This window comes from Argentina anserina, chromosome 5 (assembly GCF_933775445.1).
Source record: "Argentina anserina chromosome 5, drPotAnse1.1, whole genome shotgun sequence".
Taxonomy (NCBI): domain Eukaryota; kingdom Viridiplantae; phylum Streptophyta; class Magnoliopsida; order Rosales; family Rosaceae; genus Argentina; species Argentina anserina.
In genome coordinates this window covers 6407090-6544024 of record NC_065876.1, presented here as the reverse complement: position 1 = coordinate 6544024, position 136935 = coordinate 6407090, and the positions used below count along the sequence as shown (strand labels likewise).

Sequence of the window (136935 nt, the reverse complement as noted above, 5' to 3'; positions counted from 1 at the left end):
CGGTGTCGTAGATCGATACAATTTGATTCCTGTAGTTGATTCCGCGGACGAAGAAGTCTCCGGGGGTAGACGGGAGAGTGATAATGGTTTGCTTGCTTACACTATCACATGTGAGACCAAACTTTGGATACCCACAACGCGAGCCTTGGCGGTTCGTTAGCGTGAATGGGAATCGCACCTGTGGCCCTCCGTGGCTGCATTTCGATGCGGCACAAGAGGCGAATGCTATGTGAGGAAGGAAGAACAAGAAGATGAATAAGAAGCTGAAGAGTTCCAAGCTTGGCAGAGCCATTATTACATGTTGAAGTATTATGAAAATTGACAACAGGCATCCACATATGACAGCATTTTTTTTTTCTCGATCTAACTTATATAATAGCTATATCTATCTATATGGCATATCCGCATATATTTTGAGATTATTTAACTATTTAACGTGCCGGCCGGCCTACGTTAGATAACAACTTTTAGGTGACTTGTAGTAGTAAGCTGGAAATGAATTCGGAATCTGGCTTGCCAACTATTTTCCATGAAAGCATGGTTGAAGGCTGAGTTTTGTTGATAAGACTTCTTTCGCATATAGACAACCTTGAATTTTCCTTTGGTGGTAAACTGCATTGAGATTTACAGTCTCGTTCACACGGTCCGTAACTAATCATGTAAAACATGCTCAACCATTATTGGATGTAAATTTAAGGGTTGAAAATAAAATAATTTAATTTTAAAAAGATTCTCCTTATCATTGGATTTATATCTAATGGTAGTTGAGTATGAATTTCATAATCAGCTACTGACCGTATGAACGAGACTGTGAGATCTATAGCTAATCAAATAGACTGGTAGAAGGATATAGTTGAATAAAGAATATGATAGGGTGACAATATATAGTTGATCGAGCAAAACAAGGAGTCATGCATGTGGTTACTAATCAAAAACTCACTCTAAAAAAATTCATGTGTCGCACATATATACAGAACTTTAGGATTAATTACAATAAAAAGGCATAATTTGGCAAGTAATATTTAGTTTGCCTGCATGTACTAAACAAACATGTATGAATCTGCACAAAACGTGCTGCTACTTTTTTTTCAATCATATCCTTGACGTATTTTCGTATAAACAAAGGCTACTACAAAAATTAACAAGATATCTGAAACCACTAGATCGAGTTTCTTGTACTCCTGCTTGGGAAATGTAATGGAAATATATATTTGGAAAATTTAACAACAGATAATTAATTAGAATCCGATCTGGAAGAACACTTCAATCAAAAAGAATTTGGCATTCTAAATCCTTAGAGGATCTCCAAGAGTTCTTATATAAATTATCTATCATAAGGGAAGAAATCACAAAATCTCTATAAAAAAATCACCAACTCCAACAGTTTTTTTTTAAGATGAATTCATTCATTCAAAGTCAATACAGTTATTAATATTCACCCGCTATCACATTTTCAGGATAGACAATGATTCATGGTGCAACACCAAAGGGATATATAGGATAGACCACCTATTTAAAATGAAGCCCGATGCAAGAGAAACGAAAAGACCAACCCTAAACCAAACAAGGACAGAGGCTAACTAAACAGACAAACCAACAGAAACAAAAGACAGTCCAAAAGTAAAACAAAAAAACGCTTCCACATCCAAAGCAAGGGATTGGGAGGATTAGAACAAAAAAAATTAAACTTTCTCCATGCCCTTAGAATTAGGGCATGTATGTCTTTACTGGCACCTAATAACTCAAAACTGAAGACTCTAACTTCTTGTCGGTTTTAGGCATCTTATTTTGACTTCCAAGAGGGCGCCCTAACTTAGCAATCCCTAGACTATTTACCCACTCACCTGCAGGTGGCGAAGTTGACCTCGCTTTTTTAGACACGAGGGTGTCACCACCCCTCCAAATGACTTCAGGAGCCTAGTGAAAAACTCAATTGTAGAAGCTTCTGACCTAGACATGAAAACCAACCCAACAACACTTAATTTAATAAACGACCCAACAGCCTCAAAATCAACAACATTAATTGGCCCAGAAGCAGCTATTGGCCCAACATAAGTCATAGTCAAACTAAGCCTGCCTTGACCCAAATCCAACTTAGTCAACCCCCACTTTGAATTAGGATTTCCCGCCTGAAATTTCGAGAAGGATCCGAGCCCAAAACCGGCGTGGCCGACTGCACAGATGCTCTTACCTCCGCTTCCAGCCTTGCACCTTCTACAACTTACACTACCATGTTCTCCTTCAAAAACATAGCCCTCGTCGTCACTGAACTCTCAACCACCTACACCATACACAAGCCTCGATTACAAATCCCTCCACCATGTCCAAATAATCCGTAATCCCGGCATAATCCTCTGCACTTTCATACAAAAACTCCAAATCCATTGTGACTACCTATGCAAAATTGAAAGACCGACGAAACAGGGCCCAAGGACGAACATCATGCACCACTCGAATTGGTTGAACAAGAGTCTGGACTTCAGAGCAGTGTGATCCGGCTTCACAAAACGACAAAGCACATTCCCGATATGAGCCAAAGATCGTTCATTCCTCATACCTAGCCGTAGCCCAGAAACAACAACCCACACCTCAAGAAAGTTGAGAGAGATATCCTTTAGATCTTGAACTCCATCGTAATATTCCAACAATAGCATACCATTGTTGAAAAACCATGGTCCATCTTGAAGAACCCTCTTCTTCTCCTCCAGATCTTTGAACTGGAACACATACACACCTCTCTCCTCCTCATGAATCACCACTCTCTCCTTTAAACGCCACACATCCGATATAGTCACCGCCAAGGAAAGATCCATCACCGATTTGTTATTCAAGAAACGACTGCACAAATAGATCCCATAATCAATGAGATATGCGCTGTCATTGAAAGTCACCACCGCCTCCTCCGCTGAGATAAGTGGCGCCTTTGCCATTCCACAAAATTGTTGGAATAGGTTGACGACTAGGAAACCTTAGAGCCAAAGAGTCAACAACGAGTTGTGTACGTTTTAGTTCTTCCTCCAACATCTCTTTTATAATATTTGACAAAATTAAATGTATTTATGCATAATTTAATGAATTTATAAAATTATTATATAATTTAATTATTTTTTTCATTTTATAAGAAAGAGAGAGTGAATTCTAAGGGCAAGTAATAAAGTTTAGAGATTTTTCAATAAATTATATAAGTTTCGAATATCTATAAATCTAGATATTTTTATTCTCTCTTCTCACTTTCTCTAAAATAAAGGATGCTTTACATGTTTAAAAAAATGTTTTACATGAGCTGTTGGAACAAAAATATGGTGTTTTTCCTCTAAAATATAGATTATTATAGTTTTACAAGAGCTATTAGAGATACTCTTATAGAAGAAAAAGTAATATGATTCTATCCCTGTTGGATCTGATTAAAATCACTTGGCTATAGTCATATATAAATATATATAAAGTAATTAAGTATATGTACGCAGTACGCCAGTACGTGTGTTGTGTGTGTTTGCAATAATTGGTTTGTTTTGAGGGGATTAGATTCACCACTAAGATTATGAGTTTTCCCAACACGTACGACGAGAGATATTATTTTTATTGTGACGTGGTGTCGATCGATCTTAAGATGTTTCTTTCATATAGTTGCTTCATAATGCGATAGTTTTATTCTAAACCTAATAAAATATGTATGTATAATATTTTATTATTTAGCGGGCTTTTACGGGCCAGTCCTTGCGGGCTTTTAGTGGGTGTGTTTCACACCTCTAGCCTAAGCTCGGCCCTCTACCCCCGAAAGCGGGCTTTCTCGCGGGTCGGGCCGGGTAAAAGCCCATCGGGCTTGCTGGCTAAATGATGAGGCCTATTTCTATGGCCAAAATCATCATCATCATCACAAACTTCATTTTGATTATTTAAGTTTGTATCAGAAGAAGAAAAATGAATGAAATCGAGGTCGAGAGGACAAATGAACAGACCTCTATGCAGACGGATCTACATGCCTCCCTGCAAGCTCCTCTGCAGAACCCTCTGTAGGCCCTCCTGCAGGTACCCCTACATTGCTCTTTGCAGACTCCTCAGCAGGCATATCTGCCTGTTTTTCCATAGGCACAAATGTAGGTATATCTGCAACCATATCAAAAAACTCCCCATGCAGATCATTATCATGAATTTGAAAGAAAGAATTTGACTCATCAAACTTAACATCTCGAGATACAATGATTTTTCTGGAAATTGGATCATAGCATTTATAGCCCTTTTGAGATGAAGAGTAGCCCAAAAACACACTTTAAGGCCCTCAGATCAAGCTTGTCCATGTGATGAGACTGAATATGAACATAACAAACACATTCAAACATTTTGAGATGATCAATGCTAATATTTCTTCTTTTTAATACTGAGCATGGATATTTGAAATCAAGAACTCTCGAGGGGAGTCTGTTGATGATATAAGCAGCTGTTTGTATTGCATTTGACATAAACCTTTTTGGTACATTTGCCTGAATGATAATAGCTCTTGTTTTCTCCAAGAAATCCCTATTTTCCTTTCAGAAACACCATTATGTTGTGGAGTTCCAACACAGCTTGTTTGATGCAAAATGTCATTTGCATTGAGATACTCACTCATGATTTTGGATGTATATGTTCCATTATCTGATCTTAACATGCATATGCTTGAGGAAAAATGATTTTTAACCAGGTTATGGAAATTTTTAAAGCTCTTATTGACCTCATTTTTATGTTTCAACAAGTACACAAATATGGTTCTAGAGAAATCATCACTGAAAGTTACATAATATCTATAACCATCAAAAGAATTCACATTTGCAGGTCCCCATACATCAGAGTGAATAAGTTCAAATGCTTTAGAGGCTCTAGAGCTCGAGTTGGGAAATGCCAATCTAGTGAATTTAGATTTGTGACACGTCTCACAATCTGAACTAGGTTTACATAGATTTAAAAAGATAAGACATGACATGTAGAGAGGGATGAGCAAAACGCATGTGCCACAGCTGCTGACGATTAGATGGCTGCGATTCAGCAAGAAAACGCTTTGCAAAAGTTGGGGAAGATGAAATATAATACAGACCATTTAGAAAAAATCCCTCACCAATCTTCCTCTTAGTTACATGGTCCTGAAAACATTAGAGGTTGAGAACACAACCAAACAATCCAAGTGAGTTAATTTCCCAACTGATAAGAGTTTAAATGGAAAAGATGGCACATACATGATACTAGAGTGTTTATGATCAGAAAAAAAGTTTCATTTTTCCCTTTCCTACAATTGGCACTCTATTCCCCATTAGCAACTGACACAAATGAAGGTTTTTCAAATGAAATGAATTCACTCAAGCAAGATGCATTGTATGACATGTGATCAGAACCTCCTGAGTCGACAATCCAAAAATCATGTTTTTTATTGAGATCATGGGCAGTGGAAATAGCACAAATAATACCTGGAAATTCCTCATGAGAGGCCAAGTTTCCATCTGCAAGGTATCCTACAAACTTGCCTAGCATAGCAGTGGCATCTTCATCACAAGTTCCACTTTGCTTTTGTTGCAAGAAAGCAACAAATTCATTGATGAGAGTGATTGGATTAGCAATAAAATTCATCATTGCTTCTGAACCATTTTCTTCAGCCACATTAGCTCTAGCAGTGGCATTAATTTTTATATTTCTCTTCTGACTTTTGGAATCATTAGTAAACTTTGGCTTCAACTCAGGATGCAAAATCCAACATTTTCCTTCTCATGACCAATGCCAGATCTGCCAATTTAAGTTTCAGGACCACATCTTCATAAATTCTTCAACAAATGGCTGGTATTGGAGGACTCCGAATTGTTCAGATGAGTATGAACAACCAGAGCATCCATTTCCAACACACCTATATCCATATCAAATCTCTGCGCAAAGGCAAATTCAATTGCCTTAGAATATGCCAGGAGCTCAACATGCTCAGCCGAGAGTAAACCAATTTGGGGATAGGCTCCACAAACTAATACATGTCCCATACAATCTCTAATCACAAAACCCAAACCACCAGTCCTAGTACTATGATTAAAAGCACCATCCACATTAATTTTGATCCAACCAACAGGAGGTGCTCTCAATTTACAAGGACCCCCGACACTTCTATTCCTACTCTGAATAACTGTATGAACACGGAACTCATTCAATCTAGCCGCTAGAAGCACACTTAAATCCAAGGCTCTCATGGATTTATTATTCCACTATGTCATTCCGCTCTTTCCAAATTCCCCATATGATAAAGAGAAGCTCACCAAAACAATCAGAAGGTAACCACTCAACACAAGAAGAATGCAAATCGCCCCATCGAAAGCAAATATTCTTTAGAATAAGATTAACTTGGATTACCTGTTTAGAGAACTCACAATCTTTGCTCAGGTACATAGTAGACTCACCCCATTCGCCACAAAAAACACAATCTGTAGTCTCAATTGGAACCCTCTTTGAAGTAAGGCTGCCCAAGGAATGTAATATATCTAAGCACACTCTCCAAGCATGAACTTTAGCCTTATTCGAAATCTTCGTTTTCCACAATTTTTTCCATAAAGCCATCTCCACCGTCTGGGATAGAGGAGAGAAGGCATGAGAGCTAGTAAATGATGCCCGATAAGTAGACTTCACAGAAAACTTCTTGTCCTTCTCCAAACTCCAAATCATTCTATCCAACACGCTCTGTGAACTCAAAGGAATATTTAAAATCAAATCAGCCTCATCACAAGAAATTGAAGAAAACAAACTTCTGATTTTTGCCTCATTCCACTTGCCATCATTACCAATAAGTTCACTAACCTTAGAAACAAGTGGCGACCCAGCTAGTCGAAGAACCGGATGTTAGCATGAGTCAACATACAACAACACAATCTCACCAACCAAATCCCTAGCCGTATAAATTGACAAATCAATCTTTGTGTTCATACTTGATAATTGATAGTTTAGAATGTTATAAATACCTTGTAAGTACTCAATTCAAATATATAAGATTGTAGCATATTCTACTTGGTATCAGAGCATTGCTCTGTCTTTTTTCTGGGTTTTATTTTTGGTTGTTTACCTTTTTTTGGCAGAGCTCGGCAACGCAACGTGAAGTGCTCCTCCGCTGCTCCACTGCCGTGCTACTCAGCTGCCGTGCCCCTCCGCTGCCGTGCTGCTCCACTGCCGTGCTCCTCCGCTGCCGTGCTGCTCCACTGCCGTGCTCCTCCGCTCCTCCACTGCCGTGCTGCTCCGCTGTCGTGCTCCTCCCCTCCTCCACTGCCGTGCTCCTCCGCTGCTCCACTCCTCATCTAAACCCGACCGGACTCCCGCTGTCGTGCTCCTCATCCAAACCCGGCCCTCCGCGCGCCTCCGACGTCGCCATCGCCATCATCTAGCGCTCCTCACCAAGCACCGGCGTATCGAGATCCATACCTACCGGCGCTGCAAGCTGCTTGCTGCTCCGCCCCTTTCACCGCCACTGTGACCTCGTCGCCGTCGTACGCCTGGCGCCGCTCTCTGGACCCCGGCACCGCTCCCTCAGGCCAAGCCCGCCGCAACACGCTCGCCCTCTTCCTTCTGCTTCTTCCATCTCTCCGTCCTTATATCTGCCCCGCTCCCTCAGCCTCGACCCGCCCGGCCCGCAATCAATTTCAGCCCGGCCCGCATTAAGTTTCGAACTCGGCCCGCATTCGACTGCGACCCGACCCGGACTGTGACCCGACCCGGACTGTGACCCGACCCGGACTACGACCCGACCCGGACTACGACCCGACCCGGATTTCAACCCTACCCGGATTGTGACCCGACCCGGATTGTGACCCGACCCGGATTTCATATTCTTTTTCAATGGGTTCTGGAGACGAAGCTGATGTTCCGAAATTTGAGGTATCTGTCAAGAGTTCTGATAGTGGGTCATTTGGGGGAACTAAACTCAATGGGACCAATTACCGCAAATGGAAGCGACTTATGACGGCTCACCTTCGAGGCATGCACAAGATGAGGCATGTAACCGGAATAACTAAGGCTCCTAGTGCAGATGATATTATTGCCTACACTAAATGGGACGACAATGATGGCCTTGTGATGTCCGTCTTGTGGAAAGCTATGAATGAAGAAATAATTGATTTGGTGGAGGCATGTGACACTGCGCAGGCAATATGGCTCACACTTGAAGGCTTATATACTAATGACTCTGATTTCATACAGGTTCATGAGTTAATGTGCACCACTTTGGCGATGCAACAAGATGGGCAACCGGTGGCGCAATATTTCACCAAACTAAGAAATATTTGGGCTGAGATTGATGTGAAACGTCCTTGCATGATCAAACATCAGGAGGATATTATTTGGTACCAACGTGAGAAGGAGCTTGAGCGAGTTCACCATTTTTTGAAAGGTCTTGATACTAAACATAACAATGCGAAATGGGAATTGCTCCGCCAGACCGAGCCACCTAGCTTAACTGCAGCTTTCACATATATCCGTAAGGATGAATCTCAGCAGAACAGCCTTCATCACACACAAGTTGAAGTTTCCAGCCTTACTATCCGTGCTCGATCTTCAGCACCGCCCCTTCAGCAGGCCATTTCATCCTCACTTCATCACCGAGGACCACCACCAGGCTTCGGGAATCAGCCCCGCCCTCCTTGCTCTTATTGTCAAGATACCAACCATGCTCGTGCAACCTGTTGGAAGTTGTATCCACACCTTAGGCCCCAAAGGCCTAATTATCATCCTAAAGCAAAAGCAGCTATTCAACTGATCCAGGAACCAGATATTTATGGTGTAGTTGGACACGATCATCATACAGCAGGAGGAGTAACACCCACAGCATCAATAGCTGGTCGTGGTAAGATTGGTATAACTTTACATATTTCTCACTTTGGTAGTTTTGATACATGGATTATTGATTCTGGTGCATCCGATCATATGACTTATGACAAATCTTATTTTACTATATTATCTCCTCCACCAGTACCATATGTTACTAATGCTAATGGTGAGGCATTCCCCGTATTAGGTAAAGGGTCAGTTCGTATTACTCCCACAATAGAGCTTCACAATGTGTTATATGTACCTGCTTTATCTCATCATTTGATATCGGTCCCACAATTAAACACTGAAGCTAAGTGCTCTGTGACATTTTTTCCCATGTATGTGATATTTCAGGATCTTCTCACCGGGGAGTTAATTGGTCGGGGGTATCTACGGGGCAGGTTGTTTCATCTGGATCAGACATATGCGGGAGAAAAACCAGGGGCACAGTCCCGGATCGCTTTACTCTCCACTTCTGATAAGCTAAGTGAAGTTTGGTTATGGCATCGTCGCTTGGGGCATCCTTCATTTAGTATAATGAAAAAATCCATGCCTACTTTGTTTATTGGTGTGGATGAGTCAGTTTTTCGTTGTGAAACATGTGTTTTAGGCAAGAGTCATCGGTCTACCTATTCCCCTAGTACTTCTAATAAAAGTATCATTCCTTTTGAATTAATTCATTCTGATGTTTGGGGACCCTCCAAAGAGTCTACTATTTCGGGAATGCAGTATTATGTGTCATTTATTGATGATTGCACACGTCTTTCATGGATTGTCCTTCTGAAAACCAAAAATGAGGTTTTTTCGGCTTTTCAAGCCTTCTATACCACTGTCCAAACACAATATAATGCCACAATAAAAATTTTTCGTTCTGATAATGGGGGGGAATATGTGAATCGTGTCTTTCAGGAGTTCTTTAACGCACATGGCATTGTTCATCAAACAACGTGTCCTTACACACCTGAGCAGAATGGAGTTTCCGAAAGAAAAAATCGTCATTTACTTGAAATGGCTCGGTGTATTCTCTTTAGTGCCCATATGCCTAAATACCTTTGGGGTGATGCTGTCATAACTTCTGCTCACCTCATTAATCGTCTTCCATCTCGTGTCCTTGAAGGCAAAGTTCCATATGAGGTGCTTGCATCCCATGTTTCCTTACCCTCTTTTCATAATCTTCCCGCCCGTGTTTTTGGTTGTGTTGTTTTTGTCCATCTTCCAAAACATCAGAGGTCTAAGTTGGATGCCCGAGTGGTTAAATGTGTGTTTGTTGGATACGGAGGACATCAGAAAGGGTACAGGTGCTATTATCCACCTACCAGAAAGTATTATGTCACTATGGATGTTACTTTCTTTGAGGACATGAGCTATTTCACGTCTTCTGATACTGCCCTTCAGGGGGAGATTTCATATTTTGAAGAGCTGTATCATGGAAAGGGGGAGACAAGTCAGCCAGGAGATATGGTGACAAGTTCGGTTGAGATTACTGATGATTCTGGTATAGTCACTCCAGAGATTCAGGTACCAGAAGCTGAGAGTACAACTGCCCCTCCTGCCTCCCCTACTGTTGTTTATACCCCTGACCAACGTTCCCCTGGTACAGAAGATCACTCATCTGAGGTTAGTAATTCTATTGGGGCTAATACTAGTGAAGCTAATAGTAGACAATATGTCTTGCCAAATAGGTCTACTCGAGGTCAGCCAACAAAAACATATGAACCTACCCTTCAGGCTAAAGCTAAGTATCCTGTGGCAAATTTTATGTCTACCAAAAGATTGTCTAAGTCATATGAATCATTTGTGAATCAAATTTCTGCTGTATCAATACCTAACAAAGTGCAGGATGCATTGGGAGATCCAAAATGGAGAAAAGCGATGGAAGAAGAGATGGAAGCATTACAGAAGAACAACACTTGGGAGCTTGTAGCTCCACCACATGGCAAGAAGGCAGTGGGATGTCGTTGGGTGTTTACAGTAAAACATAATCCAGATGGGTCAGTAAGCCGGTATAAAGCACGCCTAGTAGCAAAAGGGTTCACCCAAACATATGGCATAGACTATGATGAGACATTTGCACCTGTTGCAAAGATGAACACTATTCGGGTATTGCTCTCTTTTGCTGCTACTTTAAACTGGTCACTTAGACAATTTGATGTTAAGAATGTATTCCTTCATGGAGAACTTACAGAAGAAGTGTATATGGATCTTCCTCCTGGATATGTGGCAGCTTCTCCAGATAACTTTGTATGCAGATTAAGAAAGTCTTTGTATGGTCTTAAACAGTCTCCTCGTGCTTGGTTTGGAAGATTTTCACAATTCATGAAGAAAATTGGCTACAAGCAGAGTAATTCAGACCACACATTATTTCTCAGACACCAACAAGGGAAGGTAACAGCCCTAATTATATATGTTGACGATATGGTAGTTACTGGTAATGATACTATTGAGATGGATAGTTTACAGAAGCAACTAGCTACAGAGTTTGAGATGAAAGACTTAGGAACACTCAAGTACTTCTTGGGCATTGAGGTAGCCCGAGGAAGTGATGGTATCTATCTATGTCAGAGAAAGTACATCCTTGATCTACTAACAGAGACAGGTATGTTGGATTGCACTCCAATTGATACTCCTATTGAGCAGAACCATCGGTTAGCAGAGTACCCAGATCAGGTGCCTACTGACAAGACTCGTTATCAGAGGATAGTTGGACGCCTGATTTATTTATCACATACCAGACCAGATCTTGCATATGCAGTAAGTGTAGTGAGTCAGTTCATGCATAATCCCAGTATGGATCACATGGATGTTGTTGTGAGGATTTTGAGGTACTTGAAGTCAGCTCCAGGGAGAGGAGTGATGTTTTCTAAACACAACAATATCATTGAGGTTTGTGGTTTCACAGATGCAGACTGGGCTGGAAATATTACAGATCGGAGATCCACATCAGGGTATTTTACCTTTGTTGGGGGTAATCTTGTTACTTGGAAGAGTAAGAAACAAAAGGTGGTAGCTCGATCAAGTGCTGAAGCAGAATACAGAGGTATGGCTCAGGGAGTGTGCGAGTTGTTATGGCTTAGAAATTTGCTACAAGATTTGGGTGTTAAGCCTAAGTGTGCTATGCAGCTGTACTGTGACAACAAGGCAGCTATTGATATTTCACAGAATCCTGTACAACATGATCGTACAAAGCATGTGGAGGTTGATCGTCACTTTATAAAGGAGAAGCTAGATGCTGAGACCATTAGCTTTCCTTTTGTTCCTTCAGAAGATCAACTTGCAGATATACTCACAAAAGGAGTGTCTAAATAGATTTTTTATGACTCACTTAGCAAGTTGGGCATGGTCGATGTGTATGCACCAACTTGAGGGGGAGTGTTAGCATGAGTCAACATACAACAACACAATCTCACCAACCAAATCCCTAGCCGTATAAATTGACAAATCAATCTTTGTGTTCATACTTGATAATTGATAGTTTAGAATGTTATAAATACCTTGTAAGTACTCAATTCAAATATATAAGATTGTAGCATATTCTACTCCGGATGCCCCAAAACCACCCATGGCAGCCAGTTGTCATTAAACACATCGATCTCTTTCCCAGCACCAACCTGCCAAAAAGCATGATTCTGAATCGTGTTTTTTGATCCAAATATGCTCCTCCAAGAGTAAGAGTGAGAAGAATGTGATGGTGCATCCCAAAACGAACAATCTAGAAAATACTTAACCTTATATAAACAAGCAATTAGAGAATCTGTGAAACAATCCTCCAGGCTTGTTTAGATAACATAGTTGTATTGAAACTAGAAAGACTTCGGAATCCCAAACCACCCTGCTCCTTAGGATTACAGAGAAAAATCCACCGGCGCCAACGAATTTTTGTGTGGTCTAAGCTACTCCCCCACCAAAACCGAGCACACATCTGTTCCAGATCATCATAAAAATTCTGAGTAAGTCTGAAAACACTCATAGCATAGTTTGGAAGAGTTTGTGCTACCATACGGACCAATAACTCTTTACCCGCACCACTTAGAAATTTACCTTGCCAAGAAGTAAGACGCTCCTCCAACCGGTCCTTGATATAAAGGAAAGTTTCAGTTTTGTCCTCCCCACATATGTAGTCAAACCTAAATACCCTTCATGTGATTCAACAATCTCCCACCCCAAAGAACTAGCAAGCAACTCCTGATTAGGTCAAGTAACATTCTTACTAAAAGCAATAGAACTTTTAGCAAAATTTACCATCTGACATGAGGCTCTACCATAAATATTAATCACACTCTGGATAGCACGACAAGATGCTGGAGAAGCAGTCCCATACAACATGTTGTCATCAGCAAACAAAAGATGATTAACCGCTGGAGCACGGTCGCATATCTCAATACCTGGCAACTCCCCTGAAAATAACCGAGCTATCAAGAGTGCCGAGAACCCCTCTACTCCCAATAGAAACAAATATGGCGAAAATGGATCACCTTACCTCAACCCTCGAGAAGGAGTAAGATAGCCCTAAGGCCGGCCATGAATAAGAAATGAATAGCGGGCTGTAGTAACACACTGCATAATGAGTTTAACCCACCAAGAATTAAAACCAAAACGATGCATCACCCTTTCCAAAAACTCCCACTCCATACGGTCATACGCTTTGCTTAAATCAAGTTTGAGAGCCATAAACCCTGAATTGCCATCCCGCTTAATGTGAACGAAACGAGCAATCTCATTGGCTACCAAAATATTGTCTGTAATCAATCTTCCAGGAACAAAAACACTCTGAAAAGGAGAGATCATATCCAGAAGAATCACCTTCAATTGATTAGCCAAAACTTGGAACAAACCTTATAAATAACATTACAGAGAGCAATAAGGCGCAAATCAGCCATACATTCAGGGTTAGCCACTTTTGAAATCAAGCAGATATGAGTAAAATTGATTTGTTTCAAAATCTTTGCAGTGATAAAAAAATTATGAACTGCCTCAACTACTTCACTCCCAATCAAATGCCAATAATGTTGGAAAAATAATGGAGGCATACCATCTGGACCCGGGGATTTGGTCGGATACATTTAAAACACCGCAACCTTAATTTCATCTGGAGAATATGAGGCACAAAGCTGAGCATTCATACTGTCAGTAACACAAGGAGTAATAGTAGCAAGAGTCTGATCAATAAAAGCAGTATCCAACGCTTGGGCCGTGAACATCTTACTGAAATAACCATTCACTACCTCTTCCATTCCCATATCATCTTCCTGCCAAACACCCTCCTCATCATAAAGACCTTTTAGTGTATTCTTACACTTACGAGCCTTAACCTTGTTATGGAAAAAAAGAAATATTCATTAATTTATGTTATTAATAACTCCCAAGTTATATCAACTCATATAATAATGATAAATTATAATATTTTTGAACATAATATGTTTTTTTTTGGTTAAAATTTCGTTATTGAATGTTACTTTGTTAATGAAAAAGTAAAAATATAGGTTTTTATTTAACTTTCATAGGAATGTGGTATTGATCCCCTCCTATCTCAACCGAGATTAATCCCGAGTGTGATGTATTTTAAAAAAAAATCTCGTCTCGTCCCGATTCAGAAGAGTGGGATGAGCCGTGGGATGAGCATCGTCCCGTCTCGTGCCCAGCCCTAATATGTTGCACTCTCAGAAGCCAGAAGGAAATTGATTTCTTTACAAGCTATTTAGTTAAAATATGCATGTTTATCAAGTATGAACTGCAGTTTTGCCAAAAAAAAGTATGAACTGCAATTCTAGTGGAGTCGAATAAAGAAGATGCTACAGCGAAAGGTTTTGACACCCTCATCTACTGCTTTATCGGTTTATCTTTTGTTTGTCACTTTGTTGGTTGTTCCTCTTTAGGCCCAATTAGTAATAAGACCTTCCTTGCCAATGTTGTTTATCCTTTGTTTGTTGGTTGTTCCTCAAACCCACTTAACATAGTCATATCTGTCACCAAATATGGGTTTATTTTTTTGGACTATATAAGAGCAACTCCAGTGGTCTTGTTATTTGCCAGATGGAGGCCCAACAGCTAAAAAAGACAGCCCAAGCATTCGTCCAACCCGTATGTTATATCTACGTGGATACATCATATATTTGACATTCGCTGAGGCACTGTCAAATTTGACAGCCTCCCTATCTCTGTCTTTTGCGTTTCACTTGCTCCTTCACTGAAAATTTCACCCATCTCGCATCCTCACTTTCTCGCCCAAAAATTTCCTGAAACAAGAACTCATCCACCTCCAATCTCTTTTGCCTATATCAGAAATCCAAGACCCATTTCACTCTCTACATCTTTTTTCTTCTTTTAGTGTTGAATATGGAACCTAAGTTTTCAGATTCATCATCATAAGCTGCTAATGAGCAATTTTGGAAGCTTGCCGAATCATCTTCAGATGAAGAAGTAAACCAGTTGATACAGATTATTGTAGACGAACAACAAGAGAATGGAAGGAACAAATGTCGGGGCTTGGTTCCTAGTCGCAAGTTTACTGAACGATATCGATTTCAATTTCTGATGTTTATTCTTGTGGTGTTGTACAATTGGAGTTGATTACTATCCCCAGTCAACTTTATTTTTTTGCATTTAAGTTGATTTTTCTCCGTTTTAAGGTGTGTTATGGCCTTTAGAAATACTGTTTTTCAAGTTTAATACCCCCAGTAGAAGTTTACTACCTCTAGTAAACTTTAGTAAAAATTTTACTAACCCCAGTAAACTTTATTTTTTTGCATCTAAGTTGATTTTTCTCCGATGTGTGTTATGACCTTTAGAAATACTGTTTTTCAAGTTTAATACCCCCAGTAGAAGTTTACTAGAGGTAGTAAACTTTAGTAAATTTTTACTAACCCCATTAAACTTTATTTTTTTGCATCTAAGTTGATTTTTCTCCGTTTTAAGGTGTGTTATGGCCTTTAGAAATACTGTTCTTCAAGTTTAATACCCCCAGTAGAAGTTTACTAGAGGTAGTAAATTTTTACTAACCCCAGTAAACTTTATTTTTTTGCATCTAAGTTGATTATTCCAAGTTGCGAATGAAAATTTTGCACGGCAACCTATGAAGTTTATCGATTCTGGTTCACGCGTTGTAGCAACTGTTTCCCTATGTTGGTTTTAGTCTTTGTTCACTTTTGTTGTTGATGATGAAAGTTAATTGTGTTGCTTTCTATTTCAAATTATTGTTGTAAGGCTAGTTGTGTTGGTTTTAGTTGTTGTTTCTTGGTTTATTTCATGTTACAGCTTTTGTTCAAGCTGTTGTTTTCTGGCAACTGCTATATTTATGAAGATGGAGGACAATATGTAACATAGTAGCAATATAAAACAGCAACTCATATCTATTCAATTGTTATTTTTACTTATTTACATGTCTTATTGAATGTTTAACTCCATGATAAATATTTCAAATTTAACATTTCCCTTGGAGATGAGATTTGTTAAATTAACTTCTTGTCATATTTGACATGTCACATGTCAAAATTCAAAATTAACAACAAAATTTGACCTCTTTATTGGAGTTGCTCTAAAGCTGTCTTATGCAATCATAACCCATGAACATACCGTTGTGAACAACTATTCCTCTGATAATTTCTATAATTTCTATAACTCTATAGGTAAGTCTGTATTATAGAGAAGCAAAAAATCATAACTTTTTCATAACTTCTCAAAAAATTTCTCTCTTATCTAATTTGGTATATTGATAGCATTTTTTCTATATAAAAAAAAAAGAATGGTATATTGATAGCAATGATGGATGAAGGAAAAATAGAAAATATCCACTCCAAGGAAACAAGAAAGTTGTACAAGCTAAAAAAAACCCAAACAAGAATGTTCACATTTGGAGGGAACGAGGATCCCATCATTCATTTGGCGGGAAAATGTCCTTATAGTCCTTCACCTCCATATAAAATCTCAACCCCTCTCTCTCTCTCTCTCTCTCTCTCTCTTCCAAACCCTCTCCTTCTTCTGCTTCAATCCCACACCTGCTATCCGCATTCTCTCCAATTCGAGTGCCCTAGACTCACTTCACTCTCAAAGTTCGGTACTTTTCCTCCTAAAACACCCACTTTCCCTTTCTCGAAGAATCTAGGGTTTTCTGTCCCGGGCCCAATTGCCCTTTTTCTCACTCTAATTCCTCGATTAATTCCGTGACTGACATTCAAATTTGATTGGGTTTTTGGTGAAACAGGTTTTGCGATTGTGGTGGTGAAGATGGACCCTGCGTTTGAGGACGAGGCCCAGGACGGTGAGACTGTTACAATCGAAGAGTATCTCAAGGATGTTGAGGACCAGGAACTGGTTAGCCCTCTTCCCAATTAGCTAAACTAGTTACTAATTCTTTGATTTTATTCGGGTTTTTCGATATGAGAAGATATTTGAGATTGAATTTGTTACAAATGCTGCATTTGTGTGCTTATGATGCTGGTGCTCTTTTTGGATGTGATAATGCTTCTGGAGTTTGAAAGGATTCGGCTTTAATTGTTTTAAGGCAATCGAATTACGGTAGTGTCGAACAGTGTGCTTATGATGGTGTACTTTTTATTGATTTGATGCGAAGCATCTCATGTCTGGGAATGAATAACAAAACCATTATAGGCTGATTTGCACCAAGGATGTGTTCTTCTTATTGATTTGAGTCACCTTATTAAGTTTAATGGCCATTAGGTATAAATATTTGACGTGTACTTTGTTTGTGTGATTGTTTCAACATGCACAAGGTTGTGTCTGTTGTGAAAGAAGATTTTTGCTTTTTTAGAATGCGATTATGAAAAGAAATGAAATTTTGTGGATAAGGGGAATTATACAAGCGTTACGATTGTCTTATAACCAGCAGAATTAAGCTCACTTTAGGCTGTTTGAAGCATGTATTGTAATTTGTAAATGAATAATACCAGTGCTATTCTAGATGTTAAGTTGATCGTACAACAGCTTGGGTTGACTCTCAAGTTCTGAGTGTCAGAGTAAATGAATGAAGTTAGTTTTGGAACTTTACGGAGGAGAAATATTGAGCCAAACTGAATCAAAAGTGTAGCATGCACAGCCGGAGAAGAGTTGGTTAAAGATATGCTGTTGTGAGCAATTTTCTCAGCTGAGGAAGTATTGGAACCAATGGGGAAGGATTTGGAAAATGCTTCTTTTGAACTTTGTTCTTAGTTCTGCATCCTGTGACAAGTTGTCAGATTATCTTGGTGGATGAAACCTCTCATTCAACTGATTATTGAGTTTCATACTTTTATAATGATGTGCGGTTTGGTACATTTGAATGGACTAAGTGTTTCAAGGAGCTAGAACAAAAATCTTGTGGGACTACCTTCAGTTCCCTTCATAATTGTCATCTGAAAAGTGCATTACAGACGACTAAGAATAGAGTTTATAATGTTAAATACACATGTGATAACTTTTTGTTGTTTCATGATGTGTAGGAAGCTGATATGGTTTTGGGGGGCGATGAAGGCAAGGAGTGCACCTATAATAATGGGTATATGAAGAGGCAAGCAATTTTCTCATGCTTGACTTGCACCCCTGATGGTAATGCTGGAGTATGCACAGCTTGCAGCTTATCTTGTCATGATGGCCATGAGGTACTTTGATAATCTTATCTCAACTGAAGAAAATAAAGGAGTATGGGGCACAAATAAGAAAATACACAGACAGTTATTAAAAGCCATTTTTTTAATGACTATCATGATAATCAATGTCTTAGATAAATTTAGTGAACTGTTGATTTTCAGTGCTAAACAGCCCAACTTTCTCCTCCCAAAAATATTGCTGAAATTTTGTAATGAACTTTTGGCCAATTGTGTGAATAATTTAGTCTTAGTTACTTGGTTAGAGACTTGGAGGGTCTTTTTTTTGTATGTAGAGATGGTCTCATATTCGCACTGATGACCTATAGAGTGACTTTCAGTTGTTTCTTTCATGTCCCGATCATAGCCTGAAAAGATTTCTCATTTTAGAGGTAAGAAATGATGTAAGAAGAGAATTCAATTTCTAGGATTTGGGTGGAAGTCAAGCTGAATCTGAACAGATGTTATGAAGTTTGAACCCCCTTTTTAAAAACCAAATACAGCATCTCTTGCTTTTGCTTCACCTATTGGAACCTGATTTCCCTTTTTAGCTAAGTTGCAAGGCTAACCATACCGATATTTCTTTCCTTTTGGGAAGTGCTATTTTTTTTTTGTATGTACAGATTTATTGTTTCCAAACTTTGATGGATCCTGTTATTAATGGTGGTTATTGTTGTTACTTGTAATAGATTGTGGAACTATGGACCAAGAGAAATTTCAAATGTGATTGTGGAAATTCAAAATTTGGAGAGTTTTACTGCAAACTTTTCTCAAGTAAAGATATCGAAAATGTTGAGAACTCATACAATCATAACTTCAAAGGTTCCTACTGTACATGTGGCCGTCCTTATCCTGATCCAGACTTGGAAGAACAAGTAGAGATGATACAGTGCTGCTTCTGTGAGGACTGGTTCCATGAGGAACATATCGGTCTTGATTCATCTGATGAGGTTAGGAGTTTGCTACCAATATGTTTTTCACTTATTTGGTATTATATTGTAGATATTCTGTTACTATTTTGTTTGAGCAGGCTACTAGGCCCATATTCATGTCCAAGTGATGAATTTAGTAAAGTAGTACTGGGCGACTGTCTTGCTGTCAAGCTCAGCAGCCAATTTTTAGACCTGACATAAGCCTAAACTCATGTTGGTTGAGTTGGCTGCATGTACTTAGAGTGCATCCATCCGTTTTACCTTGAAACTGCTCTTCGTCAGTTGTTAATTGGTCATGTTGGCCACATTGCTGAACTATACTTATCACCAGTCCTATTTTGGAGATCTTGTGCAACTTGAAACACTGAGGTTTCCTGATCTTGTACAATAGAATTCTGTACATTCATGCGTTAAAATTTCACAAGGCTTATATTTCAAATTTTGTGGATTGGAGTCTACTTGTATTCTCATTCTCAATCATGATGTTCATATCCAAAAGCTTAAATTTCCAACGGTGTTGACTGTCATGGTAACATTGCACTTGTCCTTTGTTACAGATTCCAAGAGACGGAGAAGGTGAACCTCTGTATGAGGATTTCATATGCGCAGCATGCTCAAAAGTTTGCTCTTTTTTAAGGTTATATACTCAAATTATCTTGGAAGCAAGGAGCCAAAAGAATGCTTCTCTCAAGGCTGGAAAAGATAAAGAAGTTATTGCAGAAGAAGCACCTTTAGCCTGTGGATCCGGAAAGCTAGAAAATATATCTCAGAGTTCTACTACCAATTCTGAATCTGTGACTGGATGTGAACTTTCAATTCTTAGAGAAAATTCTGGGAAGAAAATATGTCCAGAGCAATGCGCTGCACATGCTGATACACATGCTACTTGTATTATTGGAGTTGATCTGGCAACTGCTTCCCCTGTTTCAGAGAATAAGCCAATGTTCCTTTCAAAAAACTGGCGGAGTGCTCTGTGCAGTTGTGACAAATGCAGTGAATACTATAAACAGAAGCATATTAGTTTTCTAATTGACAAGGAGGATTCAATCATTGAATATGAGAAAATGGCTAAGCAGAAGAGAGAAGAGAAGTTGCAGCAACGTGACGGGGCAGAGTTAAGTATGCTGGATAACCTTGGCCATGTAGAGAAAATCGAGATTCTGAATGGTATTGCGGACATAAAAAATGAGCTTTGCTCTTTCCTGGTATGTCATTTATGATTCAAGATATAGTTTTGTTCCATGCAATGGTTATATATAATAAATCATGCAAAGAAGCTGGTTCTGAACATGAAACCTCTAATTTATCAACTTTATTATTTTTGCAGGGATCTTTTGATTCATCGAAGGCAATCACATCTGCTGATGTTCATCAAATTTTTGAGAATCTAAAGAAACGCAGGCGTGTTGAGTGAGTTATTTCTGGATCTTTGATGCAGTTGCACGCATGTAATAATATTAACGTTCTGTTTCTGCATTTGGAGTTGAGTCAGGTTTCAGTACCATTATAAAACGTCTCTGCTTATCATGGTCTGTTTTATGTTAGAATGCTCTACTAGTATCTGTGTTATTTATTGGCAGACTTACCTTAGTCGAATACATTATAATTTTAATTTTAATTTCCTCCAAATATCTTCATGACACGAAATCAAGTGAGTAATCTTAAATGGGTATGATTATGTATATTTCCCCCCTTTTTTTGGTTGACATCACAGTTTACGAAGAACTTGTTCTGCTGTAGAACATACGAAGCTAAATGCCAAAGAAATCATTTATAGTTGTGAGCTGACAAGGAGTTTAATACAACCTCGTAAAGAAATTTTTTTGCATCATCTACTGAGTCTAATTTAACATCCTGAGAGGTTTCATTCTGCTTTGTTTGTTAGTGAAAAAAACTGTTAATATAATCAACGACCTCGATTCAAGGTGAGATCAGAGGTTGATTTGTTGCATCATTCTTCTAGTCAAAAGCTTAATGGCAATAAATAATGTAGTTGGTACAGTAATTCTAGGAGCCATGATTTTGTGATTGACACCTAACTATAAACTATACTCCTTTAAGAGGGGACAAAAGTAGGTTTGTTGCATCATTCTTCTAGTCAAAAGCTTAATGGCAATAAATAATGTAGTTGGTACAGTAATTCTAGGAGCCATGATTTTGTGATTGACACCTAACTATAAACTATACTCCTTTAAGAGGGGACAAAAGTAGGTTTGTTTTTGCCTTCTTGGGAAAGGGAAATTGTTGTATTCACTTGTTTTATAGTTGATTGAGTCTTTCAAATTTTAAAAGTAGTCATTTCTCTACCTAAACTTGAAGACTGTCGAAGTGTCGAGTAGTAAATATTACTGTACCTGGTCGATGAAAGTGAACTGATCTTGATTTGCTTTAGACAAGGATGAAATTATGGAACATGTGTTTTGAAGTTTAAATACTCCTGTATTATTTCTCATATGAGTAAACTATTATTCACGTGGTCCGAGTTGAGTATCTATTACATTTTCTTCTTTGAGTATGATTTGTTTGTGTGAAACGTCATTGATCATCATCATTACATCAATAGATGAGCTTATTTAGCTACCTAAGCAGATACGTGGAAGCGAAGCGTTTTTCAAAAACGTGGAAATATTTTTTTTTCAAAAATTTTTGAAAACGGTTACATGTTGGAAGCGTCGAAATAATATATATATTTTTTATGTTATTATTTTTAAAAACAATACATATTCTTATCTATGTAATTTTTGTATACTTTTTATAACCACATTTAAAAAGCTATTATCTAACATTTGAAATAAATGGATAATCATTAATAACTTTCATAACTAAAAATATGCTAAACCCAACACAAGATTATTTTCAAATAAAGAAGACCACAACCATGTGGTACTATTGTAATATCTTCATTCTCTCGGCTCTCCTCATCTTCTGCATCATTTTCTCTCTCCTCTGCAAGACTGCAACAGATTCGATCAATTCATGCTCGTGCAATCTTATCTCCCTTCATTTATCTTTCATTCCGTTCTATCAACTCTAATTTAATTTACTAATATATTATAAAATAAGTTGAAAGAAGTGAGAGATTGGAAGAAGAGAGGCTTGAAGATTGCGGAATCGCGCTTTCAAATTGAAACTGAGCGCTTCTGCCACGCTCCCAACACCATTTTTTACGGAATCGTCTTTCCCGCGCTTCCGCTTTCTAAGCGAGAAGCGTTCTTTTGGTAAAGCTTTCGTGCTTCATAATTAGGTACTTGGGAATGTTGGAATGCCCAACGGTACGTGGAATCGCATGTTACTTTGCCACTCTAAGTATTACGATTGTTCATTTGTTCCTTCTCCGAAAAAAAAGAAGAAGAAAAGATTACAATTCTTCAGCTTTAATAAAGGTCAAACTATTCTTCCATTACTGTTAAAATTTTGAAGTTTCTGTCATGACTCATGAGCCTATTATTATTATTATTTTGGTACAAACGAGGCCAAAAGCCTAAGAAAGAAAAGAACAGCATAAACTAGCTAACATAGCTGGTCTTAAAGTTCATATTCTTAGCAACTCCTAAAATATCATCAATGATAGCTTCAACAACAAGGCTAGGGGGCTCATGCATAATGCAAATGCCTCTTGCTTGAAAAGTATTGTACTTGGCAAGAATGTCAGCAACTGTGTTCCTTTCCCTATGCACATGATGTATGGATATGGTGTCAAATTGCCTCATTAAAGCTCTGCAATTAAGAACAATGGTGGCCAAAGGATGCAACTTAATATCAGCACACTGTAACAAGTTCACAAGCAATGCAGAATCAGACTCCACTTCAATTTTATTCAGTTGTAAACTTAAAGCCAATTGAAGCCCATGAAACAGACCCCAAGCTTCAGCCTACAAGACTTCACAAGTTCCAATGTTTTATCATAAATACAACAACCACTACAATCTCTAAGACCATCTCCCACCATAAACTAAAACCATTATATACCTTATCACCACCTCCCATAATAAGGTATCCCCCATTTCAAAAAAAAAAAATTGTCGTATGTGAACAGTGGAATGATATCTATGGTATTCCATTCCGTAAGGTAAATGGGTTCTATTTTTTTATTATTTTTTCATTTTTCCCATTCTATCCTCGTACTTTTTCTAATCTTCTAATTATATCTATTTTAATTTTAGTTACATATTAATTTTCTTCATAAATACCATGCTTATTTTTTTTATTTTTTACAAATAACTATTGTACCATCACGAACCTCAATATTGAATATGATTGAGTTAAATTATTTTAATGCATAATAATTACTTATGATTTATAAACGATAATTAACGGCCTCTTCAAAATCTTTTCGGGAATGACCTCCAAGCTTGAAAAAAGTACCATACACACTGATGCCCGGTAAACAAAAATGTGCATGCCAAATCCAAAGATCATAATCAGCAACCGCCTCGAGAATAATAGTTGGTGATCTGCTACGCCCTGAATACATCCCTGCCCAAGAGGTTGGACAATTTTTCCAATGTCAATGCATGCAATCTAAGCTCCCTAACATTCCTAGGAACCCACGTTCTTCACCTATATACAGAAGTCTTGCAACATCCTATGCATTAGGTGTTCTCAAATAGCGAGATCCGAAGACCTCTATAATAGCTCAACAAAACCTTTTCAAACATCGAATTGCAGTCGACTCACCAATTTTTAAAATACTTATCAAGAGAATCAGCTAGTACACCATATGCAAGCATTCGAAAAGCAGCTGTAACTTTTTATAGGGTGGATAATCCGAGCTTACCAAGACCATCGCGACGTTGCATAAAGAAAATATCGTGGTCTTTGACGGCATCTGCAATCTGATGAAACAAGCTTCTGCGCATTCGAAATCTTCTGCGAAATTTGGCTTCAGAATATCGCGGCACCTCAGCAAAGTAATCCATGTAAAGATTGTATCCAGCTTCTTCTCGATTCTGATTGATAACGATATGGCCAGGAACCGCTCCTATGTGTCTTGATTCAGCCTCGTCACCCTCCTCTAACTCTGCTAAGAGTTGATTATTATTTGCATAAGTGTGAAATAATAAATCTTGCTCTTGATCAAATGAAGCCATGATTCGATAAAAGTAATCATCAGTTTCATTTGAAGAAAATGAGGAGGAGGATATATCATAATTACTCATGACAATGGATATAAGATAGAATTGAAATGTTGGAGGAATGAAAAATGATGTGATGAATATATGTTTATATAGAATTTTCAGAAATGTCCGTTAACTTTCCGTTGTAGATGTTGACAAAAAAATAGTAGCTGTTTTTTTTCAATCAAGATTCAAATAATAGCCGTTGTCATCTAAAAATCTTATGTATACCTTACAATTTATACCTTATAGTGGAAACTTAAAAACAAAAAGCAAAAAAGATGCCAAAAATATGCTAAAGTGGTGAGCCATATATCACTTATACCTTACCAATTTTGTCTTATGGTTTCAGATGCTCTAATAGTCCCTCCAGCTCTAATTTCATCATTTCCAATGTCATGAGCCTATTATTAATTGTGCTTAGTGGTTGCTTTAGATTTAAAATGGATTAAGATATATGTGCTCACACCTCTTTTAAGGAGCATACAATGTAGAACATTTATAGAACTTCCGAACCATGTTACTTCCGGATTAAAACCCCATCCGTGCTTTCGTCTCTTCTTTTTATCTCTAATATGAGATTTCTCTTTGCATGTACACCCTAATCTTCTATAGGGAATACTTATATATAGATATATGTCCATTGTGATCATTGCGAAGTTGTGTTGCATCACACGAGTTCTTTACTGATTCCACCCCGAAAATCTGGGATTTGATCGTATCGTTTGTTGTGGTAATTCCTGTGGTGTTTACGGATTCTTGTTCTGCTTTTGAACTTGGACTCATTGCTGAAAAAGATTGTTTATTTTTTCTTATTTTCGGCAGTGTTCCTATTTTCTCAAAGCTGCATATCACTATAGTAGTAGTATTTCTTGACAAAATCTAAAGTTAGGTGAAGTCTTTCGACTTTTTCCACGTAAATTATGCCACATTCACATGCACATTAAGAAAAGATGGTCCGTAGCTTTTATATATCGATTCAATGAGGAGACTATTTAAGTGTCTCACTGCGTAAGCAGAAGGTATCAAATGGTCTACGGTGACTAATTGCGACGAGTTCATTTCTTATATTAGCATTAAACAAAAATGCTTGAATACATATTTTTCAATTATATGATCATGGCATGGTGGGCAGTATGATATTAGGTCGACGGACTTTCCTGTATGCCCGTGGCATGTCGGGAAATGGGGTCATCGTGAAACTTCCATCGATTGAGTCTCTCCAAGAAATGTCCTGACTGCCAATGATCTCTCTTTATATTTGGCTTGAAAAAGAACAAAATCAAATTTTCATGGTTGCATTAGTAGAAGGTTATCTCTAAATGTAGCTGTCGTGGATAATCATGATTCATGAACTATGGATTTTGGAACTTTAGGTACACATTACCATTATGATGTGCCATTATATTCAAATTTCATCAGAGATTTATTCTAATTATGAACCTTGAACTCTAACTCATTCGCGAGATTATGGTTCACATTGGTACAATATTGACGGAAAATGTTCATGATCCTTCTAACTACTATTGATATTTAGCGCATAGATAAAGGCCACATAACTATTGGCACTCGTATATAATAAAAGCAAAATGAAAACAAGTGACGAAAGGGGTTTTGTATTCTCTCGAGTTTGAGCATCTTGATTTTCAAATACTTTCTTATCGACGTACTTCCAAAATTTGGCTTAATTGATTCCCTCGTCTGTGATTGCATAGTTTGTATTATGGACAAGAACTCAGTTCGTATTACAATTAAGAACTCAATTTTGTTTGGCTTGTGATATTCCACAGTTTGTAAAGAACAGTACTTATTCTTATACATCAATATGAGCCAGAAAATTGGGACCGACAAATAATGGTTTGTGCTCTCATGGAGTCATGGCTTTCTAACCAAGCGATATAGAATTGATTTCCTTTTCTACTTCGCGATGTAATGACTAAAGTAATTTGTTTTTTGCTCTTAATAGGAGAAACAATTATGTATGTCACAGTCTAGCAACCCCTTCAAAATATGTACATGACATGGACTTGTGAAAAGAATGTTTTCACTCGCGAAGTAAAGAGAACCAGATCTTACAAATCTTACAGATCATCGTAATATTTTTGTCTTTGTTTTTATTGTATCGAAATAATTGGCCTTGCTCCCCTATAAGTACATGCTCTCCCTTTCTCTCATCCTAGCCTTGCATGCACTTTCTGTATCTAAGCTAAAACTGCTTCTACAACAACTTTTTTTTTCTTAAAACGGAACAACAGTAGAGCTGTGTAAGGGTCGTTTGGTTTGCGGATTAGAAAGCAATTTTCGAGGTGGAACTCCAACATCATGGGAAACTGCATGGAGACATGTGCGCAGAAGCAGCAAGAGGAGGATCAAATGCAGCAGATGCAGAAGCAGGAAGGAGATGAGATTAGGTTTGGGAAGGAAGGCATCAATTCAGGGAAAGATGGAAAATCGAGGGTAAAGATTGTGCTGACGAAAGAAGAGTTGGAGATGTTGATGCTTCAGCTGCAAGACAAAGGAGGGAAGAAGTGCTTAGAAGAAGTATTGGAGGAGATCCAGAAAGGCAGAGGCAAATTAGTACTAGTTGAAGAAGCTTGGAAGCCTTCTTTGGACAGTATCATGGAATGCCCTGAATTAATTGAAGATATGGATAGATAGCACTACTGATTAAATCCAAACCTTCTTCTTCTTCTTTCTTTTTGTTCATTCTTTAACTCTGTTTTGTAAGAGTTCTGATTTGGGTGGTCGATGACCCCAGTTCTGTAATTATTAGTTAACAGCGACTATATATATATATGATGTATTTTACAAATGGAATTCGATAAGTACCTAAACTTCTCATGTTTATTACTCATGGTTAATGAGACTGCTTCACATAATCTCTGAAGTAATCCGGAGGGGGCTCTATTATCACAACTCACAAGGATAACTCTAGTTTTCCTGGTATACCTTGCTTGCCTGCTTGGAGAATAATCGGTAACAAACCGGTAACAGTTTCAACAGTTACAAAAAAGACAGTTAAATAATCGATCAATGTTGAAGCAAGCACCAAAAAACCCATGTGGGGTTGTTATATCAAATATTGGTTGGCACTATAACAACTAGACTGAGACTAATGATGCATGTGATGTGTGGAATTCACGAGTGAATTCACCGATTCACAGTATGCATTTTATAGTACTTCAAAAGTATATAATGTTAATTCTTACCATAATGAAGGAACCCTTAATATGTTCACCTTTTAATTTAATGACACATGTCAATTTATTTTTAGATCTAACCATGGTTAACAATGATACAAATTTACTTCCATAAATACAATAAAAATAAATAACTGAAAAATTAAATTTATTTTCTAAAGAAATTAAATAACTTTCTAAACCCCAACTAGGCCTCATCATTTAGTCTGATGATGCCTGCAAGCCCGATGAACTTTTACCCAACACGGCCCGCGAGAAAGCCGGCTAAAACCTACTTCTGTGGGTAGAGTGCCGGACTTAAATTAGAGGGGTGAAACCCGGCCCGTAAAAGCCCGCTAAATAATAAAATATTATACATACATATTTTATTAGATTTAGAATAAAACTATCGCATTATGAAGCAAATATATGAAGGAAACTTCTCGGGATCGATCAACAATAGCCGATATGATCGGCATATATATTTAGTGACCATGTAAAAATTTAATTCAATTCGAACCTCGTCTGACTGTCGAATTTTCCGATAAACCAAAAACAACACTAATATGCCATAAAGGAAGACTCATTACTAAAATGTGAACACCGAAAACCGTTTCCATATCTGAAATCATCTAATTTTTGTCACTGATTGTGTGCGGTCACACCAAGAAAACCCATTTGGCAAAGCCCGGTCAATGAAGATTTTAATATGTCAAAACGTCTATTTTTATGAAGCGATCGCCTAAGTGTCCACTAATGTATGATAACCTTTATATTAGGTTTAGAATAAAACTGTCGCATTATGAAGCGACTATATGAAGGAAACTTCTCGAGATCGGTCGAAACTAGCCGATATGATTGGTATATATATTTCGTGACCATGTAAATTTTTTATCCAATTCGAACCTCATTTGACTGTCGGAATTTTCGGTAAATCAAAAACACTACTAATATGCCATAAAGGATGACCTATTACAAATATGCGAACGCCGAAAACCGTTTTCATATCTAAAATCACCTAATTTTTGTTACCTATTGTGCGTGGTTGCACTGAAGAAACCTATTTTACAAAACCCCGGTCAATGGGGTTTCAATATGTCAAAACGTCTTTTTTAGTTGACTGTTAGTACGAATTGTTAAACCATGTCCAAAACGGACAAAATTTTTATGGGTTCTCTAAATATATATACCGATCACATCTACTGGTGTCGATCGACCATATTTCGAACTGAAGTTGTCGATCACCGAAGTGTCCACTAATGTATCATAACTTTTATATTAGGTTTATAATAAAACTATCGCATTATGAAACGACTATATGAAAGAACTTCTCGGAATTGATTGACACAATCCGATGTGATCGGTATATATATATATATATATATATATATATTTAGTGACCATTTTAAAATTTTATCTAATTCGGACCTCGTTTGACCGTCAGAATTTCCGGTAAACCAAAAACAACACTAATATGCCCTAAGGGGGGACCCATTAGCAAGATGCGAAAAACTGTTTACATATTTAAAATCTCCTAATTTTTGTCACCGATCGTGCGTGGTCACAACGAGGAAACCCATTTAGCAAAGCCCCCGTCAATGAGGTTTTATTATGTCAAAACGCCTCATTTTTAGTTGACCGTAGGTACGGACGGTCAAACCATGTTCAAAATGAATGAAATTTTTACAGGCTCCCTAAATATATATATATATATATCGATCACATCTACTAGTGTCGATCGATAATATTTCGAAACTAGAATTTATTTGTGACTTTTTAAAAAAATGTTTCAAATAATTCTTTTATTATTTCAAACCCTTAAATTAGAGTATTATGTTTTTTTCTAATACAAACCCGCAATGCTCGCTTTAGGTGGGCGGGTTTGGATCTTCATATTTGTGAAAATAACTAACCCGATCCAGCCTGTCACTTATTTAAATTTATTAAGGCCCGGGTCGGCCCGTTAACAAGCCCTAACCCCAACAGATTAATTCTTCATTGGTTGGTTATCGCAATATATTGTATCAATAAACTAAATATTCTTGATTATATATATGCACTTCATATCTTGGAGAAAATTGATTTTTAATTTATGAATTTCTTCACAAAAATTCTTGTTTGGATCTATATATAAATTCAATTTTACTGTAAGTTAATTTGCTCATGAAATGAAAAAGACTTATATAGAAAACCAAGAAGCATAAAACAATTAGATCTGAAGATCCACATATGGTGGTAAAGACAAGTTTAAAAGAAAGAAAAACCACCATGTCTCACAAGAGATCAAAGAAGAATGAAGACTTGGTTATATTTTTATTATATAATCAAGAGAGAACAAATTTAGTTTTTGCTAATATATTTTCCCATTAATAAGACTTGATTATTTTTTTATTATATTTCTGTGTAACTATGGTTAGTGTTAACATACACATGCCATATAATAAGAGATAGTCAGAGATGAGAGATAAATTTACTTCTGTTACTTATAATGGTTGACTGGTTGTACGCTCTTAAATCTGATAACTACAAATCAGCAGCAATATTGAAGAACGTTTAGAGTTAATTTGTTTAAGTTTTCCGATATCATAACTCTAAAAATTGCATTTCTGATACATTATGATTGCAGAAGCATAAGAAAATAAGGCATTCGGTACTGTTTGAGAATCTGATGACGATGAACATCAATTGCTAGGCTTTGCAAACTGATCCTAGCCTTGTGTTCTACACAAGAATATGACCAGAGAGTAATATATAGCTGCAGTTCATCACATTCTAATCATCTGATGTAATGAAAGATAAGAACAACCATCATGTTTGATTTCTGCCATGAAATTTCAATTTGGAGCACATGAAGAGAGAGTAGAGGGAGAGGAACGAGCGGGTCATGCCATCGATGAGAGAGAGAGAGAGAGAGAGAGAGAGAGAGAGAGCGCGCCTAGCTTTACTACTTCACTAATCAACTCTGCTTTGAATAAATCTGTGCATTGTTTCTGTTGTTACTGGCTATGAGCGGTCAAGCAAAAGTTGGCAATAATCATATGGATTGCTTAGCAAAGAAGATGAAATTAATTAGCCTAGCAACTGAGAGTTATTCATATATGATTGAACCTTTCATATATGTTACTAATTAATATTTCTCTGGGTCAAGTGCCATATGCATGATGGACTCCTCACCCAATTTCGCTCCCATCATCACAACGATTCAACCTTCACATGTTCAGAATTCCAGATTCAAATTACTGTAAGCTCAGCACTTACGTGCGCTACCTCAAGTACATATTGATGTCTCAAAAGAAGACTCAGCTCCCAGCTAGGGAAAAAATAAAATTTTGGAATTGGAATCAATCACATTAAGAAATAGTCTGTTACAATGAATTTGCTACAATATGTTGGGGGGAGAAAGAACAACGGCTAATAGTATCCTTCCTAACAGCTAATGGAAATCTGCAATGAAACTCCTTTCGATCACTATTCTTCAGGGATGCTCTTCAGAACTGGACCTGCAGCACTTCTAGTACAAGCAGGGGACTGATCAAGGGTAACACGGTTGATCGGAATCTTTGTGAGCTCGTTTGCCACATCATTGAATTCAAGAACGCCTCCGTTTTTGCACCTGGAAAGCATCCGAGCCGCTTCTTGCTTTGTCATCTTGACTTTTACTCTCATCACCACTACTCCTTGTAAATCTTTTTCTTCCCTCTTGCTGAGCAATGGTTCCGAACTTCCGAAGTAACTGCACTTCATCTCCCGACTATAATTTAAAACTGGCTTTGTACATAACTCATCTCTATATATAGCTTCTCTGTTACCAGGCTTCCTGAGTTCTGTTTTGTCGTTTGATGATTTCTTACTGAAGAAAGAAGGCAAAATATTCAACATTGTTGTAAAAGAGCAGAAGGGATAGATAGATGAATGGGAGAGATAGATGGAGGAGATAGATACATGAATTGTATACCAAAGTTGCATATATATAGAGAAGATGATAATGAGAGGGCTATAGTATGGAGTGTTATTTATTCGGGTGATGTCGATTTCAGGTGTCCCACAGTCCAAGAGACGAAGTGATCAGCACAATTCTGTCTTCAGTAGAACACATATTGAGAACACGTACCAATTAATATCATTTGAATTCGTCAATACCTTCCAACTCTCAATTCTTTTGTTATTTCTCTGCACCCGCATTGGTTTAGTCTTACATATTTAAAAGTGACTTGAACTTTTTCAAGACCCAATCTTTTAACGTACAATTGGCGTTTTGGAAACTCATAGGCTCATATCAATTCATGAATTCATTAGAGTCTAGTCAAATACCAGTTATTGACGGAACGAGTTTTGAAATAATTTGGTTAGTAATGTTGTGCATCAACGTCCAATAATAGTCTTCCACTGAATTTTTTTTTCAACTTCGATATTATAAGAACTATGTTCGAATACTTAAGAAAATATATACATGTTTACGTGGTTCATGGTTTAGTCCCTAAACCTAACTTTCAATTAGTCAAATGACCCTAAGCACGTACTCGATTAATAAAACTAAATTCCATTTGGTAGAGCGTTTACGTGGTTCATGGTTTAGTCCGGTGTTTGGGGCATCCACGTACCTCTCTCTAGCTACCCTGAAGCACGAATTCGATTGAAAGTGATTATATTGAGTCATTGACCTAGTCAAGTATCACTCTCCATTGAAAACGTCAGAGCTGGGTTTAGAAATCCGATCGAGTTAACATACATAAATAAAGGAAAGCTACCATGCAAACTGTGGTATCAGAATTAATAACGTACACCAACATCTACGTACGTCTTAGCTTGAGTTTAGCTTTAGCTCGCGATCGAGTCTTTCTACACGGGTCAATTGGGGTCATGCATGATTCAACTTGCATTGTAAGTATGACTGACTTGACGTACTGAATGTTTTTTTATCACTAGTGTTCCGACAATCCATCATTTACATGTTATTTTATTTGTAGCTGAAAATGAAATTAATTTATACGTACATGCATGTACACGCTTGCTTGTAGAAAAAAAGAAGATAGAAGGAGAAGAAGGAAGAAAGAAACAAAGACCGATTCAAAAGAAGATAGAAGGAGAAGAAGGAAGAAAGAAACAAAGACCGATTCTTCGCTCGCTTTGTTAAGAATGGGGTGATATTACAAATATAAATAATAAATTAAATTTTAAAATAAATATAAATTAGAAAATGATTATGCGATAATAAATACATAATTAAAAATATTGGTACCTCACGGGGTACATAGAACTCAATGACCTATGCGAATTGGTAAGACATGCAACACCTATGCAATTGGAATAGGACATTGGACATAGAACTTGGAACAAACTCGAGACACAAACTTGAGACAAAGATAAAACAATTTTTTTAAAAAAAATAAATAATTAAGAAAATTGAAAGTGATAACTCAACCACTTTTGAATAAAAGGGGGAGAAATGGAAAGTCAAGTCGTGTGTACCACACACTGCTCTTAAGACAAATACGCTGTCTCTACTGATGTAAGGACTAAATGACACTAGTCTCCCAAGATACAACAACTTGCAAATCTTTGAAGCTGCACTACTACAAGAATATCAGCGAACTAGAATGAACATTTTCTATTACCACAACAATAAAGCAAAGCACAAACTTTAGAGAGAGGAAATAGTAGTGTTTGGGATCTTAAGTTATGATTCTAAATCAAATTTCATATTTTCGGTTATTCGGCTATTTCTGAATGAATGAAAATGTCGCTATTTATAGAGAGGAAATCTGATCACTAAATGAATTCTCATGAATTCAGAATTGAATTTCTTATCATAAGTTACAGCGGTTACGTAATGAATTTTCAAACGTTACGACCGTTACAACCGTTACCTCAATGAATTTCATTTCATACATTACGACTGTTACACAATGAATTCGACGGTTATATAATTCAATCTCATTAAACCTGACGTTACATAATTTAATTTTATAAATTCAAAGTTGTTCAGTCGTTATACATTCCGGAGTTCAAATCGTTTTCATGTTTTAGGTGACAATTTATTATTCACACCATAACCAATTTAAACAGATAAATATATTATTTTGTAGCTCTTACACCGAAGAACACAAGCTCATATTATCTTCACAGATCTTAAGTGCGTCCACTTAATTCATTTAATTAAATTGGTTTATAAGAAAATAGTGAAATTCACTATGTTTCCAACACGCTTAACACTCGTTCTTCGGGGGATATATGACTGAAAATCCCGCTTAGAGATCGCAACCAACAATAGTCATTGTAGTAGTTCCCATCCTCTCGTTTTACCTTCAAATTACGGTTGATCGTCGGATTGAAACCTCCATTAGATTCGGCAACTAAGGACGAGATTACCAAAGGTTTTTATGTCCCGAATGTTATATTTAATAACGTCGCCCGTATAACCTTTACCCAAAAACTGGAGCACAACTAGACTTTCATCGCTTTCACTAGAACCAGAGTCATAAGAGCACTTTTAGTTTTTCATGAACGTAGAATTTGACTTAATCTAGAGAGTATATACAATCTATGTCACTAGCAAGAGCATGATTGAGGGCTTTATAACGATCAAGATACTTCATTCATTAAACTGAAGGGTTTACATCATTGTCAATTCCATGACACAACCAACTCGGCATAGAGCTATTCCAAGTACAACGAAACCCACAGAAGATGTTTAAGCCCAGGATTCCTTATAGTTTTGTCATTATTATAATAGTTTCCAGACGGTGCAGAAACCAAAAGGTCTTCTTTTTAGTTCCTCCCGCTTACATACCCGGCTCAGCAGCATTCTTGTGGAAAATAATTGAATCGAGAGTCTAGAGGCCATTCAATCTTGTAATCAAGACCAAAATTGGAAAAAGAGATACAAACGGAGAGGAATAACCAATCGATGAAAGAACATTAAACCATTTTGTTTCAATATAGGTATGAGAAACAGTTGGAGGCAATGAAGTAGGTGAAGTGGTTGGATTTTGGGAGCTGTTCCAACACTGCTGGATGTGATTCTAATCATTTGCTCATATATAGTTGGTACTATAGAAATGTACAATGAGAATTATGCGTAACAACAATAACAAATTACTAATAAGTGTCAAATAACATTTTAGTTCACAAAAAAACTTACTTCTTAATTTGGTAGAGCAAATTAAGACTAAAAATTACAAATAAAAACAACATAATGACAAACTGTCACATGTCATATGATATTTTACTTTTTTTGCCCCTCTTTAGCCCATCACATTTTAAAGAATTCAAAATGCATTCTCACTACCACATGTCACATTCATATGTGTACCCTAGGAAGCACGGAAACTTGCATACACCCACGTTTCCCGCTTCTGAAGCGGAACCACTCCGGAAACGCTCGGAAACGTGTTTCTAGAAAAATGAGTTTTGGAAACGCGGTGGAAACGCGAGTTTCTAAAAAATAAAGGTTTTTTATGTTTTTTTTATTTGAGATTTTGAGTTACTTAAACTAAAAATTTGTTATTATATTTATTTTTTTTGTATAATTTATATATATTTATATTTTTTTTATTTCGACGTTTTCAAAACATACCCGCTTCCTAAATTTTTTGAAAAACACGCTTCCGCGTTTCCAAACGTTTCGCTTCCACGTACCCGTATCTGATTCCGTGCAGCCTAGTGTGTACCTGCTACTGTCGGCTAAGAAGCTACATGCTACTGTTAATTGAAACACTAACTGCTACTGCCGACTAGAAATGTGTTACTATTGACTGTGAGACTATCTGCTACTGTCGACTATGAAACTAGTTGCTACTATCGAATTGGAAGCCACCTGCTATCGTTGAGTATGAAGCTAGATGCTACTGCCGACTTGAAATGTGTTATTGTCGGCTGTGAATATATATCTGCTATTGTGAACTATAAATTTAACTGCTACTATTGACTGGGAAATTAGTTGTTACTATAGTTTTTGGTGACCAAAATTCAAAATTTCTAAATTTCTAAAGAAAAAAGAAGGAGAAGTAATATGGTACTTAAATAAAAGCTCATAATGTAATGAACAACTTTATATTTTGATCACCTCCAATGGTAATTTGGACATTTCAGTATCAATTAATCAGTTTTAGGTTAACTCATTTTTAAGTCCGGGCTTATGTCCTAATAAATTTTTTATTAGTTCAAATGTTAGTTGGTACTATTCAGTAATATTCTATAATAACAAAATGACATAACTTAATATATTGGTCCCGAAGAGAATCATGTACAAAAGATTCGGTTTGAGAAATTTCTCACCTCGTTCTTCATCATCGATTATTTTGATGCACTTTTATGGTCATTCTCCAATCCATGCACTATTGTTTCTTGTAATCTTTTACCATAACTGGTGAATTAATATATCAAGGTGTATGATACCATGGGGTATGTAAAAAGGTATTCAAATATATATCATCACAGGACGTCATGCAATTTTAGCTGGTCACAATTCAAGGTACCAAATTATTTGTCTTGGTACGTACAAATACGTACACTATAGTCTAGCTTTAACCGCCCGCATATATATATATATATATAGTCCATATCCAGAGTGAAGGTTCACTCTGAAGTTTCAGAGTGAAGTTCTAATTTTGGCACACTTTTCGGTCAAATTTTTTCAGTATAAGCGATTCCATATTTAGGTATGCTATTCAAGATCATCTCTACAAAATTTCATCTAATTCGGACATCGTTAAGGTATTGAAATTAGATTAAATCAATGAATGAATTAAAATTGTTGAACGTGAACCGTTCGTGTAAATCTCAATTTTGAAAGCTCAAATCATTGTCAAATTGGATGAAACTTTATAGAGATGATCTTGAATAGCATATCTAAATATTGAATCACTTATGGTGAAAAAATTTGACCGAAAAGTGTGCCAAAATTAGAACTTCACTCTGAAACTTCAGAGTGAACCTTCACTCTGGATAGGGACTATATATATATATATATATATATATATTGTTCATGTAAATGGTGATATAGGCATATAGCCACTTTTCTTGGAAATCTTCATCATGATCTTCACCTTCTACATCATATTCTTCTCCTTTCTTCCACACGTAGCAGTAGCCTCCTGTCCTATATCTGTATGTAACTCGAGCAACCCGCACCCTACTCTCTAGGCTGCACGGAATCGGATACGGGTACGTGGAAGCGAAACGTTTGGAAACGCGGAAGCGTGTTTTTCAAAAAATTTAGGAAGCGGGTACGTTTTGGAAACGTCAAATAAAAAAAATATAAATATATATAAATTATACAAAAAATAAATATAATAACAAATTTTTAGTTTAAGTAACTCAAAATCTCAAATAAAAAAAATAAAAAAACCTTTATTTTTCGGAAACTCGCGTTTCCACCGCGTTTCCAATTCAGAAACTCGCGTTTCCACCGCGTTTCCAAAACTCATTTTTCTGGAAACACGTTTCCGGGCGTTTCCGGCACGTTTCCGGGCGTCTTCGGCGCGTTTCCGGAGTGGTTCCGCTTCGGAAGCGGAAAACGTGGGTGTATGCAAGTTTCCGTACTTCTTAGCCTACTATTATATTCCCCTTCCGCCTACGTAACCAATCCCAAAGCTCTGTATTTCCAGGCTTTGACCTCTCCTGCAACTCTAAAAAACAAACGATTATTACTCTCCCATCCTCCGGTTCCGTCGATTCCATCAATTACATGGAGCAAACCCTCTTCATCAACGACCTTGAGAAATGCCTAACCAAACGTTTCTTCGAAAATAACTTCAGCTAGCCTTGCAGGTTCACCCTTCTCGCTCCGTCTTGATGCACTTGATGCGTTCACTTTCCTCAACTGCTCCTCTAACATTAAGAGAAAACCAAACGACATTTCGCCCGTCTCTTGCCTCGGCGATGATTCTGTCAGGGTCATTGCTGTGTCTACTTCTACAATGATGCCGCCAGACTACTATAGCTGCTCTGTGATTTCAAGAGCTGTACGTGGCTCCGAAGTATCTTGATATGGGTGTTGAGTTGGCGTGGAACGAATCTGGCTGTATCTTTTGTGAGGGTAATCGTCTTCTTCGTCAACCGGAGCTGGTAACAGCAACAGTCCCGGGATTCGGTACCTGTACGAATCTTATCATGTAAAACCGGTACGTACGTCACATTCTAAATATTGTTTTAAACTTTTATTAGTTTCGAGTACTCCTGAACCATGACAATACGTACGTATAATGAAGCTATCAAAGAAATTTCTATAGATTCAGATGATGTCTCATCAAAAGGTGGGAAGATTGGCCTCGTTGTAGGCGTGGGATTTATGATACTATTGCAAGTATTGTTCGTATGTTGTTTCTGTCATGGGCATCGTCTCAAACTCACCATCACCGAACCATCCACCATAGCCACCGGAGAAATGCAGCTTCCGGTTGTTGAAGGGCCAGGTGCACTCGACGGTCAAACCTTCAAGTCATATGACTCATGTCCGAAGCCCGATATTTACAAGACTTGTCCAATATGTTTGTGTGATTATCAAGCGAAGGAGACACTAATGACCATTCCCGAATGAAACCATTACTTTCATGCAAACTGTATAGACGCCTGGCTTAGAAAGAATCCGACATGCCCTGTTTGTCGAAATCTGCCTAACAACAGTTCGGTGACTGGGGAGAGAGACTCTGTTACTCGGTCATGCATGCCACATGCCCACATAGTTGGAGCCAATCTCCAACCCCGGCCAGCATCTCAATCCAACATCCATGGCCATAACAAATCCACAATGTTATGTAGTGAAGCACAAGTGCCCTAAATCCCTAATGTACAATGCTACAACGTACTGGATGGCCAACCATGCCATTGGGCCGTATGCAGGGCAGATCCAGGCCTTTAGCTGGTAGGGCTCAAGCCCAACTGAAAAATTTGGGCGAAAAAAAAACTAGGTATATATAATTATAAATCACTCGGATCCTCTTCTCGCAACCCTCTCCTCATATTGTCTCATAAGAAAATATGAGTCATTCAACTTTAATAGATGGTCAGGATTTCTCCAACTTTATTCATATAGATATTTTATTTCTTCTCATGAGATCATCTCGCTTCCTTTCTTCTTGTCATTCTGTTCTCACCCCAAAATAGTCTCGTCATCCATTTTCATATTTTCACCATTACCTTCAGTCGCGTATGAATAGTGAGCACGATTTGAATTGTCATCGCACCTCAAAATTTTGATCTTTTGAAACAATTTTCCAGATACTTTACAAATTTTGACAACATTGCATGATATTTAATGAATAAAAGAAGCTTAACTCTAATATATCTTTTGTGTTCTTATGCTCAAATATCTCAAGGCTTCAACCATGATCCTCAACCGCCCAAACCAAACCCATATTCCCTAGTACCCATTTCTCCAAAACACCACTCTCATTTTTTCTCATTCTATGAATATCCTACACCCAAAAGTAAAAGACTTTGGCCAGTCCGACTTTATACCTAGAAACGTCGCCAGTTTAAACACCTAGATGAGCGGAGCCTAAAGAAAGACGGTGGTCCGTGGTCGTAGACGACTCAATTTATGGTAAAATTGCTTTTTGGTTTTTTAGTGAGTTTTGAGTTTGGGTTTTGCTGGTGAATACATTCAATTCCATGCTCTGTGCTTAAGAAAGTGAAGACATTGAGGGAGCCAGGGAGGGCAGGACAAGGATGAGAAAGACGAGATTTAGTCAAAGAAGATAGATGAAATATCCTACAAATAAAGTTGGAACTGGCATATTAGATAGCTCACTCCGATCTATCTCCGACTTCATTTTGGAAACTCTCTCTTCGTGACTCTTATCAATTTGACTTTCATTCGCATAAAACCTTTATCTATCCGATCAATCCCCAGCTTTGCCTTCAAGCCCACCCGAGCTCTAATTCATGGATCTGCCACTTGCCATATAGAGACATATGATGATTGTAGAGGTGGGTTTGATTAAGGATGACAATTTGATATGTATGTTTCTTGTTTTCAGATATCATATTATTAGTTTGAAGCGCACTTCGAAGCTGGCAGACCTATGTGAAGAGCGACCTGGGCTGTAGCCTATAGTGATTTTTGGGCTTAAAATTTCTAGGTATATATCTAGCCCAATAGCTCATACAAGGAATGAGAAAACTAGAGTTTAAAAAGAATGCAACATGTGCGCCTTCCAATTTTCTGAGTTTGTTTTTTCAATTTTTAGTGCGAAATTAAAAGACATCTTCTGATTTTTCTTTCTAGAACTTATTCACAATCTCACTTACGAGTTCAGACTTCAGAGTCTTCTCCTAGTCTCCTCTATGGTTGTATATATTGGGCTATTACTCTATTTCTTTCTCCAAATTCTTGAATTGGAATTTATCTGGTATGCATTAATTAGAGATTTAGGGGATTTCAATTTTTCATCTATGCTCGAATTAAAATGTTTTGTAACGGTTCATTGATATATTCATATTTTATATCTTATTTTTCAAAGAATTGTTGTGTGATTGTGAGAACTGTGTGGTGGATGATGGTTGTATGCTGGATTCAAGCCTCATAAAAAGAAAATTTTGTATCCTTGTGAAAATTAGCCTAGACTACTCGGACTCAGATCATCTCCTTATGAGCTTTCACCTCATATTGCCTCATGGTGCATCTAAACTGCCCATTTAGATTAGATGGCCATGATTACCCTTCTTCAATTAAAATGATATTTTCAATGCGGTATCTTATCTCTCTTAAGATCTCGTCATTCCTCTCTCTCTCTCTCTCTCTCTCTCTCTCTCATCCCCAAGCACCACAACCCAACTCCGATTTTTCCAACTGAAGCACCCCACGTCTCACCCCTTATTCCAGCATTTATATATTAAATACTTGATGGCTTGATGCTTAGTTTTTAGCTTAGTTTTTTCGCATTCGGAGATGAGAATGACCGAGATATTGGGAAAGAAATGTAACAATTGAAAATCTCATTTTAAGTAAATAAAAGTAATATTAACCGTCCAACATATATGTGTGGCCTAGATGCACCCATGAGCAATGGTCTAAATAGCGGTTATCAGCATTGTATCGGTTTTGTAAAATAAGGATATAACGTAGATATATCGGATTATATCAGATTTATCGTTTTTTTTTCTAATTTTTAATTCAATTTAATATATTTATAAACATATACATCAAAATATACCAAATAAGCTTGAGAAATTTAAACTTATAGAAGTAAATGTACTAAATAAACTTCATAAAAAATATTTGATTGTTTTGAAAATTAAAATACATAAATAGTATTAATTAATAAAAATGGAGGTGATCATTCATCATAAACTCTCTCGTCATCGAATGCTATCGACGAAACTTTCATTTTCTTTAAAATATTTTTCAAAAAATGTGGTTTTAAAAATAAAATAAAATAAAACACCGATATATTAATTTTTCGGGTTAACCAATATAATAGACCGATAAGCAACTTATCATATCGTTTTCTTAATATCAGGATATTTAGAACATTGCCTATGAGGCAATATGAGGTAAGAGCTCATGAGGAGAGAATCCGAGTTTAGACTATTCTTAAATCCTGGATCCGCCTATGCTTCGAAACTAATAATTTTTGTTGTAGTAAATATTGGATCATTAACTTTTGCATTCTGAGATTTTTTTTTATTAAACCAAGTTAAATGGGCCGGGTAACCCAGTGGATAGTGGGCTGGTGTGTTGATGTTCTTCTTGTGCTGCATATTGTCAATCAGGACAGATACATCGAAGAAGAGAAGAGAAGAGAAGAGAAGAGATGGGTGGAGCCCAGTTGATGAAGCGAATCCCTCGCATCAAATTTCCCCAGAGACATCCAAAGCCGGCTGGTCTGTGCCTCTTTCAATTCTCCTTATTCATCGTTACCCATATACTGTAGGAATTCTTTCTCAGCGTTATGTTTGTGCATTTATATGCACTTGGTTTCAATTTTGATGGGTTCTTTTCGATTGGCCTATAAGATGATAATTGAATTTGTAGTATGTGATCAAGACCCCGGTAAGTTTTGAACTTTAGAGAGTGGTTTTAGTTCTGTCAAGACTTGCCTGTGTTTTGAGTATGCCTGCACCATTTTAATAGGTTACTGGGTTTTCGATTTGCTTAGATTAAGTAACACTTGGTCAAGTTTTAAGTATGTAAGTTTTTTTTTTTGAATGGAAGTATGTAAGTCCTTCAGCTTGGCTGGATCATACAAATTACTCATTGGAGTTTTGGGTGAGTTTGTAAGAGATGGAATTTGATGTGTTGAGAATGTTATTAGCATTTTAAAAGTGAACAGTAATTAGGCCTGTTTAATCGAGGGTGCTTATTGGGAATGGGAAGCTTCAGTACACGTTTCGAACTTTCTCTTGTTACAGAATGTTTGGGTGTAATAATACTTTGCTCACATATTAAAATGAACTTTTCCCAAAAAAATTGAGGTTAGTGAAATTAATGCAGCACATCGTGAGTATCTCTATTTTTATGAGTAGGTGCTGCTTAAATTGAGTTGCCAAATTTATGCTTTTGTAAGAGAGACATAGTCTAAGTGGGAAAAGCCACAACTTAGGCTGATAATATATAGTCATAACTCAAAGGAACTGGCATTTGGAGCCTTCTTGATCAAAAGTTTAGTTATTTCCTTTGCACTCTCAGTCATGCGTACTACTAGCCTTGTGGAACCATGTTTGACTATTGCAATAAGCATTGAAGATTCTGGCCACTCTCATTATATTATGTAGGATGTCACTGTTTTGTTTTACATTTGAAATGTTAGCCTCCTGTTATGGAATTTTATTGATGAGGTGAATGATGTTTGAAACTATTATTGTGATTTATTATGATACAACATAAAACTCTTTGGTAACATGACATTAAGTACACTGTGAGTAGCTGAGTATTCTGTGCTCTGCGTCCACGAGTAATATGTCGATATGCATGACATCACCATCTTTTAATCTTCAGCCTAGTTTTGATGCTTCTATTGAGCTAATTCTTAAGTTTTTTTTTTTACCTCTTCTCTTTCTACTCTTTATGCTTTGCTTTGATACTAGTTCGTTATGGATATAATTTGTTTTTTTTTTTCGTTAAATCTGGCAATTTACTGTGGCAGGTTCTGAATCTCAGGCAGCAGCACCTTTGGCCGGTGATTCTGTTCAAGGTTTCTTCTCAGGTTCAAAGGCTTCACCAACTTTGGGAGGAAAAGCTTCTGAACAACCCCCAAGAACACCAGTATCCAAAGAAGAGATTGAGGCTATTATGGTGTGTGGAACTTTTAACCTATAGTTGAAGAATTTATATTTATTGTTCGATTCATCAACTTTCATTGAATTGAGTTCTTCAACCCTAATGCTTGCCTCTTCACTGGCCACCCAGAGACATGCATTTACTAGTTTAAATAGGTGAAAGTGATAAGATGTGTGTTTTTTTTTTCTCCCTTATATAAACATATGATACTCAAAATGCCTGTTTCGGGTGTTGTGAAAGTGGGTGGGAACCAGGAAGTGAGTTTCACCAGTTCATTGCCAGTAAGTTCATTTCACTTTATTGGTCAGGAGGAAAATCTTTCCAACTGGTCATGGGACGAGTATTGTTAATCTGAGACCCTATGTTAACGAATAGTAAATCACTGGGATGTGAATCATAAATTAGTGAAATAGAAACACTAACTAGATGTTGCTCATGATTAACACTATAGTTTCATTGCAAGTTTTCATAGTTACGAGTAATTTACATTTCTGATGGTGCGGTGAAGATTTACATAGTCAGATTTACTTCTGGTGACCTCTCATAGCTGAAAATATGCATCATCAATGTGAAAAAATTGATAATCATGTTTCGTCTTACATTTGTTTAGTTGTATTGTATGATGTGCTTCTTTTCTGATTTTATTTACTTAATGTTCATATTACATTATAATACTATATATAAACTTCCGAAGTGTATTTTAAATCTTTATGAGCATGCAACTGGTCAATTTATCTATTATCATCAAGATTTTCATAATGGTGACATGATAAACTTGACATCAGTCTTCTTTGTATTGATTCTTTTCAACCGTTTATTGGCAGTTGGGTGGCTGCATCTGATCTTCTGTGGAGCTTGAATAATGGAGGGTCATATTCTGGACATTTTTCTGACCATTTGAAGCACTTGGAGTTGCTCTTAGTTCCCCTTTTTTCTTTAAATGACAACTACTGGCGGAAATTCATGTGTAGTCAAACACCTTAAAGATGTGATATTGAATTCCATCCTTGACATATCTTTTTACAGTTTACAAATAATGAGATTGTCATAAAAGCTTGGAATTTCTTTATTTGCACATTCCGAATATAATACACATGCTTATGGTACAGAAACTAAGAAAATGACTCATTCAGAATCCCTTTGAAGCAGAGGTTCAAGAATCGCGGATCTGGGATTCTTCCCTGGAGGTCCTTTCTCTCTGCGAGTTAACTCTTCCAGTCGAAAAGTGATTAACCGATCCCAGTTCCCTCCCTCGAAAAGAACCCCAGCTTTTCCATCGGTGATTCTCTGAACAATGCCACAGTACATGTGATACGGGCTATTTGGATTGCTAACAATGGCGATCATACCAGGTAGTAACAATGGCAATTCAGGTGCTTTCGGCTTCTTTGAGTTCATAATCGCTGCTGTTGTTCCAGATTTTGCAGCTGGGGGTTTCTTGGGAGGTGGGTTTTTCTCAATGAACTTTCTCAACCCTGTTTCACCACCAGGAAATCCTCCAGTAAGCCCCATCAACTCCTTTTCAAAAGCAGCTTCTTGAGCACTGTCAATGCCAGCAACTGCCGAGCCTTCTGATTCTTCTTCTCCCTCTGTTTTCTCTGTCTCATCACCAACAGCTGCTGCTGCTGCTTCTTCTTCGACATTTCTTGTAAGCTCTTTCTCGACGCCTCGCTCACCATTTAGAAGTCCTCTGCCTCCCAAGATTTCGAAAAGATTAAACTTGGCATATGTTCTTAGGTGATGAGGGGATGGCCTTCTTTGAACTGTGAAACAAGGCCTAGGGGCAAGATTATAGAGGTCATTTCTACCAAGGAAATTGGATTTTAGAAGAGGACCCTGAAAGCTAGGGAGATTGATGTTGGAAGCCATTGTTTGATTGAAAGTTGCAGGCTCTGAGAGATGGAAAAAGATTTGTGGCCACACAAAGCTTTTGTGTAACACTGTCCTATGATGAGTATATGATCCTATCTTCCCCAACTAGTTGGATGCGTCTAGGTTTGTTCTCTCTATCACCAATCACCAATACACAACATACTACACACGTGGAGGGTAATACCTAGGTCCAATCCAGAGCCAGTCTATTTATAAGTGGATTATTGGATTTATAATGCACTGGATTTGATAAAAAATTGACTTATTATTTTGGATTGTACGCGAATCTAATCCTATAACGACATTCTATCCACTTATGCTAGTCCGGCCGAGGACTAAAATATCGACTATCGAGGAGATATCGAAGATCTCTAAAAATAGAAATTTTGACAAAATATAAAAAAAATTAAATATTAAAAAAATCGATAAAGATTGGATATATAAAAGCATTTACATAATGATAATAAGCTACTCTTGGTTGAGAAGTATGGGCTTCATATACCCAACCAAGATTCCATCCCCATTCTCATGGTGTGGAAAGATAATATCCTAAGGCTGAAAAAAACAAAAATTTCAACGGTATATCAACTAAACTTTTGATATTGCAGTTTTTGAGCCCAACAACGTGTACATTTCAAACTAGAAAAAGCGAATTAATCTACACAAATCGAACTAAATGCTACATTTATTTTTGTTTTGAGATCTATAGACCTGACACGTATACAATATTGTTAATTATTCGTGGCAAATTAATTGATGAAGTGTGTTGTTTTGAGTTATATACAATGATTTAGATTCTAATCATCATTCGGACAGAGCGGAATTTCCTTTTCCATAACTCAAAATCTAACAAGCTCCGAGACCGTGATCCAATGTGCGGTATATTTATTGTTTCGTTCATTGATGATGTAATAAAAATAACGGGCAGTGTTGTCATTTGTGCCACTCCGAAGTTTCTTTGCTTCTTCTTCTTCCGTCTGTTGGTCTCAAATTACTGTACTGTGAGATCAAAATCGAAATTCCCCCTCTCCCTTTTCCGGCAATATAAACTCTCATATTTCCGATCAACTTTCCTCTTTCCCGTCCCACCGTCACTGAATTTCAATTCTTTTAGCTTTTCATTTTACCGACGATGAAGAAGAGCTCGCGAACGACGTCGTCTCGGAAGCAGAGCAAGCACAGTTCAGGCTACCCTGACTCCGAGACGGAGATAGTTGATGACGAAGAAAGAGAAGGAGGGAGAAGGAAGACTAAGACGTGTAAAGAGGAGAGTTCCGTCACGGTTTCGCACGCCGGCGAGAAGCGAAAGCTCGAAGACGGCGGCGGGAATCGGTGTCTTCATGAAAATGACAGTGAGGTTTTCGCTGACGTGGAGCAAATTTCTTCGAAGAGGAGAAGAGAGAGTGAGAAGAAGAACAAGAACAAGAATATGAAGGATGAAATTGCTGACACCGGTAATGTGACTCAGTTTTTAATTTTAATTTTTTTAATTTTTCTGTGCAGCTTTGATTTTATGTTCTTGCTGTTCTTGTGTTGATAATTGCTGCATAATATTAAATGTACTTTATGAAGTATGCTTAGTAATTTTCAGATTCTTTAATGATTATTTATGTTGTAAATGAACAAATTCGGATTGGTGCTATGTGCATGATGAATCTGGATGCATCTTGATATGTATGTATGATTTTGTAGAGAGGCCTTCGAAAGAGGAGGTGCGAAATCTGAAGTCAAAGGAGCTTGAGAAACTAATTAGGAGGAGCAGGGATGGGTCTGTTCAGAAGGGTGAGTATCAGGAATGTGAGAGAGATGACACGGATAGATACATGGATGGTGTAGGTTATAAATATAAGTTTAGAAAATCCGACAACAGAGATAATAGGCACGCAGATGGTGCAAGTTATACTAGTAAGTGTGGAGAAGTCATTGACAGAGATGTTAGGCACACGGATGGTGCAGGTACTAAAGTCAAGTATGGAGAAGCCGCTGACAGAGATAGTAGGCACAAGGATGCTGCAAGTTATGCCAGTAAGCATGGAGAAGACGCTGATAGAGGTAGTAGGCACAAGGATGGTGCGAGCTGTAAAGTTACAGGAGAAGCTGCTGATAAGGATGCTGCTAGATATAAAGCTAAGTACGAAGAATATGCTGACCGAGATAGTAAACACAAGGATGCTGCAAGTTATAAAGTTAGGTACAAAGAAGATGCTGACAGAGATAGTAGGCACAAGGATGCTGCAAGATATAAAGGTAAGTACGAAGAAGATGCTGACAGAGATCGTAAGCACAAAGATGCTGCAAGTTATGAAGTTAGGTATGAAGAAGATGCTGACGGTGATAGTAGGCCAAGGGATAGCAGGACAACCGAAGATTTTGACTGTAAGAAGAGACACCTGGAAGATAGGCACCACGACAAATGTCCCTCAAGGGATCACCACAGTGACAGGTCAGGTAGTAAGCATGCAAAGGATGAAAGTTATGCCATTGGAATTCGGTATAAGAGATCAAGATATGATGATGGAGAAAATCCCAGGTATAATGATGGTAGGGGAAGTAGAGGTGATGACAGAATGTATCATGAGTATAGTACATCCCAAAGTACCAAGAAACAAAATGTTGATCCAGGAAAGAATAATGTAGGATACAGTATATATAATGACGGAGGGGACCAAACATATAGCAGATCCAGAAGTACCAAGGAACAACATTTTGATCCAGAAAAGAATGATGGAGGGGACACTAGGTATAAGGATGATAGGAGAAATAAAGCTGATGATAGGGAGGACCAATCCCGGAGTTCCAAGGAACGGTATGTTGATCCAGAAAGGAATGCTGGAGAACTCATTAGGTATGATGATAATAAGGGAAGTAGAGCTGATGATAGAGAGGACCGAAGTAGATCCCAAAGTATCAAGGCACAACATTTATATCCAGAAAAGAAAGTCAGTGGCATGACAGAGCATGTTGCTGATGAGGAAGGATCTCATTTACACCATGCTGATGCAGACTTAAATGCAAGCTGTAACAAACAGAGGAATTCACCTAGTTCCTATTCTCATCTTTCAAAAGATCAATTCAGGTATTTTTCTGTCTGGTGAAAATTTTCAGCAGTTGCGGTATGTGGTGTACTCCTAATGAATGCAGTAAGCGGCATGATATGTAAAATGATACTGGTCTTCATTTCTATTGGTCAAATGAGGCATGTGCCATTTACTTTTCGATGCTTATAATTGTGCTAGTGCCCTGGTTGTGTTGGTCTTTGGAGTGAACCATTTTGTGCCTATCAATCTATCATTATCTGTTTAGAAATTTGTATTGTAGACTGTAGACCATGCCGAAAAGTGATAACTGAGATGAGTGGTAATGTAATACAGAAAATGGATAAGAAGAATTTTTTTTGGAAGGAATTATTAGCAAGCGGCATGACCATTTTTATTGGTCCTTTCGAAGTATATATTAATAACTTGGATACAGGATTTGGATTTTGTCTGGGTTTGTCATGATGATTTTTGCTTGTGCTTCACTTTGTCTTTTTGTCTCCTTTGGCTTGTAAATATTTATCTTCAGCTAATTACTGTCTTTGCGGACCTTTTAGGCCCTCAATCCAATCAGAATTGAAGTATGGGGAACCGGATGAAAGAGTTCACATAAATCTCCTTCCTTCAAAGGAGGTTGCAGATGTTTCTGGAGCTCTTGAGCAGCCGTGTTTGTCTAAGCATACCAAGAGACTGATTGACAAGGATGACAGTAGTTTTTGTGACTTATCAGTTGAGAGGGATTTGATTTGTGATGTGTCCAAGCCGTCCAATTCTCCTGTGGATCTACCTGATGATTCTAAGTTGATACAATCTAGCGGGCACAATCCTGATAACAACAAATTTGGAAGGAGCAGTGGTGTCAAGGATTCAGGATCATCTTTTGCTGAAGGAAAGGGAAGTTGGCAGTTGCCTTCCAAGAACCTTCCCACAGGTGAAAAACCCCAGGAAGATTGTGATGTTTTCTCTTCTTCATCTTCAATCAATGCTGGTCAAGTATCTAGCAACTCATACTCCAAATTTCGTCAACCTCACAATCATCACAAGAGGGCTAATCGTCCCAATGCTGGATCAGTGCATGGTAATGCCCGGAAAGGTCTTCCGAATCGGCCGTATCCACTCGTGAACAACTTCACTCATTTCCAGCATGGTCCCGTTTCTGTTGGTTTTAATCCCCTTATGCATCACTATCCTGCATTTCCTATGTATACTGCCAGACCTTTGATGGATGTAAATCACCCTGTATTTTCTCATGATGTCCCTAATACTGGCAGATACTTCAGCCATGGGCATCAATATGGGTGGCGAAATCCTTTTGACAATGGTTTGTACCCTCCTTTGCCTGGCCAAGATGCAAATAATGTTGCCACCAGGCCTGAGGCTCCAGCACATGGGACGTTTGATTGGAACCACAAGGCAGAACTTATAGGCGACCAGCAGATGGAGACAAGTGCAGATATGTTGAACGGCTCAATTGGTGGTGTGAATGTAGAGCTTCCTTCAGTCTCTCATGAATTGAAATCTGCAGCATATGCAAATGAGGATGAAACTTGCTTGGGGTTATCATGGCTGCAAGAGAGCCAGAGTGATACTCATTTGGACAAAGGTCAGAAAATCGAAATTGGTCTAGATACTGTTGAGTTAGCAAAGGAACCATGTATATCCAAAAGTATTGCTGAGAAATTACCCAAACATTCTGAGATGCCAAAGGATGAGGATGGTCATTTTTGGCTTGTGTATCTCTCCAAGCTTGACATTTCAGTTGAGCTTACGCATCCAGAGTTATACAATAAATGTCTGACTTTAAAAGATGTAGAACCGAATGAAAACATTGATGGAGATTCTTTGGAGCTTCTCTGTCTGGAGGTAAAATTAATAATTGGAAATTTGGAATGTGTGGTTTATTGTGTTCTTAATTCTTTTCAACTAACTGGTATTTCTTTCTGTCATGTAGAAAGTTGTAAAAACCCAAGTGGAGCTGCCAAAACTTGCGTCAAGTGCTTCTCTTTTTGTTGCCGTAGATGATTCTGTTTTTCAGGTATGAACATGCTGGACTGGTCTATAATTAATACCAACAAAGTATGTATAGAATATCTTTATGTTTTTCCGTTGGGCTTGGATTTCATTGCCACATATACCCTTTGCATATATATGCTTTTCTTTTTCAACTATTTGTATTATGTTTTGCAATAGTCCAACTGATGGCTCATGCTTGTGGTTATCTTGTAGAGAGCCATGTTCTTTTACAAGAAGCAGAGAGAAGAAACTAGGGCCATAACTCATGCCTTACTGATAGATGAACAGAAACTGGATGTTCAGATTTGTGACCAAGAGAATGAGGTAGGGCCATTTTCATCTTCTAATGAGCTGAAACAAGGGCAATTTTTTCCAGCTTGTTCTGCCGCCAACAGGAAGGTAAATGCATCAGTTCTAGTACTCGATATGGAGAAATCATGTGGATCAAGTCCGAGGCAAGTCGATACAAGTATGATTCTGGATGTAGAGACAGTTAATGGCTGCATCAAGGACAGGTCTCCTACTCTCCACAATGCATCACACTCTGATCACAGCCGGCCTGGTTATCTGAACCGGGTCCGCCACTTCCATTCTGTTGGTAGCACTGGGGAAAACAAGTCACTTGATATCAGTTCTGATCATATAACAGTTTCAAGTGCGTCTGGTGAGGAATATGAGAATGTGATGTCTAAGTCTGTTGCGCCTGGGTCAGTGAGTTTAAGTTGGACGCATGATGCTCTTGAAATTACCCGTTGAAACAGTTTCTGGTTTCCTTTTCCAATCAAAATTATGCCTCTTATCTCCTAGTTCACTTCATCTGATGCTCTTTTGTCTGTCGTCATGGTTCCACAAGATGAATTCACATCTCAAGCATCTCAGACTCAAACTACGTTACTGTTGCATAATCTATTCATGTTTATACAAGGAATGGTCTGAAGTGTAAACCATGTACTTGGTGGAATCCAATGTGGATCGGAAATCTTATCTTGAATTGAGATTAATTAATAAGTCCATCATCAATGGTCCAAAATCATTTGGGTTATGATCATGTCTAATCAACCTTTGTTCTAAACAAAATACGTGGCGGATCTAATATATTTATGATTATTAATCAATCTACAAAACTAATTACAAAACCAGCAGAAAACCCAAAAGCCCCACTGCCCCAGCATGTTATAATTCTACATTTCTACGTAACCAGAAAACACGGTGACGTAAGGGCAAAATAGACATCTAACATTGAGAACTGAGCAACTTATACCGAATAGTCAACCTGATTGGGAGGTCAAACACTTTCCATGAACACAAGAGGGACCTCTCCATCAATTAAGCTCCTGTCTTTCTGTTAAAAATACAAGTCTCTTTGTACTGGTATGTATCATCTCCTCCCTTCTTTCCTTGTTTGGCTGTTAGTTTCGTTAACAAGCGCTCTTTCTGAGCCCAAAGATTATATCTTTGTTTTTGTTATGCTGCAACTTGTTATAGCCAAGCAGTAAGAAGTTGATGAATTCATGTAAGTGCTTAACGTTGGTAGTTTTGATTGGATCATTGAATTTGAAGTTTGTTTGAGACACTGCCCATTCGATCGAATTTTTTATGCAAAGTATACTTGCTCTTGTTGTTTCTGGGAGGCTTTGTTCATGAAGTTATGTTCCTTTTCTTGTCATGTTTCAATGTCTCTAATTGGGATTATCTGGCTTCGTTTAGGGTTCTTTTGAGAATTCTAGTTTGTTCTGCAAAACAAAAATTGAATCGAGTTCGTTATTATTGAGGTATCTCTTGTTTTTCGTATAATTTTCATTCTCTTATTATTTCTTATCATGAGATGCTGAGAAATTTGATGTGGATCGGATCTCATGTATTGTGGCTACTCAAATAGTTATTATGAGGATTTTCCAGTTTTCCTTTGCAATTGGTCATATTTGTCGACTTTCCGAGTTATCAAGCTCTAATTCATAGGTTGTTTTGTTATATCATAGGATACGGAAACTATATGCCTCGAGTGAGGTTTCTAAGAATGATAAGATTAGCTTTCGGGTGGTATATTTTGAAACTTGACGTAAATCTTTGTTGAAATCAGTTCGAAGCAATTCGACTTTTTAGCTCATATAGAATATGAAGTGGATAGTATGCCATTTACCATTTGATATCCGATAATGTTGATTATTGATTCTTAATATCTTATGTCATGGACACAGGTTTGCAACTTATTCTGGAAGTGAAAATCAGCTTCATGGATGATGGTCTTGGGAAGATAAAAGTGATTCCAGATCATTTTAAAGCATCCCCACCCAGTGGTGACTCTTCTCAAAACGTAACTTCATCTATTTCACGTCCAAGAGCAGATAATTGCTCGAGGCTAATTTCATCTGTTCTACATCGAAATATAATGTAAATTGAAAAACTGTGTGTTGATTGTATTCACTTTGCTTGATCTGGTGTAGGATAGGTCCATTAGCTGGAGCCGAAGAAAATTAAGGACTGCTGCACACATGCTGAAGTTGAACTTGTTTGGTCTAAGGGGGCTGCCATGGGGTTCTGGTACAGATGGTGAAGAAAAGGTTGGTTGAGTAGTTGTTTGCATTTCTCACTAGGTGTTGTGATATTTTTATGCATCTGACCTGCTACAGTAATGTAATTGTCAGGTTGAGCTATCTGCTGTAGAACTAGAATCACTTCGTACAGAGCTCGCTGATATAGAAGAGAGGGAAGCTCACTTGAAAGCTCAGTAAGAACTTCGTACTTGACCATTTTACATGATCTTACAATAGTAAGCTACATATTATTGCTAATACTGGGTCTTAGGAGGCAACTTCTTTTAGCTGTACCTTGGTTCATGAAGTCTCAACACAATGTACCATTAACGTCACTGAAAGACTTGTATTTTTCGCAGATTGGAACATGTTGATGAAATTTTGCGATCTGCTCGTCTGTCTGGCTATTTGTACATTCGAACTGTAATGACTCTTAAGTATTAATAAGTCAAATTCTACTTTGAATTAACGTTGCCAAATATGGTCTGCTCACTTTAATTTTTGTTTTCTTTATAATAGAGATGGACAGCATTACCAGGAGAACCTCCTCCCCTTGATGATACTGATGTTGATGACTGGCTTCCGCGCTTTGTTGTCTTGCAAGGGACCTGTATGTTCTTCTACTTGTTATCCACAGGTAAGTAACTATTTAATCAGACATAGTCCTGTTTCTTGTGCCACCTTAATTTGTGTTTGCCAAATTATTTGCCACTGTCTGGCAACAAGATATAGTTTAATGCTGTAAGATATCCTGGTTTGATTGATTGGCCCTGATTTCTCATTTCATTGCATTGTGCATTTCGTTTAAATCTTAATTTATGGTCAAAAACTCAAACTGGGGTATGGTAGTGCTAATTTTCAAACTTTGAAGCTCATACGAAATTCTCCATCATGGCTTCTCCTATAAAGTGTAATAAAGTGTAACATAATATGTTTACTGATGAACTTTATTTCTTGTTCATTTTTTCAGATATAAGTCCTCAAGACTCTACCCTATTATCTGATATTGTTGAAATAGGCCCCTTGCCAAGCTTTACACGAGATGATGAAGGAACTCGATATGCATTTTATATTTTAACACGTCAAGGACTGCGGTACGAGTGCTCTAATGTTTCTGAGATACAGGTAGGGTAGGACGGAGTTTCTGTTTCAAGATTGACATTTTTTTTTGGCTTAGTCCTGAAATCTGTGATCAATCCCCTGATTTTCGATCCTCTTTTCTCAGTTGAATTCCTGGTTGGCGGCATTGCGAATTGACTGCAAATTGGAAAAATCTGATGCCACTATACCAAATGGCTCGTGTTAGACGTGAAGCTGTACGCTTTTAGTAGCCCCAAGTCATAAATTAAGATGTAGGCGAACTGGCTAACTGTGATGTTCTGGCTTTACAAAGCCTGACCCTGCTTTCATTAAATTCATTCATCCTCTTTGTACATAAAAATAGCACCTAACTGAAGTAGCATTCCAAATCTATGCTGCTTACTTAGAAGTTTACTGATGCATAATTAAGCTCATCGACTTATATAGGATTTGTTGGCCTGAAGTATCTTGGATATACCATGTAAATAGTCAAATTTCTTTAAGCACATCTCCCTGTTTCTTCTATTCTTCAATGAGATGCTTCAATTATCCTGAAGTCTTTCTGACTAAAGTTCCGGCAGATATCCTCTAATGATGCACATTGCACAAATGCTGTAAACACAAATAATCGATGGTGAATAGACAGTTGCTTAGTGCAAAATGGTACGCTAAGGTTGGAATGGCATTCAAGATAGAACCTGCTAAGGTTCGATGGTTGCTTCTACGCCTATGCCAGAGTTTGACTGCAAGAAGAGAGAACAATGGCGAGGAAACAACTAACTTTTATTTTCCGGGATATCAGCGAATGTTTTTAAGATAGCTACTAGCATTAAGAGCTGTGTACTTCATTGGAACCAAAGCTGCGCATGGGGCGGAATCAAATTTTTGCATAGGGTGGTAACTTGATGAAGGTGCTTAATTAGTCAATCACAAATTTTAAATTTCGATGGCAAATCTGTAATGAATCACAAAGTGCCAATGCAAAATTTGGTCTGGGCGAAATTGTATGAGTCGTATTGCCCCAAACAACGTTGGAGGCCAGGTCATACTTATATGAGAAATTAATACATTGTAATATACAAAACTTGCTCGAATTGTTCAATTCAATGTACCATAGTCTCCTCCTAACATCCTCGAGTGGGTGAAATTATGTGATTGTTGTTATATGATCTGATATTGGTGAAAATTAATTGATTTCCGTCTTTCCGAATGAATTACATTTTGTGTTATGACATGCTGTGCAATGTTTATTGGTTTTGCGTGAATGTGATAATTTTGTCTTTTCTTTATTATTTTTAGAAGAAAAGTTTAATTCATAAACAAAATGATAGATTACATCAACCAGAAAAATATCGGTAACAAAGCTCTGTTTACTGTTTGTCTTATACAAAAGTAGCAAACACCTTTATATCCTCCACACAATTGTATCAATAGATCGCGCTCACACCTCTAATTTCAAGCTAATCGATAAATTATAATTCAAGTTTTTTTAGAGATTTCCACCGAATAAACGAGCTCCAACAAGCTATTCAGACTTGATGGTAAGATCAACTCTTTATCTTCATACCCGACCCAATCTGTTTCTTTCTTTTATGAGATTATCCTAGTTCCAGCAGCCTTGTCCAGCTTTTAGTGGTAAGCTTCATGTCCACTCTTTGATTCTACACTTCTTTTCTTTGTCTATTTCCTAATCAACGTCTAAACTCCATTTTGCCAAAATGCTTGGAAGTTCTGGGCCGCTACTCCTCTCTTTTTGAGACTATGACTCAGCTCTCTCTATCTTGAATGGGTCTCACCACTTCTTGTTATAACCGGTTTTAATGAACATCAATTTGTTGATCTTATGAACATCATTACCCATCAGCATCGCAGGATTCGTCAAATATATCTTCTTACTATTTATATGAACTTCGATTCCTTTACTGTGTATATAGATTGTGCTAAGAGAACGCTCTCATAGGCTCATAGCTTCACGCGCGCTAAAGAAGTTTATATCGTAATGGAGGTGGAACGCCAACCGTTAGGACAAAAACGACTTATGAAAGTTCAAAAGCTAATCAATTATCGGAAGAAAATAAATAATCAAATGACCAATCCTACACTGACACGTAAGAAGACAAAAAGTGTGCTCTCAGAGGTCGGGCTTATTCTAGAACGCAGCCTATAAACCAACTCTAGCTAGTTGATCCCAATCATGGTTAATTTGTTCACCGTTTTAACTTCTCCATTTTATGTTTTCTTATACCACATATAAGGGCAGTGCTTCCTTCCGTACGTTGATGATCCTAATGCTGAGCCATGGCTTTGTCTTCTCCTATAGATAAACTTGTTTTGTTGCTAAAAACAAATAGATAAACTTGTTTTCATCAGAATCACTAAAGGGAAATTGGGAAGGTCAATCTAATTCCGCGCGCAACTCCGGATGGCTCATATGAAATGTAGAAGATCAATATAGGTTATTTTAGTAGCAGTAAACTGTAAATATATATATGTAATGAATGTTAGATGAATATGCAAAAAACTTACGGATCACAGAGCACATAATTCTTGATGAATAAGTTTGTTTGATCAAGTGTTAGAAGAGAGTGACAAGCATGTCATACCAATTACATGAGTTTCTAATACCATGTATAATGTCTAATGCTCGTACTCATACTTTAAGCAATTAGTTTTACTGAGTTAGGAGCCTATAAATCCAAATTTGATGTGGTAGATAGTCACCCACACATGAAATTTTTTAACAGAGTTAACACGATTATGATTGGAGAGTTAACACTACTATGATTTGGTTATTAATTTTTTTGAGATATAGGTGAGAATTAAAGAGGATGAAAAGCAAAAAAAAAAATCTCTTCATAATACATCTCAAGTGTTGCAAGATAAAGTTCCGCCCAATCCTAAATTGAGCTTAAACTACTTACTTTTGAGAACATATATGTAGAACTTGAAGCAGCTTAAGTGCTTAATAATTAAGTTAATGATAGACATAATCATATTCTCTAAACTAAAAAACAATTCTCTGTGTTGGAAGATATGAGCTAATCAAATCCTAATTGAGATAGGAATGCGCATGACTGATTGTCATTGATGAAGGCTTCATCCAAAAAAAGAGTATATGCTATATGTGTAGTGACATTTATGCATATGCTTGACTTTATCTTCATGGAGAGGCTTGTCACAATGCATTCTTATGACATTATATATACGTCTACCTTAGCTTATAGTTTTGAAATTGGAAGTACATTCAAGTTTAAGTGATTGACATTGAAAAACTTAACTCAGAAAATTATTTCGGCTGCAACTTCCAAAACTATCACTAGCGTAGCTAATTTATAGTTGTCTGAAAGTACATATTTATGTTGGCATTCCTATACGAAGTGATCAGTGCATACGGTTCCTTAGTTGGTTGTGTTTTCTATTTTTAACTATGAATTTGTTGAATTATAATTATCTCTTACAATTGTTCTTAAAAGAAATTCTAATTTAATTAGGACTTACATGTGACATAAGGAAATAAACCTAATTTGAATAGGTTCTTATGCACTTGATTATATGATTAAATTCCTTTATAAATGCCGATTTTATTTGTATTAATATTGGAATTAGATTCCTTAAGTTACTATGCTGATGCGTAAGGAAATAAGTCATATTGTGATAATGACATTGTTTCCTTAATTATCAGATTTGATATTTATTTGTATCTTTGGCAGGTTATTTCATTAATAAAAGAAAATCGAACATAACTTTGAAGGTTAAAGATTGAAGATTCAAGCCGTGGTGATTGAGTTGTATTTTAAGGTAAATTGCATTCATGCATATCATACCAAATATTGTTGAAATGAGTTTTTAAAGGATGTTTTGTTTTGGAAAATATCTAATAGGTTTAAAATTATTTTGTTTTAAAATGGAAAAATATTTTCCCAAATTATAGCAGATTTGTTGATTGATATGTTTTCCTTTTTGTATGAGATATGCTTTAAGTGAGGGGGAGAAGTTTCTTCTCCTATAAATAGGGATTTGAGAAATTGTGAATGTGAGAGATTTGGAGCATATAGAATAGGTTGTGATACCTTGGTATTGACATTGATAAACTTCTATCTCTCATATATGATGTAGTGCTCATTATAGTAGAGCTTCTCACAAGTTAGCCCGGAATGCTAGTAAAGAGGTCATGTTAGTATCTCTACTTGTGAAAGCTCTAATCTTAGTTGCATCATTTATATTTGATTGTGTGCTTAACAAACTATTGATTCTTATTTGCATTGTTGCACTTGAGAATCAATGATCTTTCTGATTCAATCAAAATATGTGGACTTGTTGGAAACATTTATTTATCTCACGTCCATTATATATATATATATATGCTTATGAGAAAATAATTATGGTAGATCGAGGAGGAAAAATAGAGGAAGAGATTATTGCTTAGTGTGTTTACCATGCATCTCTATTTTACATAATTATTGTTTAATCGTTCATACATATGTCTATGTGATATTAAGCATCTACGATTGAGAGAAGAGAGAGGAACACAGAAACTTGGGAAAAGCAGTTGTTGCATTAGCTAGTGTCATAGCTTTATTCTGTGTTGATTATATTCATTGAGAATTCATTGTATTTTGTATCCTCTCTATGGGTTACATATCACATGCATAAATCGTTCATGCATTTAGATTAAATCATTCATTCATCTCATGAACATAAACAATGGTGAGGTTCGTTAAGAAGGAATCAAGTCCTATGTGGCAAGGAGACGTGTGTCTCAACTCAAGACCTTAGTGGCAAGAGATATTAATGACTCATTGAAGAAGACCCTAGTAGCAAGAGATCTTAGTGACTCCATTGAAGAAGACCTTAGTGGCATAGTCGATCTGTGTGACGACAATAAACTTTGTGGCATCGACGATCTGAATTAGATCGACCATCCATGTGTTTACAACGATCTTAGTGAGGTTGTATCAACACTTGATTGTGACTATCAAGTGAGAAGTATTTTACTTTTGAGAACTATATTATCATAGATTAAGGTGTAATCTTTGTAATATGAATTGTTTAAAAGAAAAGTGAAATTCTTCTATATATTCCGCTGCTATTACTTATTGTTGTTCTATCTTGTATTTTCATTGTCCGATTAGAGATTAGTACTGAACTTAAAATTTTAGTCAACGCTAATAGGAGAGAACAGGTATTTAGTATTTTTACTTGACTAAAAAGAAGATTCTAATTTCCTTTTTGCTAATAATAGAAAAGAGAAGCTTCCTTCTTGCTTTTTTCTCCCCAGAAGTATTTTACATCTGTTATTGGGCCCTACCGGGAGTAACTGAGTCCGAGCCCGAACCCCGTACCTGGCTAACCGTTAGTTGGCTGGCTCACTCTTACGCATCGTATCCAATTCCCACGCGTAGAGTTCGGATAGGGTTTTGACCCGTACCAAACAAAAAAACCCCAACCAACTTCCTCTCTTCTTCTTCTTCTTTAAACCTCACACCTCTCTCACTGCAACTCCTCTCTTTCTTTCGCTCACTGAGGCCCTATTCATCTTCTGAAAATGAGCTCTCAACTTTTCAGATCCGCTTCCAGAGCTGCCAGGTCCTTCCTCTCTGCCCCCAAGACCACCTCTCGCTTCTTCTTCTCCGGTCAGTTTCCCATTTCCCCATCCTCTTATCCATTTTGTGTTTGCACTCTGATCATTCTCACGTCGTTGGCTGTGTTGCGATCATATTCGTTTTGTTTTCTGACGATTGGAATTATTAGCTTTCTCTGAAATTTTAGTGATTCCAATAAGTTTGGAGCTTGATCGCCGATCTGTGGAGTTGAAATCTGTTTGTTTTTATTGAGAGTGAAATGATTTTGCATATGATTTGGTGTTGTAAGCTACGAGTTTTTACCGTGAAAGATTACTAGATTTGTGTTAGCTTTTACTTTTCGATGGATCGCTTTCCAGAAAAATTGCTTTGTGTCTATTCAAAATAGAGGGGCTTTTTCATGCCATCATTGTTTTTGGGGATTTTCGATGTGCAAGGTTTTCAATTTTGGCCGTGGACTTGACTGGTGTGGGATCCACTATGAAATTGATCACAAGCCGGACCATCTGAGATTGAAAATGCTATAACTCTTGATTTTAAATATTCACGAGGGAGTTTTTTTTTATGTAATTAGATCTGAACAGTGAAACATTCGGTTTTAGATTTATCTAAGTTAATTTTCATGATCATATTTGAGGAGTGACAGGGAGTACTAAAGTAAAGTAAGGTCTTTTTTCTTGGTACGAAAGTAAAGTAATTAGTGATTATATATTTGTTACTCGTCATTTTGATTGATCACATATATTTGAAATCTGTTGTCCCCTTTCCATTATGGTTGTACGGATTGGTGTGGAAACGTGTAAATTGCAGTTCAAGGTTTCTAATTGGTTACTATATTTCCTTCTTTGCAGAAGGACAAGCTGTAGCGACTGCTGCAGCTGTAACTTTACGTGGAAAGGTGCCTGCTTTTGCTTCAAATTTTGGAAGAGCTGGTTCTGAAAATGCATCTTGGATTTCAGCAGCCCTTGCTGTTCCTGCTGCAGGTATATAATACAATTGTCATTTTCCTTTTTCATTTCTTTTATCTCTTTGTGTTTCAACTCGTTTTAATCTCTGCTAGTGTTGTTAAAATGGTTTCAATACTTGAGTTTCTTGCAATGTTCTAGACTTCTAAGAGAACAGTTCTTCCTGCATTGTTACCTGGAAACCAAGACCGGGTAATTATATCTGTGCTCCCAACTCCTAAGATAGGAGGACATGCTACTTTTTGTACTGAATGTGTTTTTGTAAATAGAAACATGGTCTTATAGTCTCAGATTTGTAGAAAGAGATTGTTGTGTTACTACATGAGCATTTTATTTTGTGAAGAGTAAAGGGGACGTGAAGATTAAGATGTAATTTCTTCATGCTAACACATAATAATTACTCCAAACATTTTAATTTCAAATTTTCTTATATTTTATTATTTTTGCATTGATTTCATAGCTTTAGTCCTAACATGTTATTGTTTCCTTTTCTTATTTATCTCTAGCTTACATGCTCCTGGACCAGGAGGTTCATGCTGCCGAGGTACTTTGAATGGTTTGTTCCATTTTTTACTATTAATTTTAATCTTATATCTTCTTTGCTCTTATAATGCTTTTGTTCCTTAATCAGTTTGAGCGCACCTTCATTGCTATTAAGCCTGATGGAGTTCAAAGAGGACTGGTAAGTTCCCCACTTGTGTTCATCCCCTGAAGCATATTCTATATTTGCCACTTATGTTTTTGTACTAAGCCTTGTAGTTTTTGATTCCAGATTTCAGAAATCATAGCTCGATTTGAGAGGAAGGGATTTAAACTTGTAGGCATTAAAGTAGTTGTTCCTTCAAAAGATTTCGCACAGAAGCATTATCATGATCTATCTGAAAGACCATTCTTTAATGGCCTTTGCGACTTCCTTAGCTCTGGTCCTGTTATTGCAATGGTTAGTACAACAAAAATTCATATTTTCTTTTGGTCTGAACTCATTTATTCTTAATTTGACTACTTTCTTTCATCCTGACTTGCTCTTTTTTTGCAACTCTTACAGGTCTGGGAAGGAGAAGGTGTAATCAAGTATGGCCGGAAACTCATTGGAGCTACAGACCCACAAAAGTCAGAACCAGGAACTATTAGAGGTGATCTAGCTGTTGTTGTTGGAAGGTAATAGCTTGAACTATATAGAAGTTATCTTTTTCATTATTGAATCCACATACATTCTGATTGCTCATTCCTTCACCAAGTGATTGAATGCAACACTCTAATTGTGTAATTCTTTTGCCATCAGAAATATCATTCACGGTAGTGATGGTCCGGAGACTGCCAAAGATGAAATCAACCTGTGGTTCAAACCTAATGAGTTGGTTAGCTACACCAGCAATTCGGAGAAGTGGTTGTATGGAAACAATTAGTGACGTTTTTCGTTTTCTAAAATCTTCCGGCGACGTAGGTCCCACATGAAGAGTGGGGGAAAGTAGAGATTATTGTTAGAATAAAATGGTTTCATTGAGGTGAGTTGAAATTGTTGCTTTTCAATGAATACAATTCTCAATTAAATTTCAAATAATCCTGTTTTGCTTGCCTCAATTCTGCTTATTTTGGTTGTGCTGGGTTGGTAGTAGTAATTGGACTTCAGGTTAAGGAGAACTAGGTTCGTGCCAGAAATGTAAGTCGGCAATGTCATATTTCTTGCCTCTGTTCTCAAATTGTTACGAGCCGAAGGACTGCTCTCAAGTTTTACCGTCAGATTTTATGGGTTTCAACATATCAATAGTGGGAGGCAATTGGCAGTGGGGATGAGAATCACAATTACAGCTCCATTACCAAATTAGTTATCTGCCTACATCTCACATATCACCATTACAAGTTACACTTGAGTTAAACCATATCCTCCACTTAACTCTCTCAATTTGTCATAAATACTTTACCGCAATGTAGCGATTATAACATACCTATTCATTTCAAGTAAGTAAACATACATGGACTCATGAGGTTCCATAAAAAAACGTAATTCACCATCAGTGGATAAGGTAAAATAAATCTCGAGTTAATTACTGACCACCCCATCTATTATTTACCAAGGTCTAGGCCTCATGGTTGGTTACAGACTTACAGCCGTAACACCAAGTGACACTATTTACAGGGAATATGCTCCCGTCGACGCGTCAGCACGCGCCTTGTTACGGGGTGGTTCCTAACCCTATTTGAAACCGGCCTCTGATTAACTGCCATTGGAATCCCAATTCAGGTCCGCCGACCTTTCCCCTATAAATAACCACAAGACTTCCTTTACCGGGTCTTCTTCTTCTTCTGCACCCCAAAGTACACCTCTGCTTTTCTGGTAACAATCCCTAACCCTAATTTCGATCTCTCTCCGTTCCCTCTCATATTCGCAATTCGTCGTTGAGGTTGAAGTTTCTGCTCTCTAATTCGGTAAGCTCTTCTCTACGATCTTCCCTCTGAACTTGCATGAACTCTAGGTTTTCAATTGAGCTCAAGTTCTTGGCTGTAATTTGTGTTTGCTTTGTGAGAAATTGAGGCGACTCGATTGATTGTATATCATGTTGCTTCGATTTGCAGCTGAGAGTTTAGAGGCTTGCTGCGATTTTAATGGTTTTAGGGTTTATGAACCAATGAATGATACTGTGTTTGATTCATGCTTCTCTTTTTGTTTTTGTTACTTTGGTGTATGCTAGGCTGCTTGTACCTTTTTCGTTTTGTCTGATTTTAGATTGGATTGGTTATCTGACTTACGGTTTCCATTTGGATTCTGAGATTTTGGGATTAACAGTTGTGTTTCCATCAGATGGCGGCTGTTAAACCCCTTACAACTGAGGCCATTGCTCTCACGGAGAAGAAGATGGACATGGCATTAGGTATTGTGTTTCGTATTGTGTAGGGTTTGTTTAGGGTGTTATCTTTACTGTTTTTATGATGACTAATGACTGTTGGAATTTTTGTCGATGTAGATGACATTATAAAGATGGCTAAAGTTGCTCCCAAGGCTAATAAGAAGCAGCGGAGGGCTTCGGTAAGTTCCTTTCTCTTTATTAGAGAAACGCATCTTTTGCTGTGCATCGTTCTTGGAGTGAATTCTAAGTATGTTTTTCAATGCAGAACAAAAGTCAGACGTTTTCTAAAGGCACTGCTCAAGACAAACAAACAAAGCTACGTCGCTTTATGGACACAAGGTCATCCCTGAGACAGGTTTGGGACCAACTTTTAAGAAGTGTTAACTTGCTCGTGATGTTCACTTAAAATGGACGTTGTCACTAAATGTTATTCACCATATGGTAATCAGGGGGTTCTGGCTCAGAGAAGGTCAAACTTCCAGGGAAATCAATTCCCAGCTGCAACTGAGGCTGCACTGAAGGCAGCAGTTGCTCCTCTTCGCAATAGAGCTTTTAATCGTAACCAGGTGCCTAACTGGAAACCAAGGTATTCTTTTATAAAAACCTACTTCAAAATATGAAATGTGTTTGGCTTTCTTAGGGTGGTGGTTATCTCCCTAATTTATGTAATTTATTCTGAATTCACTACAGGTAAATATCGGTGTTCTCTATTTGTGATGACCTTCTGCCATGTGCTTCAGATAAATTATTTCACCTTCCATAGTGGTCAAACTCCTGCATATGATTTTTATGCGGCAAAAGCAACCAATTTGGGGGTGCACTAAAGTGTTGATTGTCTCTATAGATGCTGTCCACAATAGGATATCTGCATTAGCATTTAATGTTTGTGATCTGCAAAGTTTACCATGTGATGGTTGGTGCATATATATTATCATTGTGGATATTCTTGCTGGGAACTGGAGTTGTGGGTTTAATCTACTGTTCAGTAATGAAATTATTACAAGACATGGACATAAACAATTTGTGAAGGAGTGGTGAAAAGGAATCTCGGTTGCTTATTTGAAGTATGTAGATGTAGCGCCACCATCTGCTTGAAGTATCTCTGTGCATTCTAAATGGCTTATGATGGGATTCTCTTGTCCAGATGCCAAATGGATTAGACTGGTTTGGAAACTGACATGTGTTTGGTTTGAAGTCAAATGTGAAGGTGTCACCGTTCCAGTATTCCGAGTTGGTTTTCCTGCACTATTTTGTTTTAGTCTTTCTCTTCAATTGTTGGTCTTGCAAATAAGTATTGCCATGTGCATGGATTCGGGAGGAAATAATGGATGATTCTCATCCTTTATGATGAGACTTAGGGTTTACAGGAGGCATCTGACTGAACCTTTCACTGTTATACCTTCAGGGGTTGAGACTTCAAATTCCTTCGTGTCCCTAGGTCATCTGCGTAAAGTTCACTGATTGGAATTACAATGGATAGTTGAACCACGCATCAGTTTCTGATTGCGCTTAAGGACGAACTAAAGGAGAGTCCGTTTATTCAGGTTTTTGTGTCTTGTTATCTTTTTCACATTGGATAACAATGGGGGTGAATGTTCAGTTGATGGAGTCTAGTTAAGTGTAGGCCTGATCTTTCTGCCATTGCTTTTAAATTTTATTGTGGGTGGCAGCTGGATTGGTTCTGTTGCAACTTTTTTTGGTCCATGAAGTGTAAGAACCGTAAACAGTCTCTGGTCATCCTTCACTATGTGTCACTTTTTGAGCTGGGATTAAGTCCTTGGGGAAGGCATTTTTGTCCATTTCATTGAATAGAGAGCAAGCCCCCTGTTGTGAGTCATCTCTCCTGCTGCTACATGTCTGATCTTGAGGTTTTGTGAAGCATGTTTGAATTCATATCACATGGTCTGTTGAGGGAGCGTTTGCACAATAAATGGGAGCGACATTGCTGATAGATCATCACTTTCCATTGGCAGTTTTTCCTCAATTGGTTTGTCATGTTAATTGCGTAGTGTATGATATAATGATGGTGAGGCACATAAACTTAAACACAGGTGTATGCATATCTCCACATGGTTCCCTTGCAATTACTTGGTCTTGGTGCTGGCATCATATCTGCTTCCTATCTTAAATCTATTTAAAAGTTGAGTTTTTGCCGATTTATCAACCATATTTTCTATTTCTGGGTGCAGGGTTGGTGCTACTATTCAGAGAAGGGCTGGAAATGTTGACTTTGGGACCAAGGTATTCATTTTAACCTCCTTTATCGTATTCTGGTCAAGGTACTTGAGGGGTTTGAGAGACTTAGTGGTAATGTATGCTTTTCCTTGGTCAATGACAAAGTGGCTTTTATTAGTGCGTGCATTGGGTTGTAAGATAAATGCAGAAAGCCATGAAATTTGGAGTATAAACACAAGCGAAGCTTGTTCGTTAGAGTTCCATTCATCTCTGCCCTTCAGCCGTGGTTAATAGTGAATATATTTAAAAAGTTTTACTCTAGCAATACCCTCTCATGAGCTGTTGCGTCATGTCTGATCTCATGAAGTTCGCATTTGATATGCAGCTTCCCCAACAGCAGCAGCGTCATCGGCAGCAGGAGAATGTAGTTGCTAATCAGAAGCCTCAAACACTTGATTCGCTGTTTGCAAACATGAAGGAGCAAAGGATGAGGACCCAACCACTACACCAGAATGCTGCACCGCAACGTATTAGGGGGCAACCAAGGCTACCCTGGGGAAGAGGCGGGCGATTTGGCAACTAATTTGACGAAGTTAATGGACCCACTAGAAGTCAATTGCTTGAACTGTTCCTACTTCCAGAGGCTGCAAGAGACTACTATGCTGCTGAAAGTAATCATAGGCAAAATATGATGGTCTTTTCTACTCGTCTGTTGGCATCCTTTTCTTTGTTTTGCAACATTTGGTATCCTCTGTTTCATTCGTTGACTGTGTATATAGTAGTCTCTTCCTTTTGGACTACTGATTCCCTTTTCCAATATAAAGTTGAATCTTGATAGCCTTCTTGTCTTTGGTTGCTTTTCGTTATTTACTTATTGTAGTTTAAAACTTTGGCATCTGCATCTGCTTTCTTCATACTCATTCAGCTTCGGGTTTCTGGACTCAAAATTTTTGGCCTCTCTGCCTTGTTCCTACTTTCTCCTCTCCTTCTCTAGTTTGGGGATAACAGAATTTGTGGCTGACTTGATGATAATCATCCCCGTTACGGTCAAGATGTGAAGACGTTTACGAAATTGTGTCTACATACATTTACCTATTTAGATCAAGTAACGAGGAAACATTTACCTATTTTTATATTTTTTGAATAATTATCTATTTATTTCTTTTCAAGTTAAAATGTATAATGAACTCTAGAGCCACTAACTTCCATACCTGTCACTGGTGTTGTCCCATGTCCCAACTTCAACTAACCACCTCTCATTCCTCATCTTTCTTCACCGCAGTACACAAACACAGAGACCACCACCATTCACGTATCTACGTCAAACCCCCTACAACCTTCAAAAGCTTTCTTCTCCATTCTTGGTCCAATCCCATTTCAAAGCACATGACTTTATACCTGAGCTCCCCACCATGGCTCTCTAGCCCATCTCCACTCCTCCCCCCTCATACCAACACCAACTCCTTGTTCTTCAGACTCAGCCTCACTTCAGTCTGCTTCCCGAAGTTCATTACAACAAAGGCGTCGTCTTTGGGCGAGAGTGAGAGCGCTAATGGGACTGCGGAGGACTCTGTTTCTGAGCTTTTGGACGATACCTTGTTAAGTAGAGTTTCAGGTGCTAAAGATGCCCAAGAAGCACTAAAGACGTTTGATGAAATGGCTGAGAGCAAAAATGGGGGTGTCGTGAGTGTTTCTGATTGTTGTAATATTATCTCGGCTGCCCTGAAAAGGAACAACCCGGAACTGGCCCTCTCTGTTTTCTATGAAATGCGAGCCAGTTTTGATCAAGGTAGTTGTTTTATAAAGTTTTAGATCTTTCCAAATAAGGTTCAATGGTTCATTATTGGAAGATTCCTGAGTAATCTAGGAAACCTGCATTAGCATTTGAAGATTGAACTAATTTGGGGCATTATATGAAGTGTTCTGTTAGTGCTGAGTTTCATGTTCTAATATCAACTTTTGTGATTAGTACATTACTGTCTTGAGGTGTTGAAATTGTTGATCTCTTGTTTTGGGGCAGGTGTTGATGAAAATGGGCCCGGCTGGAAGTGGTCCAGACCAGACGTGAGTGTTTACACAACATTAATTCTGGGTCTGGCTTCATCACTAAGAGTTTCCGATGCCATTAAGGTGATCAACAATATATGCCGAGTGGGAGTGTCTCCAGCTGAGGAGGTAAAACCAGCTATTATTGTTATTTGGTATTTGGACCACTGGTAATTATAGTTGTAATCTACAAGAAATTGTACAGTTTTCTTTTCCCTTGTACATCTTGTCTTAGCCACTTCTGATTAAATAATGTAAAGTTTCTTGGTTGCATTGGACAACCATCTGACTGACTATATCTGTTGATGGGGCTTTCATGGATGCTTTTTAGGTCCCTTTTGGAAAAGTTGTGAGGTGTCCAAGCTGTATGATAGCTGTTGCTGTTGCACAACCGCAACATGGTATTCAGGTAGGCATGTTGATAACCTTTGAACTCATTTTTTTTAGGATTGGCTAAGATCAGCATCTTTGATCGAACATGTTACTCGTGCCACAAATGTCATTCAGATAGCATCGTGTGCAAAGTGCTCCTACCAATATGAACTTGTTTCTGGGAACATAGACAGCATTGTGTCAGAAGAAATCGGGTTGGTTTACTTATCTGCTTTTGTTTTATGTATCTCTGGTTGAATCTGTAGTGGCTACTGTACTTGTAGACACAGACAAGGGCATTTGCAGTAACCAGACTTCTAATTACAATGATATGTTTAGTTATGTCAATTTTATATCAATCACACAATCTAATTATGTGTGGTGTTGATCCTTGGATATTGACTTTCTCTAAGGATCTACTCCTGCCGAACGCAGCATGGATACTCCAGCTTGGAAAAGGGCACTGAGATTCCTGCAGATATTGAAGGAAAAGATTCCTGCTGCTGTTCACTCCATTGTGGTATATTTATGATACCTTTGTTCAACTGCCTGTAAAGTTTTCAGTTTCTCAGTGTATAATAGTTAAACCCATTGATTCGTCCTTACTCCAACCTTTGGCGATTCTTGTTTCTTTTGCATTCATTTTAGGTCCAAACCCCTTCAGGTATGGCTCGTACACATAGGTTTGCCACTGAAACAGTTGATCTCCCAGCACAGGAAGGAGAAAGGGTAACCATTGCTCTTGCAGCGCCACTAAGTGTATATAGAGAGTTGGGTCCCTTCAAACTTAGTCCAAAGGCCCCTAATTTTTACCCCAGTGAACCTATCTGCTTGACAAACCATGAAGATGGCCGGGAGTCCCAACTATTAAGAGCCCCTACAAAAGATGGTGGCACGTTGCTTACAAACCCTTCCATACTTTTTCCAATTGTTGCTGTTCTGGCCAGTGGCAATGCTGCCTCTGGAGTAATAGACCCCAGCCTCCCTCAATTCATTTCTGTCGCTGCAGTAACATCTCTTGCTGTTGGAGTTACCCTCAAAACATTGGTTTTGCCCCAATTGAATCGTGTAAGTAATAATCCAGAATTTCTTTTTCTATGTAACAACTGATTCAGTGACAGACCCTGTACAGAAAAAATAAATCTAAAAACAAACAAAAGTAAAGTATCATCATGGTAATTGAGATTTTAGGTCCTTCGTGACTTTATTTTGGATTGTTCAATCTCTTTAAAAGTAGTTACTTGTAGGTCTGTCCACTATAAACAGAAAATTGTTGTGTCGATCTGTTAGACAACTATTAATATTTATGCATGTTCAATTCAAATATCTTGATATGCTGTCTCTACACTGGATTGTTTCCTCAGCTTCCTCAGAGAGTAGTGGACACGGTTGCTATCAAACAGCAGCTATTATCTCAATATGATACACTCCAATCTCGTCTAAAGGGCCTTAAAGAAGCTGCTCAAAAAGAGGTAAGCTCCCATGCTAGTCGGAAGTGTTATTCAGTTATCATTTCAGGTGAAGCATTTATATCAAGTATTGTTCTGCAATGTCTTTACTCTTCAGTGAGTTCAAGACTTCAAGGGTAGACTTTATATTATAAAAATCCACGTAATTTCTAGAAATCTGATCATCAAGAACGATTTCTTAAGATATATTTTAATTGAGTACTCTAAGAGATATTATCAGTTGTGCAGCGACAGAATCAATGTCATTTTTCTCTGGTCAGTGAAGCAATGTCATTCAAAAATAAAATTTGTGGCCCCAGTCCCATTTTGCATTTTTCCTTCCATGTATCTTTTAACAGAATGGGTTGAACCTTATAAGCAGTAAATATTTCCTTTGTAGGTCTGGATGTTGGCTCGAATGTGCCAGCTTGAGAACAAGATTTATGCTGTAGGAGAGCCTTCTTATCGGTGAATGCTGCTATAACATCTTTCTTTCTTAGTTTATAGTATTTTAACCTAACATCAATATAGCAAGTAGCAACTGGCCTGTGAGCATGGTAGGTCTCTATTTTGGATTTTCACCGATTGTTTGTTATACGTAGTGCTCGGAGAAGTAAAGTCAAAAGGGTTCGAGAAGACTTGGAAAATTCTCTCAGGGGAAGAATTGAGCTGATTGACAGCTATGCGAGGGTATATCCTTATTAATGAACATCTTCCCTCTCTAGAAATCCCATCAATTAATGCAGTTACGCTGTCTAATGTATCAGATTTCTTCCATGATCGAAATTGAGGTAGAATTGGACTCTGATGTTCTTGCTGCTGAACAAGCAAGCAATGTGGTAAGCTCATGTTAGTTATATTGTGTTCTTCCCCCTTGATATGACTTCACAGAAGCTAAGCAGATGATATATATTGCAGGAGAGTATTGCGGAACAAATACAACAAACCATGGAACTAGAAAATCTTGAAGAGGTATCTCCCTCGAATAGTTACCCTCTATTGTTTTTAACTTGAACACGAATGCAGCTTCAAAATTCATTTGGAAAAGTAAGAGGAAGAATATAGCTTCTGTCAGATACCCTCTACTTTGGCCTCCATCATGGTCCTGAAACTGAGTATTTTAGGAAAGCCTCTGATTTCAAGTAGTTTTTCCCTTTATTTATAGGAAAGAGTTCTGAGAGAGGTCGCGAGTCTGTTTACAATTTTACAACACCGGAAAGTAGAATCATTTTTTTTTAATTCTCTAAGCTAATCTGCTTTTTTGAGATAAACTAATGTGCTTCTAATGCATGTATTTGTTTGTTAATTATATATTTTACTCTGCAGAGATGGAGAATACAAGTAGAAGCAAATGATGAAGCAGAAAGACTTCTTAGTTCCCAACCACTACCCACAGAACAGATGTAGGATTTTATCTGTGGTGTATCATGCATTTCGTCCAAAATGTTGTATTGGTTGGATGTTGGATCAATCCAAGGGCATGCACATACTCTTACATTCTACAGAACACTGCCGATCGATTATAGTTTGTTCAATGAGGTCCGGCCTTTTTTATGGCGAACGAAATCATTAAGTGGCATGACCGAAGATGGAAGACTTGGTTCAACAAGTCATTTCAGTGGTCGACTTGTATAGTAAATGAAGAATGAACTAGCGCACACTAACTTACTTTTTAGAATACATACGAAGCTAAATAGCCCTCCTTATTTTTACCCAAACAATCTCAAACGTGAGATATTGTATTCCTTCTTTTTCCGGTCTGAGAGACTGATATGCCATAATCTGTTACTTGTACGGTGTAGAACTTAGTCATCAACTCGGTAACACCGTAACAACATGAAATTTTCACCTCCGTTGTATAGTCTTAAAATTCGATCTAACGAAAGCTGACAAGAGATGAGCATGCGCAAAACCGAACTCCAATGAAGTTATAATTGTAATTATAATCTAGTAATCTGAACTAAAGGTCTATCCTGCTTCCATAGAGAAGTTAGAAACATGTTACTTGTTATGTAAATCGAACCACTGTTGCGCTCAACGTGAACATCAAGACCTGACTAGCCAGATAGAACATGTTCATTGGACTTGACAAGCAAGCGAAGTAAACAACAATACCAAATCAAGCGAGCGTCGTAGCTCCTTTAAAACTGACCAGATTGAAAATTTCTCTGTTAGACATCAATTTATGCTAGGTAAAATTACGGAAGTGATACAACTAGCAACTAATGGAATAAGCATTGAAGGTCTAGGTGGTTTGAATTTCTCATCTACTCTGAAACTATATTCTGGTTATATACAGCGCTCAAAGAAGTAGAGTCAAAGGAAGGCAGGGGGAAGAATTGAGCTGCTTGACGACTTATTGACCTGTTCTCTACACCAAATAAGATGACATGAGATTCCAACTAAGTTTCATGTGGGTGGGCATTGATGCCACAAACCGAAGGACATCTGGCTTCGAACTATCTAAAGTGTGCTGCTTGTCTAACTTGTGATCCAATAGACCAATGAACTTAGCAATATTGGGGAGTACAAGCTCTCTACAGTGTAGATGTAATAGAGGGACTTTTGATATAACACTTCCCTTCTGTACATCCAGACCTGCTGGCCTCCGCAACTTGTATTGTAGCCCAGTTGCTGGCTCAATATCGACTTGAGAAATTTGTTTCCATCTTCGGTGAACAAACCACCCATACTTATAGTCACCCACAATTGGCGTGCCTAGAGCTTCAGCACAATGAACACGGAGCTGTACAAATACAAAAGAATCATATACGTACTTAAATCCAGTATCCACCAAACCTCATCTTTTGGATGTAGCATGAAGGAATTTGTACCTGATGCTTTCGGCTCGTGAGTGGTTGTAATTCAATCCATGAGCATCCATTTATCGAAGGACCAAGCACTCGATACTGAGTTAGAGCCGGTTGGGAAGCTTCTAATCCCGATTGATGAGCCAAGATGACCCTCTCTGTTTTCCCATCATCAAGAAGCACCTGCAATCACTGAAGAAATAAGTACAAAAACACTATTTCTTCTTCTCTCTTTTTTTAATTGATCACTGAGACACTGACACTATTCTTCACAACAGAAATCTGAAATTTGAGTTATATAGGACCTTTGTAAGAGGAGCACATATTACACCTTCCTTTTCCTTGGGCGACCCTATAACCAATGCCCAGTATCTCTGACTTTTTGCTCTACATGCATAATTCCAAGCCTAGAATATTGCATCATGTTAGTCTTGAGAGTTAATTCTTAAACAGTTTAACATATTTCATATTGCAAATGAGTGCCCGGTGCTAAACGAGTGATTAGAAACATGAGGCTTGATACCCTGCAGGATGATTTCCCAATATTGGTGTCAGTGTATAACGATTGCAGAAGAGACACACTTTCTTTTGTTCTTCCCATCAAGAGGAGGCCACTGCTCTCTCGGTCAAGCCGATGAACCTGATAATATATTCACATATAAATACACCTTTTTAAAGTATGCAATTAGAAACTGCATAGGGTCGATGACTGCTGATATGAACAGTCTACGACAAAGAAAAGCTAATAGCTAGGATACAAAGCTGCATGCTCTTCTTAATATCCCCCAAGAATTATATTTGATAGGAGTCATATAGAACTAAAACCTTACCAATTTAGGACCTTCATCATAATCATACGATAACGCCGCTGCTGCCAATGCATCCATGCTGTTATGGACTGGCACATTACCCTAACCAAACCATTATATATACTCATCAAATCAAACAGTAACACAAGATGCTGATACAATGAAACAGTAGGAGACACTACAAAGACCGACACAGCATAGATTCTAACCTTGACCGGCAATTTTGGGGGCTTGTTCAGCACTATTATAGCAGAGTCCTGACATATACCCAATAATCAGAAACACAAACACACTGATTAAACTCAGTGAGTCCAGCTACATACAAGTAACTCAACACACCAGTAATCACCAACGAATATCTGAACTCAAAATTGGAAAAATTTGAACAAACGAAAATGTAAAGAGCGCAGGAATTAAGACCTTGTACTTGACAAGCCTTTGCAAGTAGTCAATCTCATCTGCATTCGGGTACAATGTCTCACTCGGTATGCAGTCGAATCTCCTCGAAACTTTACTCTCCGCAATCGATACGGGTACATATACTCTCGCGCCTTCCTCCATTACCTCACTAGGCCTAATCTATTTCAAACACAAACATCACAACACACACAAATTTAAAAATGCTTTCTTCCAACACAATCAACCTCAAATGACTACCTTTCTCATACGTTTGACTTGCCCTTCCTTCCCAATTGAACTTTCGCACTCCATCTCAACCTATAATGTAAACATTGTAACCCAAAAAAAATTAAAAATCAAAACTTTAAATTAACAAAATAGAAAAATCAAAACTTTAAGGATGAGAGTTTGAGACTCACAAGGCCTTTGTTGAAATGGGACCGAATGGCGGTGTCGTCAATCTCATGGAAGTAATATCTGAGCCAACTGACAGCTGAGACGCGTGAAACGACGCCGTCCTGGTGAGACTTCTTCCCCGGCAAAAATCGACCGGTGGGGAAAGGCGGCAGGGAGAGAAGCTGTTTGGGCTTCGGGCCCTCTTTCGGCGGGCCCAGTTTGGCCACGTGGTTCGAAACTCGGATGAGCGGCGGCGACGGAGGAGGAGGAGGAGATATGCTGGAGTATTGGCGAGTAGGGAGTGACACGTGGCAGAAGCGGAGGGTTCTTCTCCGCATCGTTTTGCATATTAGGATTACGGGGAAAATGCTGTGGCGGTTTGGCGGCGACGGTGGAGGTGGAGGTGGAGGTGGAGGTGGCGCGAGAATGAGAGAAAGAAAGCTGATAAGTCCCTTAGTTTGGTCTCATTTTCTCTGCGGTCCCTGAAGCCGTGAATTGTTTCAATCTCACCCAATTTATAAGTGTCTTTCAAATTTTTAGAGTTAAGGTCATGGAAGTGAAACTAAACAAAGTGATTGGTGCTGGAGTCAGACATTGTTTGATAGGGTACGCTAGAAGATACTGATAATGGTGAGACAAAGGTGAAGAACTGCCGGAAATGATCTGCATGACTACGTCTCAATGAGGAAAATAATTCGGGTACGTGAGCATGTATACAATTATACATTCTTCAATCCATTATTTTGTACGTTATATGTTTAAGTGTTGTTTTATCTGTAGTTATTCGTTTATATATACTTTAGTCCATCGACTCAAGACTACTCTTCACTTCTTCAGTAATTTGGAACATCAAGTGTTTGAAACATACATATAGATCGAAGAGCTCTACTGCTCCATAACGTTAGGGAGTTAGTTCAATCCTCATCATACTCGACCATGTTGGCTGTGGATATCTATTGATATGATTACATGAATGGTTCAATAACCCTTCTAAAAACAAGTTGGAGCATCGATCGTGTGAAGTGGAAAGCCAAATGAAACCTTTGCTAGAACTAGAATTCCACCGACAGTTTAGTCCCAAATAAGATTTGGGGGTCAAGCAGTGCATTTATGTTTGATGGGCCTAAATGTGATCACCGGTCGGTTATAGACTACAGTTGGGACCAAAGTAAAGGCCCGACCTAGTTTCGTAAATCAAATTATTTGCCCAACCTAGGACAGGGAATAAATTTGTCGGTACGTATCGTATTATGGGTGTGAACAGGTGTGCTAATTGCTAGCTAAAATTTGTGTTGGATTATAGTTTAGATGAATGAATGAATGATGGCAATGAGGAGCTGTAACATGTCATTTTTTATAGCCACCAATCCAGCATTGCAAACTCGCTTTCCAAGCATTATTATATTTTCGTCATGTGGTTTGGTTATGATCAAGGTCACAAAGTTTAGGGGTAGGTGATTTTCGAGGAGGGGCATATTGGAATGATCTTAGAATATTTAGGGTAGGTCACATACCTTTGAATCTTGTTGCATGTAAATGCCACTAACTAAATGGCATTGCTTTGTCATTTGCTTATTGGATAACTAATGAAAGTAATATAGTTTCGGGTCGGAGTACCTGAAAAGATGGGCGGCTAGGGATTTAAGAAAATGGATCATTTTTTTGTTGAACAATTCGAAAATCCATCTCTGTTTGATGCGTCTTAAGAAACTTCATAGTTCGGGTAGTTCTAGTTATTGAGAATCGGAAAGAATGTATAACCAAATCTCGTGGATTTACCTAGGTTAGATTACAAAACAATAACTTATTTTTGACCAGGTGAGGGAACGATGTTGGAGATTCTTGGATGATATCGATCTAGTCACTTTTGAGGGTTTTCGCCAACTTAAATAGAATTTGGATTCTATGTAAAAGTCGCATGTTGATTAAACGATAATGTAATACATAAACGATGATGGAACACACATCATAAGGCACCTAAATTGAAATTTTTTTACTCGTCCTTATTCTCTCCACAAAAACCGGAGGTCTCTAGGGTTTTCAGTCTCGAAGTTTTGTGCTCGTTTGGTGGCGTCTCTTAGGACTGCGTCGTCGGACGAGAGATTGGAGGGTGGTCAGTTGGTGGTCATGCCCTAATTGGATTGTGGTGGTGGATTGCGAGGGGGAGTATTATTTACAAACAACTTAGAAGCCGTGGCGGGTTCGTGTTCGTAGTTTCGTTGTTCCGACCATGGTCTGGTCTTGCCAAGTTTGATAGCTCTACCTTGTCAATGTGGTAGGAGTTTCTTGGATCGGCGGAGCGAGGTGATGAGGAGAGTGCAGTGGCGTGGGTTTCTAGGTTGTTTTAGATCTGGGTTACTCAGGCCACGACTCTCGAGGCAGATCTTGGATGGTGGTGCCTTCGTCGTAATCGACATGGTATGGGCTGCGCCTTGGACGATTGGCTGATGGTAGCAGGGTGGTGAGACGATGCTCGGATCTGCTAATGTTTTTTTTTTTCGGGTCGGGTTGTGAGTGACTCCATATCATGGTCCAATGGATGGTTGGCCTGGGTTCTATTATTAGGACTGAGTTTGGGTTTTGTAGGTTTTTTTGGTTTTTAGTTTGTCCCTCTTTTTGCAAGGGTTTTTTTCTTTCTTTTTTCAGTCCCTCATCCTGGTGTGAGGGTTTAAGGTTTGGTTGTAGGTAAAGTCATTGAGTGTTCTATAGTATGGTGCATGTTATCTCCAAGGATTATTTTTATGTCGGTTCATTCTGGGTATCAATGTAATAGAGAGTTTGTCTTTGTAAAGACGTCGAATGTTTTGGTATGTGATACTATTGAAGCAATTCTCTTTTTGAGATTGACGGCGAGTATGTATCGATTACTTCTTGAATTGGTTTTTTGGTTTGAGATTGGGTATTCTTGGCTCATATCTATTATTTTTTGCGATAGTCTTGTAAGTAGCAATCTTAGTAGTTCCACCACCGAATGTTCCTCTTGGTTGTAATCTTATTTTATTGTAATATATATAATTTCTCTTTCTCAAAAAAAAAAAAACCGTGATGGAGCACTTATGCGTACAAGTTACCCAATCACTTACAAGTTACTCAATTTGAAACATAGATATCAAGGGGTCAATACACGAAATCAAGAATTTATGTAAAGGTTGTATGTTATCATAGCGGTTAATTCACATGACAAGTTCAAAACTCCCTCATATATTTTTTGTATGTGTTATTTCTTATTGTATTTTTAATTGGATCCACTCTAAACATGTCGTGATACCAATTCGCAAAACATTACACATAAAGCATCCTTTAGAAAAATCGACATGTAGATGTTATTCAAGAACAATGCGCACTTTGATGTACTATCTAATTTGGTCACTCTCTCAAACGCTCTTCGCTTCACTAATATAGGAATTCGATTTGTATATCCTCCCAACTTTTTTAATTCCATCATTTTAGCATTTGATAACTTAGCTTTCAGCCTTATCTGCTATCAATGAAATACGAAAGTATATTCCATGATCCTATCCTTTTGGTATAACTATAAGTTGGTGACCAAACTCACTAGTACGTGTAACATCATCTTTGTTAAGGATTATATTCCAATAACGCCCCAACACCAAAACATCAAATTTTCTTTCCTTTTCACCTCTCAACACGTACCGTCGCCCTTAATTCCGTCGGTACTTTTCTTCGTCCTATACGTGAGCAAAGTACACGTTACCTTAAATAATCACACATCGCGTCCATTTTTAAATTAGGCCGGTGCTTTCTTACTTCTTCTTCATACGACCCAGAATATTAGAACTTTTAGGGTTTTGAATTCTATTTCTTCCTGAAGATTCACGAAAAGTGCATGTAAAAAGTGACGTGATTTGTACCTACACTTAAAAGAAAAAAAGGTGACAAACTAGTTCCTTGTCATTACAGCTTCACAGCCTAACACGTTTGACGTGCCCAAAATTCACGAGCTTTCTACGTGCACCGTTTTTGGCTTCCTTTATTGAATGACAAGCTACTACTCCAAGTCCATTGGTGAATCCAAGCTTTTTATGATTGGGATTTGAGATTCTAGCTTTTCATAATCTAGACTGTAATGGAGAATATGATCCTCATCAGTCATCACATCAAGAAAAAAAAAGGGGAATATGATCATGATGGGAACTTGTTCCGTTTTGGGGTCAAGATCTTTCCAAATCAAGACCTCATATTCGTTTTGGAAATATTGGTTTGTCATAAAAGAATATGACAAGATTATGGAACTGAAAACCTTATTAGAATTCATTTCCATATTGATGGTGAACAATGTATCCTCCGATGAGGAATTCACATTTCGATATTGATGACTTCAAAAGCGCATATTGCTTTATATGTTTACATTTTGTTTCAAACCTCAAATTCACATAATATACTTGGAACAAAGAATAACAACATAAAAGGATTTATATATGGTTCGATTTCTTTCCGATAGAACATATAAAGCAATATTGTTTCACCATTTCATAGCATTTCACCCATGTAAACACAAAGCATGTATCTCACATTGAAATGTAAACAAAATCCATCATAATGAGGCTACACATAAATAAACATTAATTAAATTGGAAGCTGATCGACACAAAATATGATTCATTAATAGGGTATTGAAGAAAGGTCAAAATCTTGTCAATTTCTTCGCCCAGTCTCGCCCCATGTAGATATTCCCCCATAAATGCCACCCTGTATTAATACAAAAGATATGGACCTTACTATACAATAAAAAGAGAGAGATAAAAGTAAATAATAATAACACCCCCAAACTAAGGTAAAAAACCCCAAAACGGATCAAAAACAATTAACCCCTCCCGTTGTTTACCCCACCACTGTCGTCATCAAGAATCTTGGAAAACAATTGTTTGTGCCCTAAAATCCCAGGCCAGCAAACTTGGTTTCTTGCGCTGGTGGGCATGTGAGTCTTCACCCCAGATCGCACCACGTGGCAGATTTGGTCCACCACAACGCGGGTGGTTACTGCCTTCTTCTTGTTCTCTGGTTTCAATTCTCGGTTAACTGTCTCGCCTTTCCTTACTGAGACGTGACTTTACTTATTGGGGATTAAATTTATTCAACAAAAAATTTAAAGTCTGGCGTTGTCTACTGGAAGAGCATCGATTCCTATATATTGGGCTTCCTGTCATGCGCTCTCTAAACCTCCAAGCCTCCTCCTCTTCACACTTTCTTATTACCACAACCATTTTATCATTCCCGAATCGGCGTTGATGGCCAAGAAGACCATTCTTGTCACCGGCGGTGCCGGCTACATCGGCAGCCACACCGTCCTCCAGCTTCTACTCGGCGGCTTCAGCACCGTCGTCGTTGACAACCTCGACAATTCCTCTGAGGTTGCCATTAACCGTGTCAGGGAACTCGCTGGCGATTCTGGCAAGAACCTCAGCTTTCACAAGGTCTGTTTTTTTTTTTTTTGGAATTGTGGGTTTTTATTCTTGCTTATGATTAATTCTGGGTTTCGATTCTTGACTGACACTGGTGATGGGTTGTGCCCTCTTGTTTGTACATAACTGTCATCAAAAGTGGTTGTTTATTTAGTTTTATTTTCTTGATTTTTGTTTAAAGAACTGTATTTTGCTTCCTGGGTTCTATAAGTTGGCATATAAGACATGGTTTGTTGCAGAGTTGAGGTATCTTATTATATAAGAAAATGGAAGCTTGGAACTTTTTTGAGGTGTATAGAAACTTGTCCATGTGCAACTTATTTGGACTTCTTGTTCTTGAGATTTTTCTATTTGGGGAATTTATATAAGAAAGTCTAATGCAGAGTTTTATGGAGTTGTTCTAAAAGTTTTGAACTTTGATGTTAATTAGACCTGTTTATGGCTGTGGTTAACTTGTAATGCCATGTTTGGTGTGCAGATTGATCTCAGGGACAAGCCTGCACTGGAAAAACTCTTCACTTCAACAAAGTCAGTATCTTTAACTATAAAGCTTGGTACCGAAACTCAAATTTATAGTTGTTTGAGCGTTTGTGTTTATATAACCCAAACTGTTAATTTTGAAACTGCAGATTTGATGCTGTTATACATTTTGCTGGACTGAAAGCAGTTGGTGAAAGTGTTCAGAAACCATTGCTCTACTATAACAACAATATTGTGGGCACAATTACTTTGTTGGAAGTCATGGCAGCCCATGGTTGCAAAAAGGTTCTATTTTTGGTCAAGGCATTTTGTTTTCTCAGTTTGGATAAATTTTTCATCAAAATTGTTTTGGCTGATTGTGTTTGTATAATTTCAGATTGTATTCTCATCGTCAGCCACTGTTTATGGTTGGCCGAAGGTGGTTCCATGTACCGAGGAGTTCCCTCTTGTTGCAGCAAATCCTTATGGACGAACTAAGGTACATAGTTGTCATACTTGGGTTGTTCACTTCATTTTATTGATCATTCTTGAGATACTATGCATATGCAGCTTCTTGGTTATTCATTTGCTTTGTTGTTTATCTTTCAGCTCTACATTGAAGAAATATGTCGTGATATATACCGCTCAGACTCTGAGTGGAAAATCATATTGCTGAGATACTTCAATCCAGTTGGTGCACACCACAGTGGTTATATTGGTGAGGATCCTCATGGGATCCCAAACAATCTCATGCCATTTGTGCAGCAAGTTGCTGTTGGAAGGCGTCCAGCACTGACGGTGTTTGGAAACGACTATAATACCAAAGATGGTACTGGGGTATGTGCTCATTTCCCTATTTCTTTAATACAGATTTTAGTTTTTTTAAAAGACCTTTGAATAATACTTTTCTATGTCGTTTTGAATTATTAACTTGTTAATTGTTCTGGGTTGATTACTTTACTCTTATATTAGTTTGTTGGTATCCTTTGTGTTTGAAACTAGAAAGAGAGACAGTAGAACAAAGCATATGCATTAATCAGAAATCCTGTGACTAGCCGTGCTTCATTTGTTTTGTTTTTTACCTATTTCTGGAGGCTCAATTTGATCATGTTTGTTATATTCAGGTGCGTGATTATGTTCATGTTGATGATTTAGCACATGGGCACATCGCTGCATTGAACAAGTTAGAAGCAGCTAGTATAGGTATGGAGACAAACCTGTTTCAAACAGTTTCCCTATATGCCTCACCCTAAAGCTGTTCACAAGATTCTTGCAAGTTTATGTTATGTTCAGACATGGCTCATCATAGAATTCAATATATATATATATATATATATATATATATATATATATATTTACAGGTTGCGAGGTGTACAATTTAGGAACTGGAAAAGGAACATCAGTCTTGGAGATGGTGGCGGCATTCGAAAAGGCATCTGGAAAGGTTAGTTTTACTTGTCCAAAATTTCAGTGTTACCTGTTTTGATCCATGTGAGACTTGGGACCTCAATCAGACTTTGGCGGTTCATTTGACCATATGAATATTGTCCGAGCCCAAGTGCGCTTCTACATTCTGGATCCAGTCTGATTATGGAACTGTTGTGCAAACTTAGACCTTAGACAAGTCGTATCTGCATATTCCCCATATTTAAGTTAAAATTGATTGTGCCTGTTGAGACTCAAATCCCAAATGGTATGCTGAAAATGAGTTTTCTTATGGTCTAGATTATGTCCTTTCCTCATGCCCTTAGTCCAATATACCAGTTCTGGCCCACAATGCCCAGTTTTTGTTTAACCATGTCTCTTTCTTGTTAACCTTATGCATTCTTTTATTGTTTCAGAAAATTCCTCTTATTGTTGCTGGCCGGCGACCTGGTGATGCTGAAGTTGTCTATGCATCAACAGATAAGGCAGAGAAGGAACTGAACTGGAAGTAAGTAAATTTGCTACTTTTATGCATTTTGTTCACCAATGATAATATCGATAACTATACGTCTTAAGACCTAACTTGTTCATTTAAATTATCAAATATTATGCACCATTCTGGTTGCCATGCTCAACCCACCCTTCTACCTGATGTAATGAATTAGATTTTATATCTTACACGCTGAATCTCTTTGCAGGGCTAAATATAACATTGATGACATGTGCCGGGATCAGTGGAATTGGGCTAGCAAGAACCCCTATGGCTATGCATCTCATGACAATAGTGACTGAAAGCTAAAAGCTAATGCATATGCTTTACTACTTAGTTTAGTGGTTACCATCAGTGGAACTAGGCTAGGCAAATCCATGTTTATGGATCTCCAGACTAGCTACAATTAAAAGCTGATAGTTTCATATACTTTATATTTTAGTTTAGCGTCATCTCTCACCCTGTGTAAATCTGATGTGGCCTTCCAGAGATTAGGTTTCCGTTTGTCGACAGTACTTTTAAGGCAATAGTCTTGTGGTGTTATGTTCTGGATTACTTGGCCAAGTAATGTTATGTTCTTACCGTCCTTCACTTTGATCACAGCTTTAGTAGGAAAATTGTAACCTATGGATAAAGATCATGAGGTCAGATTGCTGCATACTAATCTATCTTTGCTATACAAATATTTGACTTGTTCTCAATAAACTTGTCCGCAACAGTTTAATTTGTGATTTATGGTGTGCTTACTGCTCTTTTAACTTCTGAGAGAAAGCCGCTCTTAAATCCTGTTCTTTGTTCATCTCCTTGATCTTTACTAGATTGATAGTGTTACTTCTTCAGAGCTCAAAACCTTCGTCATCCCATTTCCTGTAGTGCTGGGCAAGACTAAGTGAACCACTGCTCTTACTCAAATGTTGACCCTCTCCAATACTTGATCTTCTCGTTTTCTGACAAGGGAGGTACATCTTCTCCCATTTTTATCTTATCGACTTAGCAATCTTGTATTCGTTGGTACAATTGTACAAGCAAATCTACAAAGAGTCAAAGACCTCCATCACATGCTAAAATACCCGGTAATAGCTCTCCTGAACAAGAATAATCACAATCTCATAAATTATTAGGTATCTGAAGTTCAGATGTCTGTGAGTCCATGGGTGTGACAAGAGTCGCAACTACGATTTGTATTTTCCATTGGAGATTGGAATCATTGGATAAAAGAAAACTTCAGTTATTTGCTTTCTCTCCCATTTTCCTTTGTGAATGAACCATGCATATGCCAAAAGAAGATAGAAGCCACAAAGTTGTGATACCCATTATGTAACACCTCACATCAATATCATGCACAGGCTGAAAGAGTTAAGTAAGAAGCATAATGGTCGGAGGGAAGGCGAATTTGAACTTTGGGATCTGAAGTAAGGATCTGTTGTTAGTGTTGTAGGACATAAAGGCAGGCAACTTAATCAAAGGTCCAAAACCTTGAAAAATTAGGAAAACTATTCGGACACCACATACAATTAGGAAAAGTGTACATACACCCACATCCATATAGATTCAAACTTAAAAAAGAAGAAGAATCAGACGCCTCTATATTTTCATAAATCGATGATTTAATTACCACATTACAACAATGGGATCGTGATTATTAGGTATTGTTCTTGCTTCTAAATCCTTATTTAGATATCGCATCATACCTTAGTCCAATAGCAGAGGCGTATTGTGACAGAGGCCTCATCTTTAAGCTTGTGGATCAAGTGGACCGATGGAGGCTCGCAAGCCCAGCCCGGTCCGCATAAAAGCCTGTTATAAGCCCGACCCGATGGGTAGAGGGCCGGGCTTGGTTTATGGGTGAGAAACTCGGCACGGCCCGTAAAAGCTAGCAAATATATGATATATAGTTATATACAAATAATATCATTATATGTTATGTTAATATGCTGAATAACAAATATTTATATATATAACTAATACATTTATAATAAATATGACTACATATATCTCTATTAATCAAATAAATTTCCCGTAATTTAAAAAGTAAAAAAAAAGGCAAGAATGGAAATTTCAAAGTAGTGACAAATGTATTTTGAAAATACAATATTATTTATTTGAATTTTTGATGAATTTTAAAATACAAAATTATTTTGACTAATCTTAAATTATGAAGTTGAACGTACGTTTCATTTTCCAAGCATTCAGTGGGTGTTACAAGCTAATAAATTACTCATATTTATGTATATTTATCATGTTCATAATATATATGGGGGTTATAATAGTTATAAATTATTTATTTGTTTGTAACACTATGATGTTATTATTATATTTATGAGTTACAATCTTCCACTCCTGAATAGCTTGACATCTCTTTCATTTCAATACACATGTCACTTCTCTAATTACACGCACAACATTAATTGGAAAGTTGTTAAAATATTTTGTTCAAACATCAATGTAGTAATTGGGAATGACTGAAGTTTGAACTGATGTTGGCTTATATACGGTGCCCTTATGGGCTCATTACCTATAGTTTGTATCTTGCGGTTTTTATTTCAATGAACTCATTTAGGCGTGGGGATGAGCCTCCCGAATTTACTAGATTCCAAACCAAAAAAAAATTAGTATGATCATAAATATATTTATAAACGAAGCCCGGCCTATTCGGATTCACGATGGACTATTCAGCCCAGCCTATAAAAGCCCATAAGACCCCTTTTTATACGGATGGGCTTGAATTATAGACTTTTTATAAAATCCCAGCCCCCGTAATTAAAAAAAAACATAATAAAGCCCGATCCGGCCCGCTCCAAGTCCGCCATGAATGAGCTTGGCCCGGCTCGTTGACGAGGCCAATGTGACTATTGTCTGCCTCTTTTCTTTTAGGCATTGGGAGAGATTACAAAACCATTGATCCCTCCTAATTTGATTGTCTGGCGAGGCCATTGGAAGAATGCGCTGGAGCGTGGGAAAGTGATGCACTTAGTTCAGGTGTTTGAGAAGCTGCTCAAGATTCCGAAGCTCTGGCCCCCGATGGTGCCATGTTTGTTCCAGGCACGAGGTTTGTCAAAGCCAAGGACATGTAATTTATTAGCTACTCGTAAGAAAGAAGAAAGTGATCTATTTGTTGAATCTTTCTCTTTCGTTGTCTCTATATATATGTAGGAAGATGGAGAAGCTGGATTTTTAAACCTCGGTGATGGCCGGCAACTTTGCTCATATTGTTCTTCAATAGCGGTCATGACACGAGAGGAACACAAGTTTATTATCCAAAATGTGTTTGAATTCTTTAGAAGCCTCAAACTTCAAGTGAATGAAAACATTCTCATTCTTTTCGTCGACAACTATCAGATGGACAAATTGAGAAAGGGTAAGGTGATTGAACTCGATCTGGAATTTGCCTTCCCTTGTGTGCATGCATGATCCATCACTACATATAGTTTAATTGCAGTTACAGCTAGCAACATTACTGCAAAAAAGAAAAAGAAAAAGCTCATTAACTCAATAATTACTGTCAATTGATGATCTAAATTGTTTGAAAAGAATCATAGCTTGTGTTTCTAGAATGAATAAGGATACATGTCAATCTATCATTTGGTTTTGTCATTGTAAAGGGGCAGGTGGTTGCTACTTATGTAGTCTATCAACTTGGAATCCAGAAATATCAACTTACAGTTTACCAGCTAACTTGTGGTATATTCTAACCAGATGGATTCCATACAGGCTTTCTTATTGCCTAATTCAAACAGTAAGTTTTTTGTTACTTACTTAAATTCTCGTGTCTAATTATCTTATATTTGATCTAATAGAGGTTGGAATCTAAAATTCTGATACAGTTTGCACTTTGCATCGTTCAGTCTATAAATATATACTGTAGTCACAACTGCAATCTCCTGAATTTAACAGATGAATGGTGTCGATACAACTAGTTATAAATATTACGCCAAGTTATATCTGTGGAGTACGTAAAATGATATCACCACGTCTGCTTGTTTTGCTCGTCAACAGAAAGAAAGGTTCCCGAAATGCGAGGGATATTTCAACAACGCTGTCAAGCTCTTGTTAGGAGAAGCAGTCGTAGTTTTGAATGGAGCACCAGAGTATGTATAAAATGGAATGATCTCATATACTAATGTGGTTTACTAGCTTCTGTTATCAAGCATCAGATAACTTGTGTTCTATCATTTCTGCATGACTAATTTCAATGTACTTGTCGCCTGTATTTGCATTATTGCATACAGTGTGTTATTTAGGAGTGTTGGCACATGATATGATGCATGCATGGTTGTTCCATCAAGGTTCGATGTCTTCTGTCTTGATTTGAAAATGAATTAAGGTCTGGAGTTAGTTTGCACTGATGTTATATGGATGTGCTACTGATGGTTCATAAAAATGTTTAATTTCTGTATAGCTAAGCCATGGAATTGGGATTTTAAGCGTTCATGAAGGGATTTGCCAAGTAATGTTTTACAAATGGTTGCAATGGTATTCCTCTATGGATTCTAATTCTTTGCACAAAACTAACGAGCAACTTCAATATTCAAGAAAGTTGAAAGACTTATTGGCACATTGGATTGAATGGAGTGATGACGAAGTTTATGGTCAAGGATTCAGAAATGTTATGCATGCTATTGAAACATCTGGGTCGTTTGAAGAGACGCTGGATCACACCGTCAAAAATGGAACGCTTCCGATAGTTCCATCGGTAGCGATAAGGAAGAAGACCACTGCCACCACTAAGTTAACGAGGAAGAAGACCACTTCCGCCCCAATGACTCAGTTGTTATGGAAGGCGACAAGTGGCGCAACTAAATCAATATGCAGAGCCGCTGCTGCAACTTTTTATTGAAGGTCACTGCTACCTTTGAAACACCGCGATTTGTAGCAATGGCAGGCCAGCGCCACCAGCAACATGTTCAGGGTACACATGCGCTTATGTCCTCACCTCGTATAGATATCCGTATAATATTCGAACACGAGTGAGAAATTAACCTATGACTCTAGAGATCAGTTTCTTCTAATTTCCTATTAAACTACCAAGAATCTGCAGCTCCCGGTTCTAGTCCAAAGTTAAGTTTAGCTGCAATATTCATTCACTTTGTGCTTGTTATCACTTATCATATGGTAAAGTGTTGTAATGTGGTCATTTTCTGCCGTTGGGTTGTTTCGAAGTGCTACTTGGAACTTGGAAAGATGGAGAGCTTTTCTTGATCAAGTTTGAATTCAAATTGAAAGAGGTAGCTGTTATGCAATAAATCCAAAAGCAAATGCATGGGTTCTGTATATGAGGCTCATGTTTTACATTAGATTCTAAGTGACAAGAGAAACAAAGAAGACCATTGTAAAGCCAGATTTACAAATCAAGTGCTCAAATTATAAGTAGAAGATGCAGAAATTCATTGGTGCAAGACTTGAAATTTTTGGAAAAAAAAAAACCATGTTTTACCTTTTCTTGTTTAATAGTAAGAAAATTTCTTTTAACCCAACGCGGCCTTAAATAGTGGGAAGTGGACACGGCAACGTAGATCTAGCGACGCAGAGTCCAACGACTTGTTTGGCTTAGTCGTTGCTTTCACAACTCCAACCCAATTTCACCTTCTCTCCTTTTTAGGCTTTTCAAATTCTCACTCTCTCTCTCTATTTCTCTCTGCCGGCACCGTCGCAGATCTACCTTCTCCGGTTCCCCCATCTCCCCTCAGATCCACCGCGATCTGATTCCTTCCACCTTGAGCCTTGAGATATGGAGAATCTGATCTCGCTCGTCAACAAAATACAAAGAGCTTGCACTGCTCTCGGCGACCACGGCGAAGCCAGCGCATTACCGACTCTCTGGGACGCTCTCCCCTCCATCGCCGTCGTCGGTGGCCAGGTCTGCTTCCGATTCGTACTATTGAATCAAGCTATTTCAACTCTGCTTTAGCTCAGCTTCATAACCTAGCTTTTGGTAGATGCTGTGTCAATGCTTGGCTCGATTTAACTCTTGCTTAGCGATGCGAAGATATAGAGTTTAGTAATTGTGCTTAATCAAATTCTGCGTTTAGGTTGAAGTTGAAGCTTGCTCATGTTAGCTGAAGCATGTGTGTTAATTTGTGTGGTAATTCAAAAGGAGTGTGATAAATTTGACAAGAAAATTAAAGAGTGAAATTTTTGTGATGTTAATGGAAATTGTTTCCTAATGTTTTCGATTTTGTGGTGCAGAGTTCAGGGAAGTCTTCAGTTTTGGAGAGCATTGTCGGGAAGGACTTCTTACCGCGTGGTTCTGGTAAGATTCTCTTGGTTGTCTGTGAGGGCTTGGTTTTGTTGATAGGGTGGTCGTGTTTGTTTAGTCATTTGGATGTCAAATGCCGGTCTTTGGCTGTTCTTGTCACTCATTATGGCGGAAGTTAACTTGGGAAAACCACTGCAGGAATTGTTACTCGGCGTCCTCTTGTGTTGCAGCTTCATAAGATTGACGAAGGAAGCAGAGAATATGCAGAGTTTCTCCACCTTCCGAAGAAAAGATTCACTGATTTTGGTAATTTCTTGATTTGTTTCTATGTTATGTTGCAATATTATTCTTTATTTGTATTCATGTCGGTAGCTTCATTTATCTTTTCTATTTACTTGTTTATTTTTCTTCGCATGACTAACATGCCAATATTGATCATGTATATACAGCTGCTGTGAGAAAGGAAATTTCAGATGAGACAGATCGTGAAACTGGCCGCAGCAAAATGATCTCCAGTGTTCCAATTCATCTTAGCATATATTCTCCTAATGGTAAGATGATTTTAAAAAAAAAATTTGTTTGCTTGTATTAATTTTGCATCCTGCATTTTGAAATGGAATAAGAACAATAATGTGGAGGTATTCATAAAGACTGCAATCTATTGACATATTAATATGACAAGCTTATTTCAAATGTCATTTACAGTTTTGGAAAAATCAACTCTAGTTTTGCTTATTATCACATTTTGTAAAATCAATATAAGATTAGATGGAAAGCTGTTTTTAAATTTCCGAAGCTAGTATAACTAGAACTTAAGTGTGCACATTTTTGAATGGGTGATCTAGTCACAGATTGCAAGAGTAGTAGCTATTATGTTTACACATTTTCCTCTTCTCTTCTACTGACGTAACAAAATTCTGTTTGATTCCTGGCAGTTGTCAACTTGACACTTGTTGATCTTCCTGGGCTTACAAAAGTTGCTGTTGGTAAGCATCGACTCTCATTTTTTGTTTACCTGCATTTCTTTGTTGCACCTGCCTGTGGAAAAGTGTGATAAATTCCGAGGGCTGCGGATGGTAGTAGAATATAAATTCATATCCAGTTTCGACACATTCCTGTGGATCTTTGTACATATTAAATTTTACTGATTTCTATAATTGTATATGTAATATGACTCTTAACGATCTCTTGGTAAATGTAGAGGGTCAGCCAGATAGTATTGTGCAGGACATTGAAAATATGGTTCGCTCTTACATTGAGAAGGTAAAGTCCTTTGAAATTTTGATCTGCCTTTTCCTTTCATTTAGTAAAGCTCTTTTTTCTTCTGAAGATGTTACAGGGATAAATCATTTTATCTGTTCAACATTTTATGCAGCCTAATAGTATAATTTTAGCAATTTCACCTGCCAATCAAGATCTTGCTACATCTGATGCCATCAAAATATCTCGTGAGGTGGATCCAACAGGTCAGTCTGATTCACATCCCATTTCTTATGTGTTGCTTTCCAAATAGGATATATCTGGTACTTCTAAAATCTAAAATATTATCAAGTCAATATACTGAAATGTGAATATTGTAACTGACATAAGCTTGTCATCTGTATGTTGCATGAGAACACAGTTCTGGATGTTGTTTAGTCTAACATTATTCTTGCACAGGGGAGAGGACACTCGGAGTCTTGACAAAAATTGATCTCATGGACAAGGGTACTGATGCAGTTGAAGTAAGTTGGCCTATAATTTTTTTATTATTGTTTGATAGTAGATGGTTTGGTGACCCTCCATTAAGCTTATTGTTTGCATACAATTTCGTTTCACCTTCATGTTGTTAAAAAAATAGCGGGAGATGGTTTAAGCAGTCATTTCTGTGCAGTGTATGTCAGACTTTGGTGGTTATACTTGCATGTCTTACAATTTGCATGGGTTAAGGAATCCAGATTCATGATACTGCATAAATCTTACACCAAACATTCTATTTTTTTTCTTTTTTGGTAGATATTGGAAGGGAAGTCTTATCGCCTAAAATTTCCTTGGGTTGGAGTTGTGAATCGTTCTCAACAAGATATCAACAAGAATGTTGACATGATTGCTGCTCGGCGTAGAGAACGTGAGTATTTCTCAGGTACCCCAGAATACAAGCACCTTGCACACAGAATGGGTTCTGAGCATCTAGCGAAAATGCTTTCTAAGGTAGACAACTGCGACTCTTTTTTTTAGTTATTTAATAGTAGATCATTTTTACTTTTAACGGTTTGGATTATTTTTATTTTTTATTTTTTATCAGTTTCACTAATCAATGATGGTTGATGTCCCAGCATTTGGAAACTGTAATTAAGACAAAAATCCCAGGCATCCAGTCCCTGATTAACAAGACAATTCATGAACTTGAAACAGAATTGAGTCGTCTCGGCAAGCCGATTGCTACTGATGCTGGAGTAAGTTTTTCCTGTTTTTGCATTACCATACGCAACTATGTTACTCGTATCCTCTTAATGTAAAATTCATCAATTATGATGTTATTGATTGATAGTTATTTAGTCTCACCTTGTTTGGAGGGGAATCTTGAAATTCAGGTTGGTTTTTTTATATATATACAAGTTTCAATACTAATTGATTGCTTTCTAATTAATTGCAGGGGAAACTGTATGCAATCATGGAAATTTGTCGTCTATTCGATGGAACATATAAAGAACATCTTGATGGCGTGTATGTATCAACAGCAGACAATTCCTAATTATGGGCAGTGCCTCTGTTCAGTTCGCTGTTCTTTTCCTCTGGTAATTCATTGTAAACTTATTTATATGTTCTTTTGCTACAGGCGTCCTGGAGGTGATAAGATCTACAATGTTTTTGATAACCAACTTCCTGCTGCTCTGAAAAGACTGCAATTTGATAAGCAACTTGCAATGGAAAATATAAGAAAGCTTATTACTGAAGCCGATGGGTATCAACCTCATTTAATAGCTCCAGAACAAGGATACCGTCGTCTCATTGAATCCACTATCATTAGTATAAGAGGGCCTGCTGAAGCTGCAGTTGATGCGGTGAGAAACTAGCTCACTTTTTCTTAACTCGAATCGCAAATGTTACTCATTTATGCTTGTAGCCTTGTACTGAGATGATGGGTTATCAAATTTGCTGGATTCCAGGTTCATGGCCTTTTAAAGGATCTTGTTCACAAAGCTGTTAATGAGACTCCGGTACGTTCATATCCAAGTTTAATCTTTTTGTTTCTTTCATTTGTGTAGTCTCAGCATTTATATTAATATTCTTTATATGTCTTATTGCTTTTCATTGTATGCTTGTTCATATTCCTGTCTTCATTACCTCTCAGCTCTGGGACAATTGTTGCTCTTTTCTCTGTTTTATGTTTCTGGCCCAAGAGCCATAGCCGAATATTCCTTAGTTTCCGATCATTCTTATGTTTTGCTGGCTGACTTACAGGAACTAAGGCAGTATCCTGGTCTTAGAGCAGAGGTAACAAATGCAGCTTGCGAGTCACTTGAGAGAATGAGAGAAGAAAGCAAGAAAGCAACGCTACAGCTAGTTGATATGGAGTGTAGTTACCTGACAGTTGATTTTTTCCGAAAACTTCCTCAAGATGTTGACAAGGGTGGCAATCCGTCACATTCTCTGTTTGATAGATACAATGATTCTTACCTCAGGCGAATTGGTAAGGATCCTAAACTTCGGTTTATAAGAATCCATTTGATCATGCATACTTATTCATTCACTTTACCTTTTTGCTTAAAATCAGGGTCAAACGTCCTGGCTTACGTCAATATGGTCTGTGCAAGTTTACGCAACTCCATTCCCAAATCTGTTGTATATTGCCAAGTCAGAGAGGCTAAACGAAGCTTACTGGACCGTTTCTTCACTGATTTGGGTAAACTAGAGGTGAGTACAGATTCTTTACCCATCTTTGCCATTGCGCTTATGATGATTGTTGACTGTTGACTGTGTCCTCTAATTATCTTTGAGCAGGCAAAGCAGTTGTCATCTTTACTGAATGAGGATCCGGCTGTTATGGAGAGGCGTTCTGCCCTTGCAAAGAGGCTGGAGTTATACAGGAGCGCCCAAGCGGAGATGGATACAGTTGCTTGGTCTAAGTAGATGTGCAATGGGGATGCACTATTTCTTTTCGATGTGGATTTTGTCTAGACGGCCACATGTTCTTTCTTTTAAAGATTTTAGTTCGGATGAGGGGTTGTAGGCGTGTTTTTGTATTTTATGTACCAACAAATTACCGGGGAGCGGAGGTCATCTTTCACTTTCAGTCGTGAAAACTTTTTCACATTTTTACTATTGTAACAGCCACAATATATATAGTATATATGATTTGCTGGATTGATGTTCAACGATTTTCTGCCCTTTTAGCGTCGTAGGTATCTCTGCCTTATCCAACGGGGCAATACACTGGTTTCGCCCTGCCTTGGGCTCATCAGGGGATCGGTTCCAGACCCTTACTTGTGTGTAGGGCGGCCAACTCGTCTCTTTGACGTTAAGTCCTCGACTAGCGACAAGCTCTCCGAATTTAACCAGGTCGGTATGCTTGAACCTCTCTCGGAAGGAGCAGCCATATATCTCACACACATTGAATCTTGGAGCAAATCCCACATATGCATGATGTTTTTTTAACCAGCGACGCCACGATCGACACTCTCAAAATAGAGACGTGACAATATGCTATTATGCTTAGTGGGGCGATTTAAACGAGGCAATATATGAGGGGTTATGGCCACTTAAATAAGTTTTTTCCGTTTTTATCGCTCAAAAAATGAGATCTCAGTTTGGGTAGAACCGAGAGAAAATTCATCATAAAAAAAAAGAACCGGGAGAAAAAGACTAAAACTGCTTTTTGCGCGGAAGAAGACAGAAGACAGGAGAACTCGAAGGTTCCGAGTCCGAAGTACATCGGAGAAGCTTGTTACTTTGGACGACGTAGACATTTCAACACTCACTGCTGACTAACGACCATCCAACCGCTCCGGCTCCCACTTTTTAACTTCTTCAAGGTGCATTTTCAAGCTTCTCAATTTCAATGTTTTCATTTTCATACTGGTTCCGCATTCCAGCTTTTATTGTTTCCAGAAATTCTGGCTTTCCTTTCCATCCCCATATCACTAATCACTCATTTGAAAATGGTTCGTTGAATCATTTGGATTGCTGCTGGTTCTTTCTGTTTGGCTTGACATTGTTCCGTATCTCTGTTTTGAGAAGGTTGATAGGTTGTTTTTCATGAATCTGTTTTAAATTGTTGAAATCAGAATGTGAGAGTCTAATGGGATCTGTCTGGGGTTTCTTGGCACCCGTATTGGCTTCTGCTCAGATCTGGATGCATTTTGAGAAAAGCATCGACCCTTGAAACCGTTTTTGTTTTGCCATCGATCCATATACATAGGGTTAAGGTGGCTTAGTAAAAGCAAACTCTTCAGGTTCTTAGCTTTGGTTCCTTTTTTTTCAGGCAAGGTCTTTGCTTTTTGACAAGACAATTAGATAAGGGCCAACCATGTAATTGGATCACATTGTTTAACCTTCTGTTTTGTTCTGTACTAATCAGGAGTCTGTTTTGAATTAGTATCTGCGTTCATGTGTATTTTTATATGTCTGAACACTCCCCCGACCTGTGGAATGCAGATCAGCTTTGGAGGATAGTAAGAGGAAACAGGGAGAGTAGCATTGGTTGTAAATGGCTTCCGAGAGGGAATGTTTTGAACTTTCAGGGCCATTACACCTTACTTGCATTGACTGGTGAGACGTTTAGCTTTCATAGAAACTCTTTTTCTGGTTCTTTGTGAGTTCTTTTTAAGTTGGAATCTTGAGTTTTTTGTGAAGGGCTTGTGAGTTAAGACCTATAGTTGCTGATCACTGAACTAATGACTGAATGCGTATCTTAAGCTGGTAACTTAACCATAAAAATGGATTCTGTTAGGTGGACCGTGGATGTTGAGTTATATGTTTGTTATCAAATAGAGTCTCATAGATTTAATCAACAGGTGGGAGTACATGTTTGATATCACATATTTATTGTCGATCATAGTCTCACAATTTTAGAACAAGGATTATACTTCTGGCTATATTGTTGACATGCCTAATTGGCTACTTATACAAGTTAACCTGACATTTTGCTATTCATTTCATCTATCAAATTAAAATGACAGATGAACATGTGAATTATTTTTTGTACAAGTAGTCTATATATGGGCTTTTTTCATTAGCTTTTACTGATTACAGCCTTTTTTATATGTTGCTTCACAGGAAGGCATCCTTTATCTGCAGCTATCTGTTTGCATGTAGAGTAGTTTTCTGGTTTTTGTTGTCTGTTTCTGCCTGTTGTGGACGTCAGTCCACCTTTATTGTATTTTTCATTATGATCATTATAATATGTAGAAAGATGTACAAGTAGTTCAGATACTTGCCTGTGCAGTACAAATTTGTTGCTTAAAGTATCATCTTTGTTTTTCTTTCATTCGTTTTCAGCAGTGTCCTTAGGGATGATACAGTGGCTACTTTTCTGGATAAGAATTAAAATTTTGTGCCATTCAATGCAGGGAGAACCCTCATCATCAAAGGTCTGTTGCTGCTAGTTTGGTTCAGGGTGTCTACATTGTTGAACGTGACTGCCAAGAGAAACGTGAAGGTTCTGATGCCCTTGCTCCTCCTTGGTGGGAGTTCTTCCACTTTAAGTTGCTCCGTAAATTGGTGGATGATGTTGGTTTTTCCATCTTTGGCGCCGTTTATGAATTCAAGCCTCCTCCTTCTTTACGTCACCACTCACTTGAGGGAAGACCTTGTTATGTCATTGCCTTCCGAGGCACCTTAACCAAGTCCGACTCTGTCTCACGAGATCTTGAGTTGGATGTTGAGGTCATCCGCAATGGACTTCACCGAACATCACGTTTTGAGATTGCTATACAAGCTGTCAGAAATACGGTTGCTGCAGTAGGGGATTCAAATGTCTGGTTAGCTGGCCATTCCTTAGGGTCATCCATGGCAATGCTTGCTGGGAAAACTATGGCCAGAAATGGCGTTTTTCTCAAGTCGTTTCTCTTTAATCCACCATTTGTTTCTGCCCCAATAGAGAGGATCAATAATAAGAATGTTAAACATGGGATTCGATTTGCAGGCAGCGTAATTACTGCAGGACTGTCTTTTGCCATGAAGGCTAAACAACAGCAACATCAGGGAAGTCGGTCAGTTGAAGACCCATTCATGGTTCTGTCTTCATGGTTCCCTAGTCTGTTTGTCAATCCACGCGATGACATCTGCTCGGAATATATTGGCTATTTTGAGCATAGGAAGAGGATGGAGCAGATCGGAGCTGGAGCCATTGAGAGGTTAGCTACCCAGAATTCACTCGGAGGTCTGTTAATGCATGCAGTGGGAAAAGCCTCAGATTCTGAGCCAGCATTGCACCTCATTCCTTCTGCCAACCTGACTGTTAATTTAACCCCTGCACGGGATCTCAAAGAAGCTCATGGAATTCACCAATGGTGGGCAGACGGTATGCAGTTGAAGTGTGAAGTCCATAGGTACAAATAGTCTCAAGCGTATCTTCTTGGATAACTAGTGTGTCATGTACTTATGTCAAGGCTGTCTCCATTTTCTTCTTCTTCTCATTAGTAGTTTCAATCAGTGAATCAGTTTTCAGGCTCATTCATGAACACCATCGAAACCTGAGATTGTGTGAATGGTAGGACTTGTAAAGTATTCTCCGATTTGTAGCAGTAAGGTACTGTACTGGTTGTTTCTTACACTCGAGGGCAAATCATATTCTATTAATGTTGCGCTAGTTGGCATTACGCATAGCGTGTAGCCTTGTTTCTAAAGCCATCATTTGATTTTTTTGCGAATGGATTGAGATGTGATTAAGAAAGAAAAGATGAGAGGAAAAAACAACACCAAGGACATTAAGGTGATATTTGTGGATGAACAGAGTCGACAGGGCGTGTTGCTTCTTTATGGTGCACAAAGCGTGTCAGTTTAAGCGAAATAAAATAAATAAATAAATAATAGTCAAAGTTTAACAGCTTGTATTATGATGATGCTGAGCAATACTTTGTGCTATTTTCACGGGGTACTTAATAGTTCTGGAAAAGGTGTGTTTGGATGAATACAAGTGATTAGCTTCTTTCTGCAAGTTCTGTACTTTCTCTTCTTAATGTTTGATTGTTGCAGAGAAAAGGTTGCGAGGATATATCGAGAGCAAGATTACAGAGAAACGTTGGTGTCAAATGGTTTCCGATAGACATCTGTTTTATGTTTCAGGACCAACACATCTAACTTCTATTGATTGGTTAGACGTTACTATTCTTTAAATTTTGAGACTGCAATCGTTAGATATTAAACTTTATGAACAAAGTGCTTGTGATCTGATATCTTTGAACACTGCTTATTCCTTGCACGTCCCTTTGGTTAATGTTTACAACTTCTGCTAATCATCCTGTTGTTAGAAGCACAAAATTAAGTGATCTATCATACTCTTAGCTTGACCGACCCCCTCTAAACTCTGGGGTCTGAATGTCCTTGTTCCGGCAACAATGGCGCATAACATATGAGTCGACCTAAACACTAGTTGCCAACCCCTCTTACCAAACTTGAAAACAAAAGGTCTTCTACTGATGGTGCAAAACTATATAGAATAGAAGTATTTATAGAGATTGAGTGATCTCACCCAAAGTGCTAGATGAGGTTGACTTACTGAACTCCCTTTCTCAATGAAGAATCCTTGATCATCTTGGCGTTTAAACATGCTGGGTTTTGGGTGTTTAACAATGTGCAGTGGTGCAGACATCAAGATGCACACTTTTGCATATATACCTAGCATGCCTAGTATGAAGACCATTGTGTTTGTTGTATCCAAATCGAAAGTTGCTCAAACTTGTATATTAGCACAGGCTTGCTGTATCAAACATTATTTAACAATTGAATGTGTTATTCTCTATATTTACAAATTGATATGGGAATGAAATGTGTACCATACATATTATGCAGGAAGAACACTGATCATCAGAGATCTGTTGCCGCCAGCTTGGTTCAGGGTGTCAAAGTTCTTGAGCTGGACCGCCAAGAGAAGCGTAAAGGATCCGAGGCCTTGGCTCCTCCTTGGTGGGAGTTCTTCCATTTTGAGTTGCTTCGCCCACTGGTTGATGATGAAAGTTGCTCCATTTTCGGTGCCATTTATATGTTCAAACCTCCGCCCCCTCCTCCTTTCTCTTCTCTTGGCACAAAACAGTCATCACTAGAAGATGCAAACAGGCCTCATTATGTAATTGCCTTCCGTGGCACCTTAGCGATGCATGACCTGGTATCGCGAGATCTTAACTTGTCCCTCAAGGTAATCAAGAACAGACTTCACAAGACATCTCGCTTTGAGACTGCTATGCAAGCAATCCGAGCTACGCTTGTGGAGGCAGGTGATTCATCTAGTGTGTGGCTAGCTGGTCATTCCATGGGTTCAGTATTGGCAATGCTTGCTGGAAAAACAATGGCCAAGGATGGAATCTTCCTCAGATCTTTTCTCTTCAACCAACCATTTGTATTCGTTGCCCCGATGGAGAGGATCAAGCAGGAGAACATCAAGCTCGGCATTCGCTTTGCGCGGAGTGTGTTCACTGCAGGACTTGCTAAAACTGTTAATCCAACCTGGTCACAACACAAAGATCCATTTTTCGGTCTGTATGAATGGGCTCCTAATGTATTTGTGAATCAGGGTGATGACTTCTGCTCCGGATACATTGGTTACTTTGAACACAGAAAGAAGATGGTGGAGATTGGAGCAGGAGGCATTGAGAGGTTAGCAACCCAGAATTCTATAGGGAGTCTATTAAGGTATGCAGTAGGAAAGGAGACAGAGCCTCCAATGCACCTCATCCCTTGTGCAAATCTCACAGTCAATCTCACCCCTCCAACAAACTTCAAAGAAGCCCATGGAATTCGACAATGGTGGCAACAGAATCAGCACTTGAAGTTTGAATCTTACAGATTCAGATAATACTTGCTGGGTTTTTTCTGATGATTCTAGTTTTTTTAATTCTTTTTAGTAGTGAACCAGCTTCATTAGAAAAAAAAAAACACTCATAGATGAGCATAATTTGATTAAAAAAAAAAACTTGCTGCTGGACAAAATTTACTGTGAGCTAAGTGTGAATAGAACACGAGAAGAGTCAAAGAAGAGCGAACTCGAATACCAAAGCCGTGTCTGCACTTGTCCCCATTGTCTCCTCCACTTAATTCAACACTATGCCAGAACTTCTTGTCCCAACATTTACCATTTACCGCCCAAGTAATTCATTATCAACCATTCACTTCCTTTCAATCTTCCCACTCTATAAACAGAAATTTACTAGCACCGTAAGTGTATTTTTACACCACAGTAGAATATAATAGACATACTATAGAGACAAATGCAAACTGGTCAAGTCAGCACAGTTGAGTTAGATCCTTTACTTGATGATCTCGGGACCCAAAACCCTATTCACAGTCCAACATCACCCCCAAATAATTGGCTCTTTGAATCTTTTATAGAGAAAAATGTAGGATCATACCTTTACTTCCACTCTAATTAAGCTCCCAGCATATTCAACAAACCCAACAAAGTAGAAGAAAACAAAACCCTTGAGCTTTGCGACTTTGCTTTTAGAATGATGGCAAAAACCCCCCAGCTCAGAATGCACAATGTGAATTGTGGAGTGAAATTAACAGTCAAGAATTACTTCATCTTTTTTTACATTTTACATTGCTCCATCCGTGGTTAAACAAATTCAAACCAAAAGCTACAATATTTTCACTCATTGATCACAAAAAAGAAATCAAATCAGCAATGAAAACCCAAGACAGATCCATCACTAACAGCAATGACGACTCTGCACCCGGACTTGGCCTCCGCGTGGTGGGTAAAAAAATGCATGACCCGGACCCGACCCGCCATCTGTAGCCTCGACTCAATCTCCATCGTCGCCCCACCGCCGCCTCCTCCCCCGCGAACCCCGCTGAGCCCGTCGCCGAGCTCGGGGGAGACCATGGGGCCCTGGACGGCGGCGGCGAGGTTGGGATCGGAGACGGGGAAGGAGTTAACGGCGAAAGTGGCGGCCATGAACTGGGTCTGGCCGGATTCGATTTGGCCGGCGGGGATGAACATGAAGCCGACCTGGTTGCCGGAGTAGAGGAGCTGGAGGGTGGAGTCGAAGTGGCGGAAGGCGGCGCGGTTGGGGTTGCTGACGGCGACGTATTGGGAGAAGGTGAAGTTGACGGTGGAGTTGAGGAGGGAGAAGGAGGGGAGCTGGACGGCGCTGACGGAGATTTTGGGGTCTTTGGGTTTGAAGACGGTGAAGTAGACGATGAGGGAGACGATGACGATGAAGATGAGGAAGATGGTGGCGACTATGCATGAGGCGAGGTTGGTCCGACCCGACGGAGGCGGCTTGGGTCTCTGAGTCTGAGGCTTGCTCATGGCTGCTGAGCTCAAATTGAACAAGAAGAAGAAATGGAGTGGATCTGTGAGAGTGAAAAGTGGAGAGAATTGGGGGGTTCTGTTGGGTGAAAAATGGGAGCTTCAAGAATCAAAACCCAAGATTGAGACAAAAGTGTGAGTGAGAGTGAGATCTCTAAATCTAAGGGGATGGTGGGGCCCAAGAAAGAATGGAAATTAGGAAAGTGACAAATCAGGAAAATTTGTCAGTCTTTACTGCGTGGTAATATTAGGCAAGTTTTACAGTGTTTAGGGGTAGTTAAAACAGTTGTGTTTCAACTTTCAAGTGATTTGTGATGAGCTCGTATTCAGATTTTGGAATTGAGAAGATTGATTCAATACCCCGAAACACTATAGAGTGACCGGTTAACTATCTGTTTTTAATCTTTAGATTTTGGCTTTGATTTTAGTTTAAAGTAAATATGAATTTGAATGACATCGTTTTGACTGAATTTAATAGAGAATAATAGTACATAACATGTTATTTTGAAGTATTTGATGCCTACATTGTCAAATGGAATTGAAGAGAAGTCAGAGATGTCTTTGGTGAAGTTAACTTTCTTGTTGATGTCTTGCCAACCGTGATGATTGTATGATTTGTATCGTCTTGATGATCATTTGGATGACTGGTTTTACTGTTTTACCATCTATTTTGTAGCAGCAATCTCATGTTCCTGAATTGTGATGAAGATTGTTGGCTGTAATAAATATGGAGCATGTCAATCATTTCAGTTAATACAGTTCCCCCCCCCCCCCCCCCCCCCCCCCCCGAATTCAATTTTCCAGCAACACTGAGTTCTGAGTTGAGAGAACTCAATTACAGCATTTGAACACAAGTCTGGGTCATGATGCCCAGCCTTAGGAAAAAAATTCACTAAGATGATATACTGCAAAGCAGAAACTATGTATGTACATCTCCAAATTCTAAGATTCTATCAAGTAGCTGATATGGATTATGTTTCTAAATACACTCCTGCAATTCATATATATCAGAATACATATTATTCATGATTACTTTCATAACAGTAGACAGAAGTCATGGTATATATCAATATCCTGTCAGTTGACAGAAATGAAGGGGAAACTTGAGGCTTAACTGAAACTTAGATAAGCCATCCACATTTCATACAAGCTTTAATCCATCTAAAAATGGACTATTAATTTTGATCCAATACGTACAAATATATACCTATATTCGAGGAAAATTACTTTGCAAGCTTGTCAAGCCGGGAGTCCATGATCTCAGAAATGGCTTCGAGAAATGTGGCTTCACTCATGCCGGGAAGCAAAGAATCCTGAGCTTCACTCACAATCTCCTCAATCACTGACTTCTTGTTGATATTTTCCCTACACATGAGGTTACCGATGACAAAGGGGGTGAGACCTCTCTCCACCCCTTTTTTCAGAAGCATGGTTGAGATACGAAGAGTGCGGGCACACTTAAGAGGAATGTCCCACCCATAATACTTGAGAAGAGCGATATCTTGCTCAGCGTCCAAAGATTTTATGTACTCAATGGTGTCAGCTGCATAAGGCTGGCGAGCTTGTGGCCAATAAAGCCAATCGAAGGTGCAATCTTCAAACTGCAGATGGAATAAACAGATAAGTCTACAAGTAACAAGAGCAAATACAAAGACCAAACACATGCTAAAGCCACTCAAATGGTGAAGAAAACTAATTACAAGTCTGGGGCTAGGACATATCCAGAAACTGATTAACCAGCCTAGAAAGGGTGAAAGGTAAATTTGAATTCTTTTGTACAAGGATGAATGTGAGAAGCTTATGTTGAACTGCAAACATCATTTCCTTGTTAGATTAGATCTGTGTTATTAAACCATCCTCTTAGCAGTTTTGTAGTGTTGAGAGAAGATAGAAACAATATCTTGAGACTTTAGTGAAAAGGTTCATTAATCTATGTCTACAAAGCTTTATTGAAAGAGTTTATGTAGCGTATGCAAACTCGTTAAATTAAATCTGTGTTAGTAAACCATCCTCTTAGCAGTTTTGTATTGCTGAGAGATAACAGAAACCATATACTCTTGAGACTTAAGAGGTTCATTAATCTATTTCAGTAAAGCTTTATTGAAAGAGTTCAAGTTCCATAGGCAAACTTCTCCAATCAAGACAGTAGCTATGGTTCTGATAAAAAAAATCAATCAAGAAACAACAAAAATTCTATCTTTAGACAATCTAGATGTGCTACATGGAGATTGAGTGAATTTTAGTGCCTAGATATGAAAATCTGATGTAAAAGCTTCACCATATTCACAAACATTATGTAGGGACTATGGCAGAAACAGTGGAATGAAGTTGTACACAATTGAAGCATTACTATGAAAAGCATTGAAGTAAATGAAGAGAAGAGACGCTTACATTCTCAGGCAGGCAGTATCCATGATCAATTGGAATGAGCACAGTCTGACCATCTTCGCCTTTTCCAAACAAAATATTGCCAGCATGCCTATCTGCATTAGCCATTCTGATATCAAAAACACTAATCTTGTGCACCTCCTCCATGGGAAAACGACCAGGACCCATGTCCTCACAACTTCCATCATTCTTCATAAACATTTGCAACGATCCTATCTTAACATTCTCCGATAAGCTATCAAATCCATGGGGATGATTAAATCCCTTGTGCAAGCACCTAACTAACAGTGTCGGTGGCACCCCAGCAAAGCCCATAGTCTCGCCAGATAATGTTCGAGGCCCTCTTCTGGGATGATCCAACAAGAATGCAGCCACCTCCCTGATGGCTCCTTCTCCTACTCTCGTTCCTCTTTTCAACCCTTCACCATCTGGAGATACAGGTAAGCCGTGGGGATTGTTGACTGCATTAGGCTCCTCATCGATAGGCTTGAAAACCGATATGATCTCCTGAGAAGAATCTTGCATGAAGTAAGTTCCTCCAGTCCCCTCAGATGACCTTATAGGCTGACTGCCCTTCACCATACCATTGAAGGTAGAGTTGATCATATCCCATATATAAGATGGCAACTGAACCTTGGGATTGACAATGATTGGTTCCAACAGGAAATCCGGACATGTACGAGGTGAATCCCATGCAATGGCCGGAATCCCATTGCTCTGATTGTTATCCTCTTCATCAATTGCTTCATCTTTTTCATCAGAAATAGATGCCACAACCGAAAGCTCCAAATCTTTGTCGAAATGCTTAGCTCTGACCTTTGCAGACTTCTGAACCACCAAGTGAACAACATCATCATTGTTCTTGCAAATGTCATCAATGAGCCTCTGGTTCTCGAGCCTCTCCCCATTGCAGAAGAGCTCCTGGTCTTCAGGATCATAACATTTCCCCTTCTTGACTATCCGCTGCTTGAGATACCCCACATTCCGGTGCCTATCAACTTGGAACTCGAACTCCTTGCCGCAAATGGTCCTAACAGTTATGTGCAGAAGATCGGAAAGTCTGAGAACCAAATGCAATACATTCTCACCAGTAATGCCATAGTCCTTAATGAGAGTATCGTTCCGGGCCAATTCCCTGCCTCCAAACACAAGCTTCTGCTTCTTCACCACAAACCCTTTGCATGTTTGGATCCTCAGCTTCACCAATGCGATGGAGTCAGACTCTAGAACACGCATGGGGATCACAGAGCCGGCGATCCTGAGGTACAAGATGATCGATTCACTGGAGCAATGCCCGAGCTCACTGGCGCAGAACCCGGCAGAATTCACCGACTCTTGGCGAACCGGACTCAAAGCAACATCAGCAACAGACATTTTCAAAACTACCTGGACGCTATTTTAACAAGTGTCTCTCTCTCTCTCTATCTTGATGCCTAAATTTTGAAAATGAAAGCAGGCCTCTATAATTCACAAGTCCTTCAATCACATTGATTCAAAAGACACCCAAAAACAAATCAAACACCCCCCCAAAAAAAACTCTGTAGTTCTGTACAGGAAAAAGGAATAAAAATCTAAAATCCCCAGAAAGAAATGGAAGCCTTTCCCCCCTCCCTGGGATTCAAGAACAACCCTTTCAGACCCCCGGCGACGCGTAAGTTAGCAAGAGTAAAGATATAACAAACACGAAATCTGCAGCTCTTTCTTTCGACCACGTAACTCTGCTATCGATTTTACAATGACATGATCTGTGGGGGAAAGGAAAAGAATGGGTGGGGGTCTAGCTAGCTTGAAGGATAAGGTAACACAGTCAACGGTAACGGTAAACTCTCAGAAAGAATTGGGACAGAGAATTGGTGTTGTGAGGAGAGAGTGGATTCTTACCTAAAGGGAAAGAATCAAGAGAAATGGGCAAAGGGATTGGAGCTTAAATTGCAGGGACGAGTTTTTTTGCGAGGAAGTTAGCCGAGTTAATGTGGTCCGAGAATTGGAGAGTGGTCGGATCGGTCTTTCTTCCGTGATCTTCTCCCCGGGTTTTTCTGCTTCCGATAAGTTGAAAGAGTGAGAGACCGGAATAATAGCCGTTGGCCGTTGCCTTTATAGAGTTGGTTTGACCCGAACGATTATTTTCTATTCTATAGTGGTAGCCCCAAAACGACGTCGTTAGCCCAACGGCTTTTGGGATCGATATTTAGCAATTGATGGCAAATAGCAATTAGTAAATTTGAATATTTTACTATCCTAATCTATTCTGATTTTAGTACTACTACATTGTCCTAAAATGTAGGTGAGATCTTGTTGACTCTTTAAAATAGTTAATGGAATTTCTAGTTGACCTCAGTTTCCGTTAGGTAAGTTGTACATATTTGGATAATGATTTTCATGTATTTAGCTCAATTTCTAGAGATGTGAGAGATGAAATTTTGTAAGAAATCAATGACACATGACTTCAAAACCGACATACACAAAATTTAGAGCTAAACCCTAAACCCTTTATCTCAGTAACTTTCATATTCCCACTTTCTATCCCTACTACTTCCATACTTATGACAAAAGAAAAACAAAATCCTACCCACATTGCGGCAGGTGAGTGCTAGTTATACATATTTGAACCTTCTAGAAAATATTAAGGCGCATCATGCTACTTATTCAATATTTCACTTTTATTTAAGTAATTTATAACATCTTATCAAAGACAAAAAAATTTAATTAGACAAAAACGAGGGAAAACTTCATTCACAAAATGGAAGATTTGGAAGAATTTATTCATTTCATCGAAGGAGAGATGATCATATGTCAAAAGGGATAAAAGGATAAATCATGTTAACGTTGAATACTTCCAAATCACACTAGAATATAGATCAGCTTCCTGAAGAATAAAGTACTAAAATCACTTTCTTAATAGCCCCGTAAGTCCGTAACTCATATGGTCACATACACTTGTCCTAATGTAACAATTCGAATTATGAAGAATAATTACTCTACATGTGCATTATGTGTCACACGTAACCTTGTCGTCATCACTTTGGATAAAGCTGAAGAATTAACAAATTAAGAAAGTGTAACATAAACCCAATTTGTTCTAACCGGCTATTGTATAGTTAAGGTTACACTTAATTTGTTTTGATTAAGAGTTTAAGACTTAATTAATGACATTGATTAAAGTGGCAAAGCACATGGATTATTGAGGTTCATACCCCTTCGCTTAATTCCCCGAGTTCATGCACTCGAAAAGGGTCTCAAATCCACATTACATATCTGCAAAAGTGCCTCGGCATTGTTTTCGGTATCATCAAGTAACAGTATCTTTTGTGTTTTATTTTGTCGTATACGCAGCATAGTCTTGGAGGATTGATGATGGATTTGTCATAAGGTGATTTGATTAGTGATGTTAGCATAAGCTTTGTTTATTGGTTTCAGCTACTCTATGTGTAGTCTTTACAAGAAGTCTAAAGATATGGTCTCCTGACTCTCCACAAAGGAATTGGTGAACTTCACCGAACACGAGCTAGCTCTAACTTCCAAATTTGTATTGGATTAGCTTTAAGATTTTCATTATGCAAGGATATGCTTTAGTGAGTGTATATCACTTTATACACGACATAAAAATACAATGATTAACTATCCAATATTATCGATAATATATATTTATTTCAGTTTATCTACATTATTTTCAACTAAATTAACTAGTTACTCGCTTAATAGGGAAGTACTAAAAATGAATGCAAAGGAACTGAAAATTGAAGAAAATTATTAAAGATGTGCACCGTAGAACTAATTAGTAATAAAAGGCCGTGGTAGCAAGACGATAATGCATCTGAGTCTTTTTCTTTTACAACATTATTATGGCTCTTCATGTGCTAGAGCTAGAAGGCCCTACATTTCATACCTAAACTCTGGTGCTTGTATAATTTGATTTGGGGAGCAAGCTCAAAAGCCAATAAAGCTCAAATTAAAGCTACACAAGAAATGATTGTAGCTGCTGCCATGATCAACAACCATTGCATTATATTGCATTAGTTAACATCTCACACTTGCTCAATTGAAATCTACGTATACCTTATAAAGAAGAAATAAGTGTCCATGACCCTGTTTTTCTTAAAGATGAATCATCCAATCTCCTAAATTATTTTAGTTAGTAAGGTATACATGTTTAGGAATATAGTGCGTCGTATTACTTGTGAAGATCACTAACAATACTAATGTGATCGATTCGATCAAACAAAACAGCCAATTTTGCAATTTGAAGACCCGTCTTTCGACTTAAAAATCACTTGTCCGAGGAAAATGAGAGCTCATGTCATGGGAAGCATCATGGAGGATTCGGAGGATAGTCTTGCATTTTTGGTCTGAAAGATGATGGTCTTTCTTTTTTAATCAATTGAAAGGATAGCCGTGAAAATGAGAACAAAAGTCTGGAATAATCAACTAGGTAGAATCACCGACTTCTTCAGTAGGTGACCGTTGAATAGTTATTAAAATGCGCGGCGCTCCTCCTAAAGATTAAAGTGGCATGCAGTTGGTGGAAAATACCACCGTTATGGTCGGCGGGATGTTGGACACTTGTGTCTCTTAGTGGGAGAAATTGGGCAATGTGTTCTTCATCTTCTGATGTTCATGTAAGTTTGAAAAGGGGACTCCTATTTCAACACATCATGTTCATAGAATTTGAATTTCGAAGCCTTCAAATCACCATGTTGATCACATACTCATATGGGGCAAAATGTAAAGGCCATAACAATTGTAGGACTCGAAGGAAATCTTGAGAGACAATATACAATTTTACGTCATTCTACTTGCTTTAGTTATTTTAGTTTTCATGTAACAATCTTTCGTTTACAATGATATTCGAGTCGTGATACACTGACACCATACCAACGCTAGTCTCTGTTAAGTGAAGCTGATCCGCTTGCAGAATGGACGAAGTCACCACCAAAGTGCCCTTGTTTCGTCTTGGTCAAAGTCTTCATCCTCACGATGGCTCTCTCAAAACCCTAGCTACGGTTTCAGTAGCCTCCACTCGATTCCTAACCACCATGACCAATGTCTTGCCCGAAACAGTGATGACATAACATCTTCTTGTTATATCATAGATCACACTAGGATCATTTAAAAGAAGCAGGATTCGTGATCGGGTTGGACCGGGTTGCATTTCGACTACTCCCTCTTTTAGGCCCAATGTATGAGGAGACATGACACTACCAAATACCCACAATCGAAATGTCTAAACCCAAGGTTGCAATTAAATAAAAACTTTTACTAAATTATCTGTTGTCACACATTAATCACCATTTTGTGAAGAAGGTTCGATTGTAAATTTTCTTAGAAAATATTTTTATGAGAAAAGTTCGTTGTGAGATTTCTTTTAGAAAATCACTTTGGAAGAAAGTTCAGAAAATAATTTTGTGAATACCATTTTGTGAGGAAAGTTCGTTGCGAGAAATATTTTCCGATATTTCAAATTCAGATATTTACCATTATGTAAATATCTGAACTTGGAAAAGCAATTCCTCAACCATTGCTTACCGCCAAAACAAAACCCCTCTTCTTTTCAATCGAAATACACTACAACCATGGCGACGATCAATCTTCTCCTCTTCTTCCTCTGCATTCTCACCACCGCCGCCCTTTCACAATCCACCAATGCTCCGGCGTACTCTCAAGAACCCATCGCCGCCGCCCCCGTCTCTCCTCCCCCTCCTCTTCCTCTTCCAATCGACCAAACCCCACCACCCAAGACTCCTCTCGTCCCGGCCCTCTTCGTCATCGGCGACTCCTCCGTCGACTCCGGTACCAACAACTTCCTCGGGACCTTCGCACGCGCCGACCACCTCCCCTACGGCCGTGACTTCGACACGCACCAGCCCACTGGGCGGTTCTCCAACGGCAGAATCCCCGTCGATTATCTCGGTATTCTCTTCTTTTCTTCATTACAATCTAATCTTTAGTCTTTGTTATCATCTGGGTTCTTCAAACCCCAAACTGCCCAGGACCTATAACTTAAGGACTTTCGTCGAACAGGTTATGTGCATAATAGAGTGTCAGTTTTTTTGAAGGGTTTGATGAAGATGGGTTTTGGATTATGAGGGTTTACTAACTTTTGTGTTGAATTTTGGATCAGCATTGCGGCTTGGGCTTCCCTTTGTACCCAGCTTTCTTGGGCAGACTGGTAGATTGGAAGATATGCTTCATGGTTTGAACTTTGCTTCTGCTGCTGCTGGAATCATATTCACCAGTGGGTCAGAATTGGTATGCCTAATCTTTCTCTTTTTATTTGTATTATTAATTGTGAACCACAAAGCTTTCAACTCCTATTGGTTATGCAAGTAATGTAAAATTTTAAGGCAAGAGTTGAGATTATAGCATTGCAATGTAGAAATGTGATTAGACTGTGAAATGGTGTTTCATGGTTTTAAAATTGTGAAGGAGCTTGAGTAGAATTGATGACCTTTTATTTCCATGGAATCTAGAGGTTCATAGCTTATACTTTTTCTTTCAGAGTCAACTTGTTTCATTGTCTCAGCAAATTTTACAGATACTTATTGCTAAAGATCATTGTATTGTGTTGGGAATTTGATTCAAAGGTACAAGGGAGTTAACGGTTTTCGAAATGTGAAGGTGTTTAAGTAGAATTGATGTGGTTCACTACTCTTCACATCTAGAAGTTAATAGCTTAGAGTACTGTTTCTTTCAGGGTCAACATGTTTCCTTGTCTCAGCAAATTCAGCAGTTTACAGATACATACCAGCAGTTTGTATTGAGTATGGGGCAGCAAGCTGCGTTTGATATAATCTCAAATTCAGTGCTCTACATTTCGATTGGAATCAACGACTACATACATTACTACCTGCGTAATGAGTCCAATGTGCAAAATCTCTATTTTCCCTGGAGTTTTAATCGGTTTCTAGCATCCACAATGAAGCAGGAAATCAAGGTGAGGTGATTTCCTACTCTATGATGATTGATGGTTTCTAGTAGTTCCCAGTTTGAATCTAAGTGATTGCTTTAAAGGTCTTAATTACTTTTGGTTTTCTGCTTCACACAGAACTTGTACAGCATTAATGTCAGGAAGGTGGTTGTGATGGGTCTGCCTCCTATAGGTTGTGCTCCACACTACTTATGTGAGTACAAAGTGAAGGATGGACAATGTGTTGAGGAGATAAACAACATGGTAATGGAGTTCAACTTTGTCATGAGGTATATGATTGGGGAGCTAAATGAAGAGCTTCCATATTCCCATATCATCTTCTGTGATGTGTTCCAAGGATCCATGGATATGCTAAAGAACTCTGAACAATATGGTGAGAGATTTTCCTAACTTAATCCTCTACCATTTACTAAATCTGTTTCCGGTATCCACGTACTGATTTACATTGTGAACAATTCTACTTCTTTGTTCAGGTTTTAAAGTTACCACTGATGCTTGCTGCGGATTGGGTGACTACAAGGGTTTTCTCATGTGCTTATCACCAGACATGGCCTGCAGTAATGCTTCTGATCATATCTGGTGGGATCAGTTCCATCCAACTGATACGGTTAATGCCATTCTGGCTGATAATGTCTGGAATGGCCTGCACACGAGAATGTGCTATCCCATGAACTTGGAGGATGTGGTAGCATCAGCATACTAAAGAATGGAAGGAGAAGCTGCACCAATCACCATACTGTACAGGCACCAAAACTCCAATGGAGAAGATTCAAAGTTTGTCCTGGAAAATATTTGATACTTTTACCTGCTACACAAACTACTTACAGAACTAATGCACAGCACTGGTCCGGAATCATTACCAGTTATGTACATCTTGGAAAAGAAATGAGAGTACCGAATTGTTGGGTTGTATGTTAGGTTACAGCATGGTAATGAAAATATGAAATAGAGGCTTCGAAATTGTAGAGGTTTTTACTATCATACTATGGTCGATGTCAAACAGAAGGCCCAGACTAAGCATCAGTCTGGCGTTGTTGACAAGAAAAGTTCGTTCTGATTTTAAGAATTTTTGAAGAAAATGGATAAGTTACAACTCAAAACCTCTCAAACAACCAAGTAAAAAAGAGTCAAGACGTACGATCTGGTATGTGTGATTACTCGTCAAGATAAAATTACTCTCTCATGCATAGCATCCGTAATCGTAGTGATTTATGAAGAAAGATGGATCATCAGCTATGCTTCCGAAAAAAAATTATGAGATTTACTAGTATGTGATTCTTTAATAACACTGGTAGGTAGCAACATGTCAAGAACTATGGTTTTTCGTTTTTTTTTTTTTCATTTCATTTTGATGAATAAAAGCGAATCTATGACATGCCACTTCCATGATTTCTCTACCCTCTGTTTATAGATATGTATTGGCAAACATCTAAATGTCATATGGCGCATTGTCCTTAAATTTATCAGATGTCCCCAATCCAACAGCATTTTTTAAACGTGTATATATATATATAGTCTCTATCCAGAGTGAAGGTTCACTCTGAAATTACAGAGTGAGGTTCTAATTTTGGCATACTTTTCGGTCAAATTTTTTCACCATAAGTAATTCAATATTTAAGTATGCTATTCAAGATCATCTCTACAAAATTTCATCCAATTTAACAATGATTTGAGCTTTCAAAATCAAGATTTACACGAACGGTTCAAGTTGAACAATTTTAATTCGTTCATTGATTTAATCTAATTTCAATACCTTAGCAATGTCCGAATTAGATGAAACTTTATAGAGATGATCTTAAATACCATACCTAAATATTGAATCGCTTATGGTGAAGAAATTTGACCGAAAAGTGTGTCAAAATTGGAACTTCACTCTTTAATTTCAGAATTAAGCTTCACTCTAGATAGGGACTGTGTATATCTGAAATTAAAGAGTGAAGTTCCAATTTTGACACACTTTTCGGTCAAATTTATTCACCATAAGTGATTCAATATTTAGGTATGGTATTTAAGATCATCTCTACAAAGTTTCATCCAATTTGACAATTGTTTGAGCTTTCAAAATTGAGATTTACATGAACGGTCCACGTTGAACAATTTTAATTTATTCATTGATTTAATCTAATTTCAATACCTTAATGATGTCCGAATTAGATGAATTTTGTAGAGATGATCTTGAATAGCATACCTTAATATTTAATCACTTATGGTGAAAAAATTTAACCGAAAATTAGAACTTCACTCTGTAATTTCAGAGTGAAGATTCACTCTGGATATGGACTATATATATATATAAACGTTTAAAAAATGCTGTTATATTTTATAAATATAATTCAAATCGTCCCATGGTGGTTGATTTAAAATCTCCACATTCATCTTTAACTCTACATTCCGTAAAAAAAAAAAAAAATCTGTAACTCTACAAGAAGCGGACAATGTTCCTACAATTCTACATCCTCTAATGAAGCTCCTTTTTTAACAAATCGGCCAGTTCAGATGAACCGAGCATAAAGATTGACAACTACTAACTCAACCATTATACATAATTTGAGAGATTGAGACCACCTTTAACGTCTTATAATTGTAACAGCGATATTCAGAAATTATACAGAGTTTGCACGAGGGTGGGAGAGAGATGTCCCTAATACTGTAGTCTTAGGCTACGTGACTGTTAGCTTCTCTAGCGACTTAACAAGTAATCCTACTTTTGCGAACCTCGACTGTACGTACCTTTGACAGGGTTAGGGATATCAACTCGCTATGGCAAATACGGCTTCGGTGCATGGTGTGTAGGAGAGGGCATAAAAAACTGAAAATCTCGGTGCATGGTGTGTAAGAGAGGACATAAAATTTATAAGAATGAGATGAGACGGAAGTCTAAAAACATTAATCTAATCTTGTTTCATAATAATAGGATGAGATGTGGAACAAATAATTTATATTCCGCTTTGTTTTATCCCGTCCCACAATTAAATAACTTCTAATTTTGACCGTTGAATATCTCATCATCACCTTTCATTTTAGGTTTATGTCTTCAACAACCTCATTCCTTTTCATTCTCGTCAATGCAGAGAACTCATCATTCTCTGAGTTCTCTCCCATCTCGCCGGCCACTTCCACCTCCTCCACCGCACCTCTACCACACCTCCTCCAATCTCATCGCCGCCGTCTTTGACTGCCTCTCTGTCCCTCCTAGCCTCAACCTTCGTTCTCTCCACTCCTACTGCCTCCCCTACTCAGCTAGTCACTGGCGATCCGTTCCTCTCCTTCCAATCTCAGTCAGAGCTCTCAAAATCCCAGAGTCTGGGTAAGTTCATTTCAATTTTGATGCTTTTTGTTTCAATGTTGTTGCACTTGGTGTGGATTGTTCTATTATGATGCTATGATTCGTTAAGTATCAATATAAGCATAAGACAACGGAATAGTTCTTTGCAGTTGAGTTTATTGACCAAGCTAGATGTGATATTGATCTAGTAAGTGTTTATGCAGATAAACTGTTCGACCAAATGCCTGACTGACTTTTTGATTGCATTAACCACATATACGTGTTAGATAACTAGATTGCATTCCTAGGCTATACATCCTCAAAACATAATCTCAGTTTTTTTTGTTCCCAATTTATATGGACTTCTATTCAGTATTAACACTTCACAAGATGATTATTGATTAAACTTTTTCTATTAACATTTATGGGGTAGATTGGTTAAGGATGGCTAGAAGAAAGAAATCAGGTTTGGTTCGACCTAATTCCTATGCTTATGGTCTTGGGAGTTCTTTAACAGCAAGATCTCCTAATCCTCTAGAGCTAGTTGAAGTTGGAAGCGAACGTGCTTCAAGCCAAACACTTGTTGCTGCTAGTGGACCTGCTCCAAGCATAGTTGAACCTGTTGCTTCTGTAAGTGAGGGCGGTGAGTCTTCTTCTCTAGGTACAAAATGTACTAATGGTTTGTGATGGACTTATGATGGATTGTTTAGACTATTTAAATGACTCAATGTTGTTAATTCATAGTTGTATTACTTGAATACTTGAAATGTCGAATGATAATTGTATGTGAGAATTGAGAAATTAAGTATAATAAAGTTACGAGACGGTGAGATTAGGCACATCTTGTCCCAATCTTAACCGGGATTAATCCCGAGTGCGGTGCATTTTCAAAACTCTCGTCCGGTCCTAATCCCATCCCATTTCAAAAAAGTGGGATGAGCCTCTTCCCATCCTATAACTCTCATCCCGTCATGTGCCTAGTCCTAATGGCGTGGCATCTTCACATACAATATGAACGGTTTAAATTTTTATAAAATCTTGCACGGTGAGCCTAAATTAATTTTTTTTCAATGACTAAAATTGCATTATTATATACAGTGAATTACAAGATTTTCTGAAAATTTATTGAATTAGAAAATCTTGTAAACCCAAAAAAAGAAGTTTAATGGGCTCTAACATGAGCCAGTTGTAACTCAACCCGACCCGATCGACCCAAACTCCAGTTTTTGTTTTTAATTTTTTATACATTACATTTTCTGAGATTCACTTCGAGAGTTCGAGTCATGCTGGTTCTGTGAGCGGCAAATATGTCGAGGGTGAAGAACCTGAAGAGAGAGAGAGAGAGAGAGATGGTGCCACCGTGGTACCATTCGGTTGGGGCTGCCCAAACTTTTATGCTCCCGCCAAGGCCAGAGGTTTGGCTATTTAAATCGAAGCTCGTCGGGTACAGTCATTTCTGGCTAGCGAAAACGAAGAAGACTGAGGTGAGCTCTCTCTCTCTCTCTCTCTCTCTCTCTCTCTCTCTCTCTCTCTCTCTCCATTCTCTAGTTTAGCTTAGCTCTTGCTGCTTCACTATTCTCCTCTCTGCAATTTCAGGTTTTCTGGTGGAAGAAGAGCAATCGTATAGAGGTGAGTTTCCGAGCTCTAGGTTTTAAATTCCGGTTAGGATTGGTGAGTTTCCGATCTTTAGGGTTTGATCTGGCGTGTGTTGTTATGTTTTACTGCGTCACTAAGCTTCAGCTCTCGCTCCTTCACTATTCTCCTCTATGCAATTTTAGGTTTTCTGGCTGAAAATCAATTTAGGTGAGTTTTTATACATTAAAGTGTTGAAAATCAGTTATCTGTATTTTTGGTTTGATTACTATGCGTGTCTCATAGACTATGAGATGTATACTGTTTGTATTTGCAATAACTACATAAGGCATGTGTTCCTAACTACATAAGATATCTGAAGAACTTGTTAATAATTTTTGTTTAATCTTTGTCTTAAATTTCTCATTTGCTATAGAGGAATGAAGGAATTGGAATACTGAGTGATAGTAATTTAGTTGCTTAGTACAGTACCTACCATTCACAGGTTTAGGTATACTATTGTGATTGTTTCTCATCTGTTGCCTGAGTTCCAGGAACTGGTGGATTTGGATTTAGTTGTTGAACGATCTAAGAATATGTTAGAGTTTAAAATTGAAAGGAGGCATAATCTATAGGACTAGGAGGTTCATTTTTTTTTGGTTTTTGTTCGAGTGATAAACTGATAATGTAATATTGGATTTATTGCTTTTCAGAAGCCTAATCAGTAATCACTGTGACGAAGGAGATTTCTGCTTCATGGAATCTGAAGCTGAGGTACTTCAGAGTTCCTCAAGTAATGACCTTTCTTAGTTTGTCACTGAGGGTTGGGAACTTGTGGACAGTGACAATTTCTTTTCAGAATCGTCATTTACCTCAAGGCTCTGATGATCCTGACAGTTGGCTAGTTGTGCAGAATGACTCCACCAAGGTACATTAAATATCAGTATATCAAGATAGTTTTAGCGCTCGTTTGCAGACTTTCCCAGTTTAACTTCGGTGCTTAATAGTTGGTTAACTATTTGACTTGAAAACAGTTAAGTTAAGCTCTGAACTTGGTTGATAATTATCAGGGACCCACAGTCAGAATGGAACTCACGGAGCTTTTGAACCAGCTTTTCAGCAATGAAGAGGTGCGAATTCTGATGGTTGGTCTCAATGACGCTGGTAAGAGCACCATCCTGGAGATGCTACATCACGGTGAGACGCTACGTATCGGTGGTGGGATGATATACAAATCAATTGATAATACTGGTGGTGAGTCTGTTCTTTCCAGACTGATGACTGTGTTTCATGACATGTACTGTATATAATATGTTGAAGGTTAATAAACACTTGATATAGCTCACTTTGATCTGAATTGATTAATAAAACACTGACAATCAAACTGCTAAAGTTGTTTTATGAACTTATGCAGCTTTGTATATCTAACTCTTGTTTTCTTCAATATAATGGAATAAATTCTATGACCATTAAGTTAGGAACATTTCGAAAAGATTTTCTGGATCAGTTACATTTTCACATAAATTTGATCATGTTATGTGACATCACTAGGTTGCCTTGTGAATTTCAACGATTCTTCTGTTCCTTAAGGAAGCTGATTAGGTTGTGATGCTTTTAGGATTATTGCACATGTGTAATTCCAGGAATAATAGAATATTGTGGATTGACAGGATGTACATTTGAGTGCCTGGAAGGCAAGAACATCAAATTCACAGTCTGGGATGTTGGGGGTCAGGAGGTATCAAGTTAGTAATTGTTAAAGAGGGGCACAGAGTAGAAGGACATTTATGTTGAGTTATTTCTGAATGTTGCAGTACTTTCTTGTATTGAAAATTTTTGTCAAATATGTGATGGCCATTTTCTTCTATTTAGCTCCAACTTGTGTGGAGACTCTCCTTCCAGAACATGGGTTTTATCTTTGTTGTGGACAGCAATGATAGAGACCATGTTCTTCAGGCTAAGGATGAATTGCACAAGATGTTGAAAGTGGTTTGTTCTCATCTTCTGGGAGCACTGTTTTACACTTTTACAGACATTTCTATGTTTTGTCGTCGCAGTTACTAGATTTCTTCTGGCTTATGAGATTTAACAATGGATCAAGAAGTTGTAGATTATAGAAATGAGTTCATGGGTTTAGGTAGTATACTTTACCTTGCATGTGTATGCATTAGATCTGTGTTGGATATCTGCAAATCTCTATTGTTTGTGTTTTCTTTCCCTGAAATGGACTTGTGTAATGAAGCATTCCTTGACCAATATGATATTCTGCTTTAGATTTGCATGCTATCCCTAATCAGTAACAGTTACTGTCACTGTATTAAGTTTTCAATGTCTATTGTTGATTTCGGTTATCTACTCCCTGTCTTTCTAGTATTATCTGAGTGGATTGGCTAATTAAAATGTGGATTTGGTTTCTGTACCATGTTATAATTATATATGCTTGTTTCAGGACGAGCTGCAAGAGGCTGTGTTGCTTGTTTTCGCCAACAAACGTGATCTTCCCAATGCAATGAATGCTGCTGAAATTACTGATAAGCTAGCGCTTCACTCTGTCCGACAACGTCACTGGTAATTTTATGGCCTTATTGTCCTGTCTTCCTTTCTGTCACACGTTCAATAATCTTTAGTCTAATATGCTTTTTTTTTTTTAAATCTTTACAGGCACATCCAGAGCACTTGTGCAACCCTTGAACAGGGCATATATGAAGGCCTGGATTGGCTCTTTAACAAGATTGCTAAGAAGGTAATTACTGATTTCAATTTCACAATGTTTTAAAGTATTTCAGAGCAAATATTACATGTAAGTAAATTTACAGTTTTAAGTAGCATTTGTTAACAAGTAACATTTCAACTTTGGAAAATGCCGACCTTGTTTTGATTGTTCATGTTTTAGCTACTTAAATGTGTAAAATCAAATTTCATCATTTTAAGTAGCATTTGTTACTTGTTTACATTTCAACTTTGGAAAATGCTGATCTCGTTCTCATTCTCGTTCATGTTTTAACCACTTCATTTTCTTATACATTTCTGTCATTGCAGGATTGATCCCTATTTGGGAGTCATTTTGAGGACTGGCAATTCTGATGCACAGGCGGATATTTCATAATTCGTGTTTTTATTTCCTCGAGACAATTGAATTTGTTGTTCAATTCTTTTTTCCTGCAAATGGTCGTTTCATTTGTAGGATTTCAATAGAAGAAAAGCGGTTGGTCAAAATGTATAGATTTAAGCTTGTGATTGAATTCGGATAGTGTTCTGAGTTGTAATTGGATTTTGACATACCCTCCTTTCCTTCCAAGTTGGACCGTTTACTTTCCGTTATTCTTTTCTGCTTAGTTGGTTGGGTACTTGGGTTCTTTACTGCATATTATTCTGTGCCTAAGCTATACCCTTATATCATGTGTGTATACACAGCATTGTCATGTCTTTTTTTTTTCTTCTTCTTCTTTCATTTAAATGGTATTCCCCTTTTAATCTTTTATTGCTTAGAAGAACAATATAAAATTTCAATTGTGAAGATAGATAAGGAGAAATGTACAAGTCTTTTCTAAACGTAACCTCGGCCCCCGAAAATAAATATAACCTCTTTCATTCTAGTAGAGACTGTAGAGCCACTAAAAGACTACGGCAATATCTAAAGTTACAACTTACAAGTCTATTCGAAATAAATTTGCAGCTAGCAATTGATAATTAAAGATGCCAACGGCCAATGTGGTCATTAAGTTGATATCGAATAACAAAACTGAAGCTGCCCTTAAGCTGGATTTGATTTCTCTCCGACTTGCGCAGTTGGCATTGGGTGTCGGCACAAGGGGCACAAATGGCTGATCTGCAGCCACCGGACAATGCAAGTTTCATGATAGATATGTGAGCAGGGCAATTGAGTAGTCGTCAGTGAGGCATTCCCGTGATTTTCTATTTCTTTTTCTTCTTCGAGGGCTTCCAGCGGATCATCAAGAAGGCCTTCCTGCCGACAGATGGCACATGTAAAACTAGCAGCTGCTTCATCTGAACTATCAAGCGTGACCTTCCGCAAACCCTCAGTGGCTGACTTGGTTGCAGGAATAAACTTGGGCTTACGACTTCTTTCCCTGACAGGGTGAAGGGTTGCATAGGCAACCGATTGCCTTTCAACGAGCGCATAGACTCTTGCCTGAGCTTCCGATATGGTCGACCTATACGCCGTGATATCCCTACCCCTCTCAAAGGTACTTTCAAGGTTCGGAAAAGTAGGATTACTCGTTAAGTCGCTAGAGAAGCTAACAGTCACGTAGGCTAAGCACACAGTAATACGGAGGTCTCTCTCCCACCGTTGTGCAAACTCTGTACGCATTCTTTCAAATAGTAGCGGCTGCGCACCTTCTGGAACTCCCAGAGCTGAAAGAATAAGAAACATAGAATTAGAGTATTCTGAGTATGTATACTCAATCCAGTTGCGAAGTACAGTTACTGTTAACCCTGAAGATAGGAGGGTCGGAGCACCATAGGCAATGGGCACGTCACTGATCTCCCACCGGCTTGGATCATTATTACCATGAATCGCGGTTGTGCTGAAATATATAAATGTTATTTCTGTTATTTCTTGCCCTCCCGGCCTGGTTGTGGCAATTCTTGGTTCTGTTTGCCACATTCTAAAATCATGGTAATGTCTCTCCTCCGCCATATGCCGGAACAAGTCGTTATCGATCAAATCTCTACCTATCAATATATGGGGTCTCTCGGATGTATATAACTATATATTGTGATAATTTTTGATGGATCGCGCTCATGTATGTACCCTAGTCGATTTATGATATATATTTACTTGTCCATCAAGTATACAAATCCTAGTCAATTTTAGGACAAAAAACGTACTTATCCTACATTTCCTACGTTGTCTAAGATATGCATATACGTATGGGAGATCGGAACTAGTTTTTTTGTGAAAGTTACATGTATCCCTTTGATATTTTACGCTCATATAATAATACAGAACATACTGGATCCCTTTGAAGATTTAGATCCGACCATCAACGAATAGTTTAAGTGACGCAATATTGCAGTTTGCACCCCATGACCCCATCAACATATACACACGCTGATCGAGCAAAAGTAGAACACATAATCTGCTTGTGTGGAGGATTGTCTATGTAGAGCACAAATTGGATCGGAACGTTTGGTACCAAACTACTTAGGGAGGGATCGACGTGGTTCTCATTGGGACATTTATTTCACCGTATCTTCGTTTTGGTTTCTTCATTTTGTATGAACGATTGTACGATCAATTTAGCATAGAAGGCTTTTCAAATGGATTTTATTCCAATTTTCTGATTAAGGAGTTCTATTAAGTAGGGTTTTTAAACAAAAAATAACACATTCACTCATGGGTTGTTTCAGGCCTTCAGCTGAATCAGTTGTTTGTGTCATATTCAATGTCTGATTTCTGCACAAAACTTGGAAATGAACTTGTGATGTCCCTACATTGTAGTTAAAAATCCACCAACTTAAATAGTTAAAACATAGATTCGTAATGACTGTAATAAAATGAAAAATATTACATATCGTGAACATATGAATTATATACGGAATTACCTTAGGTACGGGATAGTCATGTTCTTCAATAAGGATGGGTTTCGATCCACGAGTTTATTCCATTCTTCCAGATCAATCTTTCCATCTCCATTTAAATCTGCTTCCTCAAATGTCTACGAAGACAAATAGCAAAATGTCTACTTAATTTTTCCATTATTACTAAGAGTCTAAGATAAATGATTCGATATATCTACGATAGCACCGATACCAGCGGCCATCTTGTTTATATGTCTAAGTACCTTATCAAGAATGGCTTCAACAATGTCATCAGATAAGATCAAGTCCGATTCTATGAGAAGAGCCATAAGCATTTCTTTGACCTATAACCATGCATGTAATTAAGTACAAAAGCATGAATCGTACTTCCTCTGCAGATGCATGATGTTGCAGATTTGAAATAAGACCGGATATATGGGTTATATATTGTCTAGCTAGTCAGAAAATAGAAATTTAAGTGTAATCTGAATATTATACCTCGTCACGTTCAATGAAGCCCGTTTGCCATATATCATACAAGTGAAACGCAACTGCCAGACAAAACCAATTCATGTCAAAGTAAAGGTTAAAGATATATACGTACAAATTAAGCGCTAAATGAAAATGTCCAGAATTGCGTACATGACACTTTTTCTGCTGTTGGTGCTTCAGGGTGGAAGACACTTAGACACTTAACAAACTCTCCGAATTCTATGACTCCGTCGTGCTTTGAATCACACATGTCGAAGATCTATTGTAATAAACAAGATAAGTTACATATATACTACTCGATGTAATTGTATGTTATTGCATGTCAGACTGAAGTGAGGGAGGAGCTCACCCTGTCCGCAAAGAGACTTTGTGTTTTGCTGTTCCTGAACAATCCAAGCTGAAATTCTTCCTGAAGTTTTATATGTTGGTAAACTAGTACACTTAGTTAAGAAGGCCAAGTTTCAATTATCAATTTGAATACTTAACCACAATATAAGAAGTAACTTATTTTAATGCTTTAATATATGGACAGCATTATGTGCAGCTATACGCACGATATGAGGGTTAAATTTCTAAGAACAAGATCGTTCAACATGATACATACTTTACTGATAAGCCCATCATCAACTATGGAACTGCTTAACTTCTTGAACAACTCGTACAAAGTTTCTATCTCAAGCACTTTAACTGCAAAACCGTACCCAAGAATATTATCGTCAGGCCTGATTATCGTAATGCAAAGGTGAACTTCTATATAATTAAGTATATTCGTACTAATATTATGAGGTAGTGCAAACCCAGAATGGATTAGTTGCAAACTTAAATAGATTAATATATGGAAGCTTACAATAGGTTTGAGCAGCAAGAACGGTTAGGTGTTCACGTTCATGTCTCTGCTTCATGCAAACACAACCCATCAGGCTTTGTTAGTACTAATATGAGAGGCTGTTGGATGAATGTACATGTGCAATGTGAATATTGGAGGCTAAAAAAGCATTCAACTTCTGAGGGTTTGAAACAATTTTATGATTCTGTCCCTTATATATATATGAGCCCGAGTTTTGTGCTTCATGTTTTACCAGAAAAATCTAAGAGATATATTGTTTTGTGGTCATTGTTGTATGATTATGACCTATCAGAGATGGATATATGCTAATATGAAATTGGATTTTTGGTACGTATCATCTTTGTCTTCATCAGTTTAGGGAAACGAAGATCGAATTTATGCCAGGTAATTAACGTGCACATGTGCCTTGATGGAACATGATAAAAGAATTCCATAATAATGGCCGGTCATGGTGTCTTGTATTTGTATTTGGTATTAGGAATTAATTAGGAACTTGGAATCTAGTTCTTATCTTTGGATGCGAACGAAGCCTGTCAGAAGAATAGAAGCTGCACATATAATCAAGACTCTTTAAAACATTCCCAACTTTAATGGTTAGAGATGAATGATGAGACGAACTCCTAATTTTTGAAACAAGAAATACAATTTAGTAAAAACTATTGAAAATCTATGTGGCATCTAATGGAAGACGGAAACGTGCATGTGACCGGCGCGGGACTGTCAAATCGAAATTTTTGGAGGCATCGTTGCAAACTTTCCGCACATGTTCCTAGTTTTTCCCCGATGGGGTTTGGGTCTTGTTTCGATGCAGGTACCTCTTCCGGGGCCAGGCTCGAGCAAAGCATCTGCTACACCTTAGGCTCGACCTCAGGTGACTAGTGCAGAGTCCTTGACTTGGAAGAAGTGCTATAGCGCGGTTCTGGCTAGCTCTATTGTACACTATAACAAGAAAAGCAAGATGACTGTCTCTCCGGTGAAGGGGGCTAGCTACCGCGGTGACTTTGGATGCTGAGCCTGAGTTTGCTCTTCAATCAGGGAATGGGGTGATTACCATCTCTCCTAAGCAGAAATCTAAGAGGGACATACCTAAAGGAAGCCAGAACAAGGTGAAGAAACCGGCTGCTGTTCATGAAAACCGGTGTGCCACAATCCCAGCTACATGGAAACTGCACATGATGGTTGCGCCTGAGGAGGAAAGTCCTAGTGGTGGAGGCTCTGTTGGTACCGGTGTTGACATGGTGGGTGGTGTCAATTCTGGTGTGATCGAGCTCGGTGGTTTTGTTGGTGAGCAGGATATGACTGTTGTGCTCTAGGTGGCACACGAGTAATTTTACTTTTCCAATTTAATAAGTTAGGATAGACTCATAGACTTGGTTTCGGTCCCGTTGATCAGTCCCTAACATTGGTACTTTGAGAGTTATTTCTTAATTCTCTATTGAGCTTATTCTTATGTTTATGTAGGGCATCTGTTTGCTCATTAGTTTTGGTTCTTAGGAGTTTGGGTGCTCTAGGGACGATTCTTTCTGTAGTGCCCTTGAGGGTGAGCTGTTTGATTGTAACTATGCATGCTATAAGAGCCGAAAACTTCATCAGGGTTAACTTTGCACAGCGCACGAGAACGTCCCACAAGAGCTCTGTCCGATCAACCATCAAAGATGTGATTAGATTACAGTGTACAACAGCTCCCATCCCTGATGTTAAAGGGAAAATTCTAGTATACCAATGTATGCTATACATCTCACATTCGACGGTCGATATTATTTTATGAGTGGGGTCAAAAAAATAATATCCGTTATTAACCGTTGGATGTAGGATGTATAACATACATAACATGGGGACGACATTAGAACCAATGTACAACAGTAGCAAGTCTTGTGAGACTAAAACCAAACCGATACTTGAAGTATTGAATCAAATTGAATCATAAGAGATATATACAGAACCTGCCTGGATCCAAAATAACTTGCATGTTGATGAAGCTAAACTTGTCTGGATCAGTAAATACAAAAGAATGATCAAATTAACTGTGTCCTATGTAATTATTTAGCAATACTTGCTTCACTATGCTACGATAGTATAATAGTGTCCTCATAGATTAACAAGTTGCTTCAGAAGTCTACGATAGGATTGAGGGATCAGCAACACCTAATAGAATGTAATTATTTAGCAAAATCTACAACAGAACCACTATCAGTTATCGTGTCCAATAATTAGTGACCATAATCTATTTTCCAGGCGAAAGCAATTTCACAGTTCATAGTTTGAAAATGCAAAGATGAAGGTGTTAGGATGCAAGATACGAGAAATAAGGAGACAGTACAGATCCATTTATCAAACATCGGCTTTGGGGCACAACAAAACAGAAGCTAATTTAGCATTGCCACAAGTATCATGCTTAACTGAATATGTGTTAAATACTAGAATTCATTTCAGTTTATCCCCTTAAATTTTACACTTAAAATCAATTCACCCCTTAAACTTTTATTTTAATCAGTTCACCCCCTATACTTTCAAATAAAATCAAAGATGGATAAAATTCAAATTTTCTTAGTTAAAATCTGATCAAAAACTATTAAAATAAAGCTTCAAATCATATATGCAAGACCAAAACAGAATTCCTAATAATTTTACAACAACACTGAAGCTTTAAAATTAGGTCTCATAGCATAATTATCAATATAATCCATATAAAAAATCTGAATTTTGTCATTCTTTGATGTCATTTGAAAGTATAGGGAGTGAACTGATTAAAATAAAATTTTTAAAGGTGAACTGATTTTAAGTGTAAAATTTATGAGAATAAACTGAAATTAATTATAAATACTAATTCAACAAACAGTAAGAACTTAAAAGGTATAAGTAAATGTCTATATTCAGTCTATCAATATATTATCATCTTTCTGTTAGATTAAAACTTTAGGATAAAGTTGATGCATGTCATGTGGGTCTTATCAAACCATCAAATAAATTATTTCTGATTTTATATAGTACTTTAACTTGGACACAATTCACGCAAGCGAACGTATCATTGTCAAGTAAAAGAAGTATTAGGCCAAAAAATTATCGTACTCCGGGGATTAGTGCCTAACCTACAATCCTAGGTTAATCGGCACCTAAAGTCACTAGTGCAAATAAAGGAAAAGAAGAGAAAATAAACAAAATGCTACTCTAAGGCACCAAACCTTAGTAACACTCGGTCTATGTTCGCACCAAAGCCTAATCACAACTTTAGCCTAGTGATGATTATTTACAAAAAGTTGATAAGTGTCAGAAATTTGAATGTATAGATCAATGAAAAGACTAACCTAAGCTAATAAAGACAAAAAAAAAAGAATGAATCTAAATAAGAGAGAGAATTTAGGTAATAGCGATCCATTTAGTGATTTCAATATAACGAACACATTTCAAACAAACAAACATACATATTTATGAGTACTAAATTCCGTACTTAATGCAGATCAAGTCCACTTAGCCGAATTTCCTTAAGGGTATTCACATTTCTGACTAAGGCAAATGTAGACTCTCTATTTCATGGACTAGTACCTTATTTACCTTATTAGGGCTACTAAAACATGAACTAAAGGTGAAGAGTTCTAAAAATTAGGGATTTAAGCATGCAATATATAGTTTACCCACCTAAATATGTCATGGTTACTTAGTTCCACACCCAATGTCGGTCAAAGTCCACTAGGTAAATTTCTCCTATGATATCCACTCTTCTGATTAAGGTCGGCAAGAATGAATTTTCTAACCCGAACTATCAGGCCGTGTTAGGGCCACAACAATATGATTAAAGGTGATGAGTACAAGAAATAGAAACTTAAGTAATCACTAGTTCTAGATCAAATAACTACTTGGCACACCACACTAATTACTTGAAGCTAGTGTACACAAAAGAACCTTCACTTGCATCACACATCACAAATCTTAACACATAACAAGAGTGGTTAATTCCCCAAATTCATGCATCAAGACTCAATAAGCATAGTAATTAGAGAGCACCCGACCTATGTGAAAATACGATATATATTGTTTGGAATTAAGTTCATTACATCAAAATTGAGCTAGAGTTAAAACCCTAGCTCCCAAAAGTAACTACTCACTACCCATCAATAAATACATCATCAAACACATAAATAAAGAGATATGGGAAAAGAGGGGAGAGTTAATTTGACCACATCTAGCTACGGGTTAGTATAAATCAAATATACTCTTCACCCAACTACCCAATTGAAGTTGTCATGTTTTTGATGAATTCTTTTTTTTTTTAATTGAATTCTTGATGAATTCTCTTAAGGTTGAGTGAGTAAGATACTAAAATTAAAAAGAGAGGATAATTGAAGAAATGGTGGAGTGGTGATGGTGGGAGAGGGCAAAGCCCTTCCTTTGGAAAGAAAAATGCGGCAGCCTCACTCTCTATGTCTCCCCTCCGGAGAAAAGAGAGTTATGATAGATTTTTTAAATTTGTCGCTCACTCCTATTTTGTCAACTACATGCCACCACCCTAAATAAATATTATGTGTCTTTTATAATATATATATAATATGAAAAAAGACAATTTGCATTTACTTAGGCTAGTGGGCATAAAATGTGCATGATAAATGTGAGTGACAAATTTGATTATACAAACGTGTGTGGTAGGAAGGTGAGGAGACTCCACTACCACGTGGCAGTTTGTGATTGATTGAAGCAATAAAACAAAGAATTGCTTAATTGATGAATGTTGATACCATGCACGCACGTGATGGAGGCCTCGGGAGAACTTCATGGCTTCTTAGTCATGATTAATTACTCAATCAAGAGATTAATTTAAGGCAAATTAGAGTACCAATTTACATTACAAATTATAAAATAATCAATAAGTTTGAAATAAAATTAAAAAATAGGCATTTTTAAAAATATTTTCCGTACTGTTTTACCATTTTCTTTTTCATCATCTTTTTTTAATTCCGTTCATAACTTTGCCGTCTGACGATAAATTTGAGTGTGATTGATACTGTTAGAAAGAAATATTTCTCTCCCTTCTTTCATTTGATATCATACACACACCAACCACTATACAAGGCGCATCAACCCTTGCAAGAGGTTGCTGCCTTCCATGATGGTGCTCCAATTTATTCTGGCGAAATCGGAGCTCAAAGCTTTCAAATTCTAGTTATTATCTTCATTCTGAGCATACTCATACCAATTTTCTTTGAATTTTAACATCATTTCACATATTTAGACATTTTTTCTCGGCATATCACACCTACTGTCACATCCCATGTCACACTATTTGTCACACCCCCTCACACTAACCGTCACACCCGTTGTCACACCTGTTGTCACACATGTTGTCACACCTTATGTCACACTACCTGTCACACCCCACTGTCACCTGTCACAACCCATGTCACATTTGCTGTGACACTACCTATCACACTAACTGTCACACTACCTATCACACTACATGTCACACTACCTATCACACACCATGTCACACTACTTTTATAGTGACTATGTTGTGATAAGAAGAAGAAGAGAATGACTAGAAATAACGAACATTTGTTTATTGTTATGTGATCTTGAAATTTTCAAATCAACTAATATGATCCAAATATGTCGTACAAAACACCACCAATCACACATCATGTCACACTACCTATCACACTTCCCGTCACAACATAAATGTAGTGTAACTGATAGTTAACAACCAACCACACTATTAGTCACACTAACTTTGTTCTGTGACGAGTAATGTGACAAGTGGTGTGATTGATATTATGACTGAATTAACTTCATTGTTGTACTTGGTAGCTTTTACAAGACTCATAAAACTGAAGTTGAATAAACAAAAAATAACATAAATTCTGATTGGGCACCCAGAAAACTACTATGGGCACCCTTCACTGAATCTCCGACCAAGCTAGGCTCTTTCCGGCGAGCAAGCTCTTGTTCAATCGACGTCCTCTCTTCAACGTCGTCGTCATCACCACCATCTCTAGATAATCACCATCGTCTCCAATCTAGATTTTCCCCACCAAGCCCTACATCAGTCGTTGTGTTCCTCTGCTAATCAAAACCAACGACGCGATCTATTTCGATCTTGAAATTGGTGGGCGCTTGGGTGAAGACGACGGCAGGGATGCAATCATGGGCTCAGTCTTCAGTTGGAGATTCGGTTTCTGGTGAGAAGCCCTAAATCGAGAGGTGAGAGCTTGAGATCTGCAATGGTAGACAACGGAGAGATCGAGAGGCTTCAATGGCGGAGGCGGGAGGAGGTCATGGCATTTGGTCTACTAACGTGCGCGTGTTAAAGCACTTGACGATGGGGTTGATACGGTAGGATGGGTTCGGCGTCGTCGGAGGTGAGGTGAGGCAACTGAGGTGTGACTGTGTGTAGGGGTGCAAATGAGCAGAGTCAAGCCGAATACTAGGTTGTTTATGTTTGGCTCGTTTTCATTCAAACGAGCTTGAGCCAAGACAAATTTTGATTTTTGTGCTTCATGTTCAAGTTCGACTCGGCTTGAAAAAGCTTGAGCTAGGCTCGGGCCGGCTTATTTAATTAGATGAGATCGAACTTGAATTAAGTTGGTTTATATCATACGAAAATAAAATTTTAAAATTTATAAATTAAAAAGAAAATTCAAAATCTAATGTCATTGTATCACACAAAATCCCTTTTATTTGTAATAAACTAAAAATAACAAATCAAACTCGTTATAGAACTTAAAGTCTTTAACTAATTATTCTAGAAAGAAACATTTCAACTCTTTCGAACTAATATCATTTTGCATATAAAAATTATACTTTATATATACTAGAAAAGTTAATGAGTCAAACTTAATTAATAAACGAGCCGAACTTTTAACAAATCCGAACTAGCTCGCGAGCTAAACGAGTCGAACGAGCCAAATACTTGTTGTTTAAACTCGGCTCATTTTCAAGGTCAGGCTAAATATTGAGCTCAAACTCGGCTCATTTTATTTTACGAGCTCGAGCCGAATGAGCTAAAAATGAGCCGAACATGAGTCGAATACGAGCGGCTCAAGCCTACATACAGCCCTAACTGTGTGAGGCTGTGAGAGATTGGTGCGGGTTTTCTCCAGTGGCAGGAGTTGTAATTTTAGCTAAATTCATGGGTAAAAGTTTAAGCATAAATAAAATAGATTTTTTTTATAATTTTGAAATATTACTTGATTTTTTTCTTCTAATTTCATATGTCAAATGTGATTTTTTTTATAAGAAGACCATTAATTAATTCAATACAACTAATTTTTCTTTTTTGCCCCTTTAATGCTCCAATTTTTTGCCAATTCCATCTAATTCCGTATTTCCGCTTATTTCCCTACAAAATATATATTAATAATTAATTACATAATAATTAACTCAAAGTTAGTTTAATTTACATATTTAAGTAGAATTACATGTATAAAAATACACGTAATCATACTTCAAGGGCAATTTTAGGAAAATAACCCAAATGAGTTATGGTTATATGGACTTATACGGATACACAATTCTACAAACTTATACAAATATGATCTCATTTTTTATTTATCAAATACACAATATCTAATATGTTATAATGAATATGTTGTGAATCGAGCTCACGATCGCTCACATATGAGGAGAGACTACGATCTCATTCTTAAATGGATTATTTGCTCTTTTCATGGGATATTATAATTCCCATCAATTTTATTTTCTTGTGTTTGGAAATGGTAAGAAATGTAAAAGTTGGTAGTATATATTGTAATTCCCATAAATTTCTTTTCCCATAATACCCTCACATTCATTACAAAACATAACATTAGTTTGGTCTAATTATGGTAGGAATTTCATCTAAAGTGATTTTTCGGGGTGTGTGGAGGAAACCAATTTCCCATTGAAATGATGGTTTTTTGGACTTTATAATTGTAAAGATCGATGAACGGCTAAAGAGAAATTTTTTTTTTGAACGGTTTTGAATTTGCAAGCTGCACCGGTTCAGAGCCGAACCTGTTGTCTGGTATCTTTACCACGCAACCATGTCTAATCTTGAACTTCGGAGTTGAGCACAAAGCTGGGATATGCAATTATTTATGTCCCTGGAAATGAGAAAACACGAACTTAATGCATGGTCTGGATTCTGGAAGTTCGATGAAAATGTAGCTTCGATCAAACAATATATAAAGTTAGTGAAAATGGCTTCAAAAGTTCATAATTTTATGTACTACCTCATTTACCCTCTTTAGCAAATATGATATCTTATTTCGAGTATATCTATGACAATATACAATATATAAGGACATCATAAGTAACTTCCAACAAGATTAGAGCATTCATTTCGTTTGAATTCATGTTGCATAATGGCTCCGCACCACAATATTTTTTAACCTCGTTCGACTTGATAAATTTTGGGTCCCGTCCCTTAAGATGATGTGAATTAAGATCATTTCAGGTTGATTCCTTAGATTGGCAGGCAACCTTTGATAGGAGGTTTCAGGGGTCTGCATTATGTCACTTATGTTTACTTCGTTACCGGAGAGCGTGATTGCATATATGATATGCTTGGTTAGTCGTGTTGCTGATAACCTGGTTTGCAGGGATATGGTGCTCTGATGAGTTTTGCAGGGGTGAGTGTCCTCTGTTCTGGATCTACTGCAGTTATCATGTGGGTACACTCTCCATGCCACTTCCTTCATTTCCACTTCTTCAATTTCCCATAGTTATCTTGCTCTGCTACTCCCACGTGCCATAGAGAGACTATCGAGTTCTTATCGTTGAGATGTTGCCGTCTCTGCCATTGAGTAGCTGTTCGTTGCTAGGATCTCTTCTTTCTCCTAGCACCATCTCTAGACTTTCACATGCTACCATAGCCAGCCTTCCACATGCCATCACTTCCACCTTGAGGCTTCCATTTAGCAGTGAGACGTACCTTCATTTTTTACAGTTCAAGGAGATGGTTAATTATGTTGATGGTTTGGGTTTGAGAGTTGCCAGTTCTTGCCTGCGATTCCAGTTAGCATTGTGATGAACGTCATCCGCTTCCTTGTATCTCTTGCCGACTTTTCTACAACACTAATCATATGTATGCTTGTTAGATATACTCGTATACTAAATAATTGGTCTCCTTACATTCATTTGTCTGTGTAGTAGTTTCCAACTCTTGAGTGTTTGTTTGCAGGTGTACAAATTCTTCACACGATGATAAGGGAGACATTATCGATATTCATCTATTATAGGATGACATGTTATTGAATATAGAGTATAGTATGATTTCATATTAGTAATTAGGATCGTGCATCATTTGAACGATTATCTATGAACAAATTGTTAGACCGTATGATTGTTGACTCCATATCTCTTGCTAGTATGATTGTTTCCAACTCTTGTGTGTCATACAGAGGGCATTAGCTCATGTTTAAGGGCAATTTAATAAAAGGAATAACCCACTTTTTGACTTATACGGTTATGCCCTTATATATGTAGTTGGAAAATAGCCATAATCTTCTCCCTGTTTTTTTTTATGCAAACATAAATTTTATTGAATAAAAAAAAGATAGAACTTAAGAGGAGACATGAAACCAAGACTCTTGAGGAGAAAAAAAAAATAGCCACCATAATATAACGAAGAAAAACCAAAAGTGATTGCATCAAAAGTGATCTTATGGTTTTAATCTTGTCATCTATAACAATGTGGATGGATGAATTATTGAAAATGAAAAGTACAAAAAGCAATGGACATTTCACTAGAGTTTGGGAAACCAATTTTCAACCTAAATTAACATGTATAGTAAATCATACAATTAGATTACAAAAACTCTTTCGATCAAAACATAGAGTATAAAACATACAGGCTATGCTACGGTATAAACTTCTCTTTCTGCAGGTTCCTTCCACCTCATTGTGCTCTAAACATGGATCATCGTTACTACATGTGTTTAGACATCCAAGTATTGAGAAAAACGCTTAGCCATTGTGTGTGATCTTTACCACAACCGTTGTATCTAATCTTGAACTTCAGTGTTGAGCACAAAGCTGGGAAATGCTATTGTTATATCCCTAAAAGCCAGAAAAAAAACGATCTTAACAGATTGGAAGTGCGATGAAGTTGTAGCTTTAAAAAACATATAAAGTTAGCGAAACTGACCACAAACAGTCATAATTTCATATAAAACGTACATCATATACTAGAAAATATGGTATCATACTTTTGAGTATAGCTATGGCGATATATAAGTACAACATATGTAACTTCCAACAAGATTAGAGCTAACTGGTTTATGACCCAATAGAAGAAAGAATAAAACCGATGCTAGTGAGAAATAGGCTTATAGGCCATCTCCAACAATTATTGCAAGGTGCCACAAGCTCTAGAATGTAGCACCAATGATCTCAAACAATAAAGGGCTGTAACAAAAACTGTGGGACTCAATGCATGTTCATCATAATCATGTTTAAAGCTTGTCACATAGTTAGTGTTAGATTGTAGTATACTATTATTGGTGATGCATGGTAGATGTATAGTACTACTTTCGTGTGGTACAATTTACTACGAGTGCTACAAATAGTATCAACTATTCTTTGCCAAAAAAAAGTATCAACTAGACAACTATTGGAGACAGCCTTAGGACTCACATTAGATATGGAAGAGTCATATTCTTTATAACAGATGGATGCTTTGCCACATATTCATTCCATTCTTGTTGATCAATTTTTCCATCTCCTTTTAAATCTGCCTCCATCATTGTCTACATTAAAACAAGAAGCCAATTAGGTTCAATAATGAGTAAATTACGACACACAAGAAAAACCCATTGTGATCAAAACCTTGTCAACTATTGTTTCAATAACATCATCGGTAAGTGCCAGATCTGATTCACTCAATAGGGCTAACACCATCTTCTTTACCTGCCACAACAATATTATGGACAACATGCATAGAGGCAAAAAGATCAGATAACTTTGAAAAATGATCAAGAAATTCTGAAATTTAGGTAACTGGAAATATATGAATAATGATGGGATATATAGTGCAGAAGACTAATAATTTTGTTCGAAATACAAACATTGACAGATTGCTTCGTCATATATTAATGGGATTCTTACCTCATTACGCTCAATATAGCCAGTCTGTCGTAGATCGTACAATCTAAATGCAACTGCAAAGTATATACTTCAACTGTTAAATAGCCAGTTATAAAGTATGATCGATATTCTAGCTACAATAGAAAAGAAAAGAAGGAATCGAAGCACAGTATATAAAAGCATATCATACATGAAATTTTGTCTGCTTCAGAAGCATTTGGGTGGAAAATGCTCAATGATCTGACAAATTCTCCAAATCCAATCACCCCATTACGCTTGACATCAAACAAATCAAATACCTGCAATGACATAATGCCTGATACTGTTACAATAAACGTTTGAAATGGGATGGGATGTTACTTCTCAAAACATACTATTGAGGAGAGCTTCTTAGGCAAATGAGCAACTCTTCCTACTCTTAAGATGAATTCATCAAGAAAGAATGGTATACAGTACACCAACCCTGTCAGCAAAAAGATTCTGCTTGCTGCTGCTTTGAAATAGTGCAAGTTGGAATTCTTCCTGTTCATAATTATGCCAAACAATTAGTGCCATGGCATCTGCATAAATGAAGTATCAAAGATTCTATTTTGAGTTTTAAGGTATAATACATAGCTTTCAGAGTTCATATCCAATAGTAAGTTCTTACCAAACAAAGATTAGAATGAGACAGTAAGTATTCCCACGATGTGTACCTTACCAAACATACCAACACATTCAAAATGCAAATTTTAGCTAGACGTGTACCTTGTGTAGAAGACCATCTTTAATAATGGAATTGCTTATTTTCTTAAACAGATCGTACAAAGCTTCAACTTCATTTACGGTAACTGCCAAGTAAATTGAAGTACTAGAAACTTTAAAAACTCATTAAACTAGATTGTACAGTTCTGACCGGATAATAACTTACAAAGCTACTTGTTAAATTCTCAACTTACAAGCAGTTTCTGAAGCAAGGATAGTAGGCTTCTCATATCCAATTCTCTGTCTATGAACTTGGGAACTCTTGAAGCAAAAACAGCTCATGAAAGGAGCCATGATACCAATATAAGAATATCAGAAACTTCAATCTGCTAAGGACCAATGAAAAAATAATGCATCAATAAAACATGTAGGTCTTCTTCAATGTTTCATTTGAACATTCACAAAAACCATACGAAAATCCCAACACCAAGCGAGAAATTGAGAGAATCATGAACTCAATCTGGACATATGGTTGCATTTCAATGAAGGCCAACTGGCCAAGATCTAGCAAGAAAGTTTGAAAAAAAAAAATACCAGTACATAATTAATCCATTATTCCTAGTAAACATGGATTCAAAGCCAGCGGCTTCACACAACATGAACAAAAAGTCAATCAGGATTAACAGAGGCACCCCTGCTTTATTAGTCTAAAATCTAAAAAACCCCAACAGAAAAAAAAAACCCTTTTTACTTACCTTCTTTCCATTCGATCATCCCCAAGAAACAGAGAAATTTGTAGAAACCCCCAAAATCTCTACCTGATTCAGCTCAGCACGCTAAGAAGCATGCAGACCCTTTTCTAATTTTTCCCTTAATACAACTCATGTAAGTATTACTTCTTTTATGACTCATGAAGTTAGGCACAGACTGGGAAACTGACCTGGGGGAGTGCTGTATCAAAAGTAGTAATCGATGAGTCTGAATACAAGTCCGTCTCTTATTGCTTATTGGCTTAGTATATCTGGTGTCAAATGTACCTATATCTATCCTGGTTAACGTTTTCTAAAGCCAGCATCATTTTCTCCATTTTGCCTCCCAGCCCTTTTCATTTCATTTTAATTTTTAAAATAAAGGGTTGAGTAGTTGACTACACATGAGCTTCATATGAATCTTCTCCTATCTGGCATCATCATACATATAATGTCACTTTCTAATTTAGATGGTATTAAAAATATCTAATCTGCTGGCTCTTGGCAATCTGGTAGATTCATTCGATCCAAGTATCAATAAACTACGAGCCTAATTTTAGGTGAAATTTTAAAATATTATTATGATCTAATATGCCGACGCGTGCCCCTTGTGATGAGGGCTTGAAGTAGCAGTAGTCGTGAATCCTTGATCATATGTGCCTTCTTTAAATTGGTTCCCCTGACCAATGAGTCAATGACTCGTAGGTGTAATTTCACTTATTTGTTTATATGACGTATTTTTATATTTCTATATGCACCGAGGGAGCATGACTATCGTATTTGATAAAATATATAAAGATATATATATATATATATATATGTTCTGTGATGAAATAATTGTGTATTATTGAATGATATGGGGTCCTATATATAGGCATTACAAAACCACAATCCCGTAGGATTCGGAGTCCTAATCTATTACGGAGATGCTAATCTATCTTATAACAGGAAACCTATTAGGCTAAGACACACCCAATGGTAGAATAGTAATTCTCCCGGAACACTCCCCCTTGTGTCGCATGCCTAGGTTGCATGGTGCACACATCGTTGCCTCGGTAAAAACCTTGTCAAGCAAAATAAAAACCTCTTGGGTAAAAACAAAAGCTTGATCGAAGGGAAAAAGAGCACAACGCACCGTCTACATTTGATAGCATCATGTGAGCTAGACTCCCCCTGAAGTCTACGAAACAACTCCCCCTGATTAGTGCCATAATCATGGAGTACAAAGAACAACGTATACAACGTTCATTACATGCTTCTCAAACGTAGTCTTCGGCCAATGATTAATCATTAATCTAGCCACACATCCTTAGATCATACATGCTATACTTAGCCAAACTTAGATCTTAGAAAACAAGATTGCATAACAACTCAAAACAAGAGTTTGCAATGAAAATCAGATTCTTGGATAGAATGACTTTCACTTACTTAAACGGCCATAACTTCTTCGTCAAAATAGGTATCAGCGAACTGTAAAATGTTCTGAAAAGTAAACACCCGTGGCTTTCCAGTGACATAAGGTTCACAACCTCATCCGATCGGAGAAGTTCACAATGCTCTGTCGAAGTTGACTGACTTGCAAATTTTCGGACATGACTGTCCTACTTTGCTAAAATGGCCATAACTCACTCAATATGATAGCTATGAATGAATGGTTGGTGTCCCTGGAAATTAGACACATAGACCTTTCTAACGGTACCAATTTCACCATATTTCATCGAGGGAGCTGTCTTGTAGGTCTCGTTGAAGTTGACCTACGAAACTAGACAGATTCTGATTTGTCATATTTAGTATGTCTTTCGCGAAAAGAATGAGGGAATGGACCAATGAAGGACTGATTTTGGTCCAAGACGGAACTGTACGCACCCTCTACGCTACCAGTGTCAACTGCTACACCAAGGCGTACGTTGATGTTGCTGGAGCTGCTGACGGTGTTGGTGTGGATAGGACTTGTGTTGGTTCACTAAGTGTAGAACTAAACCCATGTCAAAGAAGCAATGCAAGTCCAATGACAATGCATAGGCGCATAGTTAATCACGTCATAATGAAAGCAATAGTGTCCCAACAACACTAACATGTATGAATGTATAGCTCATTGAATCTCTTCATCATCTATACTTAGACGGAATAGAGAATCAAGAATTAGCTTCATATGAACACATATGGGTATGAGTTCTTGCAACCGATTGTACTACGTTCTCTCGAACGTCGCAATCTGATTACATAAGCTCTCCGTGGTCTGGAGGCATTTAAAGTCCCTCAGGCACTCTCATATCTGCGTCAAGATCCCTTTACAGATTTTCTATGACCACTATCATGTGCTGCAAATCAGTTTTCATGGACACTACTACTGATCAAGTAGCGGAAAGCAATTATGTCCATAACGAGAGAATATAACTCATCGTAGTCAATACTAGAATAATGAGACAATCTTTACGCCATAAGTCCTGCATATATCGCATGACTTCATCTTTCTCATTACACTTACGAACAACGACCAACATAACAAGTCTAGTTCAGCCTGTATTGATTCTTTCCACTTCGGTCAAGTTGCTCATCGTTGATGCTTTATAACGGAATAAGAGCATAAGTGAATACATCATCAATCATGGGAGATCAATCCATTAAACACAGGCGCGCGCTGTATATGATCAATTTGTGAGATTTCTATTCTTCTCTAACATCAACAAAAGGAGTCTGTAGCGTCCCACAGAAACTTAGTTGATACACATGTTTAGAGAATATCTCTTGATGATGGGCGAAATACTTGTGCCTACGCACTTCGCTTCTTTCTAGTTTTGATTCTAGAGAATAATGGTCTCCTCCTTCATCTAGGCAGGAGCCAAGACCAAAGCTATGACCCTTACTAGTCAATCTTTGCCTTTGCCGCCCTTGTTTTGTGGTGCAATGCCACGGGCGCCGACAACACCACATCGTACGATGGTGCCATCGCCGGCTTCCTTCCCACTGTCAGGGATGGTGCCAACGGTGCTAGGACAAGGTCATATGAAATTCTCTCATATTATGAGAGTTCCAACCTTACCGGCACATCACAGCATTTATGTGCGATCTCGTCACTTTCACAATATCGGTAAAGTCATTGAGCATCGAATCTTTGACTTTCTGGAGGTCGATAATGCGTTGCACATTTGCTCACTTTGAGTAGTGCGAGATCTTAATGAGACATAGTGCCACACCACGTCAATTCCTGGCGTTAAAACCGGAATGGGAGCATTTCATATCTTCCCCTAACGACGGGAAGTATGTCGCATCAAAGTGACCGTCTGCTAATATCGCAGGATAGAGATCAACGGTTGTAGATTGGAAATAGCGGACAAGTGTTGGTGATTCATAAATCATAACCAACCAGAATACTTAATCCTTTCAAGTAGACCCATTGAGATAGCTACAATAGAGGCACATAAATAACTTTAACCAAATAAGTGTTTAAGGAAAATAACGTTGGGATCGTATCTAGTGACCATCTGGTACGCACTAAACGCTTGGCAAGTTGTGGGTCTGAAATGAATAAGTGTCGCTGCATGCAACATCATTACATATCTCCATGCAAAAATCGGCAGGTTAGTACCCATAACCAAGTCCGAGCTCTGCTAGATCGTGCAGTGAATGAACATGAGGAATAATATGTTCAACGACGATCCCAGTAGATATGCAAAACGAAATCATCAAAGTCGTGGGGGTGAACTCTCCAATGGTATCCAATCAAATAGATGTGAGAGGATAGGAAGGGTGGTGAACCCTTAGGATGATGATCATAGCTAAAAACTTTAGCAAATGCAGCGTTTCTTGTGGAAAGCAAAGCGACGTGTGACCAACGCGTCGATGCTCTTAACCTATGCCATAAAAATACCGAAAAATGTCCGCATTCGGTTGGATAGGGTCCACTAATGTCACCTTAAATACTTCCTAAGAATGAAATGTTCTCGGTTGGAGCCTTAGCAAATAAGGACTTCCTTGAAATCTAGTAAAAGAACAAGCTTTGCAAAATGAGCGATGGGCATCAGAGATTACCATGGAGGCATTAGAAAACACGGGAGGCATCACAAAGCTCCTGTGAAGGAGGGGATGCCGCCACCGACGGCCTTAATGCCATGGAGCCGCCGAAATAGGCAGGCTCGGCCTCACCGTGTAGAGCATGGGTGAGGTGGTCCTTCAATCGCTTCGTGAAGATGAAAAATAGATGATAATGTGAATTTCAAAGAACTCGAATCATCATATCTTGTTCAAAATGACCAAAAAACGATCATGTCAAAACCGAGAAGACAGTAAAACCGAACCCATCATTCAAAGAATCTTGAGTTACATAAAGCTACTACTGCAAGCAAGCAAAACTATGTCTGCAAGCTAACAAAGCTACTGTCGAAGCTTGAAAAAGATATTGTCAATGAAATCTGACAGATTTATTCCTCTCCATTCTTAACACAAATATCAAGATGAAAATCCATCATTGGCATGTATGGCCTTTAAAACTTAGCAAGACACGAAGATATACAACACAATCTCCGCACGAGATCCGTAAAACAACTACCTGCGCCGTAGGACAGTGTGGGTGGTTACGCAATTAGCAAGACACTCGATTTCACGGCGGGACATTCTCAAAATGAAGATTAAGAGAGTCAACGACGCGGTGAACTTCTCTACACAATACGCCGTAGGATATTGTAAGAGAGGGGATTGAAACAAATGACAATCCCATCGAATGTATCACATGACAATAGAACTACATTCTTCAACTCAAGAG

General features: G+C 37.9%; 22 protein-coding genes, 1 long non-coding RNA gene and 1 pseudogene across 37 annotated transcripts in view; 16 read left to right on the top strand and 8 right to left on the bottom strand.

Moving 5' to 3' along the window:
- Window positions 1-299, bottom strand: part of LOC126795390 (putative RING-H2 finger protein ATL21B) — a 1341-nt gene extending 1042 nt beyond the window's left edge. Inside the window, exon 1 of the mRNA XM_050522233.1 lies at window positions 1-299. This exon is cut by the window's left edge and continues 438 nt beyond it. Within this exon, the coding sequence (XP_050378190.1) occupies window positions 1-292 (292 nt within the window). The 5' untranslated portion in view covers window positions 293-299.
- Window positions 300-16708: 16409 nt separating this feature from the next.
- LOC126794436 (uncharacterized) lies at window positions 16709-20956 on the top strand. Of its 2 annotated transcripts, none has more exons than XM_050521150.1 (6): window positions 16709-16844; window positions 16997-17106; window positions 18231-18389; window positions 19064-19324; window positions 19864-20511; window positions 20634-20956. In XM_050521150.1, exons 2-6 carry the CDS (start codon window positions 17020-17022, stop codon window positions 20718-20720), a joined length of 1242 nt encoding a protein of 413 aa, XP_050377107.1. In that variant the 5' UTR covers window positions 16709-16844; window positions 16997-17019; the 3' UTR covers window positions 20721-20956. The 2 variants fall into 2 exon arrangements, with proteins under 2 accessions (XP_050377107.1, XP_050377108.1); XM_050521151.1 differs by having other exon boundaries at window positions 16748-16849.
- Window positions 20957-26602: 5646 nt separating this feature from the next.
- On the top strand, window positions 26603-27221 carry LOC126795299 (uncharacterized). Its single transcript, XM_050522139.1, has one exon. It carries the CDS (start codon window positions 26746-26748, stop codon window positions 27079-27081), a length of 336 nt encoding a protein of 111 aa, XP_050378096.1. The 5' UTR covers window positions 26603-26745; the 3' UTR covers window positions 27082-27221.
- Window positions 27222-32870: 5649 nt separating this feature from the next.
- Window positions 32871-38382, top strand: LOC126795389 (putative RING-H2 finger protein ATL21A; annotated as a pseudogene).
- Window positions 38383-41339: 2957 nt separating this feature from the next.
- LOC126794493 (uncharacterized) lies at window positions 41340-43894 on the top strand. Its single transcript, XM_050521225.1, has 3 exons — window positions 41340-41429; window positions 42692-42840; window positions 43650-43894. Exons 1-3 carry the CDS (start codon window positions 41360-41362, stop codon window positions 43665-43667), a joined length of 237 nt encoding a protein of 78 aa, XP_050377182.1. The 5' UTR covers window positions 41340-41359; the 3' UTR covers window positions 43668-43894.
- A 51-nt stretch (window positions 43895-43945) lies between these two features.
- LOC126794491 (NAD(P)H-quinone oxidoreductase subunit S, chloroplastic) lies at window positions 43946-44771 on the bottom strand. Its single transcript, XM_050521224.1, has one exon. The coding sequence runs from the start codon at window positions 44692-44694 to the stop codon at window positions 43951-43953; it is 744 nt and encodes a 247-aa protein (XP_050377181.1). The 5' UTR covers window positions 44695-44771; the 3' UTR covers window positions 43946-43950.
- Window positions 44772-45614: 843 nt separating this feature from the next.
- LOC126793355 (uncharacterized) lies at window positions 45615-50756 on the top strand. Its single transcript, XM_050519850.1, has 5 exons — window positions 45615-46151; window positions 46390-47773; window positions 48290-49595; window positions 49684-49767; window positions 49959-50756. Exons 1-5 carry the CDS (start codon window positions 45830-45832, stop codon window positions 50499-50501), a joined length of 3639 nt encoding a protein of 1212 aa, XP_050375807.1. The 5' UTR covers window positions 45615-45829; the 3' UTR covers window positions 50502-50756.
- Window positions 50757-50999: 243 nt separating this feature from the next.
- On the top strand, window positions 51000-53915 carry LOC126796350 (uncharacterized). Of its 2 annotated transcripts, none has more exons than XM_050523162.1 (8): window positions 51000-51116; window positions 51944-52059; window positions 52190-52306; window positions 52391-52473; window positions 52639-52702; window positions 52799-52916; window positions 53250-53404; window positions 53505-53915. In XM_050523162.1, the coding sequence occupies exons 2-8, from the start codon at window positions 51979-51981 to the stop codon at window positions 53583-53585; spliced, it is 699 nt and encodes a 232-aa protein (XP_050379119.1). In that variant the 5' UTR covers window positions 51000-51116; window positions 51944-51978; the 3' UTR covers window positions 53586-53915. The 2 variants fall into 2 exon arrangements, with proteins under 2 accessions (XP_050379119.1, XP_050379118.1); XM_050523161.1 differs by lacking the exon at window positions 51000-51116 and adding an exon at window positions 51126-51258.
- A 4910-nt stretch (window positions 53916-58825) lies between these two features.
- On the top strand, window positions 58826-61487 carry LOC126796351 (nucleoside diphosphate kinase 3-like). The gene is made up of 7 exons (XM_050523163.1): window positions 58826-58992; window positions 59793-59924; window positions 60413-60450; window positions 60538-60588; window positions 60679-60846; window positions 60952-61064; window positions 61189-61487. Exons 1-7 carry the CDS (start codon window positions 58905-58907, stop codon window positions 61310-61312), a joined length of 714 nt encoding a protein of 237 aa, XP_050379120.1. The 5' UTR covers window positions 58826-58904; the 3' UTR covers window positions 61313-61487.
- Window positions 61488-62181: 694 nt separating this feature from the next.
- On the top strand, window positions 62182-65771 carry LOC126796352 (uncharacterized). The gene is made up of 7 exons (XM_050523164.1): window positions 62182-62333; window positions 62707-62776; window positions 62870-62931; window positions 63018-63107; window positions 63202-63338; window positions 64942-64993; window positions 65313-65771. The coding sequence occupies exons 2-7, from the start codon at window positions 62707-62709 to the stop codon at window positions 65508-65510; spliced, it is 609 nt and encodes a 202-aa protein (XP_050379121.1). The 5' UTR covers window positions 62182-62333; the 3' UTR covers window positions 65511-65771.
- Window positions 65772-65914: 143 nt separating this feature from the next.
- Window positions 65915-70676, top strand: LOC126796349 (uncharacterized). 2 transcript variants are annotated; one of them, XM_050523160.1, is made up of 12 exons: window positions 65915-66716; window positions 66948-67102; window positions 67305-67382; window positions 67481-67560; window positions 67781-67865; window positions 67994-68413; window positions 68710-68817; window positions 69194-69261; window positions 69396-69483; window positions 69561-69632; window positions 69712-69765; window positions 70120-70676. In XM_050523160.1, the coding sequence occupies exons 1-12, from the start codon at window positions 66110-66112 to the stop codon at window positions 70198-70200; spliced, it is 1896 nt and encodes a 631-aa protein (XP_050379117.1). In that variant the 5' UTR covers window positions 65915-66109; the 3' UTR covers window positions 70201-70676. The 2 variants fall into 2 exon arrangements, 1 of the variants encoding a protein (XP_050379117.1); XR_007672340.1 differs by lacking the exons at window positions 69712-69765; window positions 70120-70676 and having other exon boundaries at window positions 69194-69241; window positions 69561-69587.
- Window positions 70677-71000: 324 nt separating this feature from the next.
- Window positions 71001-73652, bottom strand: LOC126794450 (RNA pseudouridine synthase 3, mitochondrial). Of its 3 annotated transcripts, XM_050521169.1 has the most exons (9): window positions 73231-73649; window positions 73070-73129; window positions 72833-72991; window positions 72622-72669; window positions 72434-72514; window positions 72127-72243; window positions 71909-72010; window positions 71628-71786; window positions 71001-71539 (listed from the first exon to the last, which is right to left on the bottom strand). In XM_050521169.1, the coding sequence occupies exons 1-9, from the start codon at window positions 73543-73545 to the stop codon at window positions 71165-71167; spliced, it is 1416 nt and encodes a 471-aa protein (XP_050377126.1). In that variant the 5' UTR covers window positions 73546-73649; the 3' UTR covers window positions 71001-71164. The 3 variants fall into 3 exon arrangements, with proteins under 3 accessions (XP_050377126.1, XP_050377128.1, XP_050377127.1); XM_050521171.1 differs by lacking the exon at window positions 72127-72243 and having other exon boundaries at window positions 73231-73652; XM_050521170.1 differs by lacking the exon at window positions 72434-72514 and having other exon boundaries at window positions 73231-73652.
- A 4572-nt stretch (window positions 73653-78224) lies between these two features.
- On the top strand, window positions 78225-81728 carry LOC126793308 (UDP-glucose 4-epimerase GEPI48-like). The gene is made up of 9 exons (XM_050519779.1): window positions 78225-78642; window positions 79109-79158; window positions 79260-79395; window positions 79487-79588; window positions 79699-79926; window positions 80214-80292; window positions 80451-80533; window positions 80931-81022; window positions 81213-81728. Exons 1-9 carry the CDS (start codon window positions 78457-78459, stop codon window positions 81304-81306), a joined length of 1050 nt encoding a protein of 349 aa, XP_050375736.1. The 5' UTR covers window positions 78225-78456; the 3' UTR covers window positions 81307-81728.
- A 2214-nt stretch (window positions 81729-83942) lies between these two features.
- LOC126796088 (uncharacterized) lies at window positions 83943-84746 on the top strand. Its single transcript, XR_007672290.1, has 3 exons — window positions 83943-84053; window positions 84158-84362; window positions 84613-84746. It is a non-coding gene; the product is annotated as an uncharacterized LOC126796088 (long non-coding RNA).
- Window positions 84747-86542: 1796 nt separating this feature from the next.
- LOC126796080 (dynamin-related protein 5A) lies at window positions 86543-91558 on the top strand. The gene is made up of 16 exons (XM_050522843.1): window positions 86543-86861; window positions 87191-87254; window positions 87399-87506; window positions 87650-87751; window positions 88136-88186; window positions 88402-88463; window positions 88576-88666; window positions 88860-88924; window positions 89196-89390; window positions 89516-89635; window positions 89836-89906; window positions 90019-90244; window positions 90350-90400; window positions 90645-90873; window positions 90958-91097; window positions 91185-91558. The coding sequence occupies exons 1-16, from the start codon at window positions 86733-86735 to the stop codon at window positions 91311-91313; spliced, it is 1833 nt and encodes a 610-aa protein (XP_050378800.1). The 5' UTR covers window positions 86543-86732; the 3' UTR covers window positions 91314-91558.
- A 481-nt stretch (window positions 91559-92039) lies between these two features.
- Window positions 92040-94967, top strand: LOC126794410 (GDSL esterase/lipase At4g10955-like). Of its 2 annotated transcripts, none has more exons than XM_050521122.1 (3): window positions 92040-92215; window positions 92838-92951; window positions 93752-94967. In XM_050521122.1, the coding sequence occupies exons 2-3, from the start codon at window positions 92890-92892 to the stop codon at window positions 94740-94742; spliced, it is 1053 nt and encodes a 350-aa protein (XP_050377079.1). In that variant the 5' UTR covers window positions 92040-92215; window positions 92838-92889; the 3' UTR covers window positions 94743-94967. The 2 variants fall into 2 exon arrangements, with proteins under 2 accessions (XP_050377079.1, XP_050377080.1); XM_050521123.1 differs by lacking the exon at window positions 92040-92215 and adding an exon at window positions 92275-92420.
- Window positions 94968-95332: 365 nt separating this feature from the next.
- On the top strand, window positions 95333-97265 carry LOC126794665 (GDSL esterase/lipase At4g10955-like). The gene is made up of 2 exons (XM_050521426.1): window positions 95333-95496; window positions 96195-97265. Exons 1-2 carry the CDS (start codon window positions 95435-95437, stop codon window positions 97192-97194), a joined length of 1062 nt encoding a protein of 353 aa, XP_050377383.1. The 5' UTR covers window positions 95333-95434; the 3' UTR covers window positions 97195-97265.
- Window positions 97266-97884: 619 nt separating this feature from the next.
- LOC126795004 (uncharacterized) lies at window positions 97885-98740 on the bottom strand. Its single transcript, XM_050521810.1, has one exon. It carries the CDS (start codon window positions 98650-98652, stop codon window positions 98017-98019), a length of 636 nt encoding a protein of 211 aa, XP_050377767.1. The 5' UTR covers window positions 98653-98740; the 3' UTR covers window positions 97885-98016.
- Window positions 98741-99649: 909 nt separating this feature from the next.
- Window positions 99650-103122, bottom strand: LOC126794339 (phosphatidylinositol 4-kinase gamma 2). The gene is made up of 2 exons (XM_050521021.1): window positions 101044-103122; window positions 99650-100253 (listed from the first exon to the last, which is right to left on the bottom strand). Exons 1-2 carry the CDS (start codon window positions 102412-102414, stop codon window positions 99876-99878), a joined length of 1749 nt encoding a protein of 582 aa, XP_050376978.1. The 5' UTR covers window positions 102415-103122; the 3' UTR covers window positions 99650-99875.
- Window positions 103123-106524: 3402 nt separating this feature from the next.
- LOC126795115 (GDSL esterase/lipase At5g08460) lies at window positions 106525-108895 on the top strand. Its single transcript, XM_050521937.1, has 5 exons — window positions 106525-106947; window positions 107159-107286; window positions 107732-107971; window positions 108083-108338; window positions 108439-108895. Exons 1-5 carry the CDS (start codon window positions 106611-106613, stop codon window positions 108666-108668), a joined length of 1191 nt encoding a protein of 396 aa, XP_050377894.1. The 5' UTR covers window positions 106525-106610; the 3' UTR covers window positions 108669-108895.
- A 3677-nt stretch (window positions 108896-112572) lies between these two features.
- On the top strand, window positions 112573-116135 carry LOC126793445 (ADP-ribosylation factor 1-like). 3 transcript variants are annotated; one of them, XM_050519969.1, is made up of 9 exons: window positions 112573-112714; window positions 112827-112859; window positions 113516-113576; window positions 113662-113730; window positions 113873-114056; window positions 114473-114540; window positions 115252-115370; window positions 115464-115545; window positions 115842-116135. In XM_050519969.1, exons 3-9 carry the CDS (start codon window positions 113559-113561, stop codon window positions 115845-115847), a joined length of 546 nt encoding a protein of 181 aa, XP_050375926.1. In that variant the 5' UTR covers window positions 112573-112714; window positions 112827-112859; window positions 113516-113558; the 3' UTR covers window positions 115848-116135. The 3 variants fall into 3 exon arrangements, with proteins under 3 accessions (XP_050375926.1, XP_050375925.1, XP_050375924.1); XM_050519968.1 differs by having other exon boundaries at window positions 113519-113730; XM_050519967.1 differs by having other exon boundaries at window positions 113516-113730.
- A 421-nt stretch (window positions 116136-116556) lies between these two features.
- Window positions 116557-117135, bottom strand: LOC126795388 (ERAD-associated E3 ubiquitin-protein ligase hrd1-like). Its single transcript, XM_050522232.1, has one exon. It carries the CDS (start codon window positions 117133-117135, stop codon window positions 116557-116559), a length of 579 nt encoding a protein of 192 aa, XP_050378189.1.
- On the bottom strand, window positions 117016-119837 carry LOC126793443 (calcineurin B-like protein 7). Of its 3 annotated transcripts, none has more exons than XM_050519965.1 (8): window positions 119689-119837; window positions 119446-119528; window positions 119191-119250; window positions 118992-119100; window positions 118848-118900; window positions 118613-118693; window positions 118374-118486; window positions 117016-117179 (listed from the first exon to the last, which is right to left on the bottom strand). In XM_050519965.1, the coding sequence occupies exons 1-8, from the start codon at window positions 119756-119758 to the stop codon at window positions 117140-117142; spliced, it is 609 nt and encodes a 202-aa protein (XP_050375922.1). In that variant the 5' UTR covers window positions 119759-119837; the 3' UTR covers window positions 117016-117139. The 3 variants fall into 3 exon arrangements, with proteins under 3 accessions (XP_050375922.1, XP_050375921.1, XP_050375923.1); XM_050519964.1 differs by lacking the exon at window positions 117016-117179 and adding an exon at window positions 117707-118258; XM_050519966.1 differs by lacking the exons at window positions 117016-117179; window positions 118613-118693 and adding an exon at window positions 117707-118258.
- A 9475-nt stretch (window positions 119838-129312) lies between these two features.
- LOC126796250 (calcineurin B-like protein 7) lies at window positions 129313-132517 on the bottom strand. 5 transcript variants are annotated; one of them, XM_050523025.1, is made up of 9 exons: window positions 132365-132517; window positions 131679-131810; window positions 131488-131570; window positions 131203-131262; window positions 130931-131039; window positions 130762-130814; window positions 130483-130563; window positions 130291-130403; window positions 129313-129714 (listed from the first exon to the last, which is right to left on the bottom strand). In XM_050523025.1, the coding sequence occupies exons 2-9, from the start codon at window positions 131776-131778 to the stop codon at window positions 129660-129662; spliced, it is 654 nt and encodes a 217-aa protein (XP_050378982.1). In that variant the 5' UTR covers window positions 131779-131810; window positions 132365-132517; the 3' UTR covers window positions 129313-129659. The 5 variants fall into 5 exon arrangements, with proteins under 5 accessions (XP_050378982.1, XP_050378983.1, XP_050378985.1 ...); XM_050523026.1 differs by lacking the exon at window positions 132365-132517 and adding an exon at window positions 132180-132358; XM_050523028.1 differs by lacking the exon at window positions 131488-131570.
- Between the last annotated feature and the right edge of the window lie 4418 nt (window positions 132518-136935).

Bases quoted from the DNA above. Each gene is read 5' to 3' on its own strand.
- LOC126794436 (XM_050521150.1), top strand. From the start codon at position 17,020: ATGGACCCTGCGTTTGAGGACGAGGCCCAGGACGGTGAGACTGTTACA. The intron at 17,107-18,230 runs GTTAGCCCTCTT...CATGATGTGTAG, and splicing joins ATGTTGAGGACCAGGAACTG to GAAGCTGATATGGTTTTGGG. The intron at 18,390-19,063 runs GTACTTTGATAA...TACTTGTAATAG, and splicing joins CTTGTCATGATGGCCATGAG to ATTGTGGAACTATGGACCAA.
- LOC126795299 (XM_050522139.1), top strand. From the start codon at position 26,746: ATGGGAAACTGCATGGAGACATGTGCGCAGAAGCAGCAAGAGGAGGAT.
- LOC126794493 (XM_050521225.1), top strand. From the start codon at position 41,360: ATGGGTGGAGCCCAGTTGATGAAGCGAATCCCTCGCATCAAATTTCCC. The intron at 41,430-42,691 runs GTCTGTGCCTCT...TTACTGTGGCAG, and splicing joins GAGACATCCAAAGCCGGCTG to GTTCTGAATCTCAGGCAGCA.
- LOC126794491 (XM_050521224.1), bottom strand. From the start codon at position 44,694: ATGGCTTCCAACATCAATCTCCCTAGCTTTCAGGGTCCTCTTCTAAAA.
- LOC126793355 (XM_050519850.1), top strand. From the start codon at position 45,830: ATGAAGAAGAGCTCGCGAACGACGTCGTCTCGGAAGCAGAGCAAGCAC. The intron at 49,596-49,683 runs GTAAAATTAATA...TCTGTCATGTAG, and splicing joins TGGAGCTTCTCTGTCTGGAG to AAAGTTGTAAAAACCCAAGT. The intron at 49,768-49,958 runs GTATGAACATGC...GTTATCTTGTAG, and splicing joins TAGATGATTCTGTTTTTCAG to AGAGCCATGTTCTTTTACAA.
- LOC126796350 (XM_050523161.1), top strand. The intron at 52,474-52,638 runs GTAAGAACTTCG...TATTTTTCGCAG, and splicing joins GAAGCTCACTTGAAAGCTCA to ATTGGAACATGTTGATGAAA. The intron at 53,405-53,504 runs GTAGGGTAGGAC...CTCTTTTCTCAG, and splicing joins CTAATGTTTCTGAGATACAG to TTGAATTCCTGGTTGGCGGC.
- LOC126796351 (XM_050523163.1), top strand. From the start codon at position 58,905: ATGAGCTCTCAACTTTTCAGATCCGCTTCCAGAGCTGCCAGGTCCTTC. The intron at 60,451-60,537 runs GTACTTTGAATG...TTCCTTAATCAG, and splicing joins AGGAGGTTCATGCTGCCGAG to TTTGAGCGCACCTTCATTGC. The intron at 60,847-60,951 runs GTTAGTACAACA...CAACTCTTACAG, and splicing joins CTGGTCCTGTTATTGCAATG to GTCTGGGAAGGAGAAGGTGT.
- LOC126796352 (XM_050523164.1), top strand. From the start codon at position 62,707: ATGGCGGCTGTTAAACCCCTTACAACTGAGGCCATTGCTCTCACGGAG. The intron at 62,777-62,869 runs GTATTGTGTTTC...TTGTCGATGTAG, and splicing joins GAAGATGGACATGGCATTAG to ATGACATTATAAAGATGGCT. The intron at 64,994-65,312 runs GTATTCATTTTA...TTTGATATGCAG, and splicing joins ATGTTGACTTTGGGACCAAG to CTTCCCCAACAGCAGCAGCG.
- LOC126796349 (XM_050523160.1), top strand. From the start codon at position 66,110: ATGAACTCTAGAGCCACTAACTTCCATACCTGTCACTGGTGTTGTCCC. The intron at 68,818-69,193 runs GTAAGCTCCCAT...TTTCCTTTGTAG, and splicing joins AAGAAGCTGCTCAAAAAGAG to GTCTGGATGTTGGCTCGAAT. The intron at 69,766-70,119 runs GTATCTCCCTCG...TTTACTCTGCAG, and splicing joins AACTAGAAAATCTTGAAGAG to AGATGGAGAATACAAGTAGA.
- LOC126794450 (XM_050521169.1), bottom strand. From the start codon at position 73,545: ATGCGGAGAAGAACCCTCCGCTTCTGCCACGTGTCACTCCCTACTCGC. The intron at 72,011-72,126 runs GTATCAAGCCTC...GCAATATTCTAG, and splicing joins TTGGGAAATCATCCTGCAGG to GCTTGGAATTATGCATGTAG. The intron at 71,787-71,908 runs GTCCTATATAAC...CAGTGATTGCAG, and splicing joins TATGTGCTCCTCTTACAAAG to GTGCTTCTTGATGATGGGAA.
- LOC126793308 (XM_050519779.1), top strand. From the start codon at position 78,457: ATGGCCAAGAAGACCATTCTTGTCACCGGCGGTGCCGGCTACATCGGC. The intron at 79,927-80,213 runs GTATGTGCTCAT...TGTTATATTCAG, and splicing joins ATACCAAAGATGGTACTGGG to GTGCGTGATTATGTTCATGT. The intron at 81,023-81,212 runs GTAAGTAAATTT...ATCTCTTTGCAG, and splicing joins GAGAAGGAACTGAACTGGAA to GGCTAAATATAACATTGATG.
- LOC126796080 (XM_050522843.1), top strand. From the start codon at position 86,733: ATGGAGAATCTGATCTCGCTCGTCAACAAAATACAAAGAGCTTGCACT. The intron at 88,925-89,195 runs GTAAGTTGGCCT...CTTTTTTGGTAG, and splicing joins AGGGTACTGATGCAGTTGAA to ATATTGGAAGGGAAGTCTTA. The intron at 89,391-89,515 runs GTAGACAACTGC...TTGATGTCCCAG, and splicing joins TAGCGAAAATGCTTTCTAAG to CATTTGGAAACTGTAATTAA.
- LOC126794410 (XM_050521122.1), top strand. From the start codon at position 92,890: ATGGCTTCCGAGAGGGAATGTTTTGAACTTTCAGGGCCATTACACCTT. The intron at 92,952-93,751 runs GTGAGACGTTTA...CATTCAATGCAG, and splicing joins CACCTTACTTGCATTGACTG to GGAGAACCCTCATCATCAAA.
- LOC126794665 (XM_050521426.1), top strand. From the start codon at position 95,435: ATGGTTTCCGATAGACATCTGTTTTATGTTTCAGGACCAACACATCTA. The intron at 95,497-96,194 runs GTTAGACGTTAC...CATATTATGCAG, and splicing joins CATCTAACTTCTATTGATTG to GAAGAACACTGATCATCAGA.
- LOC126795004 (XM_050521810.1), bottom strand. From the start codon at position 98,652: ATGAGCAAGCCTCAGACTCAGAGACCCAAGCCGCCTCCGTCGGGTCGG.
- LOC126794339 (XM_050521021.1), bottom strand. From the start codon at position 102,414: ATGTCTGTTGCTGATGTTGCTTTGAGTCCGGTTCGCCAAGAGTCGGTG. The intron at 100,254-101,043 runs GTAAGCGTCTCT...TTCCATCTGCAG, and splicing joins GATACTGCCTGCCTGAGAAT to TTTGAAGATTGCACCTTCGA.
- LOC126795115 (XM_050521937.1), top strand. From the start codon at position 106,611: ATGGCGACGATCAATCTTCTCCTCTTCTTCCTCTGCATTCTCACCACC. The intron at 107,287-107,731 runs GTATGCCTAATC...TGTTTCTTTCAG, and splicing joins TCACCAGTGGGTCAGAATTG to GGTCAACATGTTTCCTTGTC. The intron at 107,972-108,082 runs GTGAGGTGATTT...TGCTTCACACAG, and splicing joins CAATGAAGCAGGAAATCAAG to AACTTGTACAGCATTAATGT.
- LOC126793445 (XM_050519968.1), top strand. From the start codon at position 113,599: ATGACCTTTCTTAGTTTGTCACTGAGGGTTGGGAACTTGTGGACAGTG. The intron at 114,541-115,251 runs GTATCAAGTTAG...TGCTTGTTTCAG, and splicing joins GGGATGTTGGGGGTCAGGAG to GACGAGCTGCAAGAGGCTGT. The intron at 115,371-115,463 runs GTAATTTTATGG...AAATCTTTACAG, and splicing joins TCTGTCCGACAACGTCACTG to GCACATCCAGAGCACTTGTG.
- LOC126795388 (XM_050522232.1), bottom strand. From the start codon at position 117,135: ATGCGTACAGAGTTTGCACAACGGTGGGAGAGAGACCTCCGTATTACT.
- LOC126793443 (XM_050519964.1), bottom strand. From the start codon at position 119,758: ATGGGTTGTGTTTGCATGAAGCAGAGACATGAACGTGAACACCTAACC. The intron at 118,901-118,991 runs GTACGCAATTCT...TTTGTCTGGCAG, and splicing joins AACAGCAGAAAAAGTGTCAT to TTGCGTTTCACTTGTATGAT. The intron at 118,694-118,847 runs GTATAATATTCA...GCATGGTTATAG, and splicing joins GCTTCATTGAACGTGACGAG to GTCAAAGAAATGCTTATGGC.
- LOC126796250 (XM_050523025.1), bottom strand. From the start codon at position 131,778: ATGGCTCCTTTCATGAGCTGTTTTTGCTTCAAGAGTTCCCAAGTTCAT. The intron at 131,571-131,678 runs GTAAGTTGAGAA...TTTACTTGGCAG, and splicing joins CCTTGCTTCAGAAACTGCTT to TTACCGTAAATGAAGTTGAA. The intron at 131,263-131,487 runs GTACACGTCTAG...AATTATGAACAG, and splicing joins AAGATGGTCTTCTACACAAG to GAAGAATTCCAACTTGCACT.